At 39.9% G+C, this 113,005-nt stretch overlaps 1 protein-coding gene across 2 annotated transcripts; it reads right to left on the bottom strand.

The window, feature by feature from the left end:
* Nucleotides 1–1,887: 1,887 nt before the first annotated feature.
* On the bottom strand, nucleotides 1,888–108,923 carry COL6A6 (collagen type VI alpha 6 chain; the record flags this gene model as incomplete). Of its 2 annotated transcripts, XM_082625610.1 has the most annotated exons (36): nucleotides 1,888–2,455; nucleotides 16,450–16,543; nucleotides 19,403–20,074; nucleotides 22,808–22,904; nucleotides 29,855–30,348; nucleotides 33,864–33,875; nucleotides 36,101–36,137; nucleotides 36,247–36,282; nucleotides 37,341–37,403; nucleotides 42,193–42,255; nucleotides 43,330–43,365; nucleotides 45,016–45,066; nucleotides 45,847–45,909; nucleotides 50,351–50,413; nucleotides 59,318–59,380; nucleotides 61,409–61,471; nucleotides 63,337–63,372; nucleotides 71,181–71,234; nucleotides 72,797–72,862; nucleotides 73,965–74,027; nucleotides 75,105–75,158; nucleotides 75,249–75,293; nucleotides 75,625–75,651; nucleotides 75,738–75,809; nucleotides 77,549–77,602; nucleotides 79,077–79,169; nucleotides 81,858–82,012; nucleotides 86,740–86,818; nucleotides 86,902–87,245; nucleotides 94,538–95,107; nucleotides 96,930–97,505; nucleotides 100,500–101,057; nucleotides 102,447–103,007; nucleotides 104,076–104,696; nucleotides 105,956–106,543; nucleotides 108,857–108,917. In XM_082625610.1, the coding sequence occupies 36 exons, from the start codon at nucleotides 108,915–108,917 to the stop codon at nucleotides 2,239–2,241; spliced, it is 6,801 nt and encodes a 2,266-aa protein (XP_082481736.1). In that variant the 3' UTR covers nucleotides 1,888–2,238. The 2 variants fall into 2 exon arrangements, with proteins under 2 accessions (XP_082481736.1, XP_082481735.1); XM_082625609.1 differs by lacking the exon at nucleotides 33,864–33,875 and having other exon boundaries at nucleotides 108,857–108,923.
* Between the last annotated feature and the right edge of the window lie 4,082 nt (nucleotides 108,924–113,005).

Below are 113,005 nucleotides of genomic sequence, written 5' to 3'. Positions count from 1 at the left end.
AATTTATAATTCTATATCAAGAACATCACTGCTTATTTGTGTGATTCTTGGTTTAAATAGGGTTTTGTTTAATTTACACTCAATTTGTGGTACTTTCCCCTTTAAGAGAAAGTGATAAATCATGGAAAAATGCTAATATTTGGGATTAATATTTTTAAAAGGAACTTACTATTTACACTATGCTTCAGACCCCTCACCTACTAATGATTAAAACGATGACCCCAAATGCTAAAATAATCTCAGTCACCAAGGAAATATTTGTTTGGTGTACTTTACTTAGCAATGCCAAAAAGATAGACAAATAACATTTTAAAAGTATTTCCAACAATAAACAGAAGAGAGGAATTTTTGCTTAATCCTGAGTTAACCAGAAAAATCTCTTTTATTAAAATACCTCTTAAATATTGCTCATCAATTTCCTGTACTTGAAACAAATTTTTCCTGAACTCCTAAGCACCATTTAGGATACATGAAGAAAGCTGATGTGCTTTATTCTTCTGTGTTACCTGAGTATGGATACAACCTTTTAACTCCTTGCTCTTTGGAGACATTGGGAGCTATTTCTATGGAGTTACCTGGGTAAGGATGGCAGAAATGATTTGTAAAAACACTGCAGATGGCTCTTCTTTCCCAGGTTTTATGAAGAGAGGTGTAGAAAAGAAAGTCAGATGATACCTGCTGGTCTTTGGTGTCCATAGCCCTGTGCCCCATGCATCCACGCAGGGCCTCCCTCCCTTCCTAGAGAGTATGGCCATCTGTGCAGCCAGGCCACTACCACCAACTGTGGAGCCAGCTCTTAAAATTTGACATTATGTCTAAATTAAGTATTGCTACTTTGGTGTCTAGTTGTTGAAAACATTAGCCCTATCTTAAGATTAAAAATCAGTTATGTGATCTGGATGGGAGTGAGGAGAAAGAGCCACCAGAGATGCACTTTGAAGACCTTTCCTGTTTCACTCTGATCTCTTTTCGCATCTCTGGCACCCCCGCCCCCCCATCAATAAGGATTTGTAGATTAAGAGATGGACACCTTTATCTTTTCCAAACTCGGTGTGCATTTAAGCTCTTTTTAGAGCTCTGCCCGTCCTCTTTGCTGCTGCTCACTATTTACTAAAGAGCTACCTGATGGGTAACTCAGAGCTTCACCCACGACATGTTGTGTCTTTCCTATTCTTGTCTAAAGAATACATGGATTAGTAAAAATAATAATAATAATGATAATGGGAAAGAAATAATAAAAGTCTATCAAAATGGCCAGGCAGGGGGCTTCCCTGGTGGCGCAGTGGTTGAGACTCCGCCTGCCGATGCAGGGGACACAGGTTCGTGCCCTAGTCAGGGAGGATCCTACATGCCGCGGAGCAGCTGGGCCCGTGAGCCGTGGCCGCTGAGCCTGCGCATCCGGAGCCTGTGCTCCGCAACGGGAGAGGCCACAACAGTGAGAGGCCCACATACCGCAAAAAAAAAAAAAAAAAAAAAAAAAAAAAATATGGCCAGGCAGGAGGCTCTACATAATTTATGTTCTGGGGAAATATGAGTTTCTCAGTGAGTTAAGGAGGATTTGGAGCTGGGAAAAATTACCCTCTGTCTCTCACCTGTCCAAGCAAACAAACCGCACAAGATGGAGGAAAGCTTCCCGCACAAGCCCACTGGCAATCCAGTCAGTCCATACAGAGACCGGGGTGTGTTAAAATGGAGTCGTCGAGGAAGGTCAAATTTTCAAAGTTACGACATAAAAACAGCATCAATTTCTAGGGTTAATGTTACGATCTCCCAAAACATTAACCTTTGGTTAAATAGATGAGCATTAATCAGTCCTAAGCTGAGAAAGAAGGCTTGGTTTATAGAAAGTGGACTGGACGGAGACCTACAATTTAAAACTCATGAGTGTTGGCCCATGTATATACACGTATACACGTTATAACATTTAGCTTCAAATTACATCGCCATTAGACTTTTCAAAAGACTCCTTTTATTTTTCCATCTTTTAATGATAACAGTTCTTGAACATACCAGTCTCGGAATTATCAGGGATTATCAGGAATGGTCAAATAAATGGACAAGATATATCTTAATACCAGAGAGTGCAAGGGGTCAAGTTCTCTGATGACCCACCACCTGTGGCCACGAGGTCCTCCAAAGCGGACCTTGGATGCAGACAGAAATCCAAGTAAAAGTCGTCCAACGTTGTGTTCATGAATTTAGTTATTTAAGCCCAGAGTCTTACCATGCTTCCTGAGGCTAAACTCTTCGAGCACCTTTATCATGTTGTTTGGGAGCCGTTTTTATCACCCCTTTCCCACTTTTAAAGGTATGGGATGTGTTTCTCGTCAAATTTTGAACCGTATCATCTCTGCTGCCTCTTGCTGTTCTTGACAGATATTTTTTATGTTGAAAGAATTTTGCCTTCTGTAATACATCTTCTTTGAGCGTAGCTTTATGTGGTCCAGGAAGGAAGCTATACAATGAAAGAAAAGAAACCCCATAGAAGATAAATACCATTTCAACTGTAACATATTCTATGTTAACCCATGTTCCTAAATAATTGTGCACCCATTCCTTGTTGCATCCTTCCTTCAGGGTAAGTTTATTGAGATGATTCAATTGGGGATTTACACTGAACAGATATATTAGAAGCTGACGAATAAGATATCTTGTCAAAGTATGCAAAAGTATAATTTTAACAGCAAAGTTTCTTCTTCATGGAGTATATTCCACTCAGAACTTCATATGGTTGGCTCCTGTTTATTCAGATGTTGGTTCAAATGGTACCTCCTTAGAGACCACCAGATGCATAGTTTTCCCGGTCCCAGTCACGCAGCACAACATGCTCTTATTTTTTTCCTAACACTTATCACTATCTGACTTTTATTTACTTTTAAACTTTGTGATTTGTTCCCCACTCTTCCACCATCCCAGACAGAAAGTGTCATGAGACCATGTCTTGTCACCATAGTAATCCCAGGAACCTAGAGGAGTGCTTAGCACATGGTAGATATAAGTATTTGTCTAGTGAAAGCATCAATGAATGCCTCTTCTTCCTTCCCTTTCTCCCACCCATCCATCCATCCATCTGTCTGTCCATCCAAATGTTCATGCTTTACGGAAGGCACTGTGTTAGGTACAGTGGGGGATGCAGAAATAGCGCCCAGTTTGGCAGGTACACAAGGGGTTTGGTTGGGAGTCAAGAGTAACCCAACAATAAAGGGAAGCTGGGGTCAGACTCTGGGAGGTCTTGAATGCCAGACTGACGACAGGGAATCAGAAGCCAAGTGCTGACCAGAAGTCCTAGCCTGTCCAATCAAACTTTCTGTACTGATGGAAAAATGTCCTATGATCTGCACTGGCCAGTATGGCAGCCACTGGTCACATGTGGCTATCGAGCACTTGAAACGTGGTTAGTGTTACCAAGAAGCTGAATTTTTAGCTTCATTTAGCTGAAAGCTAGTGGCTAGCACGGAAAGGGAGCCATTTCAGACCTCATCTCACAGGGAGGCAGTGGAAAGAGCCTTGGGTCCTGGAACATTCTTAGATTCTAGGTCCTCTAGTTACTAGCTGGGCAGCTCTGAGCGGATCACTTAACTAGAGGGAACCTTGTTTCTTCAGGTGTAAAATGAGGACGAAAACCACCAATGTTGCTGTGAGCGACAATCGAAATCCCATGGTGTCTGCTGGTTACAGATGAGGAGACTGAGTGTGAGGCTGCAGGAGAGGCGGAGCTGAGGCTACAACCAACTCTTCTGATAGAGTCCCGTGTGACTTCCACTCAACTAGGTTTTTATCAAGACCTATCAAGATATTTGGAATAAGAAAGTGAAATGATACATGTCATGCTGTCAGAAGCACCTGGATATGGGTGCAGAACCACAGGTGGGCAGGTGGCCTGGGGCAGAAGTTAAGAAGCTATGTGGAGCCTGGCACATAAGCTCTTCATAAAATTTTTAGAATAAGTGAGAGCCTGGTGGCATAAGAGAAACTAACTGAATTGTGGTCACGGGAAGAGTCATGAGAACTCCAAAATGTTGAGACCAGGAGGACAGTGGCAACATTCACCATATGCACCATGATCCGTTCCTTTGCATTTGGATTTTTCTGTTTTATCCAGCTATAAATCTGATCTGTCTCACAAAAACATCACTATTTAGAAAATGAGTAAAAGTAGAGGATGTAAAAAGAATTTAAAGTTACTTTGCTTTCCCCTTTTTCTCTCTGTCTTTGTCTCTCACAAACACTCACTGCATATTCTTCTTTCATCTGTAATGAGAGCTGAGGGTAAGGGAGACATCAAACCAACCGAGAAGCCTACTATTCACGTCACACAGACCCTGAGGCCTCCACACCTTATATACTGTATGTCTGGGCTTCTGTCGGTGCTACCAGGGATGTACTACATTGATCAACAAACTCCTCCCAATCACCAAGAACAGCGGCCACAGCTAAATTCCAGTGCAAATACAATTTCCTTACACCTTCCCCCATTTTGCTCTTCTCTATATTTTCTTGTTAATTTCCAGACTAAGTATTATGAACCCAAATCCTCCAAAGTTGTAACTGTCTGTATGCACAAGCTACGGCCCCACAGATCGTGAGGGGACATTCTTTCAGGTCTGGAACATACGGTTTCCATGGCTTGAGTTTATCTTGTCTATACTGGTCTCTCCCCTCCACCCTCATTCTCTTTCCCTTTGCATTGGCTCATTTTTATAGTAAATTTAGTTAACTTTGTTGTCTTCCTCCCTCTTTGTTAAGAAAAAGTTGTTAAATTGGTAATTGCTTCTATAGCATTGCGTTGCTATTTTTTCCCCTCAAATATTTTGATTCTTAAAAGGGTTGAACATGATAAACACCACATCTCTGAATTTCCACCTTTTCCACTGTGTCATATGTGGAGTTGGTATTGGAGAAGCATTTGATAAGAATCATTTGATTACTCTGGGAATCATACAGACTTTCTGCTTTTCTTTCTCCCATTCTGTATTGCTCAGATACTTCTTTGCTGATGGGTAACTTCGACAATACATAATCAAGATAAAGAAACAGGAGTGAAATACCGTCCATTCATTTTGCAATGTGTGCCCAGCACCAGTAAAGCTTCTAGAAAGAAAGATGTGGCAAGTAGGTAAAACGCGGTGGGTGGAACTAATTGTAGATTTCAGTCCTCTGTGATCACAGATTCCTTCGACCATGCAGACAACCAGGAGTCAGCCCAGCTGCATTTATTAGTTGACTGGATGCACTAGAGTGGAAAATGCAGGCAAGATTACTTTTATTTTGAGAATTCTTTTTATCTTAATACACATTTTTGTGTGTCTAGAAAACACACTTTGGAAAGCAGAATTACAACAGATGTATATTCATATGGCACTGGCGACTGTGTCCATTTTTACAATTCAATTGTTCCGGTTCTGGCCTGTCATCGCTTTCAAGTCTGGCACAGGTGCTTGTCTGCCTGGATGAATAGGCAGGTGGCTTTCAGTCTTTCACTGTCTCTGAGTGGATCTAAGTGCTTACATAGAGGCTTCCCTGCAGTCTCTCCTTCGTGGGCATCTGTCTCTTGCTTGTGGTTTGGTTCAGTGTCTTTTACCAGAGAAGAACAAGCTTTTACCTGTATTTCTCAGAATCTGACAGCAGAATGATCTAATTCTCGCGTGGCAAGTCATCCTGTGTCCAGGCCTCTTGCCTCTGCATCCCTTCTGTTGAAGAGCTCAGGCAGGCAGTTTCAGAAGCAGCTGTGTGCTTGTTACCTTTTATTATAGTCTTTGATTACTTAAAGAAGGCCTGGGGAGTCCCAGCCTAACACATGGTCAGGGAGTCACTGATGGCAGTGTGGATTTCATGTCTCAATTCCTTATGCCCCAGTATTTCCTGATATTTCACCATTCCAGGTATGTGGGAGAATCTGAGCCTCCAGTGTATCTTAGGGCAATGTGCAGAAGCGGGAAGAAACACAGGGTGGGAATGGTTTCCAAAAACGTCTTTAATTTGTATAAGCTGGCTCCCGCACCTGCCCTTGCAATTATCTATAATATGTGGAGCCTGATCCACATGCAAATTTGAAGCCCCTTTCCATGCTACCAGACACCTGCAGCAGGGGGAGCCCTGCTCCTCCTGGACTGACCACACAGGCCTGATTAGACCCGACTTCAGAAGCATTTGCTGCTGGACAGTTCCCCTGCTTCCCAGCAAGGTAAGAGGATTCTTGGAGCTTCTGGAGCTGGGGCTTCCGGGCTGGGGGGGAGGGCCTTGGGCCCCATCACCACACAGGAATGCACACACTGCACAGTAGGAGAAGCCACACTATCAGAAGCATCTGTCTAAGTGTGATTCTCAGGGGCTGGGGCACTCTGATTTCAGTCAGATGTGGGGCACGTATGCGCGTGTTAGCATGATTTACGCTGAAACAAACCACCAAAAACCCCCACTCTCCTAACTGCTTGATTTCAATTATTTTTTAATTAAAAAATAAGTAATATTCATACATGCAAAGGCTATGATATATATGTATATTATTATTTTAAAATAACTTTTGCCTTTGTTGCTGATAAATTTTTTTTAATTAAGATATTTTAAAAAGTAAATTCTACTCTTATTCCATTTTTTGGGTATATTCAATTTTTTTCTATAACATCGCTTTAAAATATTTATTTTTTTAAATTAAAAAGAAGTTTTTACATCTTTTAAAAAAATGAAGTATAGTTAGTTTACAATGTGTTAATTTCTGTTTTTTTGTGTGTGTGTGTGGTACGCGGGCCTCTCACTGTTGTGGCCTCTTCCGTTGCGGGGCACAGGCTCCGGACGTGCAGGCTCAGCGGCCATGGCTCACGGGCCCAGCCGCTCCACAGCATGTGGGATCTTCCCGGACTGGGACACGAACCCGTGTCCCCTGCATCAGCAGGCGGACTCTCAACCACTGCACCACCAGGGAAGCCCAATTTCTGTTTTTTAATTGTATTTCTTTATTGAAGTATTTTAAAAATTTTAGTATATATTTTTTTCTATTACACCTTAAGAGCAATGTTTAGCTCATTAGCTTTTAGAGTTTAAAAAATTTTTCCTAACGTACTATGGAAAACACTATGGAGGTTCCTCAAAAAATTAAAAATAGAACTGCCATATGATCCAGCAATTCCACTTCTGGGTATTTGCCTGAAGAAAATGAAAACACTAATTTGAAAAGATATATGCACCCCTATGTTCATTGCAGCAAAATTCACAATAACCAAGATATGGAAGCAAACTATGTATCCGTTGACAGATGAATGGATAAAGAAGATGTGGTGTATATAGACACAATGGAATACTACTCAGCCACAAAAAAGAATGAAATAATGTCATTTATAATATAGATGGACCTAGAGGGTATTATGCTAAGTGAAATATGTCAGACAAACACCATATGATTTCACTTATATGTGGAATCTAAAAAAACAAACAAAACCCACAGAAACAGATACTTTGATACACAGAACAAACTGGTGGTTGCTAGAGAGGAAGGGGAGGGAGGATGGGATAAAATAAATAAGTCACGGGGATGAAATATACAGAACAGGGAATATAGTCAGTAACAGTGTAACAATTTTAAATGGGGACAGATGTAACTAGACTTATGGTGATCATCTAGTAATGTATATAAATGTTGACTCACTATGTTGTACACTTGAAACTAATATAACATTGTATGCCAATTAAAAAAATTTCCCTAACATAAGAAATAAAACTATAAACTTTCCTAAAATATGAATTCTGAAGCATCCCACAAGTTTTGGCACGTAATATTTTGATTATTATACAGTTCTAAGTATTTTTAAGTTTTCACTATGATTTTTTTCTCATTAGTTATTTAGAAATGTGATTTTGATTTAAAAACATATGGGCTTAAAAAATATTGTTTGTATTAATTTCTAACTTAATTGCACTGTGATCAATTTGGACTGTATGAAGCCAGTTCTTAGAGATTTGTTGACACTTGATTTATAAGTTAAAAACTGCACAATGAACACTTGTACACCCTCCACGCTGACGCAACAGTTGTTAATGTTCTGTGTGTTCAGAAGAATGTCTCATTCTTCTGTGCAGGATTCTATACTAGTCTATTAAATCAAGCTTGTTACTTATGATTAAATCTTTATATCTTTAATTTTTGTCTGCTTGACCTAACAGTATTCAAACTGATGTAGCGAAATCTCCAACTCTGATGATATTTTAATGCCAATTTCTCCCTTTTCAATTTCCACACTGTATATTTCAAAATTATTTTATGACCCTCTTATAAATTTAGAATTGTTGTATCTTCTTCATGAATTAAACACTTATCATCATGTACTGACCCTCTTTATCTCTACAAACTGGTTTTGTTTAAGAGCATATTTTATAGGGCTCACTTCACTTAGAAACTAATACAACATTGTAAATCAACTATACTTCAATAAAATAAAAATTTTTTAGGTATATTTTTTAGGTATATTTCCAGTTTTCTTTTTAAAATATTTGCCTGTTAGACTTTTTTCCCATGATTTTACTTTCAACTTTTCCATGTTCTCATTTTGTAGCTGTGTCTCTTGAAAACAGTTATACCTGGATTTTCTTTTGTTTTCTTAAATCCGTCACTCTCTAACTGGAACTGGCATGCTTAGTCTGTACATTTTTGTTATAATTACTGATATATAGAAGTGGATTGGATTCGGCTGTCTTACTTTGTGCCTACCACTTGTCCTTTTTTTCCTCTCTTGCTTTTTTATTTAAAAAATACTATGTTTTTGTTTGTTTTTATTCCATTTCCCTTACTACATTTTGGGTAGTTACCTACTTTTTATTTTTTTACATGTGTGCCCCCCAAATTTTAATGTATTTTTATTAACATCTTTATTGGAGTATAATTGCTTTACAATGGTGTGTTAGTTTCTGCTTTATAACAAAGTGAATCAGCTATACATATACATATATTGCCATATCTCTTCACTCTTGCGTCTCCCTCCCACCCTCCCTAACCCACCCCTCTGGGTGGTCACAAAGCACCGAGCTGATCTCCCTGTGCTATGCGGCTGCTTCCCAGTAGCTATCTATTTTACATTTGGTAGTGTATATATGTCCATGCCACTCTCTCACTTTGTCACAGCTTACCCTTCCCCCTCCCCATATCCTCAAGTCCATTCTCTAGTAGGTCTGTGTCTTTATTCCCATCTTACCCCTAGGTTCTTCATGACCTTTTTTTTTTTGTTGTTAGATTCCATATATATGTGTTAGCATACAGTATTTGTTTTTCTCTTTCTGACTAACTTCACTCTCTATGACAGATTCTAGGTCCATCCACCTCACTACAAATAACTTAATTTCGTTTCTTTTTATGGCTGAGTAATCTTCCATTGTATATATGTGCCATATCTTCTTTATCCATTCATCTGTCGATGGACACTTAGGTTGCTTCCATGTCTGGCTATTGTAAGTAGAGCTGTAGTGAACATTGTGGTGCATGACTCTTTTTGAATTATGGTTTTCTCAGGGTATATGCCCAGTAGTGGGATTGCTAGGTCGTATGGTAGTTCTATTTTTAGTTTTTTGAGGAATCTCCATACTGTTCTCCATAGTGGCTCTACCAATTCACATTCCCACCAGCAGTGCAAGAGGGTTCCCTTTTCTCCACACCCTCTCCAGCATTTATTGTTTGTAGATTTTTTGATGATGGCCATTCTATCTGGTGTGCAGTGACACCTCATTGTAGTTTTGATTTGCATTTCTCTAAAGATTAATGATGTTGAGCATCCTTTCATGTGCTTGTCAATCTGTATATCTTTTTTGGAGAAATGTCTATTTAGGTCTTCTGCCCATTTTGGGTTTGGGTTTTTTGTTTTTCAGATATTGAGCTGCATGGCCTGCTTGTAAATTTTGGAGATTAGTCCTTTGTCAGTTGCTTCATTTGCAAATGTTTTCTCCCATTCTGAGGGTTGTCTTGTCACTTTGTTTATGTTTTTCTTTGCTGTGCAAAAGCTTTTAAGTTTCATTAGGTCCCATTTGTTTATTTTTGTTTTGATTTCAGTTTCTCTAGGAGATGGGTCAAAAAGGATCTTGTTGTGATTTATGTCATAGAGTGTTCTGCCTATGTTTTCCTGTAAGAGTTTTATAGTGTCTGGTCTTACATTTAGGTCTTTAATCCATTTTGAGTCTATTTCTGTTATGGTGTTAGGGAGTGTTCGAATTTCATTCTTTTACATGTAGCTGTCCAATTTTCCCAGCACCACTTATTGAAGAGGCTGTCTTTTCTCCCTTGTATATCCTTGCCTCCTTTATCAAAGATAAGGTGACCATATGTGCATGGGTTTATCTCTGTGCTTTTATCCTGTTCCATTGATCTATATTTCTGTTTTTGTGCCCGTACCATGTTGTCTTGATTACTTTAGCTCTGTAGTATAGTCTGAAGTCTGGGAACCTGATTCCTCCAGCTCCGTTTTTCTTTCTCAAGATTGCTTTCTCTATTCGGGGTCTTTTGTGTTTCCATACAACTTGTGAAATTTTTTGTTTTAGTTCTGTGGAAAATGCCATTGGTAGTTTGATGGGGATTGCATTGAATCTGTAGGTTGCTCGGGGTAGTATAGTCGCTTTCACAATGCTGATTCTTCCAATCCAAGAACATGGTATATCTCTCCATCTGTTTGTATCATCTTTAATTTCTTTCATCAGTGTCTTATAGTTTTCTGCATACAGGTCTTTTGTGTCCTTAGGAAGGTTTATTCCTAGGTATTTTACTCTTTTTTGTTGCAATGGTAAATGGGAGTGTTTCCTTAATTTCTCTTTCAGATTGTTCATCATTAGTGTATAGGAATGCCAGAGATTTCTGTGCATTAATTTTGTATCCTGCTATTTTACCAAATTCATTGATTAGCTCTAGTAGTTTTCTGGTTGCATCTTTGGGATTCTCTATGTATAGTATCATGTCATCTGCAAACAGTGACAGCTTTACTTCTTCTTTTCGGATTTGGATTCCTTTTGTTTCTTTTTCTTCTCTGATTGCTGTGGCTAAAACTTCCAAAACTATGTTGAATAATAGTGGTGAGAGTGGGCAACCTTGTCTTGTTCCTGATCTTAGAGGAATTGGTTTCAGTTTTTCACTTGAGAACGATGTTGGCTGTGGGTTTGTCATATATGGCCTTTATTATGTTGAGGTAGCTTCTCTCTATGCCTGCTTTCTGGAGAGTTTTTTTATCATAGATGGGTGTTGAATTTTGTCAAAAGCTTTTTCTGCATCTATTGAGACGATCATATGTTTTTTCACCTTCAGTTTGTTAATATGGTGTATCATATTGATTGATTTGCATATATTGAAGAATTCTTTCATTCCTGGGATAAACCCCTCTTGATCATGGTGTATGATCCTTTTAATGTGCTGTTGGATTCTGTTTGCCAGTATTTTGTTGAGGATTTTTGCATCTATGTTCATCAGTGATATCGACCTGTAGTTTTCTTTCTTTGTGGCATCTTGGTCTGGTTTTGGTATCAGGGTGATGGTGGCCTCGTGGAATGAGCTTGGGAGAACTCCTCCCTCTGCTATATTTTGGAAGAATTTGAGAAGGATAGGTGTTAGCTCTTCTCTAAATGTTTGATAGAATTCGCCTGTGAAGCCATTTGGTCCTGGGCTTTTGTTTGTTGGAAGATTTTTAATCACAGTTTTAATTTCAGTGCTTGTGATTGGTCTGTTGATATTTTCTATTTCTTCCTGGTTCAGTCCTGGAAGGTTGTGCTTTTCTAAGAATTTGTCCATTTCTTCCAAATTGTCCATTGTTTTGGCATATAGTTGATTATAGTAATCTCTCATGCCCCTTTGTATTTCTGCAGTGTCAGTTGTTACTTCTCTTTTTTCATTTCTAATTCTATTGGTTTGAATCTTCTCCCTTTTTTTTTTTTTTGATGAGTCTGGCTAATGGTTTATCAATTTTGTTTATCTTCTCAAAGAACCAGCTTTTAGTTTTATTGATCTTTGCTATTGTTTCCTTCATTTCTTTTTCATTTATTTCTGAACTGATCTTTATGATTTCTTTCCTTCTGCTAAGTTTGGGGTTTTTTTGTCCTTCTTTCTCTAATTGTTTTAGGTGTAAGGTTAGGTTATTTATTTGAGATGTTTCTTGTTTCTTGTTTCTTGTGGTCGGCTTGTATTGCTATAAACTTCCCTCTTAGAACTGCTTTTGCTGCATCCCATAGGTTTTCGGTTGCCGTGTTTTCATTGTCATTTGTTTCTGGGTATTTTTTGATTTCCTCTTTGATTTCTTCAGTGATCTGTTGGTTATTTAGTAGTGTACTGTTTAGCCTCCATGTGTTTGTATTTTTTACAGATATATTCCTGTAACTTATATCTAGTCTCATAGAATTGTGGTCGGAAAAGGTACTTGATACGATTTCAATTTTCTTAAATTTACCGAGGGTTGATTTGTGACCCAAGATATGATCTATCCTGGAGAATGTTCCATGAGCACTTGAGAAGAAAGTGTATTCTATTGTTTTTGGATGGAATGTCCTATAAATGTCAATTAAGTCCATCTTGTTTAATGTTCATTTAAAGCTTGTGTTTCCTTATATATTTTCATTTTGGATGATCTGTCCATTGGTGAAAGTGGGGTGTTAAAGTCCCCTAGTATGATTGTGTTACTGTCGATTTCCCCTTTTATGGCTGTTCGCATTTTCCTTATGTGTTGAGGTGCTCTTATTTTGGGTGCATAAATATTTACAATTGTTATATCTTCTTCTTGGATCGATCCCTTGGTCATTATGTAGTGTTCTTCTTTGTCTCTTGTAATAGTCTTTATTTTTAAGTCTATTTTGTCTCATGAGAATTGCCACTCCAACTTTCTTTTGATTTCCATTTTCATGAATATCTTTTCCATCCCCTCACTTTCAGTCTGTGTGTGTCCCTGGGTCTGAAGTGGGTCTCTTGTAGACAGCATGTATACAGGTCTTGTTTTTGTATCCATTCAGCCAGTCTATGTCTTTTGGTTAGAGCATTGAATCCATTTACATTTAAGGTGTTTATTGATGTGTATGTTATTAATGTATTTTTAAAAGAGTCTTCAATAGCCTAACCACCAGCCCAAAGAACACAGATTCCTAGAACACTTTAATTCCATTCACTTCCCCATGACATATTATTGCCCCTTTTTTCAGTGCTGTCTTTCTTCCGTTTAAAACTCAAGGCTTCATTTTTTAATAACAAAAGATAATTTTATTGTTCACTGTCTTTTCTCATGTTTAAATAATTAATATTTATTAATACTTATATTTATAGTCTTAGTACAACTTGTTTTTTCTGTTAAAGCCACCAAGGGCCAAATGTTTTATTTTATAGCTTTGTTAACAAGTACAGATTTTTGGTAACCCTAAAAATTTGATATGACTATAATTTAAAAGTGCAACACTTATTTAGATTTACCTAAATATTGACAATTTTTTTATCATCTACTATTCTTGCAGCACAGCCCTTCCTTCTGCGGTCTTTATTTTCCTTAAAGCACATACTTTTTTTTTAAACCTGGGCCCCCTGCATTAGGAGCTCAGAGTCTTTTTTAAATTAATTAATTAATTAATTAATTTGGCTGTGTTGGGTCTTAGTTGCAGCATGAGGGACCTTCGTTGTGGTGCATGGGCTTCTCTCTAGTTGTGGTGCATGGGCTCCAGAGTGCACGGACTCAGTAGTTGCAGTGTGTGGGCTTAGTTGCCCCATGGCATGTGGGATCTTAGTTCCCCTACCAGGGATCTAACCCATGTCCTCTGCATTGGAATGCAATTCTTAACCACTGGACCACCAGGGAAGTCCCTGAAGTACATACTTTAGAAGTTCCTTTAGCAAAGGTCTTTTTGTGATGAACTATTGTTTTTGTCTTTCTAAATTGTCTTTGTTTCACCATTTTTATTTTTTATAAATTTATTTATTTATTTTTGGCTGCATTGGGTCCTTGTTGCTGCACGCAGGCTTTCTTTAGTTGCAGTGAGCTGGGGCTACTCTTCGTTGTGGTGTGCAGGCTTCTTATTGCAGTGGCTTCTCTTATTGCGGCGCACGGGCTCTAGGTGTGTGGGCTTCAGTAGTTTTGGTGCACGGGCTCAGTAGCGGTGTGTGGGCTTACCTGCTCCACAGCATGTGGGATCTTCCTGGACCAGGGCTCGAACCTGTGTCCCCTGCATTGGTAGGCAGATTCTTAACCACTGCACTACCAGGGAAAGACAGTTTTTCTAAGTTGGCAAAAATTTTTTCCCACTATTTAAAATGTTCCCAATAGTTTTGTGGCTTCTACTACTGCTACTGATTATTCAGTTGACAGCCTAATTATAGTTTCTCTGCAGATGTCCTACTCTTTATTTCTGGCTGCTTTTAAGTTTTCTTCATCCTGGTGTTTTGCATTCCCCTACACCATTCCAACTGCTGCTTCTTTCTATTTATCCTGACTGTTGTATACCTTGTCTTTTCTTCATCTTTTAATTCATGTCTCTCATAAGTTCTTGAAAATGATCTTCCCTGTACGTCTTTGAATACTGTCTCTCATTTGTTATTTCTATTTCATCTTTCTAGAATTCCACTTAGCTATATGTTAAATCTTTCCAATCTGTTCTGTCTCTAAACTTCTTATATTTATTTATCTTCTTTGCATTCTGAGTAATTTCTTCAGCTTTATTTTTCCAGTTCATTATGTTTCTCTTCAGATGTGTCTATTGATCTGTTTAATCCATCCACTGAGTTTTACAAGTTATCTTTTTACTTTGAAAATTTTCAAATTCACAGAATATTGTAAAGATCAGAGAACCATGAATAAATACTGGTATATCTTTCATCTAGATCAGTGGTCCCCAGCCATTCACCAGGGACTGGTTTTGTGGAAGACAATTTTTCCACGGATGGGGTGTGTAGGGGAATGGTTCAGGTGGTAATGCGAGCGACGGGGAGCAGCAGATGAAGCTTCGCTGGCTCTCCTGCTGCTCACCTCCTGCTGTGAAGCCCTGTTCCTAACAGGTACTGGTTCTCGGCCCAGGGGTTAGGGACCCCTGATCTAGATGGGTCTCCACCTGTTACCATCTTGCTACGCTGTGTGAGTGTACACACACACACACACACACACACACACACATACACACACACATATATACTTATATATGCATGCACACACACTTTACTTCCTTTTAGGAAACCATCTGAAAGTAGGTTGCAGCCACCATGCATGTTACCCCTAAATACTTCAGCATACCTCTCTCAAGAAAAAAGACATTCTCTTACAAAAACATGATACTTTACCACACATAAGGAAATTCACATGAATCAATAATATTACCCAACATATTGTTCATACTCAAATTTCCCCAATTATCCCCCAAATGTCATTAATATAAGCTTTTTTTTCTAATCTAGGATCAAATCAAGGTTCACACCCCTACATTTGGCTGTTATGTCTCTGTAGTTTCTCCAATTCTAGGACACTACCTCACATCCCTCTGCTGTTCATGACATTGAAACCTAGGAAGAATATAGGCTGGCTGTTCTGAAGAACATCCCATATTCTGGAATTGTCCAATGGTTTCCTCATTATTAGACTTGGGTCAAACATCTCCAGCCAGAATCCCACATGGGTGATACTGTATCTCCCCCTGCCTCCCCTCAGGAGACACATAGTGTCAGATCCTGGTTACAGTGGGTATGGCCAGACCTCACCATGTAAAGGCATATTTCCCCTCTGTCATTAATAAATATGTGAGGGGTTCTGTGTGACTGTAAACAGCCTGCCCCCCAACTTGTCACCCACTGGTTTTAGCATTCCTTGATCCTTGTCTGACTCAGTTATTACAATAAGGATTACAAATTGGTAATTTTCTAATTCTACCACTTTTTCTATATTTATTAACTAGCATACTTCTATAAAAAAGAACTTTTCCTCCCCTCCTCTCTTTTTGGGTCTCTAGATAGATTTGTGGATTTTTAAAATTCAGTGTTGTAATCCATTACCATCATTAGTCTTTCTGATGTTCAAATTGTTCAAAATCGGGCCAGTGGGAACCCTTTCAAGACAATTCCTTTGTCCTTTTGACATGATAGTTTTTGCTGCTTTCTTGATTTCTGGCATAACAAATGTTCCAGGCTCACATTGTACTTTCCCTGTTACAGCTTAGGATTAGTTATTTCTCCAAGAAACCTGGTTCCTTTTAGTGGGGAATGATACTTAGAAACCAAGATCTGGTTATCAGGTCTGCTCATTGCCACTGGGGTGTCCCATTGGTTGTTTTAGTTCAACAATTAGATTTTCTGTTTTAAAAAACTCTTATTTGATTGTTTTCAGATCAACCTGGTCATTTTTTATTATCTCTCGTTCCCTCAAATTATATTTTATTATCATGTAATGGTAGATTTTGTCCAAATAGGATAAAGAGGGAGAAAAGGAGGAGGAGGAAGGGGACACATTCATTTATCAAGTAATACTAAGCAGGTAATACCTTCGCAACTGGCGCAGGGGCTGCTGCGGGTCTGCAGAGCTGAGTCTGTAGCACTTTGCTTTGATGTTTATTGGTGGATATTTGTTGATTGCACCTAGGAAGAAAAGAAATATGTGAGGGGACTCATTTACAGCAATTAACGTTACAGCAATCTGCTCTGCATGCAAAGTGTCCCTTCACTGTTCTCAACATCCATCAAGGGAAGACACCAACTAAGGTGGCCATATGAGATGAAAGCATATTTCTCAGGGTAGTCTCTAAAATTGGGTTTAGAAAATGCATGACTGTCAAATTTATAGGTGGAAAAGTCAACTTACTTTTCAATAAGATACCCTTAGCTGCTAAAGTCCATCAAAAATTAGAGGAGAAATCAGAAGCCCATCCTAACAGTCTGGCCTCTGACATGAACTAATCAGAATAGTTATTTTTTACTTGCTCCTTTGGAATATTAAAATGCAAAGGGAAAAGGATATTTCCTTTATGGTCTCCATATCATTAACAACAACAGTAACTACAGTGCCATCTTGGGTTTAATTCATTATAATTCATTTCATCTGAAGTATATTAATTTTTCATAGTATGAAAGCATGCCTCTTCCCACACGATTTAAACATTTAGAAACCATTTTTTTGATGAGAAACTTTAAAAAATGCATTATTATTTCCATGAAGCTTTTAATTTAATTGTGTGTTAAACACAGTTAAATCTCTTCCTGGTGGTCCCAGGTTGTCATAAGTAACGAGTTGGTCCTGGGCTGTGATCCAGTACTACCTTCTGAGCTGCTATTGTAGATTGGGCTGTGTGTTTCTAGACTGAATGGCCAAGACTGTGAAGTTTCCTTTATGTATATCTGATTTTTAATTATCTGTCTTAAGGTTGTCAGTCAGTAGTTCTGCATAGAAAATATGTCGATTCTGATGTGAACTGTGTCTGATAGCCAATTCTCTCACAGCAGTGTGATAAAAAAGAGTCACTTAGAGAGGGAGCTGGACTGGGATGACTAGGAGGGTGAGGACCACATCTGTTTTGGTCCCTCCTTGATAACCCATACCTCAACAGTGAGTGGCTCAGAGTAGGTACCTAATACATACATGTTAATGTTGAGGGGTGAGTGTGGGTCTGGGGGCCTGCTATTGAATGGAGCATGTAGGATTGAATATGATTATGTTAAAGTCTTTTCAACTTTTTGTACTTTCACAGCTATAGTTTAAAGATTGGAGATTTCTAGATACTTAAAGTTTTAGAAAACTTTAAACCCCAAGTAATTCTTCTTAAAACATCTCTTCCCCTTTCCCTGGGTGATGCGGGTGGTGTCATTTATCTAATCATACAGTTTGACTAGTTACCATGAAACACCACTAAGAATTTTGCTGAGCTGGGGAAGGAAATTCCATCTTAACTTCCTTTCAACTTTCTGCCTCATAAGGAGTGTTTCTTTACAAGTTGCTGAGAGTCTTTCAAGGTGTTCTTTTGTTTTACCCTTACAAGTGCCTTGTGATTTCTTTTTTCAGAATGACCCCTGGCCTTCATTTATTTTTTCCCTTATTTTTTTCCAGCTCCTCTTTCTGGATCCTATTCCAGAGCCCATCCACACAAATTTCATTCTGGGAGCAACTGCTCCTATACCAGTGTTTCTCAAACTATAATGTATATATGAAGCACATGGGGATCTTGATAAAATGCAGGTTCTGGAACAAAATGTCTGGGGTGGGGCCTGCGATTCTGCATTTTTCGCAAGCTCCCAGGTAATGCTGGGGTGTTGGTCCTAGGCTTACACCTAGAGTAGCAGAGGACCAGGGGACATGACATTAGCCCCGCCGACCATTTCCCAAGGCTCCTCAGACCTCACTGACCCTGACTAGTCAGTGTCTTTGCAGCCTTAACTGGTCTCACCATGAATGTCAGTGACAAGTTTGAGACACAGTCAGAATTTTCCTTAAGCTACACTGGGTGCCCTTTAGCCTGTGTGTTCACTTTCTTTTATCTGTACTCCAAAAGTAAATTCACCGCAAAAATGATCAGAAATCTGACAGTGCTTTTCTTCAACCTCCAGAGTCATATCAGGACATAGCTTCTCTTAATCCATCCTGTTGCATTCAAAATGAATTGCAGGGCCTCCCTGGTGGCGCAGTGGTTCAGAGTCCGCCTGCCGATGCAGGGGATACGGGTTCGTGCCCCGGTCTGGGAGGATCCCATATGCCGCGGAGCAGCTGGGCCCGTGAGCCATGGCCGCTGGGCCTGCGCATCCGGAGCCTGTGCTCCGCAACGGGAGAGGCCACAACAGTGAGAGGCCCGCATACCGCAAAAAGAAAAAAAAAAAAAAACAAAATGAATTGCATACTTTCAAGGCAAGCTCACTCCAAGAAATACAGCCCACGTTTCTTTTTCATGGGCACCAGTTACACTAATAGTGGCATCATAAAAACTCAGTAACAAAAAAGCTAAGAAAGTTTTGCAAGGATGTATCTTTTATTCTGACAGGTAAAATGGTATCTCCTAATACTTCAAACTCTGCCTTTGGAACTTGGAAAAGCAAAGCCAAGGATTGTTGAATTTTTCTCTGGCTTTCTCTTTTGGGGTGTTAACCAGTCAAACTTTTCATCAAAGGGCAGCATGATAATGTTACATGCCAAGGGTTTCTACTTTGTAGCTAACAGTCCAGGCTGTGATTTCACACCCCCAGACTGTGCTGCTCCATGTAGACTGTGAGCAACTGCTTGTTATGATTGTTTCTCCATAGGAACCAGAAGCATAAAAAAGATGAGCCAGAAAATTCAATGCTTAGAAATCAGAGGCTTCCTCCCTCCACATCCATCATTACATATTTTCCTTGCTGAGCCTGCAGTGCCCTTGAAGACAGAGGTTTCCAAGAATCCATGTCAACTCATCAACCCTTCTTTGGGGAATACCAAGTATACTCAATGTGTAAGAAAGAACAGATTTTATGACTTACGCCTGACTGAGCTTATAAAGGCCTTCACAAACTTCACACCATATCTGTGGTCAGGCTTATGAATGCGGCCAAGCTGGACCAAGTGGTGATCCAAAGGGTAGCTGGCTAGATCTTCCAGTTCCTGGTGGTTCCAAGAAGGGCCAAGGGAAAACACAAATAAGGCATAACCTTGACACTTGGCTCTCAAGGATTCTTTCTTTAAAGTTTCCCTATCCAAGTGACTGGTTTCCCCAGCAGATATCACAAAAATGACTTTATTTCTTCTCAGATTGGGTGTACTCAAGAAGACATTGTTCAGAGTCCACTGTAAGGCATGACCAATAAAAGCATCTCCATTGAGCTGCTGAACTGATTCTTCTATGTGTCTCTTCATGAGGCGTTTACTCTTGTAGGTGGTAAGGTTGAATTCACTTCTAACGGGACTCCTCTGAGTGTTGGGTAGGAAGTGGGGGGGAGCATGGCTTAATAGGGCCACCCGGTCTCCAGTGACAGAGGTCTCAGGCTCTGGGGTGATTTCAAAGTGATCTAACAGTGCTCCCAGGAAGCCTCTTATGTCTTCAAATTCTGCACTTCCCACATGCCGGGAGCCATCCAGAAGGAAAGCAGCATCCATGTAAGATTGCACGGCGAGTGGTCTGGCTTGGTTGCAAGAAGCATCTGGCTTGCATACATCTGCAGACAAAAAGTCACTTAGGGTTACTAAACAGAAACGGACAGAAAAGGAAGAGATAAAACATTTTGACATTTGGAATCTGCATAATCTTTGATGTTAAAGTAGTAACTAAATGACTTTGAGGTCAGCAACAGGAAGATTTCCTAGTACGTGGTTTGCATTTTGTTCCCCAAAATACAGATTTTTATACACAGCCCGTGTCTTGAGTTCCATTCACTAATATTACCTGACTTTTTAAAATTAGGTTGCTTTCAACAGAAGTTTCATCTTGGCTCTGCTTTAAGTTTATAAAGATTGAAGTGGACAATTCATCTCATGATTGTACATGATATACTGTATCATGACATAAAAATGAATGATCTCTCTAATTGACAATATACAGGTTAAACCAATGACCCCTATCATCCCACGCACACTGCTTTACTATGAAAAGTAATCTGCTTAAAAAGTAAGAGTGAAAAAAGCAATGCATCTTTTATTTCAATTTAAATAAAGGTTTATAACTCTAAGTCTATCTGTGTAGAGACATTAAGGACAAAACTACCGCTCATGTCCTATGTCCAAAGTACCTATTAGTTGAAAGCTCAGTATGTGTTTGTTAAATAAATGAATATAAATACTACATGTTAACGGACTTTCATAAAATATGAAGTCATTTTAATAATTATGCATATCTCATTTTTTAAAAAGTATAGTAATAAAAACAGAGAGTGCATTAATTTATTGAACCTGACCACAATGAATATTCAGAGGAGTAAAAAATAACTTGGAAATGAAAGGATCTTAGAGGTCACCTAATCTTCTAAATTTACGGAAGAGTCTGAGGGCGGGAGAATAGAGTTATTTTGCCAAAGGAGACACCAGCATTTCTAGAAGGGTCTGCGTATGAAGTTAGTGTGGTACTGTTTGAGGCAAGGCCACATAGTACAGCAGAGGGGAGGCCCCTTGGCCTGAGGGCCAGGATGCCTAGGTTCTGGTCTAGCTGTCCCCAGGAACAAACATGCTGTGCACCCCCGTCCAAGCCAAGACTGGGCCTTAATTCTACACAACTAGGTGCTTGGATTAGATTCACTCAGAGAGCCCTTTCAGGGTTGATATTCTGCAATCCTAGATTTCCAATAACAGTTGATGGTTAAGGATGAGAATTAAAGAGAATTTTCTCTTTAAAAACAAAAGAGAAATGGAAAAACACACGTGTGGACAGCCAGTACTTAGATATGGGCCTGGCCATGAACAAAAGCTATCAGATGAAAGGTTAATAACCAGAGTGCAGATCCTTAGGGGATGGAGCAGACTTCAGAACTTCAGTCTTACTCATGGGCTCAATAAAGATATAAGCTCTGAACAAGTTATGATTCCCTTCTTAAAGTTCAATAAAATTTGATGATGCTGTTTAACAGTCAGATGACAGCACAGTCACCTGTGTGCAAGGCAGTTTCTAAAATCAGGGACAGTAGCCTGCCCATTTACTCAATTTTGTGGGGTTTCTTAGTTGAAGGAAACAACAGCCAAAATACCTTCCATTATATACCTCAGAGACAAAACAAGGATTTAAGCCAAGAAATGGAGTCAAAATATATCCCCAGACACACACTGGCAACTTCTGACCATGCATCAGACCAGCACATGCATCACTGATATGTCTATGCACAGCTGAGAACTCGAGGGGGATGTATCTGCCCATGGTGTGGTGAGCTCTTCGGGAGGCGGGGGGAGGAAATGATCAGAGGGCAAAAGAGGGGAAGACAGAAGGAAGAGAGGGTTATTAGGAGAAATCCCACTTCTCCCTTGGAGTTGCCACCTCCCTATGAAGTCACTCACATGACCAGAATGAGCATCTCATTGACACACATGCAGAAGGAGAGGAATTAAACATTTTCTTCAAGGCCAAATACAGAGTTTCAGGGAACAGCATAATAGGATCTGTGTTTCTCATAAATTACCAACTTTCTTGGGTTTGATCTGGCTGTGAGCAAACTATTTCATCTCATGTGTAAAATGGAGCCAATAACCTTTCAAACATTTTAGGGTGATTATAAGGATCGAATGAAACAATGAGAAGAGTGCTTAGAACACAATAAACCCAATAGCCTAAGCATTAAGTATCATCACCATCACCATCAGTGTTATATAAAGCAATTAGAACAGTGTGTGGCTAATAATGAATGTCTGATAACTGTAAGCTATCACACCCACCAGTAACCTCAGTGGGTCCCACTCTCTTTGTAATTATTAGAACATTCAAATTATTAGAATACTCAAATACAGGTCTGTCCGGTTCTCCGGCTAGAACTATAGATTGTGTATAAAACACAACCACAGATAAAGCAGCATTGCAAATCTTTCTGGTGCTTAACATTTGGGAGTCTGAGAAAACCTCTTTCCAATGAGAAATGCATGAATTTCTGCTAATTTCCACCCCCACTGTAAAGCTTTTCTTTGGGGTTGTGAACATTTGAGATTTAGAAAACTCATAAATATACAGCATGAAAAAGGTGGCAGTGGGACAGGCTAAGTTTATCTAAAAATGATTCCTGTTTCCTAGAAGCTGCGTGAGCTGAGAGGCTCCATCTGTGGATGAGGCTGTGTGGCGAGGTGAGGCCAGAGCCCCAGAGAGATCCTCCCAAGGCCACAAGCGTCTCTGCTGCCAAGTTCCAGCCGCTCCTGCCAATGGTGACTCACTGCACTGCTTAACGGGCCTGATCAAGTTATGTTCTCCCTGTGGGTCTCACCGTAGCAGAAAGTGCACCGCTGGAGTCCCTCTAGTGCTGGTGCAGAGTCAATCCTGTGTGGAACCATGATGACTTGGAATCTGCCAGTGTCGTCCATCTGCAAGAAGCAGAAGCAAGAGGAAGAAGAGCTTCATGGGTGGGGCTGCAGGAACCTGCCAGGATGGTCCAGAGAGCTGAGATCTGCAGAGGGAAGTGGGGGCCCCTCCCTCTAAGAGGGCCCCGGGGAGGCTGAAGGGCAGAGGGGCTAAGAGCACTGTTGGTTTAACCCATGACTTTCTCTTTAGCTGGATGACAAGTGGCTTTGCCTCTGTTTCCACATCTGTGAACAGAATAGTCATACTACTCCCTAAGAGGGCTACCGTGGGCACTAAATGAATTCATAATTGAAAAGCACTTACTGGCACCAGGTAGGTGCCATGTGGGTCATCAGAGACCGCAAAGCACTTCCATTCACAGCCCAGTGAGATCGTTCTTAAGTTCATCATTCCCATTTTACAGACGAGGAAACTGAAGCTCAGAAAAAAGTTAAAGGACTGATCAAAAGATACTGGACATGGAAACCATTTAAGGAAAAGGACCAGGGACACCCCTCTTCCCAAGTCCAGACAAGTGTGTGAAACCACAGATGTGATTTAGAACCGGCTTTGAGTTCCCACCATGAACAAGGCATTGACCGTGGCTTTGAAGTGCAGACCCAGATTCACATCCAGCCAGCTCTCTTCTGAACAACTTCCCACCCTTTCCGATTTGGCCCTATTATTAGTAACCTCCCCGAGGAATTTGAGGCTGGAGAGAGGCAGACAATATGGAGGCTCCAAATAATGAAGAATAATTAGCTTGTCAGTTAATTGACTCAGAGATCACTGACAGTTGAAAGCGTATTGTGGGTGTGATCCTACCCAATGCCTCAGAGATGTGTCACACAACATTTAGTCTCTCCTGTGAACCCATCTGGCTAACCCCCTCCCCTCCTTCTCAGGGAAGCTTCCTTCCCATACTTGATCGACAGCACATCTGGCTAACCCCTTACCCTCCTTCTCAGGGAAGTTTCCTTCCCATACTTGATCCACAGAGGTGTGACTCAGGCAGCTGTGTTGGTGTGGGGTGGCCCCGTCTCTCAGCAGAGTGGATTGCATCACGGACACCTGAGACGATCAGAAACCCAGAACTAGGGTCCTGAGGGCAGTGTGTCTCCCTGTCTTAGTGGTGAGCACGGACAGGGCTGCAGGCTGGTCATCTTCTATGTTGTTCACTGAGGAGCAACGGACATGGGAAGGGGGGGTGGGGGCTTTCCTGAGAGTTATCTCTGTTTCTGCACATCTTTTATTCTCCTGTGTATAAGAGGTGGAGAAATCAGCACTCCCCTGAATTCCTCTCTGGGAGACCACTGTGTTTGCCTTCCTAAGCCATCTGGGTGACAGGGGAAGGCTCGGAGGGAATAAGCGGTAACTGAAGCTTTTAGCTAAATTTCTAGGCACAAATGTATAGAGAAAGGAAGGTATGGTGTCTGACAAAGACTGAGAGGGAAGAAACAGAATGAGAGTGAGCATCGTGTGGTTTAAGAGAAGAGAGAAAAAGAAAAGACTCTGTGATGAAATTCCACATATAAGCAAGTTTTAAAAAATGGTACAAATGAACTTATTTACAAAACAGAAGTAGAGTTACAGATGTGGAAAACAAACTTATAATTACCAAGGGGTAGGAGGGATAAATTGGGAGATTGGGATTGCCATATACACATTACTGTATATAAAATAGATAACTAATAAGAACCTACTATATAGCACAGGGAACTCTACTCAATACTCTGTAATGACCTATATGGGAAAAGAATCTAAAAAAGAGTGGATATATGTATATGTATAACTGATTCACCTTGCTGTACACCTGAAACTAACAACATTGTAAAGCAACTACACTCCAATAAAAATTAATTTAAAAAAGAAAAGACCCTGTGATAGTCAGGTGGCAGAAAAGGGACAGGTGGTGGGGACATAAATGGGGACATTTTGTGAATGGGGACCTGTAAACACAGTCTTGACTCTTGATTCTTGTCCACCAGAAGACACAAATAGCCTGAATTATTAACAGCTTTTAATAGGTGTCTGGGCAATATTTCCAGTGAATCATGCCATTGTTTCATCTGGACTGTGATGAGGGACAAGGAAACCAAATCCAGAGAGCATGGATCAGTCCATCTGATAGGGGCAAAATAATTTCTTATTTCCAACTATCAGGGTCCAGGAAAAAAAAGTCACAGAAGGCTTGAGCTAGAAGAAATCTTAGAAGCCAATCCCACCATTTCATAGATGAGGAAAGTTAGCCCAGAGTGGGGAGGAATACAGATGCCTCCAGTTTAAACTTTGCCTCCTGCACTATTGGTGGGAATGTAAATTGATACAGCCACTATGGAGGACAGTATGGAGGTTCCTTAAAAAACTAAAAATAGAACTACCATACGACCCAGCAATCCCACTACTGGGCATATACCCTGAGAAAACCATAATTCAAAAAGAGTCATGTACCACAATGTTCATTGCAGCACTATTTACAATAGCCAGGACATGCAAGCAACCTAAGTGTCCATCGACAGATGAATGGATAAAGAAGATGTGGCACATATATACAATGGAATAGTACTCAGTCATAAAAAGAAATGAAATTGAGTTATTTGTAGTGAGGTGGATGGACCTAGAGTCTGCCATACAGAGTGAAATAAGTCAGAAAGAGAAAAACAAATACCGTATGCTAACACATATATATGGAATAAAAAAATAATGGTACTAATGAACCTAGTGGCAGGGCAGGAATAAAGGCACAGATGTAGAGAATGGACTTGAGGACACAAGGGATGGAAGGGGAAGCTTGGGTGAAGTGAGAGTAGCATCGACATATATACACTACCAAATGTAAAATAGATAGCTAGTGGGAAGCAGCAGCATAGCACAGGGAGATCAGCTTGGTGCTTTGCGAGGACCTAGAGGGGTGGGAAAGGGAGGGTGGGAGGGAGACGCAAGAGGGAGGAGATATGGGGATATATGTACACATATAGCTGATCCACTTTGTTGTAAACAGAAACTAACACAGTACTGTGAAGCAATTATACTCCAATAAAGGTGTATTAAAAAAACAAAACAAAACAAAACAAAAACTTTGCTCTCCCCACGTAAGACCTACCTTCCACCCTCTGCCTGAGCTACTTTGACTGTAGTTTTGTATCAGGGGGTTCTAACTTGATTTGGAACAGTGTTCTCACCATGTCACCCAGAGATTGCTGCCTTTTGTTCACTAGTTTGTGTTCTGTGTGTCTACCATGTGGCAACTTCCATCCTTCTGGCAGTGGCACTAGTTGATAAATTAGGCTTCACATTTAACCGTGTATCAGCATGTTGGTGTCAACCTAAAGCCATACTTTCCACTCATTGATTCTAGTGCGTCTTTTTTTTTTTTCCCCCCCCACTGGGAGAGACCTCAGGGGGTCTGTGCTCTCCACTCCCCTTCCCCCAAGTAATTTTCTAATCAATAAAGTTCGGCAGATGTGGTCTTAGAGATCACTCATCCTACCACACGTTATTGGAGCAACTGTAATTAGCATATTACAGAAAAATTCCCCAAGATGGATGTGAGTTGGGGATTTAAAATAAAAGGGTCCTATGTGTCACTTTTCTTATTGCTCACTTTCCTGTGGATTCAAAGATGCACCAGCTTGGATGACCCACAGATGGGTAAAATGAGCCTTCAGTACATCATTCTGGATGATACCCTGCTCTTTGCTTTCTCAACATCATGGGGCTCCATGAATTGGTGCATTCGAAAAAGATACCATTAACACTCTTTAGACAATTCTCTATTAACAAAGGAAATCCATTTAAAAATAAAAGGGCAGAGTGCTCAGAGTGCTGAAGTTTCCCATTAACCCTCTCTCCCCCCAATTTCAGCTCTGTTTCTTCACTAGAATAATCTGTAATGTCAACTATTACACCTAATGTTTCTCTCACCCGCGACGCTAAACAGCAGAGTAAAGGGAAGAAAATAAGGCTAGCTATAAAGGACACATTTCTTATACATATATTAGAAAGGGAGACTCAGCCCACATTAGAACTCTTCACGGGCAGCAAGTAAAATTTCACCAGAATTAAGAGGTAATTGCCCAACAAATTTAAAGGGAAAACCCTACGGACAAAACAAAGCTGAGATTGAGGTTTTTCCAATCAAAAATGGTCTTCCATTCCAGAAGGATGAACAGCTCATCACTCGGCTTCAGAACATCATGAAAAATTTCCAAGATGGTTATCACACAACACATTTGCTCAGAAACATAGGGAAATGAGCCCATGTTTTCAGAGCAGCTGCTTCTGAGACCTGCCACACGTGTCTACACAGGTTCCAAATTTCAGTTGGATTCTATTGAACTCTCAGACGAATCAAGATATAGAAAAGTCACAATGGTTATGAAATGAACAAGGGGTTTTGTGATATGGCCTCCAAATAAAAATTTATTGTGTCATTAAAATTTTAAGCTCTGTTCTTAAAGTACTAATAAATGACAGTTTAAGAGCAAGTGAAGAGAATGGATAGAAGAAAGAAACAGAAGGGAAATGGAGAAGTAGTAACATCATCTCTCTTCTGCAATGTCAGGTATTGGGTTCTCATCAATTTGTTGTGAGCCCTTCTAGACAACCCTGCATAGCTCCATCCTCTAATAGGTGAGGTCTTTTGGTTTTCTACTTAATCTTGTGTCCTCAGAGCCTAGGATGGCACCTGGTATATATGAGCTGCTCACTCAACATCTGTTGGATGAATGAACCTTGGGACCAAGTCCGACTTCTGTCTGCAACTCTAACTCTTTTTCTACCCAAGGGATGTTGGGGCCAATACTGCTCCATTCTGTGAGGGTCATTGTCAAGAATCTGAACCTTCATTGGTGCTCTTTTGAGATAAATTCCTTCAAGAAAGGAACAAGGAGTCTCTAGGTGATATGGGTAGAATCTCTAAGTGGGACTGTTAACACTCCAAAGTTTAAAAGAAAAACTCTACAAAATATATTTTCTAAAGTTATACGCTATGCACATACCTTTGAGAGGGTAGGTGGAATTGCATCTGTTTAAATTTGTATCGCAAGTACCATCAATCATTTGTGTCAGGATATTAAGCTGTCTCCTATTTTGTGACTAAATAAAGCCAAGGGACAATGGGCACTCCCAATAAACAGAGGGAATTAGGAGGACTCTGTGTGTAACCAAATCCACTTACAGAATCTTTGAGCCGCTGCCTCTCAAAGCAGCTTCATTAGCATAAGCTGGCCCCAGTCTTCTAATTTATGTGCATTTTCTTTTCTGAGCCTCGTAGATCAGGCTGCTCATTTGCATAATTCTGAGTTAGTTTCAATGATGTTAATAGCAGTTTCAGCTTCTTTACAACCCAGACTTTAATACAGTTAAACAGATTTTAGTTCACCATCAAGAAACTGATAACAATAATAATTAAAGCAAGAGCTAACATTCTTGAGTGTTTGCTATGTCCTAGGCACTGGTGCATGGAGTTACATCATTTCTTCTTCACACCAATGCTAGGAAACAAGCGCTGCTTTCTGCATTCTACAGAGGAGTACTATATTTCAATTCTGGTCTGCTTAGTTTAGCACTTTCACAGAAAATTAGGGAGCTGGAGAGGGTCTCAAAAAAGCCACTTAATCCTAGTTCTCCAGGAAAGACAGAAGTCACCCTTGCCAGGTGAGTGACCATCCCTACAAAAGGCCTTCAGAGAAAGACGGTGTCATGACCACCTACATTTAGCCATCTGGCCCATGGCAACGTTAAGTCAATCTTGCCTTCAGAAAGCTCTTACTCAAATCTAAACTGGAGTTTCCACTGCTATGATTCCCAGTTTCTCTAATAAGAGATTTTACTAACTTGGAGTTGGCTGACTAGTTTTCTCCAGTAATAATCCTCCACACACCTGAAGGCAGTGACTCGGTCACTTCTCACTTTCCTTTCTCTACGTGAATTAATTTTTAAACGCTTGTCCTTCTGGTTCAGGTTGCATTTTCCAATACCCTTTGTAGATGCATGGGGTCTCTCCTCATGGCTTCCCCATGAATGGAGAACAAAACAGCATGTTGGGTGGTCACAGATGACCAGAAGGACACTCTGCCAGGTCCAGCAGGTGTTTTGTAAGGAACCCCTGCCACTGAGGCTCTATTGATAGAGGGTTTTAAAGGTCGCCATGATCCCAGGTGGTTTATTTAGAAATGCTACACAATAAGATTTTTTTAAAAAATTAATTAATTAATTATTGGTTGTGTTGGGTCTTCGTTGCTGTGTGTGGGCTTTCTCTAGTTGCAGCGAGCAGGGGCTTCTCATTGCTGTAGCTTGTCTTTGTCGCGGAGCACGGGCTCTAGGCGCGCTGGCTTCAGTAGTTGTGGCGCACAGGCTTAGTTGCTCCGTGGCTTGTGGGATCTTCCAGGACCAGGGCTCGAACCCATGTCCCCTGCGTTGGCAGTTGGATTCTTAACCACTGTGCCACCCAGGATGTCCCCACAGTAAGGTTTTAATTTTCAACCTAAGAAGCTATAACTGGAATGGCTTTTCCTTTATAAAGTACGGATATTTACATGATTGGTGAAGTTATAAAATCAGTCCTTTGGTTTCCATTCCATGACCACATCAGTGACATCCACAAATATTTACTGGCTACCCAGATTTAGTATCTTTACATCCAGAGCCAACTCAGAGAGTCCCTTGGAGAAGCACTAGAATAGAGGCCTGGATTCAAGCCCTGACATTGCCACTTGTCAGCTGTGTGAACCTGGGCATAGGGTTCACTTCTCCAGACTCAGTGCTCTTACCCGTACAACGGGAATAACAATGATTCCCATCTCATACACACCGTTTGTGGGAACTAAACAGGATGATGCATATCAAGGGCTTGACATGTTCCTGGTACATAGTAATAAACACTTAGTACAGCTCCATGCTTTCTTGTAAATGCCCCTGAATACAGGGAAAAAAGAGAGAGAAGAGTTATGAGGCAGCTAGCCTTTCTTACCACAAACGAACGTTTGATGGCGGGCACCTGGCTGAAGGCGATCACCACCGGGATAATGTCCAGGGCGCTGAACTCCAGGCCGGCCGTCGTGATGGTCTGGGCATCCGCAGATGGGCCGCCACTGAAGAACGTGGCGATTCTTCTGGTGTGAGCCCCTGGGAGCATCCGCTTGAAGACATTCCTGGAGACAAACCTCATGGCTTTGCCAATGTCCCTGCTGGACGTGGACTGCTCGTAGGGAAGGGCCTCGATCTCTCTGAGGAGTCTGTCCTTCCTGTAGGCGTCGGAGAAGCGGATGAGGAGCCTGGCGTGGGAGTCGTAGGTGAGCACAGCCACGCGCGCGCCCACAGGGCAGTGGTTCTCCCGGACCCGGAGACTGCCCAGCAGGGAGGTCATCATCTCCTTCATCCGTGCAAACTCTGGCTCCGTGACGCCCCGAGACTGGTCCAGCGCGAACACCAGCTCCGTGGGATGCACAGGGCACCGCGGGGCTCCTAAAAGGCCAGAACATGTGCCTTACCACGAGAACACTCGCTTAAAAATGAAAAAGAGATATGCACATAGAAGGCGAAGTAATTTAGATGTTAAATATTAAAATATGGAAACACAATCATTCAATGTAAATAACTTAAATAGTAAAACAAACACTTAAATATTTAAATCTTTAATAATTAAAATGGTATTCTAAAAACTGACTTTGATCTTTTAAATAAAGCAAAAGATGAACTCATTTATGAAACAGAAACAGACTCACAGACATAGAAAACAAACTTATGGTTACCGAAGAGGATAGGGGTGGGGATATATTAGGAGTTTGGGATTAGCAGATACATGATATTATATATAGAATAGATAAACAACAAGGTCCTACTGTATAGCACAGGGAACTATATTCAATATCCTGTAATAAACCATAATGGAAAGGAATCTGAAAAAGAGTATGTGGGTGTGTGTGTGTGTTAGTTTCTGCCGTACTCTAGAAACTAACACAACATTGTAAATCAACTATACTTCAATTTAAAAAAATACAAGAAAAGTCTATAATTCAATGTGAGTTTTAATGAAATTTGTAAGTTCATTACTAAAACTCCTAAATAATAAAGAGCTCATGGACATGCCCTTTTACCTACAGAGATTGGATCAATGGTACCATGTTTGTTCCTGGAAGTTTGTTAAATAAACTAAAACATACATTCTTTACTTAATGAGGAAATTTAACAGGGGTTAAAAAGGTATGGATGTGAAAGCTCTGTTGATAATTTCAGACAGATGGGGATTTACCCTCTCTGTGCCTCAGTTTGCTCATCTGTAAAATGACAGCCCTAACCGCACCCACTGCCTAGGCCTGTGTTGGGGATTAAGTGAATCAACACAGGTAAAGAAAGCACTTAGGATCACCGTGCCTGGTACACAGCAGGTGCTCAAGTAATGTTCACCATCACTGTTATTATTACAGACTTACTCATTGTGAGAGAGAACAGCTATATTACTTAAAAGAATGAGGAAAACTTCAACTGATAAATTTTTATTTAACAGTTAGAAATGCAATTTAACCAATAAACATGCCTTATTACTTAGAGAAACTCTGAATTAGGATTGTTAAACACGAATGTAAGTGTTAAGATTTATTCATTGATCCCAATTCACTCATTCTAATCCCAGTATCCTGCACTTATCACAGTTGGAGATTTATATATGTTTAATTATCTGATTAATGCTTGCCTCTCCCACTACTTTATGAAGTGTGGAGACAGGGATGATCTCTCTCTTGACTGCCAGATTCTTAGTCCCTGCCATATAGCTGGGATCTCATAAATGATGAATGAAAAAGAACCAAACAAAGGACAGTTCTTTGCAACAGGTACAGGAAAAACAGAACTTTCTGGATGGGTGAGATGCCTGGTGTTGAGATACATGTTGGTAAAAGGAAATCTGGCTGATATGCTCCCCTTGGAGGGGGCTGTCTCCTCTCATTCAGAGGCCAGAAACTCAGCTCTTGCCAGGTGAGCTCAGGACTCAGACCCACCAGGACTGGCTAGGTTGGCCAGGCTGGCCCAGGAGGGGTCTCCCTCTCAGCTGGGCTTCATCACCTTAGTGCTAGATTATCATCTCCTCTGGTCCTAGACTCTGTGACCTTCACAGGCAAAAGGACCAGTAAGAATAAATGTTCAAACCCAATCAAACTGTGTATCTCAGTGGAGACAGGACAGAATTTATTAGCCTCTAAGTCTAATTTAGTGGGCTGAGCAGATATTAAAACAATCAAGGTCACGTCAATTTTACAATAAAAAATGGGTAAAATTATGACCAAACATGACAGTGGTCTGCTAGCTCTTTGTCTGGGCTGCTATTTCATATGGGAACAGCAGCAGTGATAACAACAATGCAGCTTCAGCTGTAATTTAGAGGTAAAGGGGAAAAAAGACATAAGCACTGGCTGTTACCAAGTTTTCAGGAAAAAAAACACCTAAGGGCTAACTCAGCTTGTTGCCAGGGCCCCAAGGATCTTGAGGAAGGCTAGGCTGGACTGTGGAGGCACCGAGGAGGCCCCCCTCAGACGTGGACCCCCACATGGAGACCCAACTTACTGACCACAGCAGGTGACAATGAGTAATGAGGAAGGCAAACCCAACACCCACCATGTGACTACCACCCAGCAGTGGCGGCCCATCCAGGCCGCCGCCGTATTTGCCTGGAATAGCTTCACATGGCCCCCTCCCCCCAAAACTAGTCCTCTGGCTTTTATGCTTCTCTTCCCTACAATCCACTCTCCCACAGTGGCCCAAATAAGCTTTAAAAAATTGTTCATCGGTTCACGTTTATACCTTCAATACTTTTAATAAGCTCTTTAATACCCTTCCATTCCAATCTGAATAAAATCCAGCCTCCTGATTATAACCTACAAAACTCAGTGCGATCTGGTCCCACTTCTTTCTCCATTTTTGCACATGCCATGTTCCCCTCCTCACCGTGTCTCAGTCACACTGGGCTTCCGTCAGCAGCTAGAAAACACCTGGGTCTGTTTTGTATCATGGCCTTTGCACTTGCAGGATTCCCTGCCTGGATCTTGCAAAGCTGGCTTCTTTTTATTCTTCATCCAAACTTCAATGTCATTGTCTCAAAGAGGAGCCCTCCCTTCAAAGGCATTTCTCCCCTCCCCTAGTGTCATTTTGTGACAGGACCTTCCATTTCTTATCTCTTTCACAACTACTAAAGTATTCTGTAATTGTTTCCTTTGTTTACTTACTACCTGGATCCCTCCACTAAAATGGAAGCTTCTGAAGACAGGAATTATGTCCATCTTATTCAGCCCTCTGTCTCCAGTGTCTGGGACAGAGACTGGAACATAATAGGCTTCCAAAACACATCTGTTGAATGAGTGAACAAGCAACCAGAAGGCATGGATTGATGGATTTATACAAAAGGTATAAGGGTATAAAATATAAGAGGGTGATGATGGGTTTATACAGAAACATCATGTAATAAGCTTTTGTAATATTCCTGAAAGCTGGCCCAGAAAGATATTAAGCCAACTTGGTAATTAACATCAGCCAAGAGCTCCACAGATTTCAGCACTATCTGAGCTGCATATGCAACTTATTTGCTATCTGATCATCCCTACCATTGTTCCACACACTTCTGCCCTTTGCATCTTAATCCCTAACCACCAGACTACAGAGACAGGATAACAAATGGAGAGAGAAAATGGAGGGAGGGAGAAATGTTTTTGAAATTACAAAAAAATCTATTGGTAAGGTAAATGGCAATGTTAGTCATTAAAATATAAATAATTAAAAAATCAAACCACTTGGTTGGCAAAGAGCTGTGAGACTCAGCTTAAACTCAAGTGATTTATTGGAGGCAGAGCTGTGCTACCAGTATGAGGCAGCAAAGAAGTCCAGATAAAATGTTTATCATTTGTCAGGCAACACATTGTTCTAACTCATCTTTCCATATGTACCACATTTTGGAGCTTGATTATAATATGCTGTAAATAAAGATTACTCACCATGTCTGCCAGCTGGGGAAGAAGAACAGAGGAGGTTGGGTTATTATTGGGTAGGGGAACAGTGTTCTGTATTGTGTAAGAAATCATGGCAGCCAAGGCTCCGCCTTGTGAGCTTTTTGTAGATGACTCAAAAACCAAGGCAACAGATAGGGTTTGGAGAAATGCAGACAGATCCAACATGTTGGTAAAAGCACAGGTCCTTCCATAGGGAACGGGATGGGAGAAATAGGAGGGCCATAAATCAGCAACATACAGCCAGCTGTCAGAGGAAAAGGATTTCTGCCTGGGCGGGAACATTATGTTGCAGAGAGGTGCACTGAATTTGGAAAGTTAAAAGGTCCTAACCACTCTTTACTCTAGATTTTCCCCATGTAGATATCTATAGCTATCAATTACATATATGTGTGTGTGTATATATATATAATATATATATATATATATATAAACATCAGAGATGGATTTGCTCATAAGTAAATGAAGCTTAAACTTTACGACTGTACTGTCCAATATGAAAGCCATTAGCCTCATGCGACTATTTACACTTGAATCAATTAAAATTAAATGAGGGACTTCCCTGGTGGTCCAGTGGTTAAGAATCTGTGTTTCAATGCAGGGGATGCCGGTTCGATCCCTGGTTGGGGAACTAAGATCCCACGTGCCGCGGGGCAACGAAGCTTGTGCGCCGCAACTACTGAGCCTGTGAGCCACAACTAGAGAGCCTGCGTGCTGCAACTACAGAGCCCACATGCTCTGGAGCCTGTGAGCTACAACTAGAGAGAAGCCCGTGCACTGCAACGAGAGATCCTGCATCCTGCAACTAAGACATGACACATCCAAAAAAAAAAAAATTAAAAAAAAATGAAATAAATTCAGCTTCTCAGTTACACTAACCATCTATCAAGGCTCAAAGTCCCATGTGGCTAGTGGCTACATATTGAACAGTGCAGTGGATACTTCCATCATTGCAGAAAGTTCTGGACAGCACTGCTCTCGACCTCTCACCCACGGGGCCCCTTGCAAGGCCTTGAGAAGGGCCCTAGACATGTGTTCACATGATCATATGATTTTATAATAGAAGTCAGTGGTTGTGATTTCCTTTCTTGTCCTAAAGGACACTTTTGAAGTAGTTTTGTACCTACTTTTGGATTTATAATTTTGTATTGAACCCCTCAGATTTTAAAAGATCAGTCCTCATCATACTTAGATTTATCCTTGAGTCATCATAGTTCACATGGCTCCCATGTCAGAAAGCCCACTCTGCTAATCCAGCCCCAGAGCAACCAGTCTTCACCACCCAATGCATAGATTTTGATTCCCACATACGGATGGCTCCATTCTGCTACAAAAAGGCAGAGTTAAGGTCAGCACTGCATTCAAAGCTTTGTAAAGTCTGTGTCTTTGAGACTGATGCTCTCTACGGAAATGGGCTCTAATTTGTCTATCTTCTCCCTTCAAATACACTTTCATTTTAGAAAACTGAGAGACTTCCAAAAACCCTGGAGGGAACTGTGACATTCTTTTGAGTCCTAGTGTTTATTTGGGAAGTTGTTACGCATTTGTAGGTGAACATTAAATAGCCGACTCTCTCCTCATCTTGTCCATGGCGTTCTTTTGATGCTGCTAACACGTATTTTGATAGAAGATGCTGCTATAAGGGTCTCAAAGCAAATTCAAAAGAGCATTTGCCAAATCAAAACGCCTTTTTGCTTTTAAAATTTTGAGAGTAAAGAAAATAAAGGCAGAATGAGTAATTTTAAAAGCAAATGAGTCTAATTCAAGGTAGTCAAGCACACCTTCTCAGGGAAGGAGTAACAAATGATAAACAGAAGTCAGGGCTCCCACCCACTAGGACACGCCTTTGGCATGGCTGGCTCTTTTACACCAGCTGAATTCTAAACTTAGTTATTGTCAGGGGTTAATCACTTTAAAAAGTTTAATGTGACTCCCCACTGATTGATTTCACCATCAGGGGAGTTCTGACCTTGTGTCTCCATTTTCCCCTGATTAAAAGCACCAGATATAGCCTGACTTAGTGCTTGGAAGCATTTCTACAGACATGCTGGCAGCCAGAGAGGGAGTCAATAGTCACCAGTGTATGCTGCCTCAAAATATACACAGTGACATCTCTAATTTTAAGAAATTGGCCAGTAAATTGTCTCAATTTTGAGTGCAGAATTTGCTGCTTTTCTTCTATGAATGCTGACACCCCGGGTGATCATTCTAAGTGGGGTACTTACGACTGTGGTCCTGCACATGCTGGATGAGCTCACATGTCTGCTCAAAAATAAAACAGAAGGAATTAACCAACAGACTTCCAGGTCCTAGAGTTGAGAAATAAATGTCACAGGGCGCTCAGGCTCCTTTGGAGTTATCAGGTACGTACGGAGAAGTAAGGTAATCCTTTGGCCCCTTTCACACCCTAGGGAAACAAAAAGAGTGTGGTTTCAGGGCTTTGGACACACACATCAGGAGCCAGAATGTGCATCAACATTACTCTAAGAAAAAAAATAAATTCTTAACGTTTTTATTCTAAGTTCAAGGGAGAAAAGAATTCATGTAGGATACTCATCACCTAATTAACAGTAACATTCTAAGGGGAATAAACTGTAAGCAGCGAGCATCCAATGGCCACTTTCCCCCAGATGCATCTCTGGATGATAAAGGTTGTCCAGAAGCTAAGGATGGAGCTGACAATGAGACACTGGCAGGGAGACTCTGGAGCAGGTCCTCAGCCTAGAACTAAACAAGCCTGAACCATCCCCTGTGCCTGCCCGTCTTTAAGGCAGAGGTACAGAGTTCCCCAGTGCTTGACCTTGGCCACTGGGCAGCCGCTGAGCAGAACCTAAATCTATTCCCGCCACTGGTTGGATGACAAAAGGAACAGACTCAAACTGAACTTCTGGAAAGGTAAGCCCCATTGTCTTCCCAAAATGAATAGATATATCTCTGGGTTGGGGATAGAAAGAACAAAGTAGAATTGGTTTGAATTTCATGTGTTCAGTCTCATCTTTGGAACAGGAAGAGTCTGGCTGCTCTCACACAGAGATAGGGAAAAATGCGATGGCGCCCCACCCAAACTCCCAAAGAAAATAAGTTCCATGTGAATGCAGCATTGGTAACTTAGTTATTAATTTCCTCTCACTTTCTTTCATTCACTGATAACTTACTGACTGTGAGAAAAGGGCAAGGATTGGCCAGATAAATAAAATTCACTGATCATTGAGAAATCTCATTCTAGATGAAATGAGAAATCTCTTTTCATTTCCTCCCTCAATTTTCCCCACCACCCAAGAAATGGCAACTCATATTTAATCGACATTTTTTTCCCTCCTCTGAGCACATTAAAGGTGGAAAAATAGTGAAAATCGTTGCCAAACTGCAAAGACTGAAAGCACACACATTTGGATAATGAAGACTTCAGGCACTGACTTTTTATTTGGAAAAGGAGCTGATGTGATTTATGGGTTTTCAATTTACCTTGCGTCCAGGAGGTCCCAGCTCCCCAGGGGATCCCGGCTCTCCTGGAAGCCCAGCAGACACCTCAAAGCAGAATTTATTTACTTTAGAATTATACATACATGTTTGTGTGTTTGTGGGTGTGGGTGTTTTACATTTCAAAAGCAATACACTTTCATTTTAGAAAATTGAGAGATTTCCAAAAGGCACACAGAAGGAAAAAAATCCTCAGCAACCTCTTCTCCCCAAATAATCCTTGCTGACATTTTGGTGTCTTTTCCTCTGGTCTTTTATTTGTTTATCCTTTTCGTATTAATCTATACATATTTTAATATATTTTTATACTTTTTCCTGTTGCCTTTTAAACTAAATATATATCTTGGGGCATTTTCATGTTACTAAATATTTTTTCACAAAAATCACCTTTCATGGCTGCCATAGTATTCTATTACATGGATATACCATGATTTATTTAATCAGTCCATTATGGTTGGCATTTAAGTTTGCTGTTGTTGTAATAAGCATGCCCCTATAAAGTCATATGTGAAATTCTGATTATTTCCTTAGGGAACATTGTTAGAACTAGAATTGCTGGGTCAAGGGAGAAATTTTTATCTAAATAAATTTTTATCTCAACTTATCTAAATTTAGTAGGTGACTAAACTGAAAAACAAACACATGAACAAAACCCCAGAAAAATAAAAATTTAAATATAAAAACCTTTGAAGTAACTACAACAAAAAAATATTTAGCAGTTGGCTGGAAATATTTGTAGTAAAATGGGGAATAACAGCAGTAAATAAAAATAACATTTGTTGACTATTTACTTTATTCATGTGCATTCAACAGTATAATCTATCATAAAGAAAGCTAGAATTTAGTTTAAGAATTAGGAAAATATTCCTTTGCTCATTTACAATGTCATGTTTTTTATAAGAATAAAAAACAAAGTTGTCTAAAATCAACTTAATTTGTAAAAGCATTGCCTATGGAACAGCAAATAATTATTGATGTCCTTTAGGTCTTCCAATGATATTTACAGCATGCTGGGTTAAGTAAAAACAAAACAAAACAAAAAAACCTTACTGATCATATTTTATTTAGAAGATATAGATTAAGCTCCAGGGCAAAAAAAGGCAGATTGAACATTGGCATTTACTTTTGCTCCCTCTGGTGTCTTACTAAAATAATAGTAAGCATATTTTTTAAAAGGCAAAAATGTGACAAGCATGGGGAGAATGAGAAAGGAGACAATAACCATTAAACTTCAGAGGCTGGAAAGCAGAAGTACCAGTGTTAAATGACTTAGAGCTGAAAAAGCTGAAGCCTAGGCCAGCAGCAGGGAAAGCCAAGAATCTGTGTGTTTTATAACACACTCTCAGAAGGTACCTCCAGAAGTGGAGGTAAAGGAGAGAGGTTTAATAAGGCAGATTGGTTGAAGATCATTTTAGGAATCCCCAAGCCTCCTCCCCATTCTCTACCATTGGATGAATGTCCCTTCTTCCTCCTCAGTGACAGAGGTAAAACCGAGGTGTCTGCACTAGGAAACCCCAGGCAGAGCTGAGGGCCAGTGGTACCATCCAGAAAATAGGGTGATCAAATGAAGGTGTGGAATAGATGTGAGACCCCTAGAAAGCTGGGGTTCCCAGAAAGCTGGCAGCCAGAACTTCACCCTGAGGCAGGAGATTGAAAGAATCTTCTCAGGGGAATCTGACTAGATTTGAGAAGAAAGACCCAAAGATGCTGATATTAGACGTTTGCTAAGTAACAACTCAGATCACTCTTCAGTGACACTTGTAGTTGATGAGCCCACCCATGTCCTCGGGGTTTCCAATCGGAATTTTTGTCCTCAACTCTTCAATAGAGAGAGTTAGCCCATTCCCCGGAAACATGAGAAAGAGAGAGCAGGACAGAAAAAAAAACACACGGCAGGGAACAGACTATGTTGGGCAAAGAAGGCTCCAAAAATACTAATTTATATCCTCAGGGAGATGAGATGTTTCAACCATAAAACAAGAGCAGGATAGTATAAAAAAGGAATATTCTGACAGCAAAAAAATGAGTGCTTGAAAATTAAACTATGAGAGAAGCACTGTAAGATAAAGTCAAAGAAATCTCCCAGAAAGTAGAGCAAAAAGCCAACTTTCAGTGAAATAGGAGCTAAGTGGCAGAGGGATTGTCAGGTTTTCCTAACAAACCTTGTGAAATTAGTTGACTCTCTAAACCAGTGGTCCTTAACTGGGGGGTGGGGGGGAATTTTGTGTCCCTCAACCCTGACTCCTGTAGGGACATTTGGTAATGTCTGGAGACATTTTTGGCTGTCATAATGGTGGGGGAAATGTGGATGATGCTGACTCTAGTGGGTAGAGGCCAGGGATGCTACTAAACATCCTGCAATGCACGGAGCAGCCCCACAGCAATTATCCAGCACAAAATGTCAGCAGTGCTGTGGCTGAGGAACCCTGCCTTGAAGTATGTGCATGTGTGTCAAGTTGATAAAAAGTATAAATAAATACAAACATACCTCTATACCCAAAATAAGATAGGTTAAAAATCATGGCAAATTAAAAAAAAAAAATGTTTCAGTTGGGGGAAAAAGGTGAAGATTTAGAAAACTGAAACTAGGAATGTAATCATTCCAAGAGAACTAAAGAGACACTCAAAGATTTATCACTAAAACCTTCCAATGGGAACTTCTGATCTTTCAAAGGGAAAACCTGGAAGTTTTCAGTGTCTAAACTTCAAATTCAAAAATACTCACAGAGATGTAGAGAAAGCAGCATGGCAGGTGAAATAAGCAAGTTAAAAAACAGTGATGAAGGGCTTCCCTGGTGGCGCAGTGGTTAAGAATCCACCTGCCAACGCAGGGGACATGGGTTCAAGCCCTGGTCCGGGATGATCCCACATGCTATGGGGCAACTAAGCCTGTGTGCCACAACTACTGAGCCTGCACTCTAGATCCCGCAAGCCAAAACTACTGAGCCCGCGTGCCTAGAGCCCGTGCCCTGCAACAAGAGAAGCCACTGCAATGAGAAGCACGCGCACCGCAATGAAGAGTAGCCCCCACTTGCTGTAACTAGAGAAAGCCCGCGTGCAGCAACAAAGACCCAACGCAGCCAAAAATAAATAAAAATAAAAAGTAAATTTATATTTAAAAAAAAGTGATGAATTGTCCAATGTGGGAAAAAAATTCAAGTAACCAAAGGCCAAGAGAAAAAGATGATATATTTATTCCCCATTAGTTTATTGTTTTTAAAAAATGATTAACATGCCATTGGGCAGCAAGGGAACCCAAGAAACTGCTGACCATGTTTGCATGCCTCCAATGTTCAAGGGTAAACTACCTCATTAACAAGTAGAGGGAAAAGATCCAGAGATCTGGATTAATTTGAAAGTCTTTTCAAATTATCTTTCTTTTATCATTCTTCTTCTTCTTCTTCTTCTTCTTTGAGAACAAAAATGTTAAAGGATAGTCATCCAAAAACATGTATGAAGAAAAGAATTATATCCAGGAAACAGTCCTCTTGGGAAAAGCAGGATGGAGGGAAATAAGTTTCTTTATTTTGTACCCCTAAAACCCGCATAAATAATCTCTTCACATAAAGCTTTTGTTATACTTTTCAGGAAAAAAACAGATCAGAGTAAAACTAACTATGGTGACAAAACTGAAAAACCACCTCAAATAATAGTTTTATCAGACTTTGTGTTTTTCTTGTCCAGCAATTGACATGGTATCAAGATCAGTTTACCTGATCAGTGCTGTTCTGAAGAAAAGAGATAAAGATGGTCTCAGGAGATAATTGTCATAAGATTTTGTCTCTTATAAAGCCACCATCTCAGTTTTGCAGCTTATGATATATAAAGAGTCAGCAAAGGCAAAATCCATTCTTAGCACACGAGAACCCAAGGCAAGCTCGGGATGCTGATGCTTCTGAGGGTGCTGGAGATGGGTGTTTATTCTGAGTGGCCCAAAGCATTAGGCAATGTCTAGGTCCTCCAGGGAATAAAAAGGACACATTCATTACAGTACATTATTTTACATAATAAATGGAAACTTTCTCCTAGAGCTCAAGAGATACTTTCTTGAGCTAAATTGGGAGAGGACCACCTCATTAAAGTAGTTTAACGAGACCTTAACAGGGGAGACAAGATGCCAGTGGGCATTAAATTACACGAGATCTGCCGGGGAAATGGGATTAAACTGGCCATATTTTGTGGTGCAAAAACAGTTTTGACCACAAGGATTCCTTAAGAAACAACACACAACTTATTTCCAGTGTTAAGAATGGTACCTTGTCAACCAGATCAGGTGAACTTGGTCACTACGAGCCTTATTGCTGGCAATGAAGGATGAGTAAAATATCCATTTCCCTTTCCCAAGTTTGCCTTAACAAAAACCACACGTTTTACAAGTCTTTGGGACCAAATGACAACTCAAATGACTGTAAAAGCATGAAAAAGGACTTCCGTGGTGGCGCAGTGGTTAAGAGTCTGCCTGCCAATGTAGGGCACACGAGTTCAAGCCCTGGTCTGGGAAGATCCCACATGCCATGGAGCAACTAAGTCCGTGCGCTACAACTACTGAGCCTGCGCTCTAGAGCCCGCGTGCCACAACTACTGAGCCCACGTGCCACATCTACTGAAGCCTGCACGCCTAGAGCCCGTGCTCTGAAACAAGAGAAGCCACCACAATGAGAAGCCCGAGCACCGCAACGAAGAGTAACCCCCACTCGCCGCAACTAGAGAAAGCCCGTGCACAGCAATGAAGACCCAACGCAGCCAAAAATAATAAAATAAATAAATAAACAAACAAACAAAAAAGGACTTCCCAAAGTAGCTGAGGTTGTAAGGCTTTGCAGCCTGAGAAACTTACCATCTTGCCTCTAGTGCCCTTGGGTCCAGTTTCTCCTAGACCACCAGGGTCCCCAACCTCACCCTAAATAAGTTCAGAGAAATAAAATAAAATGGTTAGTAAAATCAAAGGGATATATCTCATTGTATTTTTATACTGATTCCAACATGAAGACATTTTTCACATATATTTTTATTTTTAATAGTCTTCTTTGAAGTGTTCCCCCCAATAACCCCTCATTTTTAAATTCTCAACACAGTACACTGGAGCCTCACTGTTTTATTTCTCTGTCTCTCCAGCCAGAACACAGCCTCCTTGGAGATATGAACTGTGCTTTTCATTTTGTCCCTTGATCCAATCACAGGACCTAGCATTTACTGAGCTCAGTCAATCTTTCCAGCAGAAGTGAAAGCCTTAAGGTAGAGGACAACATCCCTAACTTATTATCTGAAGGTGCCTTATAAACACGTTGGGAGAATTGAGGCAGGTGAGATCAGGTAATTTTGGTTTTCCTTACATTTTACTTCCCTTTGAGCAAAGAGGAAAATACATATGGTAAAGGGGAAGGAGTACACATGAGGAGAAAAATAAAGATGATTTCTTCCTTTACGTATGAATTAAAAACTAGAAATGAGGGACTTCCCTGGTGGTGCAGTGGTTAAGAATCTGCCTGCCAATGCAGGGGACACGGGTTCGATCCCTGGTCCGGGAAGATCCCACATGCCGCGGAGCAACTAAGCCCGTGCGCCACAACTACTGAGCCTGCACTCTAGAGCCCGCAAGCCACAACTACTGAGCCTATGTGCCACAACTATTGAAGCCCGTGCACCTAGAGCCCGTGCTCTGCAACAAGAGAAGACACTGCAGTGAGAAGCCCGCGCACCGAAAAAAAGAGTAACTCCCACTCTCTGCAACTAGAGAAAGTCCACAGGAAGCGACGAAGACCCAATGCAACCAAGAAATAAATAAATAAATTTATATTAAAAAAAAACTAGAAATGAAATATTTTTAAAAGTCTGCTTCCTCCTTCTCCCCTTTCCCCATAAAGTTTTCTTTTTATTCATTTATAATTAACTATCCTTCTATTATCCTATAATACATTTCATAAGCCCAGGAGTATCTCTGATTGATCCCTAGTTAGTATGAAGTACACGGTACCTTAGGCCCAATTTCTCCAGGGAATCCTTCTTGCCCCTATAATCAACAGTGGAGAAAATTAATATATGCACATATCACCAGGATAGGCTTATATTGACTTTAATTTTGCCTGCTGCCTTATTTAGTTTAAGTGCCTCTGAACCGAGGAAGGGCCAGAACAATTGAAAATGAAACTGTATGGCATGATTTGAGAAACCAACTCCAATTTCTAAATTAAACTATTTACTGGTCTCACCAAAATGTCATAACAACCTAAGACCAAATGGGTAAATGCACACATCTGACGAATTACACATCAGCTCTCCTTCAGATGTAGACATTCGACAGGATAGCTGGCCATCTGGCCACGTGTTTCTGAAACAGTCTTCTTAAATGGGTTTCAATTTTGGGGAAGAAATTGGGGAAGCCTGCCGTCTAAATTTGATCATTTGTTTTCTGGTCCTCTGTTTACCTTCTTTGGCCACAGACTATAGTTGAAGAGGTATGATAATCCTCATTTGATGAAAAACATATTTTATTAAGATAAAGTTTATTTTCTGATCATTAAAAGTAAGATCTCCTCAAATATATTTAAAATATAAAAGGATAGAAAGAAGAAAAATCACCCAAATCTCACTTCCCATACTGTTACTATAAATATTTTGCATATTTTCTTTAATCTTTCTAAATGCATTTCTAAAATGCATTTTAGCACAATTGGGATAAGTGTTTTTTCTTATTACATTCTGATTTTTACTTGACATTGTCACAGGAGTTCTATACAATTATGTATAAACATTTACATTCATTTTAAAGAGTGGCTAATATTTCAATGCTATAAGCTACTCAATAGTTCCATTTTTAACAAATATTAAGGTTGTTTTCAATTATTCTCTATTCTAGTGAAAATTTCACTGGAAATACTTCATTCATTAGGGTTTTTTTCTTTTTAAGAAATTTTAGCTGTTTGGGGTTTGTTTATTCTTCCAGACAGCCTCTTGCATCATTCCCATTGGGATTTCATTTAGAATTACATTGATCCTTTATAATGTTTTAGACTTTCCAACAAGAACTTGGTATGTCTCCATTTATGAAATTTTATATCTCAGTAATTTTGGTCATAGGTCTTGAACATTTTTGTAGAAAGGATATTCTTAACTATATTATGTTTTTGTGGATGTTATTATGAGTTCTAAGTGGTTATTGTTGGTATATAGCAATCACTGCTTTTGATAAGTTTATCTTACTTCCAGACACTTAAATATTCAGTGACAATATAAAGTTATAATTCTGATAGAAAGTTACAAGGTTTAATTTTGAAGTTACTGCTTGGACCAATGCATTTGGAAAGGCTCTGTAAAACTTCTCACTAATGATTAGAGTAAACATAGAGGACAAATTTTGGAATGCCTCCCTAAGGCTCTAGATTAGATGTACTATTCAGGCTGAACTAGTCAGGCCCTGGCTGCACATCTCTGCAAAGAACAGAAAAATAATTTCAGGTTTCACTTGTTGCCTGGCCCTTAGGTTTAAGTTGTTTTCTTTTTTTCTACCATATTCCCCACAAAATATCAGCAAATAAATGATCAAAATCTATCTATAAAGGTCCAAGTCTACCTTATTCACTTCTTTTTTCTCTTAAATGTGACCATAAGGAGCAACAAAAAATAAATGGAAAATGACCAGCTTTCAGTCGATGTGTCTTACCTTTGCTCCTTTACTTCCAACACTACCATAACCTGGGTTGCCATCATCACCCTGTAAACAAAGCAATTATTTACAAACATCCCTTACTGCAGACAGAGGCAGGCTTATTCACAAGAGAACTAGACAGACAGTTTTTTGGTTTGATTAGGAAAAATTAGGCAGCAGGATTCTCCCTCTGGGGCAGGCCACTGACATAGTGGCACTGAAGGAAACTCTCAATAACAGGCACAGACAATGCACTGTCCCTTAATCTCACTTGTCTCATCTGTAAAGATGAATAATAATTGTACCTGCTCATCATGTTATGAGGATTAAATGAGAAAATTTCAGGTGTGTAATAATCTTAATAAAAGAATGTAGAAGTGTTATCTCTCCTGGATAACATTTGTATTTTAATACCTTAGCTCTAAACCATTTTCAGTTTTCTGGATAAAAGTAAGATCTCCTAAATGTCTGGGCACTGGCCACTGTTGGATCCTTGTCAAGGTCTTAGTGAGAAGCCCCGAGCACTGGGGGAAAGGTGGGCTCAGTTTCCCATGAACAGGTTTGGATGAGAGGAAAGAATGCAAGAAAGGTTATGGGGTTGTTAAACACAAGTTTTGTCCATTTTATCATTTGGCTTCAAAAGCATCCCAGCCAGGATGCTTGGTACCTGGGAAGTTGCTACCTTGGAAAAGCTGGTCAAGAAGAGGATGAAATCTCAATCACTAGAAAGCTCTACAGCTAGATTGGGATGTTATCTTCAACACGCTCTTCAGAGAACCACACCTGATGTCTATTGAACTAAAAGGATTCCAAGAGCCAGATCAAAAGTAGGAATAAAATGCAAACCGGCAAGCCTCGAGGACCCCAAAGGCCAACGGCTCCCTTTTCTCCCACAACGCCAGGTTCTCCCTGTCAAAGAGAACAATGAAATGTGTCCTTATTAGATTGTTTTTGTAAAGGAAATTAGAAATGATGGCACCAAGACAAGAATTTTCAACTGCATCCATGTGTATCACAGTGACAATGACTTTGTGGCCAGGACTGTGTCTGTAAGCAATACAAGAGGAACTGCTGTTGTTGGTGAGTGAAGTCTCCTCCATTGATAAATGAAGCCCCAGCAAGTCTGATGTATTGTTTAGTGCAAGTTGCCATCTTAGCAGCTCAGTGCTATGAGCCGCACCCTTGGAAATGTCTTACCATGAGTCAAAGAGGAGGCTCTGTACTGTCTTAAAAAATTAACAAAACAGTTTTCTATGATGATCCATGAAAATCTTCTGGCTGCTGCAGAAACAAGAGGCCTATTAATCTACTTTAAATCAAGATAGCCAAGGTAGCACGACATCCCTGGCAATAGTTTCTGACTTCTGACTAATAGAACACCTACTGTGGATTATAAATCAACCTCAGTATTACGGTGAGGAAATCCAGCTACTTGGGAAAGTTAACATAGGTTTACAAAAGAAGGTTAACTCCTCTTCTTAAAAAAAAAGTAGCTTTTGGGGCTTCCCTGGTGGCGCAGTGGTTGACAGTCCGCCTGCCGATGCAGGGGACGCGGGTGCGTGCCTCGGTCCGGGAAGATCCCACATGCTGTGGAGCGGCTGGGCCCATGAGCCATGGCCGCTGAGCCTGCGCGTCCGGAGCCTGTGCTCCGCAACGGGAGAGGCCACAGCAGTGAGAGGCCCGCGTACCGCAAAAAAAAAAAAAAAAAAAAAATAGCTTTTAAAGTTTAGATTTTAAATGTACAAAATGTTGTGAAGACAGTACAGAGAGTTCCTATACATTCCACATTTAGCCGCCTCTATTGTTAATATCACATTAGTTACATTAGTAGGAACATTTGTCATAGCAAATACATGGATATTAACTCATTAACTAAGCCCATACTTTATTCAGATTTCCTTAGCTTTTACCACTTAATCTCCTTTTCCTGTTCCAGGACCCCATGTCTCTGTAGGCTCCTCTAGACGAGGAGAGTTTATCTGGTTTTCCGGTTTCTGATGACCTTGACAGTTTTGAGAAGCATTGATCAGATATTTTGTAGAATGTCCCTCAGTTGGAGTTTGACTGATGTTGTGCTCATGATTATGCTGTGTTTTATGAGTTTGGGGAGAAAAGACCACAGAGGTGAATTGCCCTTTTTATCACATTGTATCAAGATTATATCCTATCAACATGGCTGGCACTGTTGATGGTAACCTTGACCATCTGGCTGAGGGAGGCTTGGCTAAGTTTCTCCACTGTCTAGTTATTCCCCCTGCCCTTTCCACAAAGCTCTCTCTGGGAGAAAGAGTGTGGAAGGGTGCCCAGCCCATGCTGAAGGAGTGGGAGTGGTTTACTCATTGTTAAGGACAGAATGACAACACAGTACATGTGAGGAATCCAAATGAACAAATGTCCACCGGCACTGACTGACCCCGGGGGGCAGGCAGTGGGAAGAGAGAGGGTTCCATGGAAGGGAGGCAGAAGATCACCTGCCCTGAAGCCTTTCTTTCAGGGTGGTGTCCCCCACAGTGTGCTCTGGGGGGCACCTGCCTCCAAATTACCTGGGGTCCACGGGCAAAAGGAAATTCCAGGACCCCATCGGTATCAGTCTCTGGTGGTGGAGCCCAAGGATATGCCTTTATAAATAAGCTTCTCAGTGGATTCTTACGCACACTGAAATTTGAGAACATCTGCTTTAAGGCAGGAAGACAAGGGAAGCCATGAGGCTTGTCCAGGGTCAAACACTTTATTATTGGTTACAGCCAGGTGTTGAGCTCAGTATTAATTGCTGGGTTGCTTGCCTCCCTGGGAACTTGAGCTTAATAGAGTAAGGCAGGAGTAAGTGTCTGGGGCTCATCTCAGTTAATTATGAGTCTAGAAGACTTGGTCCACCTTGGGGCTGCCCAAAGGGTTTGGGTTTGCTTTGAGGGCACTTACCCCCCAAATTCTTGCCTCTCCCATTCAAAAGTCCCTCTTATTAATAATGATATTCTTTGGCACAACTACCCTGCTCCTATCTATCTCCTTCCATACTTCTTTCTACACGCTCAGCTACATCCCCCTCTAGGGTCCCTCCATCCCTGTCTTGGTCCCTTCCAACACACCCCATGGAGTGCCTTCATTTCACATGCAAACCTTCACTATACACCCATGATGTCTGCACACACACATCCTCACTCTAAGATAAACTGTGTTCTTACCAGTGACACCACTTCCCCTCCAGCCCTCTCCAGGGCAAGAAGGCAGCAATGTATCTCTTCCAAACTTTCCTTTCCAGACCATTATTGCTACACCACATGCTCTAGTAATCCCTTCCTTTTGGAGCTGATTATCCTTGTCATCCATGGATCACATTTCATCCTGCGGTCAGCTGTCTTTGTAACACTCGGCTGCTGGCTCCATCATGTCCGCGCTTCTTAGCAGTTCTCCATTCCAATGCTCGCCCCTCTGCTTATGCCCTCAAGAAATTTCTCCATTAATTATCTACACTTTCTCACATCTTCAACTTCCTCTTTTCTCTCTGTTTTTCTTTTCTCTGTTTATAAAAGTAAACTACAGCCCCTCTTCTTATGCCCTCAAGAAATTTCTCCATTAATTATCTACACTTTCTCACATCTTCAACTTCCTCTTTTCTCTCTGTTTTTCTTTTCTCTGTTTATAAAAGTAAACTACAGCCTCTTCTATCATTGAAAACAAATAAATAGCCTGCTCCAATCTGTTCTAGACCTTGCCAGTACCAGCAGTTAATGTCCCATCTCACCCCCAAAGCCTAGTTTCTCCAAAGAGTAGTTTACAGCCCAGCATCCATTTCCTCCTCATGAACACATTGTTCAGTCCTCTGCAGCCAGTCAATTGTTACATTTTGGAATCTATTCTTTGGCTCATTTAGCCAGCAGATGTGGTGGCTTCTCCAGTCCTCTCTTTCTTACCTGCTTGATGCCAGCTGAGACTCCTGACCTCCCTTTCTAGGACTCTCCTTAGCATCCAGTGTACTTTTCTGCTTCTTTCCCATCCTCCACTTACCCTTCTTACAAATGGTCATCACCAAGAGTCCTTTTAAACTCCAAATGATTCTGAAACCTCCATCTCCAACCAGTCCTAGACCCTCTCCTCTATTCCCCAAACCAAGCATTTTGCCTCACTCCTATTCCTCACTCTGACTTTCCCACTTCTGTGATGGGGTTCCTGCTCATGCTGGAAGCCCAGAGTCATCCAGCCCTCTTCTCTCTGCCTCAGTTCCCTCTTGAGAGAGCCCTACAGAGTCATCATGGGTCCCTCCTGTCCTCACCCTGTTAAGTCATCCACTCACTGCTGGTCTTGGAGACTGTGAGAGGACACCAACCTGCCTCCTAGCTTCTAATCTCTCAGCCTTCGAAATAGTCCCACACTGAGTTGCCTATTTAAAACCTTCCAAAGTCTGGCTGTGCTTGTACATGCCAATCACAAATTGTAAATAACACTGTGCTGGCTACCTAGTCAAGTCAGTCACCACAGACTTTCTTGTTCTTTATGGTCCCCCACACAGGATCGTTTTTCATCCCCCAAATACCGGCTCATGGGGTTTTTCCAATCCTGTGCTTTCCTTCACATTATTTCTTCAACCTAAATTCCTCATGCCCCCTCTCCTTGCCAAATACTTCTTACCTTCCAAAGTCTACTCAAATTCTATATCCTTATGATGCCTCTTTTCCCAGCCCAGAAATACTTCTATTAACACTATGTTTAAACCTCCATTTCAGTCTACTATCCCTGACTAGTGTTTCATGTCATATTCTTGTCTTGAAAATATTCTCAATTCTGTGGGGTTGATTCTATTTCATATTTATCATTATACAACCCAGAAATTCTTTCATGAAACAAATATTTTCTAAGCACTTATGACATGTCAGGTACTGTTCGAAGCTCTAGGGATACATCGGTGAGCAAAACAGACAAAGATATCTGCTCTCCTGGAACTGACTTTAGTCCAGCTGAATGGCAGTGTAGTGTCTTGGTCTTTAAAGGTATTCAGCAAGAGTTTGTATTAATGGAGGAAAGAAATAAAGGAAGAATAAAAGAAGAGAAGGAAGGGTGGAAGGTGGGGGGGAAGAAAGGAAGGCCTGCCCTAGAACAGTTCCCCTTCCCTGATATCCTCAGCTCAGATTGGGTGTAGCCTCTTGTGAGATGATGCTGAGCTGGATTCCCTGACTTCATCTGGGTCCACACCCATGTCCTTAGATGATGCTGGCTCTCTAAGAACCAAGCCAGGGTATAGGGACAATGAGATATGTTCTCTTTTGTGTTGAAAGGGCTCTGGCTAATATAACCAGACACATTTCCCTTGAGGAGAAAACCTCAGCTTTGGTGTGTATAAAAGAATGTGACTTACTTTATTCCCTTGGTTTCCCACACGGCCTTGACTCCCTGCCTCTCCTGCTGGTCCTGGAAGCCCCTGAAACAAAACAAGGATTGCAAATATAGCTGAACATAAAGCAGCTTTCCTTGAAACATTCTGTGTCTCTTCTAAGAGGAAAATGAACCACAGATGGGAAGAGTTATGGCTTTGGAAAAAAGTATCACAGCTGTCAAATGAAGACTAGTAAATAAAAGAAAACTAATAAAGTAATTCAGGCCAGATGTTGCCTAATGATTGTGTTTCCCTGTGAGTCTTCTCTTCGAAAGAGATTTTAGTTTCTCACTGTTTTGCTGTTATAGCAGATGTTGCTAAAATGTCTAAAATTTGAAGAAGGCATTTCAGGTGACGTTTGCCTTGGACTGTATTATTCCTGGTTCCTCGTTTTGAAAAAGCATGTTGTTAAGGTTACCTTATCTTTATTTGCAAATAATATGATTAATACAATAGAAAACTCAAGAAACTTTACTAACAATAATTAGCACTCATAAGATATGTTCAGGTGGTACAAGATAAATATTCTGACATCATTTTCTCTTTCCTAGAAAAGTTAGAAAAGTAAATGTAAATAAATTTCCATTTATCAATATGAGAAAAAAACTGTAAAATACTCAGAATAAATTTAACAAGAAAGATAAAAGACCTACATAAAGAAAGTTTTAAGATTTTACTGAAGAACATAACAAAATTTAAACAAATGTATAAATATACCATGCATCAATATGGAAAGTCTATTTGATATAATAGAAGTCTCTCTAATATTCTAGAAAGCATACTTTCTTGGAACAGCTTTAGAGCTGAACATTAAAAAATTCCAATTCAGAGGCAGCCCAACTGCCTTCCTATGTTATTGACACTTGGGATCGGATTTTTCCTTGGGATATCCAAACACATGGCAACAGAAATCTCTTTTGGTTAAACTGTTTACAGGTACTTGTAAATTGTCCAAACACCAGTGAATTGAAATCATTTTCACATTTTTTTGCCATGGTTACTATAATTTAAAAATAAATAAACCAAATCTGTGTAATAAGCATGATACTTAGTAAGTTCATTTTATGAGAAAAAAATTAACATTAAACTTTTCATCTTTTAAAGAATTAAAGATGTAATAAGTTGGACATAAAAAAAAATCCTAATAGGAAAGATTGTTGAACAATGAATTAGTTACTAGGAAAGATAATAATGATCTTCCCACAACCTTCCATTTTCCTCTCTTCCTCATCTTAAAAAAGAAGTCTCAATTTCTTCATCCTCCAAAGCTCTTAACGCTTTCCCTTCTAACTTTTACCTCCATCACTGCATGGAGCTCCCATGACCTGCATGTTCAATCCAGTTGACTTTTTTCTGCTCTTACCTTATTTGAATTTGATCATGTGTTCTTTGAAACTTTTCCATTAATTTCTGTAACATCAAGTTACCATGGTCTTCCTGGCCCCTTTCTGGTCTCTTCTCAGTAAACTTTGAAGATTTTCTGTCTTCTATTTGCCTCTTAAATCTCCATGTACCCCAGGGCTCCTCTAACCTTATTTTCTCACTTCATCCCCTCTTACTGAGTGACAGCCCATATATTTTCACATACCACTTCCACAAAATGATTCCTAAATATATGACTCTGGTCCAAACCACTCAACTGAACAGCAGAATCATCTATTAAAATGCCTATTGGGTATTTCATAGGAAATGCTTACCAAAGAAAATCATATTTGCCACAAGTCACGCTCAGTCCTATTCTTTTCATAAGGAATGGTGTCACCCTTTACTCTCTTGAAACCCAATCCAGAAACCTAAGGATCATCCTAGACCCCTCCCTCTAGTTCATCTCTCAAAATCAATCAGCTAAAAGTCCTATAGGTTCTATCCCCTTTCTGTATCCATCTCTCTTCCATTCCCATGGCCATCACCTACGTTCAGGCCCTTCTTGCATTCTTGCCGAAGTTCCAGGCTTCCCTGAATGTAGCCTGGCCTCGTTCTAATCCATTCTCCTTCCTTTTTCTCTTTTGATTTAAAATGTCAGGCTGACGATGCTATCGCTTTGTCTGAAATTCTGAATTCTGAGTAGATTTCAGAATAAAATTGAAGGTCTTTATTGATATGTAAAATCCCTCAAAATGTGGGTATTGCATGCCTCTGCAGTCATCAGTCACTCTATGGTCATGCTCATCAAACCATCTGAAGTCCCCAAATTCTTCCCATTGTCTTATGTCTCCACACTTATGCAAGATGTTCCCTTAGCTGTTTCATTTTCCCATCTAGGGAGAGGTACAATCTCCCTTTCTTGAAAATCTTACTTTTAGCATCACTGTTTCAAGAAGAAGACCTGAACTCCCTGGCTGAATTGGGCCACATAATTATCCCACAGATTCCTCTACTCTGTAGGTAGTTGTTCATTTATTTCTCTCATCCACTAGATGCCAGCCTGTACACTCCTTGAAAGAAGGGGCACATCTTATTGAATTCATATCTGTGGAACTTAGTATTGTATGTAGAACCAATCAATCCACCCATCCATTTCTCTATCTATCCATCCACCTATCCAGGAATGGTCCCCAAGAGGGATGAAATAGTGTGTTTAACTTGTTGGTCTTCCATATGAAATTTTCATGTACTTCACATGTACATGAAACGTACTTCTGAAGTAGAGAGATTTTAATTGTCCTTGACAATAAGAGGTATATTGGAAATCTTGCTTAAGAGCTCACTTTTTATGCTTCCTTCAGACATAATGAGCTCTATGAGATGAAGGAGATTTCTCAGAGATTACTTCCTGTATAGTCCCCACAAGCACACGCAAGCACAATGAGAGATAATCCTGTTTGAAACTCCTTCAAAATAAAAGATTTCTTGGATGGATGGATGGAAATGGACAGTCTTGTAATTAGAACATCAGAAAACCTGATCCTGTTTCCTGTGCAGAATCACACAAAGTACCAAACCAGGGTTTGTGACTGCTTGAATGGGGCTTAAACGTCAGTGAATTGTTACCCAGATATATTACCTACTCAAATACAGCTGGTTGTAAAAGAGACTATGTTTGTAAAGGAAAGAAGGAAAATTCCCTGCCACCCCTAAGATATCAAGAGTCAAAAATTTGCCTGGATCTGAGATCAAGAGCAGCTGTGGAGTATAAAGAGGAGCTCAGGGCATCTAAAGGGAAAGAGCGTTAGCCAAATCTCCATTGGCTTTGTTGTAATGACAGCCCTTTATTGAGCATTTATTTTGTGGAAGGCACTGTACTAAGAAGTATATATTTATATATAGGCTTCTTCAATCCTTACAACAACACAATGAGATACATATTCTTTTTTTCTTTTAACATCTTTATTGGAGTATAACTGCTTCACAATGGTGTGTTAGTTTCTGCTGTATAACAAAGTGAATCAGCTATACATACACATTTATACCTATTTCTCCTCCCTCTTGTGTCTCCCTCCCACCCTCCCTATCCCACCCCTCTAGGTGGACACAAAGCACTGAGCCATGAGGCTGCTTCCCACTAGCTACCTATTTTACATTTGGTAGTTCAGATACATATTCTTAACACCATTTTACCACTCAAAAACAGATTCTCAAAGCATTTAACCACAAATCACTCGGTTAATAAGAGGATGAGATGGGAACGCAACTGGATTCTGACTCTAAAGACTGAACTGCCAGCCACTGTGTCTGCTGTTCTGAGGCCGATGTCTGGGACAGGATTCCAAAACTCTTACCATCCATGCACCAGCTGAGACTGGAGTTTTAAAAATGTGAATCTCCAAGCTTGATGCAGGAGGCTGGGCCCAGATCTAACCTCCAACATGGGGACTTGGGCTGGGGATCATGTTCACTTTGAGACTCTGACACAGAGTCCTTGGCAATCACAACTGCTTAAGTGAGGATAGAGAGGAGGTGTTTAGAGGAGGTGTAAATGTTTTAAAAATGTCCTCAGGTAGCATCTTATCACAAGGGATTGTACTAGGAGTTTGGGATAAATGGCTGGGGCACTGCCAAGAACACTTTGACTTTGGATGGGATATGGCAGGGCAGGGGCAAGAGCTGTGGGTTCTTCCCATACTTAAAAGGAATCTGTCTCAGTTTTATGGGGGTAAAATCTTTTCTACACTCACAACCAGCAAATATCATGCTGGGATGGCACAACTCAAGGAGATTAAATGCTCAGCTTCTGTAAGAGTCAGATATGAGCTAAGTCTGAGAAATAAAAATCAAGAGACCAGCAAGGGGTGGGCTAATGCAAGAGCAAACCCCAAGACACCTGAGAAGATGCTGCCCTGGATGGTGCTAGTGTAGGAGATGGCCCCCAACCTCAACTTCTGATCCTTTTTCATGCACCCTACACTCCATCCACATTGAACCATTTATGGTTTCCCAAACTCACCTTGATCTCTTTTCAGACAACCTGGTTCCTTTCCTGTGCCTGCCTCTCCCTTGGACACCTGGAAAACACCTCCTTATCCTGCAAAAGCTAAGCCACTCTTCCTCCTTTAACTCCATCCATTCTCCCACCACTCTACCTTGGGTATAATTCTATTTTAACATTCAGTATGTCACATCTCAATTATTTGTTTGCATGAGTTTCCTTTATGAGACTGGGAGCACTTTAGGCTAGGGTCTATGTTTCATTCACCCTTTTATTTTACTACAGGGCCTGACACACAGGAAGTGCTCAGTACATGTTTGTCAAGTGAGTAAAAGAAATGGTTGATGGGGCTTCCCTGGTGGCGCAGTGGTTGAGAGTCCGCCTGCCGATGCAGGGGACGTGGGTTCGTGCCCCTGTCTGGGAAGATCCCACATGCCGCGGAGTGGCTGGGCCCGTGAGCCATGGCCGTTGAGCCTGCACGTCCGGAGCCTGTGCTCCGCAACGGGAGAGGCCACAACAGTGAGAGGCTTGCGTACCGCAAAAAAAAAAAAAAGAAAAAAGAAATGGTTGATGGATCATCCAATCTGGATTATGCAGAATGATGAAATTCAATGACTTCAATATAGATTATATATTGTTATAGTGTTACTATTATTATGGCCTTCCTTGGATTGGCATTAGCATGCTTTGGGCATAAAATGAGCCTGTTAACTTAGGTAATGTTGATGCAATATAGTAGTAAAAACATTTATATGATGCGTATTATATTGCAGGCACTGTTCTAAGCTCTTATATATATTAAAGCATTTAATCTTCGCAACAGTTCAATGTGGTAGCTATTATTACTATTCTCAGTTTACAGCAGGGAAAACTGAGACATAGAGAGGCTAAATAATTTGCCCAAGGCCACACGGCTAGGAAGATACAAACCTGGCAATCTAACCCAGGCAGGCTGGCTCCAGACTCTGTGCCCTTGACTACTATGATATGCTTTAAAAAAATAACAACAGAAATTATACTTTGTATCCCAAATTTGCACTGAATGATTTCAACCTTCCTTGGTATTTCATATGATGCTTGATATTTCATATGATATTTCTAAGTATTTAAAGAATAATTCCAGCTCTAACTGGAATTAGTATTTTACATCTGATTTTCTATTTCTTTTCTAAGCATTGGTTATATTAGTGTAGGACTTGAAGGTAAACCAAACAAGAAGGGAACAAAGGAAGGTACAAAAGAATATGCCATTCCTTTCAAAGTTCTTTCTTCTTTGTCATTGTACCATGGACTGTACTTCTTTTATCTCATAGCTATATACTTGGCTGGATTAGCACGTTTGATCTAAGCAGAATTCCCCAACAGTGCGTAAATTAATGTCTTCAGAACACTGTCAACAGAAATCACATCCCTTTTTCTAAATGTACATCCTAAGAAACACTTTAAAGCCTGCAGTTAGAAACCACTCATGTAGATTAATCTCCAAAATTTATAAGCAGTTCATGCAGCTCAATAGCAAAAAAACAAACAACCCAATCCAAAAATGGGCAGAAGACCTAAATAGACATTTCTCCAAAGAAGATATACAGACTGCCAACAAACACATGAAAGAATGCTCAACATCATTAATCATTAGTGAAATGCAAATCAAAACTACAATGAGATATCATCTCACACCAGTCAGAATGGCCATCATCAAAAAATCTAGAAACAATATATGCTGGAGAGGGTGTGGAGAAAAGGAAACACTCTTGCACTGCTGGTGGGAATGTGAATTGGTAGAGCCACTATGAAGAACAGTATGGAGGTTCCTTAAAAAACTACAAATAGAACTACCATATGGCCCAGCAATCCCACTACTAGGCATATACCCTGAGAAAACCATAATTCAAAAAGAGACATGTACCAAAATGTTCATTGCAGCTCTATTCACAATAGCCCGGAGCTGGAAACAACCTAAGTGTCCATCATCGGATGAATGGATAAAGAAGATGTGGCACATATATACAATGGAATATTACTCAGCCATAAAAAGAAATGAAACTGAGCTATTTGTAATGAGGTGGATAGACCTAGAGTCTGTCATACAGAGTGAAGTAAGTCAGAAAGAGAAAGACAAATACCGTATGCTAACACATATATATGGAATTTAAGGAAAAAAAATGTCATGAAGAACCTAGTGGTAAAACAGGAATAAAGACACAGACCTACTTGAAAATGGACTTGAGGATATGGGGAGGGGGAAGGGTAAGCTGTGACAAAGCGAAAGAGAGGCATGGACATATATACAGTACCAAACGTAAGGTAGATAGCTAGTGGGAAGCAGCCGCATAGCACAGGGAGATCAGCTCGGTGCTCTGTGACCACCTAGAGGGGAGGGATAGGGAGGGTGGGAGGGAGGGAGACGCAAGAGGGAAGGGATGGGGGAACAGATGTATATGTATGACTGCTTCACTTTGTTATAAAGCAGAAACTAATAAAAAAAAGAAAAAAGAAAAAAAAAAAAGAAAACACTCATGTAATTCCATTCAAGAGGCTGGTCCTTGTGCTGTAAAACATTATGAAGCCTATGTCAGTGAATTTATAGAGCCAATAAAGAAAAATACTCTCTTGTCTATCTGACTGTGTTTGTCTCCCATGGTTTTCCTTTGAAAACAACAATTTTGAGATCTAATTCATCACCTCCTGAGCACAGAAAATTCTATACATCTTTGAAATGGCACATTCACTGTTTTGACAAGGGTATTTCCAGAAAAGCAATCAAAGAAAGAAACACACTTTCCAGCCAGTTAAACGGAAGAGCTAGGCTAGAGGGAAGTGGTGCCTTTTGACTAACTCTGGTGATGCCAAGAGGCTGGATGATTTATGATCATGACCATTCCTGCCAAGGTGAGATTAAAGGGGACCCTCTCATAGAAGTATGCTACAGGGCAAATGGAATATTTTATTTGAGTAATAGCCACTTGGATACAATTTTGGATTCTAGAGCAAGGGAATTACCAAGCTCTTTGGATTTCAAACCTTTTACATCTCAATATTTCATATAAACAGATGAGATAATCACCACATATGTTTCCTTTGGCATTTACTGTTTTTATTAAAATCCCGATTTGTGGTGCCAGCAATGATTAAAGGATGTGAATCCAAAATAACTACATTTCATCAGTTTAGTCCTACATGAAATTTTAAAGTTTTCATGCTTTTTGAAGGGGCACATTCATCAAAATTAGGAACAAATATCATTATGAGCAGGAATTAATATGCTTTAAAATATTGTGTCATGAGATACAAGTTCATGCAAATAGCTTCTGAAAAATTTTGATGATGAACATATCCACTTAAGCATTGGACCACTGCCCAGTTTAACTAATGGACACAAAGTAATGGATTCCCTTTATCTTCATGTTAGCCCAGAGCACAAGTCCCAACTGAGACTCATTCATTCATTTACTGATTAATTCATTATACAAATGTGTGTGGAAGCACTCTTATTCTGGGCTCTGGGACAAAGTCCTAGCCCTCACAGAGCTTACAGTCTAGAAGGGAAGACACACAGCTAAGCAAATAAGTATATTCTATAATAGCTGGTAGTCAAGGACCAGATCATGTATAGGGACTTGCTATTCAGAGTGTGGTCTGGGGACCAGCAGCATCAGCATCATCTAGGAGCTTGATGGAAGTGTAGCATCTCAAGCCCCATCCCACAACTACTCAATCAGAATCTGCATTTTTTAAAAAATTATTTATTTATTTATTTATGGCCATGTTGGGTCTTCATTGTGGTGTGTGGGCTTTTCATTGTGGTGGCTTCCCTTGTTGTGGAGCACGGCCCCCATGTGCGTGGGCTTCAGTAGTTGTGGCACGTGGGCTCAGTAGTTGTGGCTTGTGGGCTCTAGAGCATAGGCTCAGTAGTTGTAGCACACGGGCTTAGTTGCTTTGCAGCATGTGGGATCTTCCCAGACCAGGGCTTGAACCCATGCCCCCTGCATTGGCAGGCGGATTCTTAACCACTGTGCCACCAGGGAAGTCCCCAGAATCTGCATTTTAAACAACTTCTCTATGTGATTATTATGCACTTTGAAGGTAGAGAAGTGCTGATATTGGACAGTTAATTCCCAATTCTGGGTGTGTGTATTAGAACCACCTGGAGAGAATTAAGATTTAAGTGGTCTGGGGAGAGTTCCAGGTGGTAGAGTGTTTAACAGTCATCCTGGGAGATTCTCGTGTGGTTAGTTGAGAACCACTGAAGTAGGTTGTATTCTGGGTGCAAAGAGAAGCCCCTTAGGATGGGGATAATGAAGTCACGTGACCTGATTTACACAGAGGAGGAACTCTTAACCTCATAGTAATGGCTGAGCTGCCATCTTCTACCTCTGTGTCTGACTCTGACATAACAACACCCACTCTGTAAGGTAGGGAACAGAATGTGATGTGGCCACCACATCGACCCCCAAAGTCAAACTTCATACACTTTGCTGGTTCACAGGCCATACATAACTCCATTGGCAGGGAGGAAACCATAAGGACATCCACAGTCAAGCCAAGATCAAAGCCAGATGCAGTCACTGTCTCTCATTACATACCTGGGGACCTTTACTTCCCAGACCTCCTTTTTCTCCTTTCATACCAGCCTCTCCTCTTGGGCCCTACAACAGAGAATTAAAGCATTATTCTCTCCCTAAAAGAGAATACTAGATTATTAACTTGAATACTAAAAATGGAAATGCTAAGTCAGTAACGTGGACAGAAATTGGAAAGAGAACTTCACTCATGGTTTTGGTTCTGTCTTGATCGGTCGAGCTTACCCTCTCTGCAAGGATACAGGGTCAAAGCTGGCCCTTAAATGGTTGGGCATTTGTAGTCAAAGTGAAGAAATACTGAACAGCTGAATTCTCCGGTATTGCTTTCTAATTATCCTAAGCATGTTTGTACTCAAAAATAAATGTATTTCTTACATTAAAAAAAATAATCCTTACTTATGTAAATCTGAAACTGGGATAATTAAGTGGATTTTCTATTTAATGACCACACTGAATACTGGTCATAAATAAGACATGGCACATGGTAAGATGAAATTTAGATAATTCTACTTCTGTAATATTATGTTGACTATTAACTTTGGCTTGATATGTTATGCAGAGGAACCTTCATGCTGTGTTTGGTTTTTGCATCTCCTTTTAAATTATGTCATAAAAAAGTAAGAGTCTATAAAGTGGAAGAAGAGATGTAGTATTACTTGTTTAGTATGAAGTAAAACCAGCCAATCTATTGAAATGCTTCCCCAACATCTCAGTGGCAAATATTTCTCACTTGAAGGTAGGAAAAGTGAACATTCCTCGGCTGCCAAGTAAGACAAAGAAAATCCATTGAATCAGAAAGAGACAGAGGTCCCAGGGGCAGACGGTTTACTGCTCTGAAATCTTGGTAAAATGTGGATTAAGTTTCTCCTCTGATGTCTAAGGATATTTTGCCCAACTTCAGTGCAGCAGGCTGTTAACATATAATAGTTACTTCAATTTTTTTTATCTATGTGAACTAAAACTTTGAAAAATTGCAGGACCATTGCTTGTCCTGCATTTGCCAAAGAGAAAATTTACTTCTCAAGATTTCAAAAGTAAAAGTTTGGAGAGAAAAAAAAGTGTTCTAACTTTCTTATATCTGACCTTTCTTTCATCTCAGCATTTTTGAGGACTTCCTTTCCCTTCTCATGATTATTTTAGGCTATATTTTGCTCTTTCTGGCACATGCTTCCTTTCCCCTCATGTAATCAGGGTAAGAGCCAACCATGGCTTGTTCCCTGCAAAGGAAAAAGTGCTCGAGGCAGCTCCCTGGAGAAGTGAACTAGAAAGATGACTATAGATAACCCCACTGAAGACCTCAGCTCTATTTGGAACAATTCTTTCCTAGGCTAGAGTCACTTTTTCTACATCACAGGCATCCAGATATAAAACACTGAGCTCTTACTGTGCTAAATTGACCAAAATTTCCAGTTTTGAGGCTCAGTATTTTCCTTGGCTCGTCTCCCTAGGATACAATAGCCAGCCTGGACCCTGTCCTGGACTAGCCAGCACAGGGACCACTACCCAGCGTGTTCATTCCCTTTCCACCTCTTGACTGGGACAAAACTCAGATAAAGGAGACCAAATGCTGTACAAGTCAAGACTGTGTTGCTTCCTTACTTTACTACCCTGAAAACACTTGAAACATCTGTACTTCTGCAAGGGAGTTGGAGGTATTCTATCAAGGCTTCAGATTCTTCTTTCTGTTCTCAAAGCCTGACTAGTCTTTTTTTTTTTTTTTTGAACATCTTTATTGGAGTATAATTGCTTTACAATGGTGTGTTTCTGCTGTATAACAAAGTGAATCAGCTATACATATATATATATCCCCATATCTCCTCCCTCTTGTGTATCCCTCCCACCCTCCCTATCCCACCCCTCTAGATGGTCACAAAGCACCGAGCTGATCTACCTGTGCTATGCGGCTGCTTCCCACTAGCTATTTTACATTTGATAATGTATACATGTCAATGTTTCTCTCTCACTTCGTCCCAGCTTACCCTTCCCCCTCTCCATGTCCTCAAGTCCATTGTCTACATCTGCGTCTTTATTCCTGTCCTGCCTCTAGGTTCTTCAGAACCATTTTTTCAAAGCCTGATTAGTCTTGATACTTACCTGAGGACCCTGAAGTCCCAGTGACCCTGCAAGTCCATCTGGGCCTGGGATGCCCTTTTTCCCCTGTGGGGAGAGAGAGATCAAACTGTTAACATCGTTTCTTGAGAAATTTTTTCTTCTTTATGTGCAAGATTCTAAATATTTTTCCAGTCACAAAGGCAGTGCAGAATCTTTGCAAAAAATATGAAAAATAAAGGTAAATACAAGAAGGGAAATAAAAATCTTCTAGGAGCTTCCCTGGTGGCGCAGTGGTTGAGAGTCCGCCTGCCGATGCAGGGGACACAGGCTCGTGCCCCGGTCCAGGAAGATCCCACATGCCGCGGAGCGGCTAGGCCCGTGAGCCATGGCCGCTGAGCCTGTGCATCCGGAGCCTGTGCTCAGCAACGGGAGAGGCCACAACAGTGAGAGGTCCGCGTACCACAAAAAACAAAAACAAAACCAAAAAACTTCTATAATCTCATCAAGCTGAGATAACCACAGCTAATATGTTGGTGTATTTGCTTTCATTCTTTATACACATGCATGCGTGCATGCACACACACACACACACACACACATCCCTTCTTTTCCTATAATACTTGTTATATACTGTATCAAACTTGGGTATTGGCCTGAAAAAACTCACAATTTACTCCACATTTTCTTAAAAAATCTCCAGGCATCTTCCACTGTATTTATATTCAAATAGATTGAATATCTAGGGACCAAAAGTTGAGCATTCCCTTCATATTGCCCTTGAACTCTGCCACAGATAAGAATTCCAAATAAGATTTAAAAGTTTAATTTAGACTATTGGATAGCCTAAGCTTACATCTCAGTTTTTACACAGTTAGATGAGATTAAATGTCCCTCACTGATGCTTTTCCTAGAAATCATAAAGGGGAAATTTCTCAACACTTTCTCTTCCCAATCTCATTTCATTCATTTCACGCCATTTTTCTGGATTCACTCTCCATTTTGTTGCAGTCTAACCTTGAAAAAAGTGTGTGCGGGTGTGTGTGTGTGTGTGTAACATCTGTGGATGGTAAATTCTTAGTCTTTGTCTATTTGAAAATGTCTCTTTTACATTCATTCATAGTTTAACTAGGTATAAAATTCTAGGTTAACAGTTATTTTTCTTCTGCACCTGCAAAACATTACTTTGTTGTTTTTGGCATGTTTTACTGTCGAACAGAAGCCTGCTGCCATCTAATTGGTTATTCCTCTCATGGGTAAAAGTGTCTTTTCTCTCTGGTAGTGTTTAAAGTGTTTTCTTAACATTCTGGAGTTTTACCATGATGTGATTGTGAGTGGATTTGTTATTTATCCTCATTGTATTTTCAAACTGAAGATGTGTGGTTCCTCAATTTTTTAAAATTCTTAGCCACTGCTCTTTCAAAAATATTACAGTTTCATGTATTTATTTATTATTTATTTATTCATGATATATTTATCACCAATATGTACAAAGGAGATATGATATGACAGTCGGTATGGTCAACTTTTGAACAAAACATTCAGATTATCTAATTTGTATTAAGGTTTTATTGTACTCTTGGTTAAAAAGGGGTTTGTGCAAATTATAAGTAAGGTTCAGAGTTAACTGAACAAAAATCTAAAAGAAAGATCACCCACTGAATTACTAGTGTTTGTATGAATACTTGAAATCCAGACAAAGTTAAATTTAATGATAATTGGGCCAAGTATGTCTCTTAACTTTAATTTTTAGAGTTTTTGATTAAAGTGCTCAAATTTTAATTTTCTTTTAAGGTTTGAATTCTTTATATTGTAGCCTAAAAGTTTTCCAAAATTTGATTCCACAACCATTATTATCAAAAAGCGAAAGAAATTTAGGCTTGGAAGAGACTTTCCAGAGTCTTTATTCAAGCTCCTTGACTAGACACAGAATATTTATCATTTGCAGTTAAGAAAAAGAAAAATCACTGTACCTGTGGGCCTGTATGTCCCCTCTGGCCATGAACTGCCTACAATAGGAAAAAAAAGGTAGATATCTTTAACTTTGAAAAAAATGATTTTTTATGTTTAATTTAAATTGGTAATGGACACCTTAAAGCACTGACATTAAAAGAAAAATTCCCACATATTACTTTAAATTATCCACTTCATCATGAAAGCAAAATGTTGCCAACTCTGAATTTCTATCCTCGGGCAATAGGTAATTAAAACTATAGATAATGTAAATCTATAAATACTTGTGAGAATAGACTGTGGTCAATAATTTATCCTCCACTAAACTACTACTAGAACTGGTCACAAGCACCAAAATTGGCTGATTTGAATTGTACTTTTCATTTTTCCAAAGTACTACCAAGTAAGTCAGAAATCAGGAGTAGAAGTGGCCAAAAGGCAGGAAGCCAGAGGAAACACTGAGAGAATTAACTTTATGAACTTTATTATAGATGAATTTCAGAAGCTAACAATAGCCAAACTAATTTTATCCCCCTCCCCTTCAAGAAGCCAAATATGCTTACCTGTCAAAAATGAAAGAATCATCTTAAGCATTCAAGAGTTACTCAATTCAATAGGTTAATAAAATACTCAATCAAAAAATGGTTAATAAAATATTCAATCAAAAAAATGGATTTTTCCTACTACTCTCATATATAAGGTTAAGGTATGAGTATATTCTAGATCAATATTTCATAAATCTGGGAATCAAGAGACAAAGATATTTTATTGTCTAACTTAGGATCTCTCAATAAGGTTATAACATCCAGGATTTACAAAATTCAATAAATATCAGACAACATTTTCTTGATGGAAATTTGAGACATTCAGGTCAAATTTCTATGTGAGGTCAGTATTGCGGACTTTAAATTCTTCTAATCATATTTCAGTCAAAATCTATTGTTATTTCAGAAATAGACTATGTGTCTGGGGAAATGGTTGGAGGCCTATTTCTTTAAAACCTGAAGAGTTATCTTGAGATGAAAGTGTAAACCTCCCTATCAGAGGGATGAAGAGCAGCTCTCTCTACTCTTTTTACACAAGGGTTTATCTTTGCTAGTTCAATTCACTGCAGTTTCATTCAGAGAAATATATATATCTAAGATCTACTATCCACAAAGCATATAGGATGGGAACCATAGGAGCATAAATATGACACACAGTTCTTGACCTCAGAGGAAACTCACTCTCTGGGTTAGTGGGGAGGAGATAAATATTACAAATATTTACGAGGCAGAATATGTCAAATAGCATAAGAAAGGGGAAGACAGAATTATGGGTTTCTTCCAATCGAAAAATGGGCAGAAGATCGAAATAGACATTTCTCCAAAGAAGACATCCAGATGGCAAACAGGCACATGAAAAGATGCTCAGCATTGCTAATTATTAGAGAATGCAAATCAAAATTACAATGAGGTACCACCTAACACTGGTCAGAAAGGCCATCATTGAAAAATCTACAAATAACAAATGCTGGAGAGGGTGTGGAGAAAAGGGTACCATCCTACACTGTTGGTGGGAATGTAAATTGGTGCAGCCACTATGGAGAGGCTTCTCAAAAAACTAAAAATAGAGTTGTCATATGATCCAGCAATCACACTCCTGGGCATATATCCAGACAACACTATAATTCAAAAAGATACATGCACCCCTAAGTTCATAGCAGTATTGTTCATAATAGCCAAGACATGGAAGCAACCTAAATGTATATCAACAGATGAATGGATAAAGAACCTGTGGTACATATATACAATGGAATATTACTCAGCCATAAAAAAGAATGAAATAATGCCATTTTCAGCAACATGGATGGACCTAGATATTATCATATTAAGTAAAGTAAGTCAGAAAGAGAAAGACAAATACCATATGATATCACATGTGGAATCTAAAATTGGAGACAAATGAACATATCTATGAAACAAGCAGACTCACAGACATAGAGAACAGACTTGTGGTTGCCAAGAGGGAGGGCAGGTGGCGGAAGGATGGATTGGAAGTTTGGGATTAGCAGACGCAAACTATTATATATCGAATTGATAGACAACAAGGTCCTACTATATATCATGGGGAACTATATTCAATATCCTGTTATAAACCATAAGGAAAAAGACCATATATATATATATGTATATGTATGTACACACACACACACACATATATACCTGAATCACTTTTCTGCACAGCAGAAATTAACACAACATTGTAAATCAACTGTAATTCAATAAAATAAATTAAAAAACAAAGAAATATGGATTTCAAAAAAAGCAATCATATCCACTTGGTCAAATCAGGAAAATCTTCCTAGAGAAAGAGATTTTTGAGATGGGTTTCACAGGATGTGTAGGAGTTTTACAGGTAGAGAATGAAAGAAGTCTTTCTAACAGAGACTACAGCCTAAGTAATGAAGTAGAGGTTGGAAACTAGGAAGAGTATTTGATAGTCTGGGTCAAAGGTGAGAGAAAAGGGGAGTAATAGGGTTACTAGGCTGAAAATAGTAGGCTGAAGGGTTCATACTCCATTTAACAGAAACCACGGGGTTTCTTGGAGCAGGAAGTGTATGTGCTTAGACTTGGGCTTTAGGTGGATACATCCGGTTGTGGTAGGAGAAACTGAATGCAACCCTATATTCAGGCAAAGTAAGGGATATGGAACTTGTTTTTACACCCAAGATCTTTCTCTGGTTCACTGTCACGGTGTTTGAAACACTATCAATAAACGTTTGTTCTCAGTGTCTTTCACTTGTATTTAATAAAAGGAAAAACAAAACAAAGAACTTGAAATGTGAGGTGGTAATATTTCTTTTTTTTTTTTTTTTTGCAGTACGCGGGCCTCTCACTGTCGTGGCCTCTCCCGTTGTGGAGCACAGGCTCTGGACGCACAGGCTCAGTGGCCATGGCTCACAGGCCCACCCTCTCTGCGGCATGTGGGATCTTCCCAGACTGGGGCACGAACCCGTGTCCCCTGCATTGGCAGGCGGACTCTCAACCACTGCACCACCAGGGAAGCCCGAGGTGGTAATATTTCTTGACAGTAAGAGATATATAATTCTCAAAGAGGAAAGAATGATAATTTTAAAAAAAATGTAAAAACTAGGAGGTTAGGATATGTTTGTGATACATATTTTAGCTTATGATGATGTTTAGACATTGACCCCCTGCAATGAAAGATGAGGACGTAGTATTTTGGAACTTTCCCCATACCTTTTCCCACTTTTCTATTTGCAGATGGTCAAATGTATAACATTTACATTTTTTCCTGTAATCATTATTTCTATGGTTTAGTCTTATTTCTACACAAAGGATCATGGGGGTTATATTGCTTGAGTTTTTGAAGGCTTGATCATATTGATTACTTATATGCTTAAAGGACATCTTAGGTAGGTATAAAGATCTTGGACCACTTTATTTCCATCAGAACTCTGTAGCCATTGTACTGCTCCCTATTGGCCCTGAATGTCAAGAAGGCTGAAGACAGACTGAGTTTTCTATCTTTATTGCTTGGAAATTCTCGATTCTTCTTTTCCATAATAAGTTTGAGAATTTTACTGCAATGTGGCTCAGTGTTGATATTTTTGTATCAGTGTTTTTTTCTGAGTCAGAGTATGCCTTTTCTTTCTGCATATTTGAGTCTTTGTTTCAAGAAGTTATCTTTTATTACATTGTTGAAAAGTTTTACATTACATTTGGTGTATTTAATAACACAAATTGTACATTTATTGGCTCTCCATTGTCAATATTCCATCTCTAGCACTGCTTTTGTAGCTTCCTGATTGCCATATGCCTGGATATATTTTCAGTCATCCTTGTTCTAATTTTTTGTTGCTTCTAATATATCATAGTTCTACACGTATTTCCTTTTCCATTGCTCCCCAAGCACTACCAGTTTGCTTTCTTCACTTTCTATTGTCTTGTCAGATCTTTAGACTCTTAGAGCAATCATTTGTCTTAATTTTTTTGGAGAACTATTTGCCAGAGTTATTATTCGTTATCCTTGAATACTTCCTCTTTTAATGAGGGTTTATCTGTCCTTTGCTCATGTAGTTTTCCTCCTCTTCTCTTGCAATTTCTATGCATAGGTCCTGATTAATAATCATCCAATTAATTCATAATAAAGCCTATGAATATTTCTGATTATTAATCACTTTTGAATAGGGCCACCCATTTACTGAATAACTGTATGGGTTGTAGCCGGACTTGTGACAGTAAACTTGATACAGATATGTTGTTTCAAACACTTTGTCATTGTGAATTATTTCTTTTACTTATGGCTACCTCTTCCTTCAAATTTTGGCCTTTAAGAGACACGAACTCACAGAAAGCCCCTTAAGTCATAGTTTCTTTGAGTTGTAACCATCACTGTTTCTTCTGTCTTTGCAGCTTCCCTGGCCTAGGCTACTAAGTTGTAATTTTAAAAATGGAATAGTCTTCAGTTTCTCATTATTTCTGCCTCCTCTGCTAAACTGTATTTGTATCAGTATATTCCTATATTGTCTCAAAATCTACAGTACCCCTGGATTTTGTTCATCAGCTTTTTCAGGACTAGAGCAGCTACTTTTAGATACATCTGATCCCTGATTCAGGTTTGAGTTGGTATGCATCAGCTTCCAAGGCCTGCCTTATTAGGATACAGATTTTAAAAGTTGGCCAAACATGAAAAGATGCTCCACAACACTAATCATTAGAGAAAGTCAAATCAAAACTACAATGATGTATCACCTCACATGGGTCAGAATGACCATCATTAAAAAGTCTACAGATAACAAATGCTGGAGAGGGTGTGGAGAAAAGGGAACCCTCCTACACTGTTGGTGGGATTGTAAGTTGGTGCAGCCACTATGGAGAACAGTATAGAGATTCCTCAGAAAATTACAAATAGAGTTGCCATATATGATCCAGCAATCCCACTCCTGGGCATATATCCAGACAAAAGAAAAGACACATGTACCTCTATGTTCATAGCAGCACCATTCATAATAGCCAAGACATGGAAGCAACTTAAACATCCATTGACAGATGAATGGATAAAGAAGATGTGGTATATATGTACAATGGAATATTACTCAGCCATAAAAAAGAATGAAGTAATGCCATTTGCAGCTACATGGATGGACCTAGGGATTATCATACTAAGTGAAGTAAATCAGAAAGAGAAAAAATACCATAGGGTATCACTTATATGTGGAATCTAAAATAGGACATAAATGAACTTATCTATGAAACAGAAACAGACTCAGAAATAGAGAATAGACTTGTGATTGCTAAGTGGGAGGGTGGGTGGGGAAGGAATGGATTGGGAGTTTGGGGTTGCAAACTATTATATATAGAATGAGTAAACAACAAGGTGCTAATGTATAGCACAGGGGACTATATTCAATATCCTGTAATAAACCATAATGGAAAAGAATACGAAATAGAATGTGCATATATGTATAACTGAATCACTTTGCTGTACAGCAGAAATTAACACAACATTGTAAGTCAACTATATTTCAATAAAATAAAGTAAAATAAAACCTCTAAAAAATAAAATAAAATAAAATAGTTGGCCAATACCATCACCATGCGTGGCTTGAAGCTGTGGTCATTCTTTGTTAATTTATTTTAAATTTCTTTTGTTGTTTTTGGTGAGTTGCACACAAGGGGAGTAGTATTTTAAAAACCCTTGACTGTGCCATCTTTAGCTGGAATTCTACTTTTACTCAATGACACTGCTGAATCTATAACCCAAGAAGGGGCCATATTTTTCAGGAGTTGTGTGATTTAAATAATACGTGGTGATACTGCCTTAGCCTGTAGAGAGATTATAGCCTCTATGAAACAAGAAAAGTACATCTCCCATGCCAGGATTTTTTGGATGATATTCTTTAAGCTCAAAATATTTTCCTGGGGTACATAAGCTGGCTACACCCTTTCAGAAAGTAAAATAAATAGCAAATGTATTTTTTAAATCTTTAGATGCATTAAAAAGGGCTTTCCCAACAATTAAATTTTACACATTTTAAACATAATCCCTGTTCTTATTTCCATTTTCTCTGCCTTGCAAAGAAGAGTGTGTTCCAAGACATAAAAATATTTTCCCGATGGAGTATAATAGCTGGTTCTATGAACTTCTGCTTTGAAAATACAATGCATAATAAATGAAATGTATTAAACTACTCTGTGCTCAATTTTAAAACATTATATATATATATATATATATATATATATATATATATATATGAAAAGGCTGGATAATTAAATAAAGAATGGAAAGAAAATGTTGCACAATGAGAAGAGACAGGTCTAATTTAGAACCCAATGCAGGCATTTAAGTGTATTTTATTAGTTATCTCCTCTTAATGGATAAAGATTTTGTTTTATAATGTCAGTACTTTTCCAAGAAGTCAAGCACAGAATCTTTTTTAAAAAGTACTTAGTGAAAAAAATAACAACAAATGAAAAAGACCCCAAAAGGTTTCATAAGCAAGTGACTTAATTTTTCTCTCAGATATATTTTTATAGGCATACATTACCTATAATCTTTTTAGCAGCATGGAGGTTCCTCAAAAAATTTAAACAGAGAACTACCCTATCATCCAGAAATTCCATTTCTGGGTATTTATCCAAAGAAACAAAAACACTAACTCAAAAAGATATACCCCTATGTTCATTGCAGCATTATTTACAATAGACAAGACATGGAAGCAACCTAGGTCTCCACTAATGTATGAATGAATAAAGAAAACTTGATACACACACACACACACACACACACACACAAAATGGAATATTATTCAGCCATTAAAAAGATGGAAATCTTACCATTTGTGACAACATAGATGGACCTTGAAGGCATTATGCTAAGTGAAATAAGTCAGAGAAAGACAAATACCCTATGAGCTCACTTATATGTGGAATCTTAAAAAACCCAAAAAACCAAACTCATAGATACAGAGACGAGATTAGTGGTTGTCAGAGGTGAGGGATGGGGGAGGGGGTGAAATGGGTGGAGGGGGTCAAAAGGTATAAACTTCCAGTTATAAAATAAATGTCATGGGATGGAATATACAGCATGGCAACTATAGTTAAAAATACTATATTATATATTTAAAAGTTGCTAAGAGAGTAGATCTTAAAAGGTTTTCATCACAAGAAAAATAATTCATAACTACGTGTGGTGATGGACGTTAACTAGACTTACTAGCTGAATGGTGGTCATCTTTAATATATACATATATGGAATCATTATGTTGTACCTCTGAAACTAATACAATATTATCTATCAATTATATCTCAGTAAAATATATATATTTTAAAATTTAGCACAAATAGAAACCAGTTTAATATATTGCATTTATTATGCATTCTGTTTTCTGAGCAGGAGCTCACAGAACCATATATTGTAGTCCACCCAAGAAACTATTTTTATATCTTGGAACACACTCTTCTTTGCGAGTCAGAAAAAATGGAAGTAAGAACAGAGGACTCACACCAGGACTGACTGTTCTAAGCAGTCATAAAACTGGGCAGAGGAATGGAGTCTTGGACTTTAAGCCTCAGCTGGCCTAGTGAACAGGCCAAACTTTGACCGCTCTTCCCCTAGTTGGCTGCTCTTGTGTTCTCTTTGCCCAGCTCTTTCCTCTGATTGGTAAATTCTCCTGCAGCCAGCACCTTCCTGCCTCAGCTTCAGGGCCCTTCCGGAGTCCTTTGCCAGCTCTGTCCCAAGTCAGTTTCCCTAAGGTAGTGAGTCCCAGTGGAACCACCCTGCCCACTCCCACCATCAGCCATTTCATCCTAATACAGGCTCCTCTGCAGTGGGCTGACTTGTCTATGGGGGTTCTTACTGTCTTTCTTCTGGAGCCTGGGGTTCCAGGGGGGCCTGGCCAGCCTCTTCTTCCCTGTCAAAGGAACAGACAGATGTATGACAATAATGACACAACATTGACATGTGCACTCCAACATTGGCTTGTTGTGCTCCTGGGAGGGGGGATGGGGACACACCAATTAGAGTTATCCTCCCTATGGGATGTGGCCTTAATCCACTGGTCACAAATCATATCTCTCTGTGGGTATGACTTCATCTGTTCATCACCACTGTCTAACTTGTGTTTGGGCTATAAGTTAGAGTATTCAAATCAAACTGTCTCCACTGTGTTGCCACAGAGTGGAAAATTGAAGCATCCGTGTGTCAGGGACGGCTACAACTCATTTGGATTTCTACCTTTGGACTCCTTGCTCTGTCTGGCTAACCTGTGTAGATTAACACCCTAACGTGAGTAAAATCTCACAATACACACAAGTCTTCCCAAGGTAGAAAAGGGGGGAATGACTATGAGTCTATAACAAGACTTACATTTATCACTTAATAAAAATGGCAGGTAACTTTTACTGAAGGTTTATGATGTGGCAGGGTCTGTCATCAAATTCCCACCATCCCCTTCAAAAGTAGGCTATTTGTCCTATTTTGAAGATAAGAAAATTGAGGTTTACAGAGAGTACCTTGAGGTCACAGAGCTGGTAAGGAACAGAGCATGAAATATGGCCTAGGCCTTTTCCCAAAGCAAAGATCTTTCTACCATATCAGACCTCTCCCACAGGTGGAGTCATCAAAGAACTTCCTTACCAAGAAGATCCAGAGACACACATTTTCTAGATAATTATTTTTCAAAATTCTGAAAAATCTCATATTTCATGGGATTAATAGATCTACCAGACCTTGTTCTTGTTCTTTTTTTAAAAAAGATTTAATTTTATTTATTTTTGGCTGTGTTGGTTCTTTGTTGCTGCGTGTGTGCTTTCTCTAGTTGTGGCGAGGGGGGCTACTCTTCGTTGTGGTGCACAGGCTTCTCCTTGTGGTGGCTTCTCTTGTTGCGGAGCATGGGCTCTAGGCACATGGGCTTCAGTACTTATGGCTTTCAGACTTCAGTACTTGTGGCTCGTGGGGTTTAGAGTGCAGGCTCAGTAGTTGTGGCGCACAGGCTTGGTTGCTTCACAGCATGTGGGATCTTTCCAGGCTGGGGATCTTATCCACTGTGCCACCAGGGAAGTCCTAATCTTGTTCTTTTTTTATCATGTACTATGTATAACATGACATCTTTTTAGGCTATGTGTCCTCTGGATCCTGGGAAGGCCAACAACTTTTTTGCTAGTGCTTTCTATCAGCTACCTTACAGTTTAAGTTAGAGTTTAGATGTTTGCATTCGTAAATTGAGACCTCAGGGGTATGGCTTGGTGAAGAAAGTCACCCCAAATTCACAAGAAGAGAATGTGTCTTAAATCCCAGGGTAGTAGATAAGGAAGAATAAAAGATCATTCTGCTCCTAAAAATAGTTCTTCTGTATCAAGTATATTCACTCTGATTCCAAATTCTTTATATACTTTTCATATTCTACCACTAAAACTCTGAGCCCCACAGTTGTCACATCATTACATGTTTACTTCCAAAAGCCCACACAGTTACCTGTCTTCCGTGTTCCCCTTTCAAGCCCTTGGGTCCTTCTATGCTATTGTCAAATCCAGGAACTCCCTAAAAAATAGAAAATAAAGAGCAAAATTGATAGGCTTTGAAATTTTTTCCTTAAAAATGTAATTTGTGTGTAATACACCTGGTCACCTCCCAAAAAGGTGATGAGAAGTTCAACCCATTTGAAAGCAGAAATAGGTTAAATTATAAATGGTTTACAAATGTTTTCTTTTCCTCCCATGCTTTGCATTATCAGAGGAGAGAGAAGACCTAAGATGAGTGTGTGGGGTTGAAGTGAGAGCTCATGATGGAAGGCAGAGCCCAGGGAAGCAAGGGTGACATGACTTGTGTTTAGGTATTTCCTTCTTGCTACTACCATCTTTCTCTTAACTTCTGGTCTTCTTTCTTGAGGCCTCGGCAAGTTTGTACTCGAGGGTTGGTAGATTTTACTCTCCACGGCCCTTGGGAGAAGGCAAAGATTTTTTTGTTTTGTTTGTTTTTATTGAAGTGTAGTTGATTTACAATGGTGTGTTAGTTTAAGGTTTTGGAGACTGATGTTTGGGCATGGTGATCAAAGTCCTGTAGTACTGAGGTCTAATTGGACTCGGCATATCCCCTAGGTTGGCGTGGGTCCTGCTTCTTTTGGTGCAGGTCGTGCCTACTCAACTGGGTTGCATCCCCATGACAGTAGGTGTTTCTGGGTCATAAGTTTTGCTTAATGTACTTTTAGCTGGCTTGGACTCAAGGAAATGAAGCTAATATTTTTAATTGAGAAAGACTCTTGGGGAATAGAAAAAAGAGATGGCTTTTTTTCTTTCATTCTGTCCATATTTCGAGATACCCAGAGGAAGATAATGGAATGGAGAATTCCTTCATAGCTCTGAAGCACAAGGACAGTTCTGAATATGTACTCAAATATGCTCAAAAAATACATGTGCAAACAATGTGCAAGGTCTTCTCACTATCCATACTCATACTGTATATAAATAGGATCAGGCACAAGAGACCTACTTTTAAAATTCTAAACAGTTGTGCCCATGATGATTTCATTTCAGGACTGCTATTGTAGTACCTTCAAGTGGGCTCTCTTTCCCTATCAGAAGTGCTGATGGGAAACAAGCCCTGACGTGATGTTAGTTTGCAGCCCCGCAGTCCCAGCACTTACAGGGTCTCCGCACAGGCCCTTTGCTCCATGGTCACCAGGAATCCCTCTTTCTCCTGGGATTCCCTAAAGTTAACACAAATCAGAAGAAGGACAAGATAAGAATTTTAAATAACATTAATAAAAACGAAGAGCTGATCTTCTCCTTGATTTGAATTATTAAATATTTTCCTGCTAAAGTTACTTTGAAACTAGAAAGAGGAACAACTGATAGTTTCAGGCATCGTACAAATAATTTAAAAGTGATCTCAAGTATTTGCCACAGTGGTGAATGCTGTGTTCCAGACACATTTGTTGTCTTGTTCAGTTTTTACAACTACTTTATGTGGCAGGTATTGTTTTTTATCTTTCTTTTGTTGAGGCAGCTGAGATTCAGACAGATTATCCATTTTCCCCAAAGGGGTTGCATCAGCTAGAAAGTGGGTTCTTGACTCAGCTGTTCACACTCTCAAGACAGATAAAGTGGATGGTGGAAGTATGGCTGCTGCTGGGATTTGTTCCAGATGGAAAGGGGTGACAGACACCTTCAGAGTGCTGCCGACCCCAAGGCTCTCACCAACACCCCGTGACTGTTCTTAGCATGGTAGCTGCTTTTCAAGATTACCCCCAGTTCTTCACTTTTCTCTGTATCTATTCCCTTTGCCATGAAACTCTACAGTGCCTTCCAACTGTGGTGGGGCTAGATTCCCTACCCCTGAGTTTGGCTGTGACTTGATCTGACCAACAGAGAGAGATGCAAATGTCGCCATGAGAGCTCCAAGCCTCGGCCCCAAGAAGCCTTGAGAGAGCTTGTGTGTTTCTACTTGCTCCCTTGTTCTTCTGCCACAGCCATGAAAAGGTCATGGTCAACATAGCCAGGCAGCTCTCCAGTCCCAGAAGGAGGATAAGAGACAAGTGATACAAAGCCCCCAGCCAACCTAGAGACACATGAGCGAAGGTCAGCCATGCTCAGCCTTAATCAGCTGAACTTCTCAGACACAAAAGAAATAAATGTTTATTGTTGCATGTGACTGAGGTCTTGTGATCATCACAAAGCAATTTTGTGGCCTAGCTGACTGATATACCTGGGGTAGCTGTTTTACTGTTAATCACACCTTTAATTCCCAGCACAGTTTTCATGTTGTCCCTTTATTGAATACCAACCTGGGCTCCTTCATCTCCTTTTTCTCCTTTTGCTCCTGGAAGACCATTGTCACCCTAAAAACAGAGAAGAATAAACTCAAATTCCCATTTTCTTAGTGAGAAATAGCTCAGAAGAGTCTTCATGGTACAAAGAGAAGGCTCTACCTGTTCTCCATTTAACCCATCAATTCCACTTTCCCCAACTTCTCCCTGAAAAGACAGATGTGATCAGAATAGAGTGCATTGCATTTATGTGGAAAGAAGCCAGACACCAAACAAAAAGTCTAATTTTGTGTTCCATATACAGGCTCTTTGCTAGGCTGGCCCTGGGTTCTATCAAAGATTACTGAGTCACAGAAACTGTCAACAAATAATATACATTGCCTGCAATAAAAGGCAAGAGTAAACAAAATGAAATGGTTAGCAATAAAAAAGGAAGGTCAACAGAAACTTCAATTGTGCAATCTACTGGTCAATCATCTCAAAAATAAAAACATTTCTAGATAACAGATGGGCAGATAAAGGATGTTTGGTACCATACCTCCTGTCCATTTAGTCCCCTGTTTCCCTGAAAATAGAAAGGACAGTAGGGGTTAGCGTAGGAAGAAGGAATTAATGTTGGGAAGACTTCACAGTGTCTTATGTGACCCTTACCTTAAGACCTTTGGCACCATAGCATCCTTTAGTACCTTGCTCTCCCATTGGTCCGGTGGCTCCTCTTTCCCCCTGAGAAAGAGCACATATTCAGGTAAGCTTTTTCTATTGTCATCTGGAATCTGTCTTGGAAATTTGACAACTTTTGTGTTGGAAAAAAAATTGCAACTACTCATGGTTTACAACCCAGAATTCATGCTTATAAAAACTGAGAATGCAAGTGAATCAGAGCCACTCTGATGAGAGCTGTTTGTGTTGAATCCTACCTGGATACTTCCCAGGGTGGGGTAGTATCTAAATAAAACAGACATGCAAACAACTGGCTGCTAAAATGCATTCTCAAGATTTCAGGAGATATTCCAGGAACAGATAATGAATAATTGGTGAGACATCAGAGCAGGATGCTCTAGGTATGGTCTAAGCAAGAGGCAGATTTCTAGACCAAATTCCATCTCCCTTCTCTCTTTTTCTCTTAAACCAAGAACTGCTCCTGCAATCCTTGTCTTGGTAACCCCACCAGCCTGTGCAGTCTTGTGAGCTGGAAACAAAGATGTCATCCTCAGCATCTCGCTCTCCAAGTCGTCACCAAGTTACATCCATTCAACCTCCTTAACATATCTATTCATACTGCCCTAAACTAAGATTGGGACCTCTTTGTCTTGCACCTACTACTGCAAGACTTCTACCTGTAATCCTTACCTTATCATCCTCCGTGATGTTGCCTGATCATGCTTTCTAAACCCATACCCTAACCATTTTTAGTCCTGTGCTTAACATCATTGAATGATGCCCATCAATTGGAAAACACCTTCTAAGTCTTCCACAGGGTATTCAAGACACGCAGTACTCTGGGTCTTGCTTGCCATACAACCTCCTCTCATGGTGCTGGGTTCTGGCCATGTTGACCATATGTTATTCTGCAAGTACACAGTTCTCAGTTACACACCCTTGATCACACTGTTCTCCCTGTAATAGAATGTTCTTCCCACAAACTTTGCCTGGAGAAAGTTCTATCTGTCCTTCAGATGCCTGCCCAACCATCAGCCCTTGTCTACAGTCTTCCTCTCCCAAGCCCTAACTGTCACCAGGGCTGTTACCTGATGCTGTTAGGTATTTGCACGGCCACACTCTATCACATTGCACCACATTATACCTCTAGTAGGGTCCTTGTGTATAACAACTGGAACTACTGTTGTCTCATATGCCTTTCCACTAGTCTGGAAATTACCTGAGATAGGAGCCATAGTTTTTCTTCTCTTTCTTTATTTTTATTTCTAGGGCCTGGCACTGTGCCTGGCACATGGTAAGGCACCTTAATATATATTTGTTAAATGAATGATGAGTGCATTTATGAGTGAGGTGTTTGATAAATAATATGGTAAATTGTAAGATGCTTAATATACACTTGTCAAATGGATGGATGGAAGGAAGGAAGGAAGGAAGGAAAGATAGATGGATGAACAGATGCAAGAAAGGGCGAAGTCTTTGATAAGCAGTGTGGTGAGTTGGTTTACTCATGCAAAATGGATCAGAAAGGGGGAAATGGCAGTGATTTGACTCCCTCAGTGAAAAAGATAACTTTTGCATTGAGTTTATTATACAATGTTGGTGGATAGTCAAAGAGGAGACAGTAGGTTAATAAAACACTTGTGACCACCAGAAGCCTGATGAAGATTAGGAAAGACCTCAGACTTTGCCTATGAATCCTTAGAACTTGACTTTTCTTGCTTCCTTCTGAATTGACACAAATGATTTCATGTTATAGACATGTTCTTAGGAATAAATGGAGCTGGAAAAAAACCTTGACTTACAGCAATGCCCTCCTCTCCCGGGTAGGCTTCACTGCCTTTAAAACCTGGGGGTCCCTGGAAATAAGGAAAGGAAGGATACATTAGCACTCCATAGACCAAAAACCAGAGGTAATCAAGCAAAATTCTTCAACTTTACAGTTTTACTTTATGTAGAATAGTATGAGTTTGAAAAAAATGGTTCCCCCTCCACAACTTAAGCTGCATTTATACACATAAAAATAAATGGAATTTTGAGACAAGTATCCAGATAACTCAAGGGTGTGTGTGTGTGTGTGAATCATAATATTTTCCATAACTCTCTCAGGTGTTATATATAGAGCTGGAGTTTTTTTTTTTTTTTCTAGACAAGCGTTCAAATGAATACAGCTATATTTGCCTCTGACAGACTAGAATTATCCTCTTTTCATTAAAAAGTTCTTTTTGAGGATTTATGCTACACATAAAATAGACTACACACATTTCTTTCCATTGTTATTTTCTGAGACCTGTTTAAAAAAAATTCTACCATTCTTGGGACTTCACTGTTGGTGCAGTGGGTAAGATAGCATGCTCCCAATGCAGGGCGGCCGGATTTGATCCCTGGTCAGGGAACTAGATCCCACATGCATGTCACAACTAAGAGTCTGCATGCCACAGCTAAGGGGCCCACCTGCCACAACTAAGACCCAGTGCAACCAAATAAATAAATAAACATTAAATAAATAAATAAATAAATAAATAATTTAAAAATTCTGTCATTCTCTTTACATGAAATCAAAGCATTCAGGAAATAATTAGTCTAAAAGCTTTCTTCAGAGAGACAGCTATGGTGATTTGAAAGTTATAGTGCTATCTATAAATTATTCAAAAATCAAACACACTTGTAAATAAGCAGTATTGAAATTGTTAAACACACCCATAGTATGTTTATACATATTTGAACATTTCCTCAAGCCCCAAATCATATTTTTACATAAGGATACATCAACTTCTTTGGGTTAGGAAATACACGAATCTGTTGTTAGTTATTGTTTTTATGCTTGGCCTGTTTTACTTGGCAACATTTTGGTCTGGCTAGAGCTGAATGAAACATCTTAGTGTGTCTTGCTATGACAGGGTGATCTGATCTAGCTTTTCAGCAGACTGCACAACCTATTCCCTACTTTATTTAAATTCCTCTGCTTCCATTAAAAGTGGAAATGGAAATAACCAGTCAGTATTCAGGAGGTTTTCATTATTCAACATGAGAGATCACAGTTTGTTTTTCTGCATCACGGTCATCACTGCCAGAACACTGGATAATCAATGATCTCTGCAGTTTTTCTCTTGATACTTGTATAGAAAGGTTTTTTAAAGTATCCAATTTAGAAAGCCAAGAAAAAGCTAATTTGACATATAAGAAGAAGAGTATGATAAGAAGAGGAGTATGACATATAAGAAGAGGAGCTTCTACCTAGAAGCTAAAAACGTTCCTTATTTCTACCTAAACTTGGGTCTGAAAAACATATTGTATTCAAATAAAGTAAGCCATGATCGTAACTAAAATTACCTTTTCCCCTGCTGGTCCAGGGTCTCCCACTGTGCCATCTCCTCCAATGCACTTGCAGAATAAACAGCAGCATGTCCTTTCTGCAACACTGACCTTGGGGAGGGTAGGAATACACTACATTTGGTGGCATCGCTTCCCAAATCACACACCACACAAGTTCAGGGATGTGATCTGAGAAGCCTGTTCACCACTCAAGTGACAGTGCTCTGGAGAGGATGCAGGTGACATTCTTTACCTTCCATCTTTCCTTCTGTGATCTGCACCATACAAGGAATTCAGAATCAACTCAAAGACGTTTTGTGTTCTCAAAAAGGCATCAGTTTAGCCACGGCCAATTCATTGCACACTGATTTATTAATGAGATCTCCTGTGCCCACACCATCCCAGTACTGACCATGGTATTGTTAATTACCCTATATAATTCTACCCCTAATATTTTGTTCAATAGAATGAATACATGCTGTTTTTTCCTTTTCCTGTTTTGTGAAATCTTTGTATGCCGGAGGATATAGACAGTGTCCAATGTCACACTGCTTGGCATGGAGTTCAATGGTCAACACTTCCAGAACAGTTTGTGTGGGACAGGATTTCAAAGACACCAATTACATGTTCAACATTTCAGAAGCACTTGCTGTAGAGGGTGGGCACGTGAAGAGATTTTATACTCTGGTCACATTTTATAGTCTGGCTCCCAAAAAATGTTTCTTTGGCAAAAAAATTTGAGTGAATTTCATCCTGCACCTAGTTAGTCATCCCCTAAAAAATGGACATATTCCACTGCATTTTTATAATTAACCCACAAGATTTATTTTTATGAAAATTCTGCTTGCAATAAATACTATGCTTTGCCTTAGTGGGGTAGAATCAATCTTTGTGTTGAGAAGTTTCCTATCAAAATTCTAGTGTGATGAAAAATGAAAATCTTTTGTTATAATCACTTAGCAACTTCCCCTCTTTAATTATTTCTTATTATATAATGTTTCTTTTCTGACATTAGAAAACTCTCCATTTTTTTCCCCTGAAAACCCAATAAAACTTGAAATGTGTGAAACCAAATAACAACAACAAAATGGATTCTGTGATTTCATGTTAGATGATATCAATTTTCTTTGCATCACTAAAATCCTACAGCATCAACTCTTTTACTATTAACATTAAAACTGGTTATTTCTACAATTAAAATTTTCTTATACAGTGTTGCATTTATGTGATATCTAAAAAGTGATAGGCTTGTTTGAAGAATAACTTCCTCCCTCTATGGATTACCAATTTGAAATTACACATTTCAAAGAGTAGTAGACACAAAAATTTTTTTGTAAACTAGACACCGTCTTCCCATGTAGAAAGGAATTACAACAAAACTTCCATATTCTCTAAGTAATTATTTTTACATAATTACTACACTGAACACACTGTCACATATCTATATACAAACTCTATAGGCAGAAAGTAGCAGGAGCTAGCACCTTATTGGAAAGTGTCTTGATATGCTGATTACAGATTTTATAAATTATCAGCAAATTACAAATTATCAGCCATTCATTAAAGGTGAAAGTAGTGCTAGATATCTTGGTAATATTTCACCAAGCTAGTTGAATTCTTGTATGTTTCTGAAAGAAATAGGATTATGATGCATCTTATCTAGGTGTTAGGTTCTAACAATAGATCATAAAGCAAAAATCTCCGTCAGTCAAGACAACCTTTAAAAAACTTTTCATTCTAAAGTACATCACAGGAGGTCTATCATCACATCACTAATTTTTCTTCCAAGATTGGATAGAGATGCTCTTTTCTTACTTGAACTCTCAGTGGATTCGGCTCTTGTTCACAGGCCATGTTGCAGAGAAAACACACATCTTTTTAAATTTTTATTGGAGTAGAGTTGATTTACAACGTTGTGTTAGTTTCAGGTGTACAGCAAAGTGAATCAGTTATACATATACATATATCCATTCCTTTTAAGATTCTTTTCCCATAGAAAAGAATCTTCAGAGTAGAGTTCCCTGCGCTATACAGCAGGCTCTTATTAGATATCTATTTTATATAGAAAACACACATCTTAAACAGAAGAATGATATTTGGTTTGGTGAGTCATGGCACTTAGGATCTAAAAAGGATGTGAAAACTGGCTGGCTGAGGGAGCAGCTGAGTCATCCCTACTGGTCAGACACTCTTGGGCACTTATGTTTATTGACTGTAATTTGGGCAGGACTGTAGGTGCTATTTAGTTTCTTCTTCTTTCTTTGTCTTCTTCTTTTTTTTTTTGCCAAGCATATAAATTAAACATGCTTTCAGACATAGGAAACAAACTTATGGTTACCAAAGGGGAAAGTGGTGGGGGGGAAGGATAAATTATGAGTTTGAGATTAACATATACATACTATATATAAAATAGATAACCAACAAGGACCTACTGTATAACACAGGGAACTATACTCAATACTTTGTAATAACCTATAAAGGAAAAGAATCTGAAAAGAATATATATATATATAAACTGAATCACTTTGCTGTGACCTGAAATTAATACGACATTGTAAATAAACTATATTTCAATAAATAAATAAATAACAACAACAAAAAGAAATATGCTTTGACGTCTCTCTACTATATTACATTTCTTTCAAAACACCCTCTTATTTGGGCTTTGCACAAAATCAGAAAAGCCTGACTTCACTCCCAAATGAACAAAACTAGTTCAAATTCATAAGCCTAAATATGAAGCCTATATACAAAACAAACAGAAAGTTTAAACTCACCAGCTTTTTCGGAATAACTTACCAGGTGCTTTGACAGTCGGTTCCCAAGATCCCTCATCCCAAGAGTGAGCTGTGTCCTGTACTCAAATCCTTTCCCAAATTCAATGTAGAGAAGGTCAGCCAGGTCATTGGAATTGGTGACTCCATCCAGAGCAACTGTGATGAGGGCATTCAGGCCTAGCCAACACAGTTGACAATTCTCCAGGTGAGGGAAGTTTGGTTACTTTAATCTTTTTGCATATGTATCTAAGTTGTTATTCCAGGAAACCAGTTGCAAGAGGAACACTCATTTTACTGTCCACTTCCCCCAACCACACACTGTAAAACTGTCAAGTGACAAGACCATCATCAGAGAACAAAAGGAATTCCATTTTTCAAAACAAAGTAAATTGGAGAATAATTTATATAATAAATTATCACAGATCCTTGAGTTCTCTGATGATATGAAGTAAGATAGTGAGTTTAAGAGAGTCCACAGAGAAAAGGGAACCCTCCTACACTGTTGGTTGGAATGTACATTGATGCAGCCACTATGGAAAACAGTATGGAGGTTCTTCAAAAAACTAAAAATAGAGCTACCATATGATCCAACAATCCCACTCCTGGGCATATATCTGGAGAAAACTCTAATTCAAAAAGATACATGCACCCCAATGTTCATAGCAGCACAATAGCCAAGACATGGAAGCAACGTAAATGTCCATCAACAGATGAATGACATAAAGAAGATGTGGTATATATACATACAATGGAATATTATTCAGCCATAAAAAAGAATGAAATAATGCCATTTATAGCAACATGGATGGACCTAGAGATTATCATAGTAAGTGAAGTCAGAAAGAGAAAGACAAATACCATATGATATCACTTATATGTGGAATCTAAAATATGATACAAATGAACTTATTTACAAAACAGAAACAGACTCACAGATATAGAAAACAAATTTATGGTTACCAAAGGGGAAAGGGGGTGGGGGAGGGATAAATTAGGGGTTCAGGATTAACAGATAAAAACTTCTGTATATAAAATAGATAAACATTAAAGTCCTACTGTATAGCACAGGGAATTATATCCAATATCCTGTAATAAACCATGATGGAAAAGAATCTGAAAAAGAATATATCTATATATCTGTATCTATATATATCTAAATCACTTTGCTGTACACCAGAGACTAACACATTTTAAATCAACTATACTTCTATAATAATAATAATAATAATAATGAAGAGTCCATAGAGCACGCTAAAGCACAGAGGAATTCATATGTCAAGAAAGGAAGTATTCTAAAGTTTTGTCACTTGAAGGGGAGATCCTTGAAGCAGCAGCACTGCCTTCACCCGGAAGCTTATCAGAAGTACAGAATCTCAGGCCCCACCTTAGACCCACAGAATCAGAATCTGTATTTTAATAAAATCCCCAGGTGATGCATATGCACATTAAAGTTAGAGAAGCATAGCTCTAAATGACAATCCAGTTGGAATTATAGATAAAAGAGACAGTAAAGGACCTCTTGTCAGGCAATCAGGAACAAATGTCATATAACTAACCAGAGTTGTGGCTCATAGGCTTGGAAGTTTATAGAATACTTCAAATAAAGCTTTTAGAGACTAACAAAAGTTTGACTTATTTTGCAAAGTAAGGACATTAAATGATGATAGTAATAAACCTGGCAATCATTAGGGTGGAGGTAACCATGGCAACAACTGTGCTCTCATTTATTAATAATTACTATGTGCCTGGAAGTTGCCTCAGTGCTTTACATGCATTATCTTATTTGTAAGATACAAGCACAACATTATAGGTAAGTGCGATTACAGCTCTATTTTACAAACAAGCAAAGGTTTACCCCAGACAGCCTGACTCCAATGCCTACACTCAGAGTACATTTTAATAACAAAAATGAACTAAGGACATAATAATAAAGAGCAGTCCTAAAGTTGAATAAAATTAGTTTTATGAAAACATGACTATATTGACATAACTTTTCTCATTTTATTAGGGATAGGTGAAGAATTCTTTGGATGGGACTTAAAAATCAATGGCCCAGAATAGATAGAGAATGTTCAAGGACTTGGCAGAGTTAAGAGTGCCTTCTTATATGATAGAAGTATGACTCTGAGAGGAAGAGGAGAATGAAGAGAATGCAGCTTCAGGGACACAGTGGGGAGGCTCAAGTTCTAAGAGATGCAGTGTGGTTGCTGAAGCGGAATAAAGGAAGAATCACCAAAGAGTAAGGTGACCAACTTGTCCTGGTTTGCCTGAACTTTCCTGGTTTTAGTGCTGACAGTCTCTGGCTTGTCTCAAGCAAACAAAGACAGCTTGTCACTCTTCCAAGAGTGAGAAGGATGGGGAGAAGAGTGATGAGGGCTGGGAGAGGCAATGAGGAATGCTGAGTTCATCAGCTGGAGTTTAATGATGAAAAGAAGGCATGCCAGTGGGTCTATCTATAAGGGAAAAAGATCTCACATCTGATTTTTCTTATAAGTTCCAGGAAATGTAAAAGTTTAATAAGAGTTATGAGAACCATGGGATTGTTTATTTGCAGAAAATATGCATATAACTATAATTTGTAATGCTTTTCTCAGGATGGAGGACTTGATCCTTTCAGACTCATCCAGTACATGAGTCATATGATCTTAAAAAGTGTCTTCAATTCCTAAAAAATGAATTAAGAAAGAAAAGATTTCAAAAATTGGGAGAATAAAGAATCACTGAGAAGATTCTAGAGTACTGGATTTTTTTAAATGAAGAAACTGATTCATACCACAATCCACATGGATTAAAGTGATATCCATCACTGAGGATACTTTTCTCCTGGTCTCCTCTTGTTCCACGGTGATGGCACAGTTTACATGTATAGATTCTGGGCCTCAAGTTAGGGAGGATCTCCTGGGTTAACAGGTCATAGGGCCCAGCATCAACTGAAATTGTCTATATTTAGATAAGGGAAACCAGAGCCAGAGGTGCTCTTTGTTCCTATTGAGAGACATTGGACACTTTCCAAAGAACATTATGGCCCCCACCCCTTTATCTTTCCCATTCAAAGCTTGTAGCTAGTGTGAGTCCTCCAACTTTTGCCTCTTTTTCAAAGTAGTTTTGGCAATTTTGGCTTCTTTGCATTTCCACATACATTTTGAACCAGCATTTCTAGATTAACAAGTATCCTGCTATGATTTTGACTGCAATTTAATTGAATCTATAGATTTGTTTGGAGAGAATTGAAATTTAATGATATTGAGTCTTTTTATCGTTTAGTAATTTTCAGTAAACAAACAAGTATATTTTGTTAAATGTATACCTCGGTATTTCACGTTGTGTGTACATTGTAAATGGCTTTTAAAATTTTGTTTTCCAGTTTTTCATTAGCATTTGGAAATATAATTGATTTTTGAATATTGAAAAAAGATTCTAAATTTCTGAGGATATTCAAAATCTAGCTTCTGAAGTTGAAACTCATTTACTAGTTTTTCCTTGGGAATTGGAAGAAAGAAGATTGGTCTTAGAAATCTGGGTGTTCCAAGAGAAACTTCCTGGAGAAAACTCTGATGTTGTCTGCAAGAGAAACATCTTTCCCCCACAAAAGAAAAGCTGAAATTGAAAAAACCCTACTCTAGGGTCCTGTTCTCAGTCTTCATTTATATCTCCACCTCAGATCAGGAAAAAAGGCCAAGACTTGACAGAATAAAGGGAAGCAGATTTAGTAAATAAAATAAAAATTCTTACTCTTCAGTTGTGAATTCAGTGAATTCAGCAATTTTTGTAAGATGGAGGAAAGAGAAGCAGACAGAAAAGACAAAATCTAATCAGCCTCTAATAGTTAACCTGGGAGACAGATGTCTTAGGCTAAATTCCCTAGAAGCAGAGCCTGAGATAGCAATTTGGACACATACAATTTATTGAGGAAGCACTCTCTGAAAGAAGGGGACAAACGTAAGCAGGGTAGGGCTGGGGAAGGATCTGAGCAAGACAGTGTTTCAGCTAACATCTAGCGTCATCCTGATCCCTTGGGAACTCTGGAGCATGAGTTACACTATGCAACTGGTGCCATTTTGAGGCAAAGGTCCAAGTCCCTGTACTCTACCTGCTGCCCAGGGGTGGGATGGGGAGTAACATTCCAGGTAAGGTGGCTCCCACTGGCAAAGGGCAGTTCCTCAGAGAAAGGGGAACCTGTGGGTAATGTGTTAGCAGTTGGAGGATGGGGGAAGCTGTCTGTAAAGGGGTCTGGGTGGAGTACCAGTTACATCCACTTATAAAAAATTATTTCTATTTTCAGTCAAACCAGAACATGTGAATGCATTTTTCTTCCACAGATCCATATTTTAGTATGAACTGACAATGAGTCAGAATGGGCATTGGTTTCTAAAGCCGAAATCCTGGTGCCAGAGCTTTACAAACTCATAAACACCATAGTTGGTCCATCTGTTATCTGAAGGAAGGAACTGATTATCAAGTCCCGAAACATGAGTAAACTTGTCCAACACTGCTTGTAACTCTGGAAACTTTAAGAGTGTTAGAAGAAAATAATCCAACTCTCCCATTCCTTAATCAAGGAGAAATATACATGGTTCACTTCTACTGACACTAAAGACATAGCAATATTAGATAATGCGGGGCAAGGGAGACAGGAACATCCTCCAGGAAAGCTTAGGAAGAAGAAATAAAGTAATATGAGAGAAAGGATAGGACACTGTATTCAGTGCTGTTTCATATGGGGAGAAGAAAAAGTAGGTGCTAAAATGCTGTGAGAGCTCATTTGCTCTGCCAAGTGCATCCAGAGTGGAGAGGCTGGCAAATTCAGTGATATTTGAGCGTCTGGAAATGTAAGAGTTAGAATTGAGTTTTGAGATTATAAAGTTCATCAACAATCCTTTCCCAGTCCTCCCCATGCTTGGTACCTTCTTTTCTAAGTTCATCAGATTTTTGTTCAAGTTTTTCAACATCATCATCCAATCCATCTGAAAATAAGAGAACCACCTAGGAAAGTAGTCAAAAAAGAAAAATGAGTAAAAAGGAAGTCATTGCACCAAAGACCAATAAATAAAATAAAACCAAGTTACCTTTCCCCGAGCAGCTGATTTATTCTGAAATGCACCCCACAGAGAACTCAAGAGGTTTACGTTGAGAAGAGATGGTCTTTTAACTGTTACATTCTTCAAGCTGTCCAGTATGTTTTCACTGTAGATCTCAAACTTGGGGGAATATTTTTCCATGGCATTGGTCACTTGAAAAGCCACACTAACCTGAGTCTCTGTGCCCACCTCACAGCTTACCCCACTGAGGGACCTGATGGCACGTAAGATGTCTTGAAGGTAAGTTTCCATCCAAGACTGACCTTCAAACAAAGTCTGCCCATTCTGCTGAGTTGAGATGTCAAATCCCACCACAATGTCCACAAAGCAATCTAGGATTCAAGGGAAAAGCATATCTTATTAGACTAACAAATAGCTTTATTTGACTTGGATGTCATGTCTGAATCACGGGACTTGGAATTCTTCTTTCTGTCCCAGTTATAAAGTTGGAAAAAAAGAAAGAACATGAGTGAATAATGGAAGAGGCTCAGGATCACTCTTTCACAACCTGTTAAAGTGTTATTTTTTTAGCATCTATAAAATCTAGATGATTCTATAATGAAGTTCTGAAAGATTTCATTGTGTCCATTGAAAAAGCTATATAGTCACTTAAATAGTTGAAATATGTTGTGGAAATATTAACAGTCTAAAATAGGAAATCCATATCATGCCATTATAACTGAGGTCATTCAACAAATATTAAATTATAATTATAAGGGAAATATAAAAACATTTGAATAGAGAAAGTAATTTAGAAATAATAAATCACAAAAGACTCCTAAAGGAATGATTTTGATGATTTATCTTTCTGAAAAGAATCTTTGATTCCTCTTTTTGTCTCCTAACATCCACTCAGAAAAGAAAAAGTAGAAAGAAAAATAGAGACTCAGTGAGACCCTTTGAGATCTTGCTTGGTTGAAGTCCTTCAAGTGAAGAAACTGGGTACCAAATTACCCATATTCAATCGTGTCAAAGATGGTTTTGTGCTCAGAGCTCAGCCACTCAGGAAGCCAAAGCCACTGCTATTTTGGAGTTTAAGAAATACTTAGAGAAGCATTGCATTTAAAGTGCTTTGCTCTCATCCTTATTAACTCTAGAGACATTTAAGCACTGGAGAAACTACAAGGGCTTGAAATTTTAAGCTGAGCCTCCTAACAGGAAGATAATGAGAAGGGTAAAATCCTATGACATATACACTCTTTTTTCAAGAACTTTTAGGTTGACTAGAAACTTCAAACTTCTCCAGCAAATTCCACACACACACAGCTTGCTTGGTAAAATAAGGCATAGGGATGTTTATTTTTAATTTGCATCATTTAGAGAAGCAGTTTTTCAGATATTTGTTGTGTAGACCAATGCCCGCCTTCCAGACACACTGGTCAGTTGGGCATTTGCAAGTCTTTGAAACCAAAATATCAGTTTCAGTTCTTAAAACAAGGGACAGGAACTTGATTCACTTTTAATGATAAAAGAGTTGGGTGAGGGAGAAGAAACCTTATTTGATAATCAATTTTCACCACGACATCTGAGGTAAATCAAAGTCACCAAAACATCTGAAAGGTGAGTTTTCTTAGTTTACTGTACTTAATTGGAAAATGTCTTCTCCAATACTCAGAAAGTGAGATAAAAAGAAAGAAACTAGTCAGAAGGAAGCACTCGAATATGTCCTTTCCAAACTTCCTCTTAAATCTATATCCTTTCATTTCTATTTTGAGATTGAAAGTTTCACTCTTGGATGAACATTGTTTTAATACCTGAACAGAAAACCATTCATTCACCAAAACACATTACTGCCTTCAAGGAAAACAGTCTCTTGTGAAAAAACAAACATTGACAAATATGCCAAAATGTCATTGAGTGTTCCTGAAAACTGTCCCCTTTAAAAATAAAGCATTTTAACTTTTTGTCTAGATTACTGAGATTAAAACTCTAGTAAACAAGTTCCTAGTGTTTATTTAACTAATTCAAATTGACAAATGAGTCCATGATAATGTGATTAAAGGAACGGAATTTGGGGAACAAGTCCAGAGGTGGCAGTCATATGTCTACAATTACATACAGTTAGAGGGAGTGGGCCATGCAAGTCATGGAATGGCCTTGCAGACTCTGCAGGACATCTGCCCTCAAATCAAGAGGCCTTTGAAGAGGCAGGGATGATTTTGGAAGTGGGCTAGGAAAAAGGCTAAAAGTGGATTTCCAAAGAGAAATAATGAAGGATTGTAGTATTAATAGAATAGCAGGAGTGGGAATCAAAAGGGGGTAATAAATGCAAGGGAAATTAAGAAGGTAATCCATGGGACTGGCTACAGAGGGTGATAAACACAAGTAAACTAGTACTCTGAGAATTTGCCAAATAGCAGTGTGAAACCCTGGACTGGGGAGGCAGAGTTAAGTTTTAGTCTTATACAGGTCACTTCTGCGTTACTACCAAGTAACTTCTGCCAAATCTCTTAACCTCTCCGGGCATTAATTTTCTTGTCTATAAAAATAAAAAGATTATATATTTCAAAATAAAAATACAAAAGAACAGAAAAAAAAAGGATTGAACTAGACAGTAATGGTCTCCTGCTAAACCCCAAAGCTGATTTTAATTATCTGACTTATAAAGAAAGTCCTTAATTGGAGTTAATGATGGCAGATTTTTAGTATTAAGAAATACTGTCAAACAAATGAACATATTTATGAAACAGACTCACAGACACAGAGAACAAACTTATGGTTACCAAAGGGGGAAGGGGATGGGGGAGGGATAAATTGGATTAGCAGATACAAACTACTATATATAAAGTAGATAAACAACAAGGACCTACTGTACAGCACAGGGAACTATATTCAATGTCCTGTAATAAACCATAATGGAAAAGAATACGAAAAAGAATATATATATATATGTATGTATGACTGAATCACTTTGCTGTATAGCAGAAATGAACACAACATTGTAAAGCAACTATACTTCAATAAAATTTTTAAGAAAATAAAGAAATACTGTCAAGATGGTAAGGTATATTTTTAAGATTAGAAGACAGATTTTTGAGATTTTTCCCCTTTTCTCAAAAGTTTTTGAGCAAAGGGCAAAGTCAGGCTGTTGACTGTTATTAGCTGGGGTAAGAGAAAAATTTCTTTGGAGATTTGAAAGAAGGGGATATCTTAGATGAAACAAAGAGAAAGAACGATCTAGAAAATATAGTTAGGTCAAGACCTAGTTTATATACCTCCCAGATTGCTTCTGCCCTCCCCCTCCCTCGGCCCCGGCTGCACACACACCCAGGAGTTGGACATTTGTCCACTGGAGAGCCTTGGCAGCCACCATCACTGGGTCTCCCACGCTATGGGGGGTGGGCAGGCTTTGACAAGGCCTCCATCATCATTCTCACTGCTGTAGTTTCTCAATGATTCTGGTGCCCACGTCCAACCCAGCTGAACTCACGGGAGCTCTGGCCCCTTCCACTACTTCAGCACAGATACAACTCACTGCTGACCCCGTATCTGGTTTTCCAAAGGGCTGGATAGCACGATGCAGTAGGGTGGGAGAGTAAGTCTCCATGGGGTGAACTCTGACCAGCGAGAGGCAGTAGATAGGAAGGAACTGGCAGATAACTGGTCTTTATTCCCCCTGATAGGCTGGTCTGTGCAGTGGTTCTGAGGCTTCCCTGGGTGATGTTCTGCAGGACCAATGTACCAGTGATGCTTTCTCAAAAGCTGTAGCTAGCTTGTGATGTACATCTTGTATGTACTTTTCTCTTTCCTGTATCACTTCCCTCCACTCACTCTTGCTTCCCTGGGACTGTACTCCCACTGGAGTATTAGCACATAAACTGTGCTTTAAGCTCTGCTTTCTAGAGAATGCCATTAAGACAGGAATATAAAGAGATTCTTGTCAAGAAAATTTGGAAATGACCATCTATTTTTTCCTTATATTTCCCACATTCCCTGAGTCAATTCCTGAGGGGGTGTCTACTTCATTTTCATCAGACTGGCCTTTTGCTGAATCTCCTTTTTGACTCATCTTCCATGATGATGCAAAAGATGAGAGGTACTCTCGATTCTTTTGCTACCCAGTCACGGCTCCACACCAGAAAAGGCAGCAAGTCCATATCCTGAAAACTGCCTGGGGTCTCCTTTGGGTGGTCAGAATAGGCAGACTCCAAGAAAAATCAGGAGAATAAGCATGAATGAAGATAAGAAAACAGGCTTTGGAGTTTAGTTGTTTAGGGGAATTTGATGCATGTTGAGGCATTAAATTGGAATATGGTTCTGAAATGTTGCTAAACTATTAAAGTTCCTGAACCAAGAAACTCTTGGTACATTGTCCTTCTGTGAACTAAACTACCCCATCACTCCATGTACCTGTGTTAACGAGATCACTTCAAGATAGCCTCTGTAATATGCTGTGAGAGTTACCAAGACATGCTGAACATTTATACACACTTCCCATGCATTCCTCACATGTCCTTATGAAACACAATAAGTAGAAATGCTTCTAATTCTCATTTTGCAGAAGGGGAAGCTGTCACTTAGAGAAGCTGGTCCGAGGTCTCATAGTTATTATGGTGGATCTCGCACATGGGAATCAGATCCAGGCCTGTCTGGTGCTCCTACGCAGAATGACCTTATTTCACCACCTCCAGGGTGTCGAGTGATGCAAGATTGTGTTAGATTGTGTTAGAATATTAGTGTTAGATTGTGTTAGATTGTGCTGTCAGAAGTGACAGCTTAGCAGCGAGTGGCTTCCTTAGGGAGCAGCAGCTTTTGAGATATAAACCCATGATGTCTTAATAAGTTTCATCTATTAATTGTTGAAGCTCATCACTTATAATGTAAGCATCAGATAACCTAGACAGCAATTATATCAAGAGAACTGGCATCTTATTTAACAACCCACAAATGGGTTGGAATCAGACAGACCTAGGTTTCAAAATTTGCTTACTTTGTTGCCTCCCGTATGATCTGGGTCAGGTTACCAATATTCCTTACAGCCCCAGTTTCTCGTTTATAAATTGGAATGAAATCAAACCACAGAGGGTTTGGGAGTTTAATGAGATAATGCATTTAAAACACTTTAAAATGCTTGACCCTACACAGATACACAAAAAAATACTGATTCTTCCCTCATATCTCCATGCAGCTGACCATCCTGCCCCATAAATTGAATCCTAAGTACAATCAGAGAAACAGAGATGATTTAACTGCACAAATGAGAAAAGTAAGAAAGGCGAGTGACCTCTCCAAAGTGATGCATATTTTAATAAGAAGCAAAGCTGGATGTTCAAGCTCTGAATCTGGTTTGCTTTGAGACACACCAAGCTACTCTCTGATTTCCTTGATTTGGGGGTTTATCATTTAAGAGGAGCTAGTATTCTCTGCTATGTTTGCACAGGCTTTTGAAGCTTTATCAGCTTTATCAGTCTAGCCTCATTAGTCCTCAGCCCAGGCTTGGCTACAAAGGTCTCATACATTCTTGTTTGCTACAGTAATCACTTCAAGTTTATCTTTATAAGGTACTTTCCTTATTTGTTTGTTTATTTATTTATTTATTTATTTATTCATTCATTCATTCGTACATTCATGACTGCTGTTTTGACTTTCCACATGGTTTTCTTTCACCCACTCTAGGACAGACTAGATGGTTCCGGGATCATATTCTGCCTAATAATTGGAAATGGGTATTTCATGTGAAAAAGGAAAGTCATGTGGAAGGTTTGGCTGAGGTCACCAGGCACATTCCAAAGTATGGGGGGATTGTAGAGTGAGATTTACAAAGGCAATCATTCCTCACCAATGACAGGACTCAACCTTTGGCTCACACACTGGGTCTTATAAAAGGTTTGAGCTTGGAGTTTAGAGGAGCACTTTTGGAGAGGATGGTTGGTGTGCCCTGAGGTCTCTCCCCACAAACACACACACACACAAGGAGAGGAGGTAACGTCCTCTTTAAGTCAAGAGAGAGGAGATTTGAGAGGTAACTTGGAGATGACACAGCCTAGAAATTCTGAAGAATGAGACACAATGGCACGCTGCTCTCTGCAAAGGAGAGACACCCACACCAGGGGGCTGGAACTTCCAGTATTTACTGGGGAAATTGACATGTAATTGTTTCCCATGGAGGTGATATGGCTGCATGTAAGAAAGAGCTGTGTTGGGCTCCTCTGATCTCCCATCCAAGAAGGCCACCTGGAGGGGCAAAGAGCTGGCAGCAGATAAAGCTGGAGGCATCACTAGATGCCCGGAGGCTGAGAAAGGCATAAGGGAACAGCTGGAATTGAGGGATGCTCACCGTCCTCAAGGGAGCTATGGTGGAGAGACAGTGATGCTCTGACAAATGTGCTTTGGTGGGGGTGGAGGGGGTGGGGGGCAGGAGGGGAAGTCTGAAACATTCATAAATGGGCCCAGCTTTAGACATGGGCTACTGAGAAAACGAAGTCCTGAAAAGTGCCATCAAGTAGGAACTTTCCTGAATCTCTTTGGCTCCTCTCCCTTCCCCAGCCCATTCTGGAGAGGCCAGAAACCATGGTCAGTAAGAAGAGGGCAGGGCCTGGGAGAAGGGGGCAGAAGTGGGAGGTGGGGAACAATGGATAAAATGCCAACTGTGTGTAGTTGCTTCTGTCATGGTGAGTGGCTGTGGCAGGGAAAGCACAGTAACCTTCATGGAGCATGAGGTTTGAATAGTTCCACGGGGATGGACATATTCATCACCAAGAAGAGGTTCACTTATTTCCTGAAAGTGACTGAGGGAAAGGGAAGAGCTGACCCCCATGAATAAACTGAATGGGTCAACGGTAGAAAAAAGTGAAGTGACTTTATAATGGCATACCAGGTGTCATGCTTATTCAAAGTAACGTTACATATGCATTTTCTCATTTCATCTTCACAGTGATCTTCTGAACTAGGTGTTCTGTCATTCACATTTTACAGAGGAGAAAAATTTAAACTTAGAAAAGTTAAGTTTAAAAAATTTTTGTCCAAGAAAAAATGGCCATGGAGTGGGGATTTGCAGCCCAGTTAACTGTCCATTTCCAGAGCTGCCTCTTAGCAACCGTGTAGCCTTCCTCTCCCAAGTGGAAATCCAGGGTTAGTTATAATCCACAGGTAGTTATACAGAATCACAGCTAACCCCATCAGAACTTTTATAAAAATAGAAAAAGTTATTTATCCTTGAAGATCTTTCTTTCCATCTATTGGAAAATTGTCAAAATGTGCTAATTTTTAAGAAGAGATTTACCAACTTCTGCAGTGAAGTTTCATAACAAAGCTCTAAACCACTACGGATGTTCCCTCCCTACCTGTGGCAGCACTTGGCAGCCCCGTTGCCAGGCAGCCCAAGTCTGTCAAATAGTTCATTTCTTTGGGACACATTCCTCAGTCTCTGAAACCAGCCAGAGTGTAAACAATGGCCTTCTCCTCACACCTTCGGAAGCTGAGGCGTTCCCATTCACAGAGGGGGCATGTACTCCCAGGAGAAGGGGAGAGAAAAGGACAGTCTCTCCAATATCCTGTTTCTTAATCCACAAGTCACAAAAACTACTTGACAACTGTGAAAAGTTTGAAATCCAGAGGCACAAAGCTACATTTTCCCACCAGCCCCAGGGAAGGAACAAACACGAAGGACACTTTCAATACTCACTGCTCTCACTCCGCGAGGTACAGATGTTGCGAACGATCCTCTTCTTGATCTTTTTCAGTTCGTCAAAGTTGTGAACTGTCAGTTTTTTATCAGCGGTCCCAGTGATCTGAACGAGCTGCTGGTCATCCACATCCCCGATGCCCACGGAGTAAATGCTGATCCCTTTGTGTCTCAGCTCTTCGGCGGCCTGAGCCACTTCGTCTTGGGACTGGCCATCTGTGAGGACCAGCAGCACCTGCGGGGTACCTGTGTTGATCCGGCTGCCCATGTCTGGCTGGAAGTAGTGCCCTACCTGCCGGAGAGCAGAGCCAATGTACGTGTATCCAAAGATCTGCTGGATGTTTTCAATCTGAAAGGAGATCTCCTTTTTGCTGATGAAATTTCCCAGTGGAAACTCCGGCTGGTAGGTGTGGCTGAACTGGGCAGCTCCTATACGCACTCTGTTGACACTGACATCGAAGTCTTGAACGACAGATGCCAAGAATTTCTTCATCTTCTTGAAGTCATCTGGATGAATGCTATTCGAACCATCCATGAGGAACACAAGGTCTACTTTTTCAATTTCACAATCTACAAAGTACAAAGCAACAAAATCAGATTTTTATTCTTTCTCTAACCCAGCAGAAGTCAAACATTTCCAGCTACAGAGAAATGCTATTTCTGAAGGTGGTTTCTTAGCTTAAGCCACCCTGTGGTCCCATTAATTGGAGAGGAAACAAAAACAAACAATTGGTCATAAAGGCAGCATGAGGCATATACAATTCCCACGTCCTTTTAGGCTTCTCTTGGCTTTTCCGTTTGGTCTCACACCGAGATATCAGAGAAATGGGTGTGGTGCCACAGAAATATTGCTCTCACCTGCAATCTAGCTTTAACACTTCCAGCAAGCTCAGTGACAGTAGCAGCATAGCAAGAAAAAACACACCTCCATTTAGGGATGCAAACAAGAGACAGATGGTCTGTATTATTGGCTTGGCCTTGCTGGCCATTTGAGCCAATAAGTGCTTTTCTAGTTTCTTAGGGCAAATTGAGCTTTGAGAATCATGACTTCCAACCTATATCTAGTCAGTTTGTTTCTTAATCAGCCCACTTTCTGGTATATACAGACAAAAAAGTCTACTTGAGAAAAATGTTTTTGAACAACGCACTATGGCTTAGAGATGCTTCCCTTGTCTTAACACAGCAAATTAACAACAAGAATGTGAAAGGCCATTGCCAGTGAATGAGTTATGCTTGGCATGAGCTCATGTGTGTTCCTTAGCCTTCTGGAAAGCATTATCATTTCCTTGAATTCCCCAGAGAGCTCACCATTGAACTAACTTTATTAATTCTCATTTTAATCTCAGAAAATGTTAAAAGTGTCTGAGATTCCTGTAGCTGAGATAAGCAAGGAAGAGATAAAATATAGGGTAAACAGATCCTTCAGGAATTGGTTAGTTCATTAAATTCCTTTGTTTCAGTGCCCAAGATAAAACTTTCAGTATAAAAATTCAATTTCAACTTCTACAGTTCACTTGAAAGGGGTAGATTGATTTTTAGATATTGGCCAACAGAAAGTAAGAGATTCATCCCAGTTTTCAGTGAGATCCAGATGGATTTTGTTAGTTTTGTGAAAGAAAAAGACAGTAGCTGCATTCTCAGGAGGCAAGGCATATGAAAAACAGGAAAGTTAAATAAGATTTAAAAGGAGCTGCACCAAGATACTGAAATCCTTGATTAATATTAATTCTTCTAATAAAAAATACTTGGTATTTTTGGTAAAACACATCCTAATAGAAATACTAAGGAATTTTAATAAACCACAATCTCCCTTTGAAACAAAAGTGTAAAGTGGCAGCTGAATGAATGAATGCATACATACATACAGCAACGCAATTTCCAGCTGCCGGAATAGAAACACAGCATCCAGGGCAAAAGAAGTCCTGCTCACAATCTTCTCTGGAAACATCTGAGGCTAAAACTGAGGGCTTAACATTGGGCTCCATATTGCAAATGAATCTGTGCCATAACAGAAACGGGTGAAGGCACAGGGGACTTCCAGAATGTAGGAGAGAGGACTTCAAGCAGTGGTCGCTGGTTCTTAGGAAGAGAAGGATTTGATTTCTTGTGTAAAGAACAGGAAGGAGAACTAGCAGGTCAAAGAGGCATGTAAACACATCTGTGTCCCAATAAATAAAGCCTGTTCGAAATGGCGAATTTTCCATCGTTGGAAGAGTTTAGGCAGAAGTGAGTGGGAGTGTTGTGGAAGGCCAAATGAAACATCCTTGAGGTCTTTCCAACCTGAGATTCCACAGTGTGGGAACTTCTGCAGAACCCTCAGTTCCCCTTCTCTTTGGTTTCTCCCTTATTTGGACCTCTGCTGATAATTAAAAACGTAATGGATGAATCTTACCTACTTTTGAAGAGTTACACACACTGGCGGACACATCTGAAAATATCCCCTTCAGGCCTCCAAAAGTTTCCACAAAGAAGTACTTGTCACTCGATCCTGCCATGGCCAACAGCTCCACGGGGTTGGCACCAGCGATCCCCACGGCCAGGACAAGGATGCCCTTGTCCCGCAAGGCCATGGCTGTGGCATTGAGCTTATCGGCATCATGGGATTCCCCATCAGTGATTACGATGAGGACCTGGGGGACCCCCTTGTGCAGGCGGCTGCCCCGGGCTTCAGTGAACATGTGGTCTGAGAAGCCCAGGGCCTTGGCGGTGTAAGTGTTGCCCCCCATGGGTTGGTCATTTTGGAGCTCCGAGATCACATCCCATTTTGTGTCAAGTTTATCCAGATAAAACAGCACCTCTGGGTCATCCGCGTACTTCAGAGCCCCAAACCGGACATGATTCTTGCTCACATCAGCTTTTTTCACCAAGTCAATCATGAAGTCCTTCATGATATTATACTCATCATGGTCAATGCTGCCAGAGCTGTCAATTACAAACACGACGTCTAAAACTTCAATGCGCTTGCATTCTGAAGGAGGAGGAGAAAGGAAAACTGGATGAGATTAGCTTGCACATCATGCAGGACTCCCCTCCCCTACCTGTTTTTTAAATGCCAGTGTCTCCTCTCCATAGGATCAAGCTGTACATTGGAATGTCCGCCCCCTGGACAACAGACACAACACACATGCATTTGTGCTGCCAGTACATAGTAATGCTCATTTAGGTGGCTTTTAGGACAAGGCAGATGTGACGTGAAGCCTACTGCAGGGGTTGGGAAGGGGGTGGGAAGGTGGGTCACAGGATCATCAGGGACAAACATGTCAAGTGCTTTTGGACCAAAAAAACAAAATTCAAAATTATGAGGAAATTTTCCTGTGTAAGTGGTACCTTCAACACGTGCTTTCATTTACACTAATTTGTTTATTTTTTTAAGCCACAAGGATCATGAGATTTTATTCTTAAAATGAACCCTGGGGAAATGACCAGATGAAAATGAATTTGGCAACACTATATTTTTTCATGATTAACTTTTCAAGGTTACATTTTCTCCCTTTTTGACTTTCTTAAGACATTGTCTGTTTTCACGATTGGGCCTCATCATAAAAATAAACCCATTTCATACCTGGCCCAACCAAGTGGTCCTAGCATGACTTCTTGTTCACTTTTTAAATGTAGGGTCAATGCCATGGAAAAGTAAAGCAGGAAAGACCCAATTAGTCCATGTGTGTATCACTTTCTAACTCAAAGTACAGAGTTCCAAACTCCAACTCACTCATTCTGGAGAAGTGGAATTTTAAGATGGTGAACAATTTAGTCTCTATGTAGCACCATCCCTCTACAGGCCTTAGGAAAGTGTGTTCCAAATGTTAACTCATCCATTCTGGAGAAATGGAACTGTGAGAAGACTCCCACCACCCCCTCTGAGGCTCACCACATTCCCTTCCTTGACAGCCACTTTATTGCTCTGTGGTAGGGCTGTTGCAAATCCGAAAGCCAATGCACTTCACGCCCCTAACTAGAGGCCATGTGTACAGAGCCATAACCAAATTCTCCAGAAAGTCTAGGTCCACACAAGAAGAAACTATGTCCCTCTGGCCTTCGGCTGCCCAGGGGACCTGCTTGGATTACCCAGGGGGCTGGGGAGTAGACTGCTCAGTGCTGGCACCCTTCAAAAAGGTCAGATTTGTTCTGGGTGGAGCTACCAGGACATGAAATCCAGGTGTATTCCTCTTGCCACAAAACATAGACGGCAGTCACCAAGACTTCTAGTGGGAGTTGACCAGAACTGATATTTGAACAACAGAACAATGTCCCTCTTTTCCTTCAAAATTCCATTAAGATCCATCTCCTTCATAGAGGTTTTTCAGAATGCCTCTGTCATCAAGTCCCATGGGTCGCAATATAAATCAGCCCCTTATTTCTAAGTTTTATCACTTCCCTTACTCTGCAGTCTCCTAGGAACACGTTGGTGACTACCCTATTTATTTCCTTGGAAGCATCCATTGCTCAAGTTCCTATATTATATTCCTCCTTTATAGGATTTAATAAATATCAACATGTTTTTACAAAGATTATCTCATTTTATGTAAGTATTGATTTTTAAAAATTGTAAAATGAACAAACATGTATAGTGGATGTTAGGTCAAAGGGGAGACACCTTGCCCAGGAGGTTATACCCCTCTATCGCCTGTCTCGGTGGACCACACGTAGCCCCCAAACTCAGATTATACAAGGCTGGGCCCCTGCCTTAAGGTGGAACCGACTCTGTGATGTAATTCATGCTCCAGTGCTCCCCATGGGATGAGGCTGAAGCCAGACTCCAGCTGAGACCACCTCCTTGCTTAACTCTTACCCATGCCCTGTCCTGCCCTCCTTACTTCTCTTCTGAAAACACCTCCTCAATAAATCAAAAAGTCTACAAATAATGAATGCTGGAGAGGTGTGGAGAAAAGGGAACCCTCCTACATTGTTGGTGGCAATGTAAATTGGTGAAGCCACTATGGAGAACAGTATGGAGATTCCTTAAAAAACTAAAAATAGAGCTACTGTATGATGCTGCAATCCCACTCCTGAGCATAAATCCAGAGGTAACCATAATTTGAAAACATACATGCATCCCAATGTTCAGAGCAGCACTGTTTATAATAGCTGAGGCAAGGAACAACCTAAATGTCCATATATATTATGGAATATTACTCAGCCATAAAAAGAATGAAATAATACCATTTGCAGCAACATGCATGGGCCTAGAGATGATCATACTAAGTGAAGTAAGCCAGATAGAGAAAGACAAATATAATATGATATCACTTATACTGTGGAATCTAAAAAGAAAAAGATACAAATGAACTTATTTACAAAACAAACTCAGAGACAGAAAACAGACTTATGGTCACTAAAGGGGAGGAGGGGGGAAGGGGTAAATTAGGAGGTTGGGATTAACATATACACACTACTATATATAAAATAGATAACCAACAAGGACCTATGGTATAGAATAGGGAATTATACTCAATATTTTATAATAACTTATATGGGAAAAGAAACTGAAAAAGAACATATATATATATGTATGTATAACTGAATCACTTTGCTGTACACCTGAAACTAACACGACATTGTAAATCAACTATACTTCAATAAAATTTTTAAAAAATGAAAAGCAATAGATAAATAAATAAATAAATCACTTCCACAAGAACCCCTGACTCAGCTTCTGCTTCTAGGGAACCAGACCTAAAATCCGGTATGATACTATTTTCCTTAAATGGAGGATTCATCACCCTAGTGTTTTGTCTACAAAAGGGAAAGAATCTAGGTGGATCAGACTTGTTCCTTACTGTCTAATTTAACAGTTCTGTTGAGGAAACTTTCATTTCTATAAGCAAGTCAAAAGCCACTAGGATACAATGTATCCTATAGTATGTATCCAAATAGTAGTCTGCTTAGTTCAAGAAACAATGACTAACATGTATGTGTGGCATTTGGATAATCCCCCTATAGTGAATATGCCCATGCCTACCTTCACGGGGGCTGCATATTCCAAAAACAAGGTCGTCTTCAATGTGCTGCAGAATGTCAAAATTCTCAACATAAAAAACCATCTCTGGCCTCCCACTGATCTCCTCAAGCTGGGTGACATTGGAGCCAAACACCCCCACGGAGTAGATAATTATGCCTTCTTGCCGAAGTGCCACTGCTGGGTCCTTGACTACGTCCTGAGCCTCACCGTCCGTGATGAGGATGAGGAACTTCCTGATGTTGGGCCGGGCCCCCTTGGCAGGGCTGAAGTACTGAGACACGAAGGTCAGGGCGCTACCGGTCAAGGTATTTTCTCCAATGTGAGCCATTCGGTCTATTGCATCTGAAATTTCCCCCTGGGACATATATCTGTTGAGCTGAAACTCCTCCTTATTGATGTCACTGAATTGGACTACACCGATTTGCACCCTATCTCCCCCAATCTGAGATTTGTTCACCAGGTTTTTCATAAATGTTTTCATTTTGATGAAGTTTTCAAGTCCTATACTGCCAGAACTGTCCACCAGAAATATGATGTCGGCCTTCATCTCTTTGCAGGCTACACAAGAGAAAGAAGATGGGTTATTCAAGTTGGCTTCGTGTAGAAAGATTAAGAGTGAACAGGTAAACCCCAAACACAAATAATTCTATATGTAAGTTAAGCATGTACTTGGTAAGGGCTGTTATCAGGTAAATAATGCATTGAAGGCAATGAGAGGGAGCCTATTCTCTTTGTTATTTAGTAATTTGCTTTAATATGTAACTCAGGGTTTCTCAACCTCAGCACTACTGACATTGTGGGCTGGAAAATTTGTATTGTGGAGGGCAATCCATGTACTGTAGGATACTGTAGGATGTTTAGCAGTATCCCTGCCCTCTACCTGTTAGATGCCAGTAGTGCTGCCCCAAATATGACCACCAAAAATGTCTCTGGACATTGCCAACTATTCCCTAAGGGGGCAAAATCAACCCTGGTTGAAAACTACTGATCTAACTCTAGAAGATTTCATACACGTTTTATCAAAAAGCAATTTAAATAAACCTGTAGTACTACTTAAAATCAGAAATCATTTGATCATATTACACAGGCAGTGTCTAATCATAGATCTACCCTCACAGGGATTTGTGGGGAGAAGCTAATTAATACTTATTAGAAGCTAATTAATTAGCACTCCCCTAGTTATCACCACCAAAATTGTCTCTAGACATTACCAACCATCCCCTGAGGGGGAAAAATCACCCCTAGTTGAAAATTACTTATCTAGCTCTAGATTTCATACAAATTTTATTAAAAAGCAACTGAAATAAACCTGAAATATTCTTCTTATGCTTCAGATAATAATAATTAGAGCAACTCTATAATGGCCCCTTCATTTTTTTTTTTTTTTTTTTTTTGCGGTTTGTGGGCCTCTCACTGTTGTGGCCTCTCCCGTTGTGGAGCACAGGCTCCAGACGCACAGGCCCAGCGGCCATGGCTCACGGGCCCAGCCGCTCCGCGGCATGTGGGATCTTCCCAGACCGGGACACGAACCCGTGTCCCCTGCATCGGCAGGCGGACTCTCAACCACTGCGCCACCAGGGAAGCCCGGGCCCTTCATTTTGTCCTGGATAATAAACAGCTCCACGAGTCAATGAATCTCAGCTTGGTCATTTATGCTGTTTCTGCACACCTGCAACATCAAACACTGCAGAAAGCAGATGCAAATTGTTATGTATAGGATGGATAAACAAAAAGGTCCTAATGTACAGCACAGGAAAGTATATTCAATATCCTGTGATAAACTATAATGGAAAAGAATATGAAAAAGAATGTGTATATATGTATAACTGTACAGCAGGAGTTAACACAGCATTGTAAATCAACTATATTTCAATTAAAAAAATAAAAAAAATAAAATACTACAGGAAAGCAATTTGGGAGCTGAAGTCCAAAGGCAAGGAGTCCTACCTTCTTCGGCACAGATTTCTTGAACAACCTGGTTTCTTATGTCTTTCAAGGCATCAAAGTCATGCACATAGTACACCCGCTTCTCCTTGCCTGCGATTTCTCGCAGCTGTGTCTCGTTAGCCTCCTTGACCCCGATGGCATAGACGTGGATGAGCTCCTCTCTCAGTCTGTTTGCGGGCCCCAAGATGCTGTCCTGGGACACGCTGTTGGTCAGGAAAACAAGGTGGCATGGCACTCTGTTTTCCCGCTGCCTCTTTGCTTTCTGCAGCAGCCCCAGGGTGAAGTTCAAGGCTGCACCTGTGTTTGTGTTCCCGCCCAGCTGCCTGATGTTCTCGATGGCCTTTCGCACATCATGCTTGTTGGTGTATTTATTGATCTCAAATTCCAAGTCCCAGCGGTCAGCATACTGGACAGCCCCAACTCGCACCTTCTGGGGAGCGATGTTGAACATCCCTACAACCTCCGACAGGAAGGTCTTCATTTCCTGGAAGTCCGTGGCCTGGGTGCTCCCAGAGCCATCGATGAGCAGATAGATGTCTGCTTCCTCAGTGTCCACACAACCTAAAATGCAACACGAAAACTGAGTGTGGCACTGGGGCAAGTGGGACAGAGACACAGGGGCAGGTGGGAGGAAGGGCAAACACCAGCCTCATCAGACAGAAAAATGGGAAACAGTTTCTCCGTGTTAAGACCCAAATGAATTGTCTGCGACAGTTTGAGATGATTTGTATCAAGAATCAGAGTCAATCTGGATGTAGTAGATTAGAAAGAAAACATGTAGATGCTTTTTACAAGTCACTTCTCTTAGCAGGGAGTAACTGCTTAGCAAAATGTTAAGTGGTGATTTGCGTGCTAGAGAAGGTAGCATTTAACTGGACATGGTGGACAAAGTGCTGTCTTTCTTGAAATCTTGAACAAAGTATTTACTCTTCATCCACTCCTGGTCAGTTAACACAACCAGGGGTCTTGTCAGTGGCCTTATTTATGTCAGGCAGTGACACTTCTGCAGTCGACATGCTCTAAATATTTGTTGAAGGATGCAGATATATATGCGTATTGCATGCACACACATAATTTATGAAAAATACATATGTATGTATGAAATATATGAAATACATTGCTCTCTGTCTCTCTCTAAACTCACTGATACTAGAATAGTACCTCCCAATAAATTCATTACTCTGTCCTCAATCCAAATCATGATTCCTGTTTCTTCTCTAAATTGGAATTTGAGGCTGAGGGAAGAAGAGGAGGGAGAGAAAAGTACTCACACAAAAAAAGAAAGGAAAGAGCAAGGAAACATGAGAGGCAAAGGTGAGAAAGGAAAAAGTGCAGAGGAGGAAATAAAAAAGGAAGATATTCTGGAGTGTTGAGAAGTAACAAAGAATCCAAGTAAAGTGATGCAAAAGAGCAAATAAAAAAAGAAATCCCTTCTTCCCATTCCAACACCTCAATAGCTTTTATTCTCCCCCAATTTACGCTTCCTATTATCAAGTTAAATTAAAAAGTCAGGAACCCACTCTCCCTCCCTACATCATGCCCGCCAAGCCCTTTTGTAGACAGAACACCTGCAAGACAAGAAAAAAGCAAAACGATGGGAATAATCCTTCTCTCAGCAAAAGGCTTTACCAGATTTGAGGGTTTCAGTCCTTGCGGAAATGACAGAGACTGTGTGTGTGATCTGGTTCCGCAGTTTCTTTAGAAACGTCTGGTGGTGGGCAGCCAGGTCGGAGAAGGTTTTCAGTTTGGAGACGTACTGCTCGGCAGGGTGAGATGCGATCTTCTCCAGCTGGGCGTCGCTGGCCCCCTCTATGCCCATGGTGAAGATGGTCACGCCCTGGCGCCGGAGGTTCACAGCAGCCCTGGTAACGTTGTCCTCAGACAGGCTGTGGGTCACCAGCACAGCTATCTGTGGCACCCCCTGATTCTTCCGACTGCCGTGCTGCACGCTGAAGACCTCCTTCCTGATCTTTCTCAAGGCAGCTCCAGTGTAGGCCTTCCCGGCCTGGGGAGAGAGGCTCTGTATATCCTGGAGAATCTCTGACTTGTTTATGCCACAGCTCAGTGGATTAATCACCTTCGTCTCATTGCTATAGGCCACAAGGCCAACCCTCATGCAGTTTTCCTTGATGTCCAGAGCAGATACACTTTCTTCCAGGAATTCTTTAAGATAGTCAAAGTCCTCCCAGCTGCCGTTGATGGACATATCCAACAGGAACACAACATCTGCCACAGAAGCGCCTTGGCAAACTGTGGGCAAGGAATGAACAGGCAGAGTTTCAATTCAGCATCTCTGCTCAGCATTAAAAGACATGGAGAACTCAACCAGAACTTAGTTATGCCCTTAAAGATGGAAGGAGGTGTACAAAATGATTATGAAGCTGAGATCAGAGTGTCCTGGGTTCAAAGGTGGGAGCTTAGCTAGCCTTCCAGCTCCAATTTCCACATCTGTAAAATGTAGGTAACCATAATATTGATCTCATAGAGTTGTTATGGGGATTAACTGAGATCATGTGTTTAGCATGGGGCCTGGCACATAAAAGTCACTCAGTGAACAGAAGCTACTGCTATTGTATTAAAATCACTAATAAAATCAGCATTTATAGTCCACATTCTTAAAGGATGGTAATGGAATAGCAATTGACATTCCAATATTTTATTTGGGAAAGATGCTAGTAATAGGATTCCCATATTTTCATAGATTGCTACAAGAAAAGCAGCGTTCTCCAGTATCAATAGACAGTTATATATGTCATCTCACTCAAACTGACTTAACCAGACATAATGTGAGTTTCTTACATCACTTGTCTGGACTTGTACACTTTGAGCAAATTATTTTTTACTGGCTCTCTCCTGCCCCTCTTTTGAATGATGTTCATAAACTCTTGGCCATTCTTGCTAATAGGAGAGTACAAGGGGACAGACCAGGACAGCAGTTTGGAGTTGGAGCAGAACATGGGGAAGCTAATTTAGAACAGAGCCTCAGGAAGGGGCAGCGCGGGACTGAAACCACACAGGCGTGGCTCTGACTCCAGACTGCAGCCTCATCCAGGACCAGATCACATCATCTCTAAGAGGGCCCGCAAGTTCCTCTCTGTGGAACAGAGGTTTTGGACTTCCTGAAGTTGTTTCAAGCTCTAACATCCTGTGATGACATTATATGGCTTCTGGAGTCAAGGATTTTTTTAGGAGCAAATTGACCTTTTAAATGAACCAGGAATAAAACTACATAGCAACTGAAGCCCAGGAAGAAAGCTCAGGCAGCTGGGTAGCAGGGTGGAGGCAGCCTGTGAATGACGAGCAATAAGTGAAACATGGAAAACCAAGGCTCACCGAGTTCACTGGATTTAAAAAGGCCACAATCATTCCAGAATGATTTATGCAGAATTTAACATCTGAAAATGCAGCCCAGCTTTTGGGGAAGGGGGTGTTCATAGAGTCTCCATCCTCTCCTCTTGATCTTCCAAAAGCATTTTATCATCATCGCTACACACGCGCCCTGAACCCACCTTCCACAAGAATATCATTGACTGCTCCTTCCTTGTACTGAGCCGCATCCTTGAGAATCTGCGTCATGTTTTGGGAGAACGTGCTGAGGTCTCGGACCGTCCGGAGGCTGTAGTGGAACGGGCCTGTGGCCATGGCCTTCAGGGTCTCCTCGGACGCCCCCTGCAACCCCACAGAGATGATCCTCACCCCGTCGTTGCGCAGCACCTTGGAGGCCTCTTCCACGGCATCCTCAGACTCGGCCGAAGCCAGGACCACCAGGATTGGGGGAAACTGTCTCCTGTCCCTCCTGTTTGAGAAGTAGGTTGTGTGCACCTCCTGGAGAGTGTTCCCAATCCGCAGGGAGCCACCCAGGAACCTGACGTTCTTCTTGAGGTGGTTCAACATGGGGCCTCTGCTCTTGAAGGTGCTGAGCTGGAATTCTCTGTGGAGCCCATCGCTGTACTGGGCCAGGCCCACATGGTACTTGTGGGCCTCTATGGGGAGGCTGGTGATCATTTTGTTGATGAATGTCTTTACAAATGGGAATGATTTAATTCCCAGGTGGTCAGAGCTGTCCACCAGGAACACCACATCGGCATACTCAGGGCCTACAAATGCACAGACAAACACAAACAAAGCAAACTTCAAAAATTTACTACCAAGTTTAATGCCAACCATATGGGAAAAACATTACTTCCCCCTTTTGCTTGTATTTGTAATATCTTTCCAATGCACTGAAAATAATACACATTCTCTCAAGAAAAATATTGTTTCTTGGGCTGATTCTTTATACACTCTCTTGTTTGAACTGATCATGAAATTAAGCATCACTTTTGCAAGGAATTAAGTAGAAATAGGTAAATATAAAGAAGTAAAAAATCATGGGTTTTTATGTGTTTAGTGGATAATTTCCCCGTGTCTTTTTTTTCTTTCAGAATTTGACCTCAATTTATATCAACACGATAAACATTTTCATTGAGAATCTAATCAAATTTGTTTGAATGGAGAAATCTAAAAAATAGCCTTTCATTGTGATTTCCACTTAAGCAATGCAACAAGTGATCTGATTAACTTATAAATATATTAGTTTTGTATTCAAAGTGTCAAATTGGTGAAGTTTAAAAAGAATCCTAAAAATCATAAATATGAGATTGCATTAATCTATCTTAAAGTTATTTACAATATTTTTTGATGAGTGTGCATTATAATTGGTAAATTTATTCTCACAAATGTAAAATGTGATAGAAACATTAACATTAGCATTCCTACCTTAAGCTAGGAATAGGATTATACTTTTAATTTCTATTAAGAATATAATTTTTATAGAGGAATACAATACTTTGTTGAGGTTTTAAGGCTTCATTCGATGCCAGATTCAATGCTAGGTATGTAAAATTATATTTTTATGTGATAGAGAGTTATTTGGTTCAAGCACAAAATATCATTCGCTCATGGTCTGTCTGCTGGTTTGAATTCAGAGCTCTTACCACTGTTCTGTAAGCTCCATTTCTGGTCCAGGGAAGGGAGGGAAATATTTGTGTGTGTCTGGATGGTGTATGTTTAAGAAAATACAGTGTAATTGAACAAGCAATGTGAGTCCTGACTTTGTTATCAGCTAATTCTTCCAGCTCTGTCAAGCCATTCAGTATACTTGGGCCTCAGTTTCCTCATATTTAAAATGAGTAGATTCAACTAGAAAATATCTAAGGTCTCTCCTCACTCTGAGTTTCTGATTATCTGAAATAGTCACAAGATAAATTCTAATCAAATTAAAAGAACTTTAATCTTTTCCTGTCTACAACTACGAGGAAATCACCTTTGGCACCCCAGCATGTTACTTCATTCTCTTTAGAGCAGTCTGATCAAGGCATAGTGGATAAAATCATTCTTTCTTTTCTTCTAAACAACCTGATTTCAACCAGTTTGAGATTGCTTTGATGATCATATAGCCAGCAGAATCTCAGGGGAAAAACTAATTGAGGGGGATCAACATCTTCCTCCAAGAGAAGGCTGGAACCCCTCTGAGGACTGTCAGGTGAGTACTGCCTAGGATGGCTTGACTTGTGACCAAAAGTGACCTTTCTATTCATGGACAAATCCCCACATTTTGTATGGAGAAAAGAAATGTAGCCACTGGCACAGGAGGCATATTTAGGTTCTAACCAGGCCCATCACTATATCGGAACCACAGAACAACCGGGGAAAAAGCACTGCCTTTCTTTAAAAAGCTTAATAATAGGCCTAGTGAGACATCAAAGGAAGATGTTTGCAGGGCAAAGTCTAATCTGTCTCTCCAGAAAACTTGCTTCCAAGGTCAGAGTCCTTGAGAAAACTGTAAAAGCCAATCTAGGTGGCCCTGCACATGAAGTGACCAGTATAAGAACTGATTATTTAGGAGGTGGTAGAGGCTGTGAAGGCTTGGCCAGTATTTTGACTTCAAGTCCACTGGACATAGATTGCTGAGAGTGGATGGCTCTGGAGCTCTCTCTTCAGGGTAAAAGCACTTTCTTTACAATAATCAGACACTCAGTTTAAATTGGAGCAAAATCTGGATGCTTAACCAAGACAAATGTTTCAGCACAAACAAATTAGGAAGAGACATTTCAAATTTTCCAAGCCTGAACCTAATGTTAAAAGAGAATTTTCATGCAACCTCCCAGACCTAGAAGGAGTTGAAACTGAGGACAAGAAAATAGCTCTTATATCCTCCTATTGTGAACAAGGAATAAGATCCAAAAACAAATGATCTTCAAAGGAACACAGGGTGGCATCAAAAGAAACTGAGCTGCCACTCCCACCCTTACCATCATCAAAATCAAAACAAAGCAAAACAAAACTCTTAACTTTTAAGCAAGTCAAACTCATATATTATTTTCCATAATGAAAATTAAGAAAATAATTCTTTTTATTTTTTTCCTTACCAGAATGTTGGTTGACAGAAACATGGGAACAAATTATCATAAGGAGCAAAGTGAGCAGCATTTTCATATTATAACCTGAAAAATCACCAACTTGAAATCTGAAAAGGCAAAAATATAAACATCTAAAATTGTTGTGTATATTACTTGGAAATCAAGACTCAAACACATATGAGCACACAAAATTATATAATAAATTGGGTGAAGACAAGGAATTTCTGAGGTTCCCTGACCTTCAGCTCTGTGAAGTGCCTTGGAGAAAAATGAACCGTCAACACTTACAGTATCACAAAAGCTTCTCCTGGTCCCCAGACCCTGTAGAAACATGAGATTTTAGATTGTCAATGGAAGCAGCCAGATGCATTCTAGTTCCACCAATATTATGTGTTCCTACTAATCAATTTTCCTATAGCCTCATGTCACCCTCATTGGCAAGACAATTCAGAGTTCACAGTTGGGACACAGTCTAAGAGCTGATTTGCAAATTTTCCTTCATGAACATGTAGGTGTGTTTCATACTTGAGAAGTATTTCTAGATGTGGTCAAAATTCTCTTTTCTCCTTTTCCTACATGATTAGAAAGGTAACTATTTCCCTTTATTCTTAAATTTGAGAGAAGACATAAAGAAATAAGTAGTGATCCTCCATATTGCATACAATGTCTTGGTCCTCCTAGTGATGCAATTGGTACCATTTTTCTTCCAACAACCTAGAACCGCATGAAGCAAATTTTCCAATTCTAGTTTGGCCTAAAGCATTTTCAACCACCTTGAATTATTCGTTTCATGGGATAAAATAGGATATTGAAGATATTGACAATAAATATTTCAATTAAACAGGTTGGGCTCATTCATTCACTCATTCATCCACTGAATAAAAAATGAATTGATCTGTGTTAATAAACTAGTATTTGTGTTTCTTGCTTAATTCGTACCCAAAAGTGTATTTGATACAAATGGCTGTCTCATTCCTTGTCAGGCAGGCTCCTATTGTGTAATATTCCACCCTTTCAGAAAAGGGACCTTTGCCATGAAAAATTCCATCCCCATTTCCTCATCCACTCCATCGACCCTCTGATATTCTGGGATTTGGGACTCTGTTCTGTTCCTTCGTAGGAAGCCTAGATGATTTAAACTTTTCAGGCTGTGAGTCAATTTATCCATCCTATTTCAGAGGAAATCAGTAAGCTGGAAGGGGCCTTTAAGAGGTTGTTTTTAGTCCAACCTTTCATTTTAGAGGAACTTTGGTCCCAAAGTGGATTGTCCAAAGCGAAAACCAAGTTATACTATGTGTACAAATTTTCTACTAATGTGTATAACAATAATAACAAAGTCTACCATTTGGTCAGTCTTGACCATGTTCCATGCCAGAGGCTAGCAGCTTTATACTTGTTCTCCTGTTTCATATCGATAGGAAATCTAGAAGCAGGTCATATTATTGTTCCTATTTTGCAGATAAGGAAACAGATTCATAAAGGGGAATATGATTCAAGGTCACACAGATAAAATGGGCCACAGTTCAGACTACAGCCCACATCTATCCAATTCTAAAATCTGGACTCCCAAAATTAGTTCCTGTGCATCCCAAACTCAGTATTATTTTTAAAATTTATTTTATTGAAGTATAGCTGATTTACAATGTTGTGTTAATTTCTCTGCTGTATAGCAAAGTGATTCAGTTATAAATATATATTCTTTTTCATATTCTTTTCCATTATGGTTTATTACAGGATATTGAATATATTTCCCTGTGCTATACAGTAGGACCTTGTTGTGTATCCATCCTATACATAATACCAAACTCAACATTATGAACACAAAAAGTGTCTCCAAGTTTTTTGGTTCTATGTCTCTTTTTCTAAGTATTAGGGGTTACTGGTACTTGTTTTCATGCCTTTTTATTTTTGCTTTTCAAACCAGGGCTTTACGCTCTTCACTTCTTTTCTGTTTATATTATGAACTTTATAAATGAGTGCTATCTTTAAGAGTTATGAGAGATAAGAGACTTTAGGTTACTCCATAGGATAAATGCCAAAGACTGGAAGAAAATAGTACTGAATGGAAGTTAAAACCTGGAGAGAAAAGTGAGGATTACGTAAGGCCACAATAGTCTCAAACAGTATGCAGCATCTGGAAATTTCCCCATGCAGGTGGTCAATACTACTGGTACATTAAGAGTTGAGTTCTTTGGGATAGCATTTTGTAAAACAATTTTCTTTTTTTAACACCTTTACTGGAGTATAATTGCTATACAATGGTGTGTTAGTTTCTGCTGTATAACAAAGTGAGTCAACTATACATATACATACATCACCATATCCCCTCCCTCTTGCGTCTCCCTCCCACCCGCCCTATCCCACTCCTCTAGGTGGTCAAAACGCACCAAGCTGATCTCCCTGTGCTATGCGGCTGCTTCCCACTAGCTATCTATTTTATATATGGTAGTGTATATATGTCCATGCCACTCTCTCACTTCGTCCTAGCTTCCTTTTCCCCCTCCCCGTGCCTCAAGTCCATTCTCTATGTCTGCATCTTTATTCCGGTCCTGCCTCTAGGTTCTTCAGAAGTTTTTTTTTTTTTTTTAGATTCCGTATATACGTGTTAGCGTACGGCATTTGTTTTGCACTTTCTGACTTACTTCACTCTGTATGACAGTCTCTAGGTCCATCCACCTCACTACAAAAAACTCAATTTCGTTTCTTTTTATGGCTGAGTAATATTCTGCTGTATATATGTGCCACATCTTCTTTTTCTTTTTAATAATACTTTCTGTATTTAATTACTTATCAAATCCTATGTAGTTCTTTTTTTTAAAAAACATCTTTATTGGACTATAATTGCTTTAAAATAGTGTGTTAGTTTCTGCTCTATAACAAAGTGAATCAGCTATACAGATACATATATACCCATATCTCCTTGCTCTTGCATCTCCCTCCCACCCTCCCTAACCCACCCCTCTAGGAGGTCACAAAGCAACGAGCTGATCTCCCTGTGCTATGTGGCTGCTTCCCACTAGTTATCTATTTTACATTTGGTAGTGTATATATGTCCATGCCACTCTCTCAATTTGTCCCAGCTTACCCTTCCCTCTCCCCGTATCCTCAAGTCCATTCTCTATGTCTGTGTCTTTATTCCTGTCCTGCCCCTATGTTCTTCAGAACCATTTTTTCCTTTTTTTTTTTTAGATTCCACATATTTGTGTTACCATATGGTATTTGTTTTTCTCTTTCTCACTTACTTCACTCTGTATGACAGACTCTAGGTCTATCCACCTCACTATAAATAACTCAATTTCGTTTCTTATTATGGCTGAATAGTATTCCATTGTATATATGTGCCACATCTTCTTTATCCATTCATCTGTCGATGGACACTTAGGTTGCTCCCATGCCCTGGCTATTGTAAATAGAGCTGTAATGAACATTGTGCCACATGACTCTTTTTGGATTATGGTTTTCTCAGAGTATATGCCCAGTAGTGGGATTGCTGGGTCGTATGGTAGTTCTACTTTTAGTTTGTTGAGACACCTCTATAGTGTTCTCCATAGTGCCTGTATCAATTTACATTTTCACCAACAGTGCAAGAGGCTTCCCTTTTCTCCACACCATCTCCAGCATTTATTGTTTGTAGATTTTTGGATGATGACCATCTTGACCAGTGTGAGGTGATACCTCATTGTAGTTGTGATTTGCATTTCTCTAAAGATTAGTGATATTCAGCATCCTTTCATGTGTTTGTTGGCAATCTATATATCTTCTTTGGAGAAATTTCTATTTAGGTCTTCTGCCCATTTTTGGATTGGGTTGCTTGTGTTTTTGATATTGAGCTGCTTGTAAATTTTGGAGATTAATCCTTTGTTAGTTGCTTCATTTGCAAATATCTTCTCCCATTCTGAGGGTTGCCTTTTCGTCTTGTTTATGGTTTCCTTTGCTGTGCAAAACATTTTAAGTTTTATTAGGTCCAATTTGTTTATATTTCCGTTTCTCTAGGAGGTGGGTCAAAAAGGATCTTTCTGTGATTTATGTGATGGAGTGTTCTGCCTATGTTTTCCTCTAAGGGTTTGATAGTGTCTGGCCTTACATTTAGGTCTTTAATCCATTTTGAGTTTATTTTTGTGTATGGTGTTAGGGAGTGTTCTAATTTCTTTCTTTTCC

Source organism: Mesoplodon mirus (genome assembly GCF_964341445.2).
Source record: "Mesoplodon mirus genome assembly, chromosome: 6".
NCBI classification, from domain to species: Eukaryota; Metazoa; Chordata; class Mammalia; order Artiodactyla; family Ziphiidae; genus Mesoplodon; species Mesoplodon mirus.
This window is presented reverse-complemented; position numbering and strand designations above follow the sequence as displayed.